The following is a 143,841-nucleotide window of genomic DNA, read 5'->3' as shown; positions in this document are numbered from 1 at the left end:
CTATTTAAAAACCCTTGTGTATACTATGTCTGGATTTGCACAGTACAGGATCCAGCGGTAGTCAGCCATCATGCTCTCATTCCAGAAACCTTGGTAGTGACGCTCTATTAACACTTTCACGCATAGCGGTCACTACAGTGGACAGCTGTTCAAAGGCTGTTTTCTTGTATTTGTGTCAGTGTTGATGGTATACTTGCACATAAACCACTACATTGGACACTGATGTGTCACTCCATACCCTGCCACCGACTGGTCATTTAATGTTACTATAGATGTATGACTTGTTTCCTTGTAATTATTGTTATTTAACCCTTTTATGCATGAATTATGACAAGCTCAATCAGGATTTTTTTCTTAAATATTTTTATTCATCTTTTTATGCCTAAAGATGAATAAAAATACTGAAAAAATCCTGGTTGAGGTTGTCATAATTCATGCATAAAACAGTTAACTGAATGTCCTGATGAAAACACTCCCTGTTCATCACTCACCATGCCAAGATTTTCTGGAAATAATTTGAGGTGTGAATGCAGGAAGTGTATTTTTAATGACATTCGACAGCCCAGTTTCTGGTAGGAATTAAGCAGATGCTGAACTCCTTCCTTTTATGCAGGAGACTAAGTAATGCCCAGAAAGCTTTCAAGCCACTTGAAAGCCTCCCAAGCTTTGAACTCGCCTGTTGAGAGAGTTTGTTTGAAGCCTGCATCCTGCAAAACGGACTTGATCTGCAGACCAATAAATATCCCTTCCTTCATTTTTGCAGCTGTTTGGAAACCTTTCAGCAAGGTACTGAAAACCTCATGAGTTTGCTTCACCCATGGCCTTGACAAGATTTTTCATCAAGCCTACCTCGAGGCAGAAACCTGACAGTGCTTTTTCCTGGCTCATAGGCATCTTATGGCTGCCAGTCACGCTTGATATAATGTTCCACAGTAGATCGGCTGTACCACAGGCACAGTAAACAGCAGTATTTGGTGAATTCTCCTTGCATTCCCATCAATATACCAATCACCTTCAGATCACCACAGATGTTCCACTATGGAGTTTTATACGTGACTAATTCAAACAGTGTCTTCATGTTGTCGTAGGACGTCATATTACTCCTTTAGATAAACAGAATGGGCAATTGGCATACTTGGTTTGGCATTTCCATTATGGAGTAGGACTGCCTTCAAGCTTCTTTGTGAAGAATCAATGAAGAGACGCCATTCAGCTGAAACATGCTCTTGTGACAAACTGCTGAAGGTTGATGTTGATGTTCTGTTGATGTCATGACAATAGCACAGTGAGCCATCAGGCGTGAAGAACGCTGTCAAGTTATGACCCTCAAAGCAATTAAGTTCCGCTTTGTCTTTCGACAGCTTTAGATCACAAACGAGATTGTTCAGCTCTACTTGTGTAAAAGTCTCTGGTTCTGAATCTTCATCGGTCACATAATCAGGATCTGATGACTCTGGATTGTAACCAGATCCACCTTGACCATGTTCCTTACCACCTTCTACAGAAGCTAATCCATCATGTGGTCATCATGAGGAACAGAACTTATTGTAGAATCCAGGCTGGGATATATACAATTTTTGTGCTTATTTTTTCAGAGAGTCCTATTGTCTTCACATTGCAAAAATAGCAATCATTGAGATGATCTCACGGTTTCTGCCACACCATCAGGATTGCAAATAGTATTGCTGCTTTTCGCAGATTTAGCAAGTCCATTGGAACAACTGTTGCAGGTGAAATGTTGACCCAAGATTTATCCTGGTCACCCAGTGGACAGCCACAGTACAATTTGTATATCTTCTTAAGGTCTGTGGTAATTAGGCGATGTTGTGCTTTAGTTGTGAATGAACCACCCAAGTAACAGAAACTGTCTGGATGATTAATACAATTTCTAGGCATGGTAACAACTGAGATCAATTGCAATTAAAGTAATCCGTAACATAAAACACAGGGAACTGTCGTTAAATCTGGTAATACGCTTAGGCTAATTATACCAACTATCACACAATATATAACTAGCTTCATCACAAAAACTATACATGCTAAGGAAACTCTAAACGCAGATTTGAAATCAGCATGAAAAACACCACAAAACCCACATAAGCTTATCTCTCATGATTTTGACTTTTTCTATATGGTGAGTGCAGAGGTGGGAACTGTACTTCCATTGAATTTGTGACAGTATTTTTCATATTGCAAAATGTGCTGAAAAACTGAGGTAGCCTAACTGTGTTATTTAAAGGTTTCATGAAAATATACTGCAGGTTAGTGCAGGATAAACAGCTTAGTTTGCTGTACTGTAATGGATTTACACTAAGGAACAGTGTATTGCAATGGTGCACAGTGGGTGTGGTGCTTATAGTCAGAGCTAGTTTACATCAAATGTAGCAGAGATGAATCAGAAGTTAAGCTAATGATGCTGAGATTCATTCACTGAATGCCACCTTCACACCAAATTTATACCATCTAGTATAGCAGCAGTCCTTACAAGCATATAAGCAGTATCCTGTCAGTGTAGAATATGGAAATCAGCCAGGGCAACTCACAAAACATCTGCTTGTATCTGTTGGCCTCAGTTGTGTAAATCCACAAGAGCAGTAAAACTTAGAGCAGCAGTAGCCCAGATCAGTTAACCAGAGTCTGTGAAAAATCTACTGGAGTTCTCAATAGAAAGTTCTTTCAGTTGTGATTCTTTTCCCTATTGACAACGATTTTAGGGTTCCTCCATGTGCTGAATCCCACTTTAATCCCTTCCATACTCATTTTGCTGGTTAGAGCCAAGAAAAAGTTTGGTTTTCTTCCTTCTTTTTCAGTTTCCAACTTCTACTAAAGTAACTCAAGTATAAGCTGTGCTAATACAGTGCAAGGTTCAGTTAACTTTGTACAAAAACTCCTGGTTGAATCTTCTTCCAACAAGCAACTTTTTACTTTCTTAATTTGAGTATATTTCAGAGCCTGTACTTTTTTGCTTTTATTTGAGTAAAGAAGTTGAATTAGTAAATGGTAAATAAATAAATAATAAATATAAAGCTTTAGCTTTACGTAATTTCAAGACTATGATCAGTATTACTTTAGTAGTTAATGCTGTTTTTAGAGCAAAATCTATTCTTCACTAGTTTTTTCACAAGTTAATTTATTTCACTATCTAAAAATGGAAGGCAATTTTCAACTATTTTTCAACTAACACTTGATTTTGAGAAAAGTTGGTCAACAAACAGTTATTCAATTTTGGAAATGTTTGCTGGATGGATTCTACTCAAATTTAGATCTTGAGAAGTAATATTTAAAACACAGATTAAAAGTAAAGCTTACTTCTACCAGGGAAATCAAATTCCCCCACTGCTTTCTTAAAGTGTGCACTGTATATTTCAAAGTGATTAATTGTTCTAATCACCAAAGTCACATATGTACTAAACAGTGTCCTACGTACCCTACATATTATCATTTGCTCTAGCAACAAATTCAATTACTACATTATACATAGTGTCCTCTTGTGTTACCTGGACCCCAACCAAGTAGTAACCAAGTAATAACTGAATAATATCAAATACCCAAAGTGAAAATATAAAGTCATTCTCTTACCTTTGACTGGAGATGTTGGTGAGTGTGGTAGGATCATGCACAGATAAGGTATATTTGCTTGTGGAAAAGTTTGTCTCTGTCTCCTTTTCAGCTGTATGCTTCATTGTTCTTCCATTATGTTGCTATAAACAGAAAGCAGAAACCACACTGACAACTGTTATGAATTTACAGATTCAAATTTTGATTCCTTTTATTTGATAACAGTAACAGCATACACCAATAAGCTGCAAATCTTGAAGAGGCAAGTTAGAATTTGGGCGTCCAGTGGTAGATTTTGCCACATTGGAGTCAATACCAGTACTGGTATTCTTCCTCTTATTCCTTAGACTTTGCCTTAAACGGTCCCGTAGTTTCTTTCTCTGCTTCCTGTTTGTAAAGAAACAAAGTAGATTGTGAAAGAGCCCAGATCGCAACTTGGATACATAACTGATGGCAGCCCCACATAAACAAAAAGATAGTAAAAGTAATTCATAGTTGATTTTAGCAAAAGTAATTTATGTTTATAAGAACATTGTACAACAGTACAATGAATATGGTTGTATTGTCCACTAGCAACACAAATTCCTCAAAATTCTCTCAGCCCAGTTGGTTTTACCATATCTCTGATCATTGATCTGTGGATGATGTCCAGCTTTATAGGTAACTTTAGAAATGTTATAATGCTTTCACTGTGTGAAGAAGTGCCATGGATGAATGTAACAGACTTTTGTAGCTAAATCACAATTAAAGACACGTCATCTCATGCTCCTTCCAGATATTAAACAAACATACATTTTCAATTATAAAAATTGTAAAACTAATAGTCTATACTAATGTTTGAGCCAAGGAGGTCTATTGCACAATTAAAATTGTACAATTGAGCAACTACTAATTAAAATACTTCAGAGTATCTCATCTTAACATCTTTTTTTATTCTTTGGTCTGAATACTTTCTTTTATTGATGCGCCTTCTTTTTTATACATTTTGCATTCATTTATTCAACCACAACTGCAAAAGAGAAACTGCACCCTGAATTTGGAGGTACAATATGAAACTATAATAAAATCAGGGAGAGTACCTACATATTATACAATGAAAAACAAAAAATGGCATTAATGACATTACTTGGTTTTGCAGTAGGCAACCACACACATGATTCCAACGACTAGGAGCGCAATGCAGATTCCGGTTATTGTTAAAATACGTTTCTGATACAGCTCCTCAGCTTCTGAAAAAAAGGACAACCATTCTTTAAAACATTAGATCTAAACACACACAGTCAACCACAAACACAAACAAAGACTCTGGCAACCCTAAACCCAAACAATTTTTTAAAACGACTCTGTAATACAGTTTTTAGATTTCTAGCAACCACAGTCCACATGCAAAGATTTGAAGAGAGATAAATCTGTGTCTTTAATATAACTGAAATGTAATTAATTAGAGGGAAAATGGCAGTGGCTGGTGTATTAAGCTCTTTGAATCCCATAAGCTTATAATTCATATAATTTTTTTATTTTTGTCCAAAATCAATCTAATTTAAATCAGTCATAGAGGTGAGAAATAACAAAGTACAAATACTTCATTCCACATCACCGCATACCTTCAAATATCAAAGTGGTTTGAACCTAAACAGTTAATACACAAAAGACTATGCTAATGGTTTATCCCCAGGGATTAACAAAAACATGTAATTTATGCATAATTTATTGTATGTTTGTTTTGGGGGGGTTTGCCACATCAAAATGAGTGTCGATGTCCATAAGATGTGGTTGTGATACTTCAGAATCTAGCTAGACCTACAGAAGAGGAGCAAGCGTAAAAGGAGTAATGTAGCAGGTAAATTAAAATGCAATGTTTCAGTTAACAAGTATTAGCAAACACACAAACTGTTTGTGTGCAGCCTGCACACTGTGTCCGCTTATGTTTCCCAGGTAGAGGAAAGAATGAGAGCAAACTTCACACAGCAGTGGAGAATGATAAGAAAGATAGGCCAAGAGAGGTAGAAGAGAGGTCACAATTAAAGGTAACATTTTATAAACTTGGCGTTGGAAATCAGCCAAAACAATTCATGAAACATCTGCTTACATCTTCTTGAATTCAAATGTGTAAATCCACAAAGATCACAAAATCTCAGAGCCACAGCAACAGGACAGGTCAGCTGATCATAGCCAGTGTACAAAAAAAATCTATTGAGGCTCACAATAGAAATTATTATTAGTTGTGATTCTTTTACCCACGCTGAGCTATGCGAAGCCACTACAGGATCTCCACCTGTCGAATCTAACTTTAACCCCTGAGAGTACCTGCTTTCCTGATTAACTGTGGAGGCAAAATCTCCTTCTATTAACTAAAAAAATTAAGCAAGTTCTCTTTGTTCTCCTCTTTTTTCTGTGCTCATACTCTACATAACTGATTCAAGCAGATTACATTCATTTAGTATATTTAAGAGACCACACTTTTTCATTTTCACTTAAGTAAAAGAAATGAATTCATTACTTCAACTTTAAGCAGAATAGGTTTTAACACAAGTATCTATACTTCTGTTTCTACTTTTCCCACCTCTGATCTTACAAAACTATTAGTCAGTAAATGAATAAGCAGAGAAATAATCCAACCATGCTTCAAGTGCCTATGCAACTCAGGGTTGCAGATGTGTTTTATATAAACATTAGATCATTCAGAATCTATACAAAGGCACTGGAATTGTTTGGTTTCTGTTTATAATCTTTTTTTTACCTTGCAACATGAAGAACCTTGAAAGGAGTATTGATTTGTCTTTATACTTGTATATATATGGACTGAGTAGTTCATGTTATTACAGGAAACAGGCATGCGGACATCTGCACAGACCCCTTCGCTCACCATCTAATGATAACATTTATGTCTCTTGAACCTTTGACCCGTTTGAAAAATTGCATTTGAAAAGACTTGGAATGATCTCTGTTTATACTCGCTTGTCTTAAGTAGCTACCTAGATACTTAAGTCCTGCAACTACAACTTTACATCTCCACCATAAATGCATCACATCACAGTGTAAGCAGGCATTATTTTCTTATTACTAAGCAAGTATTTCCATGCTGTCACTGGAATCACCAGGATGTAGGACACAAAAAAAGAACAAATTCAACATTCAACTTGCCAATCAGATTTAAATACTCAGAAACTAAAGGTGCCAGAACACTGTTACAGATTGTACTGGCTCACTTTGGCTACGTTCACACTGCAGGCGAAAGCACATCAAATCCGATTTTTTTTGACCCTATGCGACCCATATCCGATCATGGTATGACAGTGTGAACGGCACAAATCCGATATTTTCAAATCCGATCTGGGTCACTTTCGTATGTGGTACTGAATCCGATACATATCCAATGTTTTAGAAAGCGACTGCTGTTTGAACGGTCATGTCGCATTAAATCCGTCTTTTACATCACTGACACATGACAGACGCCAATTATCAGCGCCGGAGAAGACATCGTGAACGCTTCCTGGCCATCCAGTGTAGATGTCAGTGAAACTGTTGGGAAGACAACGTGAACATTTTATTTGTACTGTATAATCTGCAGATTCTGACAGAAATCTGCAACTATCCTTTGAAGCACCGCTCCTCTCTAAAACTGCAATAAGGATCATTATTAGGTTATTTACATTATTATGTAAATAACAGAATAATTTAAAGCAAAAATTGGGAAACGTAAAGTCTGAAGTCTTTATATTAAGGGCCATCAGTCAAACAATATTGTTTGCTCTGGGTCTAAACAGAGCGCGTTGTGTGTGACGTCTTCTTTTGCGCATGCGGGCCGCTTTGAGCGTTCACACTAGAGCGCGTTTGCTGTCGCATTTTATTTGTAGTGTGAACAAGCAGACAAAAAAAAAATCGGATTTGATAAAAAAAATCGGAATTGAGCAATAAGACCTGCAGTGTGAACATAGCCTTTAACCCATGATTACACACATTTTAATCAGAGCCAGGGTCCCCAGACTGACTGACTTTTTATGCTTCTCAAATTCTAAAATTGTAGCACAGGTTCTCCCTCGTCACAAAGAGTACACCATCCATCCATCCATCCATCCATCCATCCATCTTCTTCCACTTATCCGGGGCCAGGTCGCGGGGGCAGCAGCCCAAGGAGAGAAGCCCAGACCTCCCTCTCCCCAGCCACCTCCTCCAGCTTGTCCGGGGGAACGCCAAGGCATTCCCAGGCCAGCCAACAGAGTCCTGGGTCTGCCCGGGAGCCTCCTCCCGGTGGGACATGCCCGGAACAGCTCACCCAGGAGGCGCCCAGGAGGCATTCTTGTCAGATGCCCGAACCACCTCAACTGGCTCAATGTGAAGGAGCAGCCGCTCTACTTTGAGCCCATCTCGGATGGCCAAACTTCTCTCCCTATCTCTAAGGGAGAGGCCAGCCACCCTTCAGAGGAAGCCTATTTCCACAGGTTGTATCCGCGATCTCATTCTTTCTGTCACTACCCACAGCTCGTGACCATTGGTGAGGGTAGGGACGTAGATCGACTGGTAAATTGAAAGCTTCGCTTTTACACTGAGCTTTCTCTTTACCACAAAAGACTGGTACAGCGTCTGCATCACTGCGGCCACAGCACCAATCCATCTGTCGATCTCCCACTCACTTCTCCCATCTCTCGTGAACAAGACCCCAAGATACTTAAACTCTTCCACTTGGGGCAAGAACTCGTTCCTGACTCCACTCCACCCTTTTTCAGCTGAGGACCATGGCCTCAGATTTGTAGGTGCTGATTCTCATTCCCACTGCTTCACACTTGGCTGCGAACCATTCCAAAGCGCGCTGGAGGCCATCACCTGATGAAGCCAACAGAACCACATCATCCACAAAAAGCAGAGATGAGAATCTGAGACCACCCAAGTGAAAGCCTTCCACCACTTGGCTACAACCAGAAATTCTGTCCATAAAAATTACAAACAGAATCGGTGACAAAGGGCAGTCTTGGCAGAGCCCATCACCCACCAGGACCGGTCCGACTTATTGCCGCTATGTGGACCAAGCTCTTGCAACAAATGTATAAGGATTGAATGGCCTGTAGCAATGGGCCAGACACCCCATGCTCCCGGAGCGCCCCGAGTCCACAAAAAACATCTAGACTGGTTCGGCAAACTCCCACGCACCCTCAAGTATCCTTGAGAGGATAAAGTGCTAATCCAGTGTTGCACGACCAGGACGAAAACCGCATTGTTCCTCCTGTGTCCCAGGTTCCAGCACCCTGGCATAGACCTTGCCAGGGAGGGTGAGGAGTGGGTTTCCCCTATAGTTGGAACACACCCTCCGGTCCCCTTTCTTAAAGATGGGAATCACCATCCCGGTCTGCCAATCCAGGGGTACTGCCCCTGATCTCCACTCAACAGTGTAGAGGCGTGTCAACCAAGATAGCCCTACAACATCCAGAGCCTTCAGGAACTCAGGACGGACCTCATCCACCCCAGGGGCTATGCCACCAAGTTGTTTAACTGCCTCAGTGACCTCACCCCCGGAGATTGGCGGGTCATCCCTTTTGTCCCCAGACTCTGCTTCCTCCACGGAAGACGTGCCAGTGGGATTAAGGAGGTCCTCGAAGTATTCCTTCCACCGCCCGACAAGTCAGCAGTGCTCCACCCGCACTATACACTGTGCAGGTAGCACACCGCTTTCCCCTCCTGAGTCACCTGACGGTTTGCCAGAATCTCTTCGAGGCAGTCCAAAAGTCTTTTGCTTCAGCCACTCCCTGCGCCCCATTCTGCTTGGCCTGTCGGTGCCTATCAGCTGCCTCCGAAGTCCCACAGGCTAACCAAGCCCGATAGGACTCCTTCTTCTTCAGCTTGGTGGCTCCCTTCACCTCTGGTGTCCACCATTTGGTTCGGGGGTTACCACCATGACAGGCACAAACCACCTTGCAGCGGTAGCTCAGTGCAGCGGCTTCGGCAGTGGAAATGCTGAACATGATCCATTCTGACTCAGTGTCCCCAGTCTCCCTTGGAATGCTGTTGAAGCTCTGCTGGAGGTGTGTGTTGAAGATCTCGTGGACTGGGGCCTCTGCTAGGCATTCCCAGTACACCCTCACTATACGTTTAGGCGCACCAGGTCTGTGCAGCATCCTCCCCGGCCACCTGATCCAACTCACCACCAAGTGGTGATCAGTTGACAGAGTACACCTAATAACAATGCTAAAATGAAGAAAAATGCACTCATTGAAAAAGCTATTAAATCCTGTATATTTTACCACATGTTTTAACTTTAGCTAATGGGGGACCTCATACCTGGTTATAGCCTTGATCACATATAAGAATATCTATATCAGCTAAAGAGAAATGAGCCTACACCAATAAATGTCAGAAACAGACAATATCAGAACACCCAATCAAAGTTAATCAAATGAGAAGTGGTTAAAGATCATCAGCCCAAAGATTATCAAAAAAGGATGAAATTCAGAACAGCCTATCACCTTTTGTCATTTGACTGAAGTTCCACACATACCCAGATTTGAATTTGAGATGATTGCTTACTGAGACATGGGCCCTATCATTTCCAAGGCAGTTACACCAAAAGATAAGCACTAAGTTCAAACTTTACCTTGCGTTTAAGACAAACCTTTTTTGATGTACTGATAAAACCAAAGTTAGTAAGTTAGATTTTTTTTTATAATTCACAAAATACTCTTGCTGTTGCATAGAACTTCCAGCAGGAACAAAATCAGATGGCATGCTGTATCTCTGGTAAATGGTAAATGGATTCTTTCTTATGTAGTGCTTTTCTTATCTATCTGAGCACTCAAAGCACTTTGGTTTGTAGACATCTTTGCACTTTAATGTCAGAGCAAGCTAAGAATAAATGCCCTGGTCTGTTACTTAGAAAAACTTCAGCTAACTATATTAGTTCAGAATTTAAAAGGCATAATAAAAATGTACATCATTTATGTAATAAATGTTAGTATCAATGGTTATTACAATGTTATTACAGTGGCCTCAATCAGCATGTATTGGGGTGTGGTCTGTGGCTTGGCTGCAGGAGTGGGGTGGTGAAGTGGGTTCAGAGGACTGTGCCAGGGGAGGCTGGCAACTATCATCTAGTCATGCCTCCCCTATTTCAGTAGAACACCAGGACCTGGAAGGAAGAGCTGAAGCTGGGACTGGACAGCCACTGAGTGCAGAGCAGAGTAGAAAAGGTTATCTCTGTGTATGAGACAGCTGGCAGTGTGTGGCCAAAAATGCCCTTCTAAATAAAATACTAAAAATACTAATACTACTAAATACAATACTGTTACCCATTAACAGTGTATGTTCTGCTGGACAAAATAACACTGGCGTGTGTTACTCACTCAACTGAGGAACACCTAATAATAACCACGTTTATTAATGGTCCATATATGAAGTGCACTATATTACCAGAAGTATTAATGCACCGATTCAAATCATTGAATTCAGATGTTCCAATCACTTCTATGACCACAGATATATAAAATCAAGCACCTAGACATGCAGGCTGCTTCTACAAACATTTGTCAAATAATGGGTTGTTTTCAGGAGCTCAGTGAATTCCAGCATGACACAGTGATAGGATACAACCTGTGCAACAGCAAGTCCAGGTGTGAAATTTACTCCCTACTAAATATTCCACAGTCAGAGGAGGTGCAAAATGATAGAGGTTGTCAACTTTCTGCAGGGTTAATCACTATAGACCTCCATATTTCATGTGGCCTTCAGAATAGCTTGAGAACAATGACGTACAGAGCTTCATGGAATAGGTTTCCATGGCTGGGAAGTTATATGCAAGCCTTACATTACCAAGTGAAATGCAAACCATCAGATGCAGTGATGAAGGCTTAGGTGTCTGGTTTTGGCAGTTGGTACTCATTTAAGTGTCTGTATAGGTTCTCAGTCATCCAGGTCATGGTAGTCTAAGGAGCTTAAAAAGGTACTTGTCTAACTGCCCTGTGCTAAGTGTGAAGTTTGGTGGAGGGAGGATTGTGGTGTGGGGTTGTTTTTCAGGAGTTGGGTTTGGCCCCTTAGTTCCAGTGGAAGGAACCCAGAATGTATATCAATATTTCTGTTCAAACATGACTGTGCACCAGCGCACATAGAAAGGTCCAGAAAGGTCCATCATGGTAGAGTGGGTTTGGTGTGTAAAAACTTGACTGGTTTGCAGTGTCTTAACCTTAACCCGACAAAACACCTTTTGGATTAATCAGAGCCGAGACATCAGTGTCTGACTTCACAAATGCACTTCTGGAAAAATTGTCAAAACTCCCCATGAACACACTCCTTGTGTTTTTTCTGGCTTTTCTTCTATGCTATTTTGGTAAAATATTGTTTAATTCATTGCAGTTGTTTAAAGGGTATAAGGAAAAATTCCTGGTTTGTGGGTATATCCTATTTTCACTGTCACTATTTCTAATGCAAATGTATGATAAATGATGTGTGAATTCATGCTGATACTGTATAAATGTTTACTGTCTTATTCTCAATTTGGATGAAGATTTGCAATAGAAGTTAGCACACTAAAGCATCTGCTTGTTCCATTATCAGACTTACATGATGAAAAGTGAACAAACATGTCACAAACCAGAAACTGAAAATTGACCTTAATATAAAAGTTGTGCCTTTTTGATCATTGTGGCATAAAAGAAAATGTAACATAAAAGTAAGAAACAAGTTTGCAGCAGTTCTGTGGACAAAAACACCAAACAAAAAGCTGCAGTTACAGTGACTAAGACAGTAAATGTTAAATAGTAAATGGAATGATTCTTATATAGCTTTTTCTATTCTCCCAGAGCACTCAAAACGCTTTATAAGGCTATCACTCTTTACAGCAAACCTGAATTGGAAAACTATCACAGAATGCACTACCCATAATGTGCAACCATTCAGTGGATTGACTATGGTGAATATGTTTGAGTACACCTAATTTGTGCACAGAGATTTGTTTATCAGAATGTAAATTTCTGCTGAAGCTTTTGACATTTTGGTGTCAATGTCATGGATCCAACCCTCCATGTGTTGACAGTCTAGGCTGGTATTCGTACTGTAACAGAGCAGGGATTTTTTTTTTTCTTAGTATGCTTTGAGCCATTTGAGTATTGTTGCTAACCATGTGCATCGCCTTTTAGACTCAATTTAATATCTTCTAATATTCAAGTATGATAATCCACCATTTCAGAAAGACACGGTGTCCCTAATACGTTTTTTGTGAATATGTAAAAGGCTGTATTTAAGAAAAGTGGTTGTATGGATTGAAACACTCAATTTATGAATGTATATAAATATACATAATAAATAAATATAAATAAATATAAATACAGCTTTAAAGAAAACACTTAAATGGAGAAACACTGCATTAATGAAAAATATAAGAACTAAAGAGGTCAAGTTGTTAGTCAAGTTGCAAGCCAAGAAGATGAGAGGAAATGGACATACTGTAAAAGCTGGCCATTACATAGTTTTGGCAGCGATCACCAGTAAATTCAACTGGACACCTGAGTAGGAAACACGAGAAATAGAGAAGAAGAGAAAGAGGGTGTTAGTTTATGTCATATGCAAAACCCACAGTCATCACTGGTGTTATGGCTAGCTAAACCAGCATGTCTAGCTATTGAGTCTTTATTTAAAATTCTCCTTTCAGACTATGTTGGTATATTGCATAAGTCATAAATGACAGATGATCAATTCTAATTTAGTGATTACAGTTAACCTAATTTAACTACTCTCTTTGCAACAGACTGAAATTTGCATGTATGTCATAAGACAATTAGGATAACCCCAGTTGCATAAATTTCAGATAAAATAGAATTAAAGACCCCAGTAATGGCTCCATTACTCTTGGCCATTCAGTACTGCAAAAGGTGATCCCTCTGCTCTCTTGTATGTGACATTTTTTTTTTTTTTCCAACACTGCGTTTAGACTTGAAAATTTACAGTGACCTGCTAACCTGCTCAAGATAAATATGCAGTGAAATATGCAGTGCTGTTGATTGATTATTATTATCATCATCATCATTATTATTATTATTATTATTATTATTATTATTATTATTATTATTATTTTGGAAATTTTTCACGCTTTCACATTTCAAAAACGGTTTTAATATGTTTAATACACAAAGACGTCCCAAATACAAGTTACAAAATGCAGATTAGAAACAATCATTTTATTTTTTGTAAGAAATACTTATCAACCTACCTGGCCCTATGTAACACAGTTAATTAATGTTAAATCTTGAATTAACTATGATTAACTGTATTAAGAACTGCAAGCCTCACTTGCATCAGTTAAGACTGACATTCATGATTCAACAATACGAAAGAGACTAGATAAAAATTGGCATCCTGAGAAAACCACAGTTGATCAAAACGAATATAAAAGCTTGTCTCACATTTCCCAAAAAATACCTCAATGAACCCCAAGACTTTGGGGAAAATATTCTGTGGATAAATGGGACAAAAGTTTAACTCTCAGGAAGGTTTGCATTCCATTACAACTGGAATAAATTAAACACAATGTTTCATAAAAAGAACATCATACCAACAGTCAAACATGGTGGTGATAGTATGATGGGCAAGGCCTGCTTCAAGGCCCTAATTTATGGAATCATGGATCAAAATAAAACACAAACAAAAAATAAAAATAAAAAACAAAGTCAAGGCTTTGTAGTGGCCTAGTCAAAGGTTAAATCCATCTGAGATGGTTTGGTATGACTTTAAACAGGCCTACATGCTTCAAAACCTTCCAGTGTGGCTGAATTTTGCAAGGAAAAGTGGGCCAAAATTCCAGTGATCTGAAAGACTCATTGTCAGTTATTGCAAATGCTTGATTGTAGTTCTTGCTTCCAAGCGTGGCACAAACAGTTTATAGGTTTTAAGAATAGTTATCTTTTCACATAAGCCCATGTAGGTTTAAATAGCTTTTCCTCTTAAATGAAATCATTTAATAACTGCACTTTGCATTTACTCAGGTAATCTTTGTCTGATATTAAATTTTTTTTTGATGATCTGACACGTATCAACAAATATCAAAAAAACAAATATCAAAAAAAGAAAGAAACGAAATCAGTAGGACTGTAGCACTATAGATTAGGGGCAACTTTCATCTGCTCTTATGCATTTTCAGACAATTTTAAAGCTTTTCAATAAGCTGTAATATAGTGGTATAATCCTAAACTATTGCATCTAATATTGTTATTATTGTTCATATCATTTTTACATCTAAACCCAATTACCAGTTTGGATTTTCCTTTTATATTGTATAAATATATTTATATTTTCCTTTTTATAGTTCTTTAATGTGCTGACACCATTTAACACTTTCTGAGTTGCAAATAAAAGAATAGGGCTTGAATTAGACTTGTACATCATGGGTATGTCTTAATTTACGCATTCATTTAACTAAATTCACAATTTTGACTATAGTCAGATCTCCCTGTATCGTAATAATAGAGATTATTAAGTTTAATAACTGGCCACTCATTTTCAGCTTTCCTTTCTGGCTTTGAATAAATAGTTTATTTATACGTTTTATATAATGCTGACTACTAAAAGCAATTAAAATACACGCACATAATTTAGCTGTTTTAATAATATAGGCCTATATACTGTCTATTGATTTTCCTATCACACACACTCATACACTGATGCTTTGATTTCCACAGCTACACAAGTATATTTAGATGTATTATGTGTTTAATGTCTTTATTTTAATATTAAAACTTGTAAAAGCTTGTATCTAAACTGATAGATGATATTAGCATAAAAAAAAGATTTAGAGAATGGAGAATCTGAACTTGCTTTGCACTACAGCACCCAAATTTTACAAGAACATAATCAATGTTTTGTTTTCTGATGATGTGGCAATGTGGCTGAATGCAAAGAACAAGAAACACCACTTCATACTGAAGTTGAGATCACTGGTCTAAACAGGATGGATGAGGTGTGGTGAGATGTGAATTACATGCAAATTCACTGCAGAAGAGAGTATGCTTAAGCCTTTAGACCATGTTCCACATAGAGTCTACTTGAACTTGGAGAAATAAGTTAAGCATGCTCACCAAGTTTATATCTGTGCATAGAAGGCAACATGGATTTCTCCACTATTTCGTGGAGAAAATATGCTAAGAGTGAAACACCAGCAATGACATGTGGGACTAAATACAGTTGTATTCACATACGTTTTGGGTCTGAGACATTCTTAAGAACTGCTTGTTCACATCGGTGCCCAGTGAATCCAGCCAAGCACCTAGTTAATGGATAGAAAGGAAAAGACAAAAACAGCACCTACTGTTATCCACAGGACACAAACACTTAATGACACAGTCACAAAACATACCATGTTCCAAGATACAACTTTATCATATATAAATAAATAAATAAATAAATAAATAAATCTAGTTATAATGTTCCAGTTACAACATAATAAACATAGTGGGAGTTCCTGACCTGGATGGGAGGCATCCCAAGAAAGCCCTACAACACCCATGGTCTTTAGGAACTTAGGGCGATCCTCATCCACCCCAGTGACCCAGCCACCAAGGACTTGTTCAGCTACCTTAGTGACCTTTTTCAAGTAATGGGCAAATCATTCCCCTCATCCCAGACTATCACGGAAGGATAGGCTCCTGCACGGTATGTACCACCAGCAGATAGAGGAAGTGGCTGACATCCAGAAGTCCTACCAATGGCTAGACGAATCTGGACTGAAAGACAGCACCGAAGCAGCACAGGAACAAGCTCTGAACACAAGATCCATAGAGGCTCTGTCACAAGGCAAGACCCCAGGTGCAGGCTGTGTAAAGATGCCCCTGAGACAATCCAGCACAGGGTAGCAGCAGGGTAGAAGATGCTAGCAAGCAGAGCATACATGGAATTCCATAACCAAGTGGCCAGCATAGTATATAGAAACATCTGTGCCAAGTATGGCCTGGAAGTCCTGAGGTCAAAATGGGAGACACCCTCTAGGGTGCTCAAGAATGACCGAGCTAAGATCCTGTGGGACTTCCAGATACAGACGGACAAAATGGTGATGGCTAACCAACCGGACATAGTGGTGGTAAACGAGCAGAAGAAGATGGCTGTAGTGATAGACGTAGCAATATCAAATGAGAACAACATCAGGAAAAAGAAACACGAGAAACTGGAGAAGTAACAGGAGTGAGTGACTCCAGCAGATCCCAGGAACAACATCCGGGATCTCTGTCCAGAAGAGCACAGTCCTAGGAACAGAAAAGATACTGTGCAGAACCCCAGGCCTCTGGTAGAGGACCTGAGCTTGAAGGATAAAGACTGCCCCGGCTAACCACTGCCGATTGGTTAGACATCACCAGTTTGTTTGTCTGTATCTGGAAGCCCCACAGCATCTTATCTCAGCTTGATCATTCTCAAATGGCGTGTCACATTTTGACCTCAAGACTTCCAGGCCATAACTTAGCACAGATACATGGCATACTATGCCAGCCACTTGGTTATGGTGTTCTATGCATGTCTCGCTGGCTAGCATCTTGAACCCTGTTGTTATGTGCCTGATTGTTTCAGAGCTTGTTTCTGTTCTGCCATGATTAGTGCATCTGTGCTGTTTTTCAGTCCAGCTTTGCCCAGCCACTGGTAGGATTTCTGGATGTTAGCCAGTTCTACCATCTGCTGGTGGTACATTCCCTGCAGGGCCCTGTCTATCCATGATGGTTCTTCTCCTTGTCTACATTGTCTGCAATGTTCCCTTCAGTTCTGACTACTTTTCCTCTCTTTGTTACCATCTGGCTAAACTTCTCCAGTCCGAACGACATTCTGATGTTGTTGCTATAGCTCCTGGTGGTATTGATCGATGAATCAATGCCTCATTCACTCCTGGCATACAGCTTGATATGATCCATGTAGAGGAGGTGGCTGACAATTGTTCTATTACGTAGTCGGTACCCATAGCAAGTTTTGTCAATGATGTCACTGAGGGGGTTCGGGGCTATGCAGAACAGCAGTGAGGACAGGGCATCTCCTTAGTAGATCCCGCACTTGATGGTGACTTGTGTGATTGGCTTGAAATTGTCCTCTAATGCTGTTCACCACATCCCCATTAAATTCCTGATGAATGCTCTTAGGGTCCTGATGATCCTGTATAGTTCTAGGCATTCCAGGATCCATGCATAGGCATTGAGTCATAGGCTTTCTTGTAGTCAACCAGCGGTACACAGGTTGGTCAGTCTACTCGAATAGTCTTGAGCGACTGCTCTGTTACCAGTAGCTGGTGTTTCACCCCACTGGTATTCCTGCCGATTCCTGTCCCACACTCACTCGTCCATCGCTTTCTTGCCCATTCTCGTCCCTCACTCTCTTGCCCTCTCTTGTCCCTTGATTTCTCGTCCCTCACTCTCTCGCCTTCTCGTTCCATTACTCCCTCGCTCTCTATCCTCGCACTTTTCCCTAGGTTTTGTCAGTCTGCATCCTAATGAGTGTGTTTATCCCATACTTCCTGTTTTACTTTGATATACTCCTGTCTGGTGTACGTCATGTTTAGTTTTGAAAAATAGGCTCCCTTTTTTCTATTCCGTCTTTATTCTTGTTGCATCATTTTGGATCAACTGAAAGCTTTTAAGGGAATTTTTAGAACAAACTGATAAAAGATTCCTGGCATCCAAGGTAATGCCATTCAGAATAAGCTTCTGGTTAGATGCCACGTATATGTAGGGCAGAGTACAATAACCTCAGTTTTTATCTGATTTAGAACCAGGTTATTAAAGGTCATCTAGGTATTTATGTCTTTAACACTTTCCTGCTGTTTAACGAATTGGTTTGTATCATCTGGCTTCATGGATAGATAAAGCTGGTCATCACCTGCCTAAGTGATGCAGTCCTAGCACAGAAACCTATGGAACTCTATTTACATGAACAAATTGGACTCTATTAGATAGATATAATTCACACCATTGCAAGTTAGTACCTAAAATACATATGGTATTCTCAAATCTCTAAAAATAAAACAAAGTATTAATAAACTATTATGGTCAACAGTACTGAATGCGGGGTTAGGGATAGGGGGGTTAGGGTTAAGATAAAAGGAAGGGTTGGAGAAGGTTAGCCTGTAATTAGCTAAGACAGCCGTGTCAAGTGATGGCTTTTTAAGAAGTGGTTTAACCCACAGTATCCAGAGTCATGTGCAGTAAAGATGCAGTAAAGATGTAACACTACGCCGCTACCTAAACCATACTCCTCTGTGGGATCAGAGTTTAGGTAGTTGCTACATGGGACTGACAAACAATGAAAGACTTACATCCTTAATCTTAGTTACGGCCCTTTCAGAAAGACATTTACTGTAATGAAATGTATTCCTCACTGCTATGTAATCCAGCACTTTAAATTCATTAATTTAAATGTTATTAAGAAACTGTCTAACAAAAGAGGGTTTTCAGGAAATACTGTAAAAGTTTTTAGTTTCTATTTTCGAGGTTTGATAAATTTGGCCAGATTTCTAGACATGAGATCTGCTCCATCCAAAGTAGGATAGATGCCGTCTCTCCTAACAAGACCAGGAAGTTTCCCAATTATCTATGAAGCCCACATAATTTTTGGAGACAACTCAGATAGCCAGCAGTTTAAGGAGAACATGCAGCTAAACATGTCACCCCTGATCTGTAGACAGTTAAACTTCTAGACTTTTGTTTTCCCTGTCCCAAGACATGCTGCTACCATCAAATTGAAAATGAGTAAATAGTTTTCTTAAAATCATACTTTTCTCAGTTTTAACATTTCCCTTCACCCCATCTACTCCCAACAACTGGCTCACCGTTGCTGAGCCTAATTCTGCTAGAGGTTTCTTCTTGTTAAAGGGAGTTTTTACTTCCCATTTATACAAATCCATTGGGGGTTGTCTGATTGTTGTTATTGTAGAGTATTTACAATAAAAAGGGCCTTAGGCCAACTGTGTTGTATTTTGGTGGTTTATAAATAAAACTGAATTTCATTAAATTGAATTGATTTTTTCTGTGTTCTACTGTGAATAAATAATTTTACTGACATCCCAGCTTTTTCAGAATTGGGGTTGTATGATAAAGTACCATTATATTTCTTATGTTTTCATTCATGTCTACTTTTCAGACAATATAGGTTGGATTTAGTTAGTTAAGCAGGATAAAGTACAAAAACTATTTTGTTCTGGCTTTACAGATGCCAGCAGTAGCAGTATTCAGTGAGCTTAACCTACAGTTCATGGCATACCTGCAGAGAAACTTTGTACTGCCCGGGATGATTTCAAGGGTAAAGCACTCTCCTCCATTAACACAGTAGTTCCTCTGACTGTCACTGCAGCGGGTTACGTGACTTGAGGTCTTTGCTGTAGTGGAAGTGCTGATGGTAGCTGGGAAGAGACACCTATAATTAGCATATCATGAAAACAACACATGCATCCTCAGCCTTAAACGTGAATTATACTTCTGCGCCAGATCTATGTCATAACCAGAATACCATTTTAACCCTACCCTACAGGTAACCTGATGTGCACCTTCCGAGAAATAGCTACACATCATGTCAACGCATACCATAGTCTGGAAGGTTGTGGTGTAGGGATAAAAGAGTTTCCAGTTACAACCTCAGTTAGAACATAGATTCCCCACAAAAGTCTTAATCAAGCTTAATGGTGTGTTCGCACTAGGCACATGGTTAGCTTTTATCAAGCCCTAGCACAAATATTCCTTCTCCCCACTTTCCTACTACCCAATGAACAGCTAGAGTATACATGCAAGTGGGCTAATGATAAACACGTGTAAACTCTCATCATCATATTTTGTTAAACATGTGCATATAAAAAATGCTTGCGGGAATTTAAACTGTAATAAATTACTTCTTGGCCAATAATCTGTCGAATATTGGTCAAACATTTCTCTCATGAAATGTTTGACCAATATTTCAAATAATTTTCAGGCAGAAAGAGCATTCCTATCACAAGATGGAAGCGGCAAAGCAGCTGCTTTTTGGCAGTTACCTGCTTTTTGGCAAAGCAGGTAACCCATAGCATGGAGAGGAAATGGTATTTTACAAACTTAGAAGATTGTTGCTCTAAAAAAAACCTCTGTAAAACTAGAATATCTTACTATTCATCACGGAAGAATATTATGTTTCTCTTTAGCACTGTACCCAGTCTGACAAAAAGTCAGCACTCTGTTGAGCTATGCATTCCTTTAACTTGAACTAGTAATCACATCATCATTTTCATAAGATTTTAATCATTAGAGATAAAATTACTCATAACCATATTAGATTTAACATTATGTACATCTACCTCAGTACTAAGTTAACTTCAGTAATTAATTCCTCCAAATCACAAACATGTCTTTTAAACCCATTTCTATAAAACTGCTCAAAAAAGTACAACTTTGACAAACATTAAATAATGCCTCAATCTTAAATGTGATCAACCTATTTCTACTAATGGGCTACATACCACAGGCCTTCAAGCTGGCAGTAATTAAACCATTTTGCAAACGCTAGTATAACTGGCAAAAATCTCCCAGACTGTTCTTCCTACTTAGTCAGCTTGCCTCTGTTGGCCTCTGCATTTGTTCTGGATAGCTGACGCAAATCCTGCTCCTCAGTCTCTGTAGTTTATTGACAAAATGACAACAACAACAAAAATAGTACAAAAGGTAAAGGTGTCTAAATATGTTATTCGATCCATTGTTTCACTGCAATGAACTTGTCCTTTACTAAATCAATTGCATGACACTTATCTCAATCAAACAGTAGAAGTTTCCCCAGTTTATTGCAAGTAATTAACTAAAAGCACACCCATCGCCATATTTTAACACTGATTGACACTTGTTTAAGCTGACATCAAATATTTTATACCTTCTATGGGGAAACCTCTTCACAGGGTACCATGTAAAAGGACCTAGGTCTTGCTATGTTTCCCAAGACTAAATCTATCAGCAGTATAATAAGTAGCTTATTTGACCTAAAATTAAAACTTCTCTTACTGTTTAAATATTATACAGTAGTGGATAAAAATAAAATATACATCTTAGAGAAATTGTTTGATTTTATGATTTGTGCATTACAGTACAGGAACATTCAGATTTCAGTTAATATTAGGAATATTTGCAAATATGTAATCAAGCTAACCAGTTCTTTGTTCCCACCATGTGTGAACATTAATGTGGATGAGGGATACTTGAAGTTAACAGTTTGGGTTAAAAATACTACCTTTACAGTACATATTACATGGTTACACCCTGCCTTGGTTATGCCACTAGCACACATTTTACATGCAGTTATTCACATAATTATTAGTGGTGGCTTACCGTTAAAATATCAAAAGTTCCCAAAATATCTGGTTTCCATTTAAGGATAGGCATGCTATAACAGTTGTATAACAGTTATAACAGTTATGTAGACAATTTGTCAAAACAGATTTTTAATAAATATAAGTTCCTAGAATTTTGAATAAATTAATGCTCAATACTCAGTATTCTGTCCTGAAGCATGACTTTTATCCACAGTCATTGTGAAAGGACGGATTGCATTTCATTGCAACATGCTTTAAGTTGTTCTAATGAAATGAATTGTAGCAATGGTGTGTAAAAGCTATTGGTGGATTAAAATAAGCAATCATTTGCTGGGAGCCATTGCACCTATCATGTGTGAAGATAATTGTCAAAAATGTTGTTTGACAATATAAGTCATCCTAAAAGGTCATGGCCATGGTATATAATTCCACAACATCAGTATCTTAGAAATGTAACTCATCAACTTTTAGTAAAGGTTATAAACTCCCCTACTATAGGTTTTTATCCTCTTTGATATTATCTTGATTCTACTAGGCCTCGGCTGCTGGGAGCATGATGTGTTTCTTCTTCACTCACCTCTTTTTGCTTTTTATGTAGTTATACAATACATTGCATTTAATCATTAGTTAACATTAAACTCTGGCTCTTTTCCAATGTGTCTTTTGCCTATCCTTCTCTGCGCTCTTCTTTTTCTATCACAGCAGATGGCTGCCTCTCCCTCCATTTTTCCTACATTTTTCCAAGCACTTTCTCATTGGGGTTTTCTCTTGATTATTGATTATTATCTTGATTATCATCAATCTGAGACAGGATGTTTCTATCTTTAGAGGTATTGCACAAATGTAAGAAAGTAGTCCTACATATTTGTTTAATATGGACATTGAAAACCATATCCTGGTCAAAACTGACTCCAGACTCCAGAAGATTCTTCACAGTCTTAGAGGAGGCCAAGGTAAAACCATACAGATTAAGCATCTGGTTAGATACATATACTTAAGATTTTTAGAACTGCAACATATTGCTGTAGTGTGTTGCACTGTTGCCACACAGCAATTAAATACTGGGTTCAAACTCAATGTCTTCCTGTGTGGAGTCTACATGTTTTCCCTATGCCTCTCCGGGTACTCTGGCTTCCTCTCACAATCCAAAGATATGCGGGTTAGGTTAGGTTAGGTTAGGTTAGGTTAGGTTAGGTTAGGTTAGAATAGAATAGAATAGAATAGAATAAATCTTTATTATCCCACGGATGAGAAATTTCAGTGTTACAGAGCTCTTACAGCAAGGGAGTGAGTGATTCTAAATTAGCCATAGGTGTATTAGTGTTTGTTTGTCTCTATTTTACTCTGCAATAGACTGGCAACATGTCCTAGATGCCCAGGTCATCCTGTGACATCTAAGAAAGGGTCTGGACTCTTCATGATCCTCACCTGGATAACTGGGTAAGAAATGGATGGATGAACTGTTATCAATTTTAAAATACTGGAGAAGAGGTATTTTTAAAATAAAAAAGGGCAGCGTGAGACAGTTACAATGCATCTCATAATGTCAAACTTCAAAGTGAAACCTTTAGAAAGTACAGACAGTCTTTGGAATAAAGCTGCACTTTCTTCCTAAATTTACAGCAGCGCTGCAACTTTGAGATGAGTGATAGGGGCGGAGCAGCAGTGCTATCACTGAGAGACACCAGCTTTGCCAGAAATCAGATAACATTCTACAGGCCAAAACAAGACATTTATACATTTCAGCATCAGAATCTCACTTGGGATACTCAGAAAGAAAATTAACAGAGGTAATTGTCTCAAACATTAACCTTCTATCACTGCTGGTATTCAAGCATTCTTAAGTAAAGCACTGTCTACAAACCAACCACTGACCTACCACCACTACCTCACCACAATACAACACAGATTGATGTGACTACAAACAAAACAACCTAGTTGAATGGCACTGGCAGAAAGAGAGTATAAATGGATTGATGTTTTTTTCCCTGCGCCACAGGGATGGTGGGGACATCAGTTAGCTTCAAGAAGGCTCTGACCTTGAAATGTAGCACAGGCAGAAAACAGGAAGTCTCCCTGTGCCACAGCCTGGGGTTTCAGTTTATGTCATGCATCATTTATTGATTTGCATTTTTCAGTATAACTTGAAATGTGCATCCACACACACTTCAGAGATCTTTTACATTTCTCACATATGTTTTCTGCAACAAGAAAAACATAAAAAAAAAAAAACACTGATAAACTTTAATTACTTAAGTCATTTCATTATAATATAAAGCACCACTTATACTCTAAAGTGGGTAAAAGAGGATGACTAACAGAAATCGCACAATTAGTGTATGGGTAAAGTAGATTTAAACTAAAGGTTCATGCTGTACACACTTTGTGTAGAAATAGTTCAGGGGCTTACTCATGGCACCGTGTGCAAGTCACAACATATCTGTTTTCAGGTACAGAACATCCTTGTACAGAAAAAAGAACACTACAAAACGAATGATACAAGAGAAAAAAGTTATTTGAATGTTATCTTATCAACCTGTTTTACCTTTTGCAATGATGAAAATCATAATTTGGTGTTAGCATGTAATGCCTAGCCATTACAACCTATATCTAATTTAGGCTCATAAAAATATGTAAGTAACTTAAAGCAAAACCCACTTACAGATTTTTATATAAAAAGGTATTTGGTACTTACAGATAGTTTGATGATGGCTGTGTGATTTCTGTGTTGACTTTGGTTGAGGAGTCTGCTTTGGGGTGGTATAGTGTTCAGCATTATATTTCAGTGTGACAGCAGGCTCAATCACTCGTGAAGACTGAGACACATGCGGCTGTTGTGTAGATTTATCTTTTACTGAAACTTCAGGATGCTCTGGGGTAAGGGTGAAGGTGGTGGTTAGGGAGTTATTTGAAGGAGTTGTATGAGGAAACGAGACTGTTATTCCCAGCGTGGGTTCAACTGGTATAATAATTGGGTCTTGTCCAATAGGCTTGGGATCTAAATGTGATGGTGGTTCATACTCAAATATCTTATCCACAAAGACCCATTTGAGGCCAGCTGTGCAGAGGGCTAAGCTAAGCAGACAGGCCAGTATGGGCAGGATGCAGATTTTCTCAGAGTGCAGGCAATTGTTAATCTGTTCCATCTCTATGCACACACAGCAGGCCTCTGGCAAGGTCACAATTCCGAAAGCCCCCACATGCTCCCCATCGTCACCAGCACCACCTCCTTCTGCAGTTCCCTCTATAGCCTCCTCCCCACTCTCACCAGCTGCCTCTGTCTCCTCTGGTTTCTCTTCTGGGACTTGCCTAGTATCAACAGTAGAGCCAGTGGGGGAGACTGATCCAAAAGGGGGAGCTGGCCCTGCAGAGACTTCCTCCATTCCCTCGGTCATCCTTTCACACTGCTTGAAGAAGTGTTTCTTACCACCTTAGCTATTAACTCAGATCATCACACAATGACACTTTTCCACCAATGTCTTTTAGTATCTTTTCCATTGTGTAGACACAGAGTGAGAGCTGGGTTTCAGAGAAAGGTGATGCCCTTCAAATAGTGGAACCTTGCTAACAATCCAGGGGGTACGTAGACAGTCTATGCATTAGAAAAAGGAATTCCTTATTCATGCTTTTTTTTCACAAGGAAAACAACTGTCAAATTTCCTGCAGCAGAAAAGAAAATAGAGAAAAGATTTTTTTAAATGTGCGGTCTACTAGTGAGCAGCAGTGAAACAGTTGTACTCACTCACCTGAATACTTGGGAAGAAAAGGTAGTATCGACGTGATGGGACAGCTGTAGCTGAGGCAAATGTAGTGCAGAGGACAGGCCAGCCAAGCACTGCAGTGGCAGGAGGGACATGCTGTCTAGTCTTGGGAGCTCCAAACAGCTGAAAAGCTGAATCATCAGGGAGCGGCAGGTGTCCTTCCTCTCAGTGCAGCCACTGAAACAGATGAGTAAGGGGAAAGAGGAAAAAAGGAAATTATACAGAGTGGGAGGGGGGCTGCAGCAGCACAGAAGGGCAGAACTGGATACTCCCCTTTTCTTCTCTCACCCCTCCTCTCTCAATCCTTTATTTTCAAGTGGTGAGCTGTGCAGACTCTGGCCTCCTCCCTCACTGCCTCTCTTCCTGTCTGGTAGTGTGCAATGCAGGCTGCTCCCAATCCCTGTACAAAGCATCAACCTAAGCAAGTTCCTACTTGATCCAATTAGAGCATATGTCAGCAAATCAGAGACAGGCAAACTGCTGTAGCCACACCCTCTAGCACCACTCCCCATTCATTATGCTGGTACCAAAGGGTGTGTTGGCTTTTTCCTTTTTTATGCAGAGAAAGCAGCCACATGATCCACCTAAGGGGATAAAGCTGTTGTATCCTACTCATCTCAAGCATCAGGTCTGCACAAATAAAAACATGATAAATATGTGATAAATATGTGATAGATAGATAGATAGATAGATAGATAGATAGATAGATAGATAGATAGATAGATAGATAGATAGATAGATAGATAGATAGATAGATAGATAGATAGATACTCTGTTCTTAGGCATTTCTAGCCTTAAATATGGTGTTATGTATTTCTTAGCCTAGATTTCAACACATATCTTGGTATATAGTATTATGTTTCACTGGATAAAATGGGGATATTGATTCCAAAACTGGCACTTCTTTTTTATAATGATCAACTGTGACAGAAAGCCCCAGGACTACCAATAAAACTATTAACTTCCCTCCCCCACTCATACCACCAGGGGCTAGAAGGACAATCTACAGTCCATAGTCTTCTGGATGTGTCTGGGCTTAAACAAGATGGAAACAGCTAGAAAGGTCAGGTCACAGCAACACTGAACATTGACACTACTGTGACCCTTTCCACTTACTCAGACAGAATTAATACCATTAATGGTATTTGTGGGAGATGACTTCCTGTGATTTTGTTTCCAATATTGACTAATATTCTGCTTTTGTGTGTGTGTATGTATGTATGTATGTATGTATGTATGTGTATATATATATATATACACACACATATGTGTGTGTGTGTGTGTGTGTATATATATGCATATGTATAAATGAAAAAGTCTACATTAAAAATATGTATTAAATTACTAAATTTATGTTAAACAGACTTTGACTTTAAAAATTAACTGAGTTTTCAGAGAGGCCAATCACAGTTTGTTCAATCAACTCTGATTATTTTCACTATTAGTTAGGCACATGCATGAGTGCTGAAAAAGAAAAAGTGCCATCATCGATGGAAATCCAAGAGTAGAATCTCCATTTTAAAACAGTGGACTGAGGAACATGAATGTGTGTCAATCAGTGTGGACGTTTATCTTAAAAATATCTACTAAATTACCAAAAATTTAGTCATATTTATTTAACTATAGAAATAATTATATTTTACAGATTTTGCAGAAAGATGAAAAGCAGCACAAATGTTTGTTTTTTTTATCTGATACTGTCAATCTCAAATTGCTAAATAGTGGAAGATGTTTTTGTCTGTGTATGTTTGTTTCCCTTTCTGTAAAAGTCCCCACCCCCCACTTTATTCAGTGTTTGCATTCGGTGTTTCCATTCAAAAGCCCTACAGGTCTAAGCATGCCAGAGTTTTCTTAAACACCAAACTCATTTATTATTGATGCTTCAGAATGAAAAGAGTACGATGAAACTGGGTAAAGATAAGAATATATATAGTGATAGCAGTTACATTAATATATTTAGTTTTGATGTTTTGTCTTTAATATTTTCAGTAAAACAGCTACAACTTTCACTGACAGCATATAATATAGTTTTGCCCTTTTCATCTGTTAATTTTGGAGTTACCACAAAATTTACTCTATCATTACAACAATTAAGTGTATTCATCCAAGAGTTCACATATAGGATGATTTTTGTCTGTCACTGGTTGGTGCTGAGATCTGAATCTGGGGGAAGCTCATGTAATCACAAAGAGAAAATCATCATCACAAACTATCAAATATCCCTCAAAACTTAAATAAAGCTGATCCTTCCCTGTCCTGAGTTCTCTACATTTTTTTTTCTATCCACAGGTGCGCTGAGAGGTAACATGTAAACTTGTTGTTAAAAAAAAGACAGCTTTATATAGTAAGCTATTATCGAGTATGAACTTTGAATTTAGTTGTGCTTTTTAAAAATGAAGAGCTGCAAAGATGAGATGATTGGGTAGTTTTCCAGTCCTGGTTCCATTGAGGTGCTGCATCATGGTAACCTGCAGGAAAACAGAGAAAAACGCATGCTGGTACTATCACTAGTTTTGTTTTTGGCAGCTGCATAAGCACTGCACACTGAATTTTGTAAACCATAACTCATGAGTAATCCATACTGCTTTGTAATCCGGCCCTTTTAAACAAATTCTCAGGATAAAATAAATACATTTTTTTTTAAAAACAAAAAAACAATAATATAAAATAGACACACATTTACTTTTAAACAGCCATGATTATGAAAATTAAATGCTGACTGATATCAGGAATTCTACTCTCCACAGTTGTTAAACAGATATACACAGGTCTCTCTGTAATGGAGGATGTCACTTTAAGAGAGAGAGACGTGACCTCCTGAACTATGAATGATGAAGATGATAAGGTGCTAACTCTATGCATCTGCAATCTCAACAGGGTTGTCCGATAAGAACAGATGGCTTATCCACAAAATCCACTGCCACTTAGGTATCTGTCGTTCACTCATTTATTGAACAAGAATCCAAGTTACACATCCATAATGTGAGTGAGGGGATTTAAAGTGCAGTAAAATGCTGTATGCCGTGTGGTGAAGTGATGGTGTGGTTTAGGCCCATCACTAACAGCATAAGAAAGAACGAAATTCACACGGTGAGTAAATCTCTACTGACTCTCCCCACCTGCAGCTCCGACTGAACTCTTTGCGTCGAAGCGTGTACGTAATGATGAGTCATTCCTGGATTCAAGGAGACCATGCTACTGATGTCAGTGTAAAGCATTTCAACCAAAAATTCCAACACTTTTAACAAAAAGGAATGTTCGATCGTGTCAAAGGCCTTGAAGAAGTCCAGAAACAACACATAACTGTCTGTTGTGATAAATTCTCTGTAGTCTAGCAGGTCAAGAATCAGTCTAGTGTGGTTATGTATGTTTCTACCCTTCACAAAGGCCGACTGGCACTCATCCACTATTTTGGAAAGCCCCAGATCCAATCTATTAGTAAATATAAGCTAGCAACTAGTAGTCATTGCATAATAAAGTAATTGGTCTCCAATTATCCAGCAATAGTTTGTCCTTATTGGGCTTTGGAATTAATATGATAACACCCCTTTTCATGGTAGAGGACAGATGACCAGATGAAATACATTCCAAAGGCATTATTAAAGCAGTATCCTGATATCATTCCAAAAATGAATATAGAATTCCACTGTTAATCCATCCAGTCCAGGTGACTTTCCTTTTGACATACGCCCAATTGCTTTATCTAGCTCTTCAATTCTAAGTTTATCTTCCATGTGTTGCCTAAAAGACTCGTCAATTATTGTACTACATGGCCTAATTATTTCAAAAAATGTTTGACAATCATCGATTGAAAAGTTAGAACATTTCTATAAGAAATTATATGAATCTATTTCCTCATTTATTTGTTCTTGGCTATCAATGCTAAGATTATTAACAAGTAGCTAATTGATTTTCTTTTTTGTTTGTCTTTGTTTTACTAGTCCAAAGAAATAAGAAGTATTTTTTTAACCTTCCTCAAGCCAATGAGATCCTGAGCGTATAAATGCTCCTTTTGCTTTCTCCAAATATAAACTACCCAATTGATTTTGAAGATTATTTAGTTTGACTTGTTCTTCTACAGATGAGTCTGCTTTTTGACATAATCTAATCATATCATTAATAATAACATGCTGTATCTTTTTTTTTTTTTTTACTTTTGAGATGGCTTTACTTATTTTTATGGCTACTTCTTTTATTTTAAATTTAAACCATTCCCATTTACTCAAGGGTGACATTTCTAATAGATTAATTTCGTTTAACAAGTTTTTTGTTTCATTGCAAAATTCCTCATTGTCTAGAAGGCTACTGTTAAACTTCCATAAATAGTTAGGGATATGCTTAACCCCACCTGGTTGAAAAGAAATTGAAATAGCACAGTGGTCAGTCAGGGGTGATGCTGATATTTCACATTTAAGGACCTCATTTATCAGGTTAGTAGAGATTAACCAAAAGTCTAACCTTGAACATTGACCATTATTAGCCGAATTGTACCATGTGAATTGTTTGGCACTGGGATTTCTCATTCTTCAAAAATCAATCAGATTTCCTTTAGCTATAACCTCCTCATAATAGTGGCTATTTCTTCTTGGAGGAAGGTGATCCATATAGATGTCAGGGACCAAATTAAAGTCTCCTCCAACTATGACTTTATCAGTATTATAGTAGGGCTGGGCCATATCATACTGTTCACAGTAATACCAGTATAATGTTGGCCAACGATAAGAAAATGAAAATATCGTGATAGAATATGGGTAAAACGCGCATGCGCAGTGCCTTTGTTTTCATATGCACATGGCGGAAAAGCATGCTGGCGATGGAGAATGAGAAGGGCGAAAGCAGATCGTTGAATGAAACGGATGAATCGGAATTGGTTTGCAAAAATGCTGCGACTTCAGTGGTGTGGAACTGGTTTAGCTTTCGTCCGTCAGATACACAACAAAGCACTATTTTTGGTAGAGCATGCTAGCGGCCCGTCGTTATTACCGTGTTTTTTGGAAAATACGGCACACTTAAAATCAATCCTTTGATTTTTCTGAAAATCGACAGTGCCCCTTGTAATCCCGTGTGCCTTATGTATGAATTCTGGTTGTGTTTACTGACCTCGAAACGATTTTATGTGGTACACGGCACTCGAAAATCTGTCAAATGTTTTAGTATGACTTTGCTAAGCTACGAACCCGCACCGCTTGATGGATTGTCGGAGCATTACGGCTATCGTTTACCCAGGCGGTGGACTGTATCCACTGTGTCTCGCAGTCTGTCCACTGATCGAGGCACAGCTCTTGTTCTCCCGATGACGATTTCTCTTGTGTTTTCTCCATCCTTCTCTGGTAGTCCAGTCAGTCTCAGGTTCCATCTCCTTTTGTATTGAGCGCACTGTTTTCTTTTTGGAGCTTTTCAATTGTTTCCTTAAGCAGAGTAATTTCTTGTTTGTTTTCTCTTGTGGCTGTAGTATTAGCCTCGATGCGCTTGTCAAATGTTTTTAGAAGTTCAACTGAATCCTAATTGAATTTGTAGGTTGCTGCATATAAATGTACTAACTAGGGACAAAATAGTCTTATTATTAACAGAGCCTGCAAAAAGGGTGCTTCTGACCATCTTAGATCCTCCTCTGTCAGTGCACCCCAGGGTGGCTGTGGCTACAACATAGCTTGCCATCACCAGTGTGTGAATGTGTGTGTGAATGGGTGGATGACTGGATGTGTAAAGCGCTTTGGGGTCCTTAGGGACTAGTAAAGCGCTATACAAATACAGGCCATTTACCATTTACCAGTATGTTAATGACTAACCTCATATTGTGGATGGATTATCTCAGTAGTTCTAACTGAAGTTTGGTCTGTTTACAGGATCTCGCCATGCAATTGCATTTGTTACCAGTGTTGGGCAAGTTACTTTGAAAAAGTAATTATTTATAGTTACTAGTTACTTCTTCAAAAAAGTAACTGAGTTAGTAACTGAGTTACAAGATTCTAAAAGTAATTAATTACTTGAAAAGTAATTATTGCGTTACTTTAAAAGAAAAAACGTTTAACCCTGTGGGGTCCAGGGTATAATTGGCCATTTTTAACTACTTTTGATTTTCCCTCCACACCTTTAAAAACGATTTACTTTGCCTTGTTTTGTATCATCCTTTTCAGCACAACCTCACGTGTCTGAATTTACAGTCATGTTTTCATTTTGTCATACTGTATTAACACAATTGATCTAAAATCAGACAAAAAACATAAAATCAGAGTAGAAAAAGTTATATTTTTTACCATAACAACCACAAACATGTTTAATGAATCATATTTCATAACTTTAAATGCAAATATAAATTGTCAATTTTACAATCCTATGCACAAGTTTTGCAAACAACAAAGTTATTTGCATCCATTTACCTTTTACCTTGATTTTTTTAAATAACCATTTCAAACTACTTACAGAACAATCAGCTGTTCTGCATTCAATAAGATGCCACACAAATTATTTGTGCCACTCCAAAAAAATAATTTCTGTCCATTATAAAGAACATCACAGCCTGATACCTGCAGGTCTGACAGCAGCAGGTGTATCACTCCTTTTTTTACCTGGAGACAGCAGTCACCTCATTGTTCTGACACACAACACAAAACTATCCACAACACTACACACTAACTATAAAAGACAACACATTAACTACACACCCCAAACACAGTAAACGTCACAAATCTCTCATATCTCAAAACTCGCTCTCCCTCTTTTTCTGCTGTCTTTCTCTCTCTCTCTCTCTCTCTCTCTCTCGCCGTCACTCCTAAAACTTCCCCTGTTTTTTGGGGGGGTTTTTTGGTCATAAGCAGAGAGTGCTCACTAGCGCTGTCCTTAGACAGTAAACGTGATGAAACTATTGAGGAAAAAACGCCGCGTATATATCGTTTATCATGACTCTGGTTTTACGTGGCCTATCAACACAATTTATAAAACTGGTATATATCACCTTGTCTTTAAGTGGTCATGTGATTGGCTTACCATGACTACTTTATTCTTCCTCAGTCAAACAGCAGCACTCATGCGATTGTTTTGCATGAGTGCTGGACACCTGGAGGGAAGCTCCAGGTGTTGTGCTAGACAGTGATCGTGATTACCGTCCGCGGGAGTGCGCACAGCTGCTTAAAGCTGTAGCGTCCAGATTACTTACGTAGTCAGCTACTTCCGTGCAACTGATATAAGATGCGGTAAGCTGAACACAGCTTCAACCGTCTGTTTGTTGAAAAATAGTAACGGACCGCATTTTCTTGTTAGTAACTGTAACGGCGTTGTAACGATAGGAATAGTAATTAGTTAGATTACTCGTTACTGAAAATAGTAACGCCGTTATTCCCATCACTGTTTGTTACTAACCATCGCGAACCCTCACGTTAACTTTTATTGAATGGAAAAAAAAGAAAAAAAGAAAAACTTGCATTCATCCTCCAGCTTCAGTGTGCTAATGTGTTTATATTGTAACAATGGTTAAATGTTATTTTACAGTGACAGGTTGGTTATCTCTGCACGCTGTTGTTATTTCTTTAAGATACATGTTTGGTTGTGCTGCAGGAAAAAGGGAGTTAATGTGTGCAGGAAGGGGAGGGGGGTCTTTGTTGTTGTGTGACTGTACGGGGCTGAAGTGAGGTATTGTACGAGGGCACTCTCCTGAGTTAACGGCCCGTTTGCCTGTGTTACGGAATAAACGGACAAACTGAGATGGTTCTTGGTTCTTGAGAACGTTACACTGGTGTCAGAAGTGAAAAGAAAACGACTAAAACTCCCGACACCCTGTTGCTGGCGACGCTGACCGTCATGAGACCCCAGGATGTTGCCAGACAAGATTAAGAAGGAGACGGAGGAGAGGGAGGTTCGTCCGCCCTCGCCTGCCCATAGAGTGAGGGAAACGGCGCTGCGGCTGTCTGCTGAGGCTGGATTTTCTCCAGGTTTGACTAGGCTCGGGAACTTTTCACACCGTGGCCGCGATTCCGGTGGGAGGGAGTTGACCTCGCTTGGCGCGTCGTCACGTGATGTAAACAAACATGGCGGCGCCCAGCAAGCTGCGGCGAACATAAAAACGCCTAAGTTCAACGGCAAGACGCCATGGGAAGTGTTTATTGGATAGTTTGAGCTGTTAGCTGTTGCAACTGGCTGGTCTGAGGAACATAAAGCTCTCCAATTGGCTTTGTGCCTGTGTGAGGATGCAGCTGCATGTCTGCTGCTGCTGACCGAGGAGTAAAGGGGAGATTATAATGCTCTGGTTGGGGCACTTCAGAGACGTTTCGGGCAGTATAACCAGCCGGTGCTGCTGAGGTCGGAGTTCCACAACAGACGCAGATTGCCAGGAGAGCCCCTTCGCATTTTGGCCCATGAAGTCGAGTGTCTTTGCTGGAGGGCGTATGACAGCATGCCACCATCAGTGCAGGTGGAGTTAACTCGGGACCAGTTCCTGCAGGCCCTGAGCCCTAAAGAGCTCCGTATGCAAAATCAGCTTGCTCGACCGGCCACACTCAGTGCAGCCCTGGAGCTAGCGTTGGAGAAGGAGATGCTTGCAGGATCCTCTGGGGGCGCTGATGACACATATGTGGTGAGGGCTATGTCAGCACCTGTGGAGCAGATGGAGATGCCAGTGGGCCTGTGCAGTTTGGTTCAGACGGCTGCTCTGCAGTCACCTTCCCCTCGGGCTGGCCCATGCCGCCGACCACAGAGCTGCTGGGGATGTGGACAAGTTGGACACCTCATCAGGCAGTGCCCCAAGCTTGCAGCGGTTCAGGGAAACGCCCACGGGCCCGTGTAGGTGGGAGTACACGGGCCAGGGAGAACGACATCCCCACACCACCGCCATTTCCACCCGGTGCGGTCATCGCTGTGGGCTGGACCCAGGTTGGCGACTTTTGCCATGTTCCAGTGATGATTGCGGGGGTGTCCTGTATGGCCCTTCTGGACACGGGGTCCAATGCAACGCTGGTCCGACCCGATGTCGTCCCAACCGGAGCTGCTGTGCAACCAACTAATGTGCGACTCAAGACTGTGACCGGTGACCTGGCCCCAATTAGAGGGCGGGGAGTGTTCCAGTTTAAGGTGGGAGACCTCGGTGTGCCTTATGCTGCCTGGGTGGCTGACGTGCAGGACGCCTGCATCCTTGGGCTGGATTTTTTGCGAGCCGTTGGTGGGGTACTGGACTTGGGCAAATAATACCTAATACTCCCTGATGGGAAGAAGGTGCAGCTTATTCCTCCCCCGGTCTGCCCGGCATCTGCCGCAGCGTCCACCTCCACCTCGGAGACCCCCGCATACCCACCAGCAGAGCAGCAAGCGGGGGAGGAGGAGAGGCTCTCAGCAGTGAGGAGCATCTGGTCAAAGAACTGTGAGGGGCTGACTCCACAGCAGCAAGAGAGTCTATGGCAGGTACTAAAAGAGTTTAGAGACATTTTTGCCCTGAAAGAAAGTGATGTTGGCTTGACACACTTGGTAGAGCACGTCATTGAGACCGGGGATGCCCAGCCTATTAAAGTGCGCCCCGCCGCCTACCCCTGGCTCATCAGGAGGCTGCTGACAGAGAGTTGTGTGAAATGATGAAGGCGGGCATCATAGAGCCGTCTGATAGCCCGTGGGCCTCCGCTGTGGTGATGGTGCCTAAGAAAAACAGCCCAAGGATGCGTTTCTGTGTGGACTACAGACCACTCAACAAAGTGACAAAAAAGGACTCTTACCCCCTTCCCAGGATTGACGAGTCTCTCGATTTAGTAGCCGGATCCTCCTGGTTCTCCACCCTGGACCTGCGGAGTGGCTACTGGCAGGTGCCACTGTCCCCTGAGTCCAGACCGAAGACAGCCTTGTGCACCAACAGGGGACTATGGCAGTTCAAAGTCCTGAGCTTTGGTCTTTGCAACGCTCCTGCTACCTTCGAGAGGCTTATGGACAGTGTGCTGGCTGGTGTCCCACGGCAACGGTGCCTGGTCTACCTGGATGACCTTCTAGTACACGGGAGCTCCTTTGATGCTGCTCTGGATGCCCTGAGACAAGTGTTGGGGAGGGTGGCAGCTGCAGGACTGAAGCTGCACCCTGACAAGTGCCACTTCATGAGGAGGGAGGTGGAGTTTCTGGGCCACAAGCTGGGTCATGAGGGCATCAGCACTTTGGAGGAAAAAATTCACACCATTACTGAGTGGCCCACACCAGCGGACCAGAAACCGCTCAAAAGCTTCCTAGGACTGGCGTCTTATTACAGGAGGTTTGTGAAGGGCTTTTCCTCTATAGCTGCACCACTCTTCCGCCTGCTGCAGAAGGACCGTGACTTCATCTGGACCCATGACTGTCAGCAGGCATTCAACACCCTCCGCAGATCGCTGACAGAGTCCCCTGTCCTTGCCCCCCCTGACCCCACCCTGCCTTTTGTCCTGGACACTGACGCAAGTAATGTGGGGCTGGGAGCTGTGTTGTCGCAGGTCGGGCCGGACGGTGAGAAGGTGGTGGTGTACTTCAGCCGGGTCCTGAACAGGAGTGAGCGGCGCTACTGTGTCACTCGACGAGAGCTGCTGGCCGTGGTGGCAGGGGTAAGACACTTTAAGTACTACCTGTGTGGCACATCATTCGTTATCAGAACTGATCATGCCGCCCTCCAGTGGCTGATGTCTTTCAGGGAGCCAGAGGGACAGGTGGCTCGCTGGCTGGAGGAGCTCCAGGCCTTCAATTTCACTGTGGAGCACAGAGCAGGGACGCACCATTCTAACGCAGACGCCCTCTCTCGCCGCCCATGTGCTGCAGCTGGCTGCCGTTACTGTGAGAAGCGAGAGGAGACAGAGCGGGAACTCACAACAATTGACGGAGCAACACAGCTCGCCTGCAGGGCTCTTCTGGTGGTGGATGCAGCGGAGTGGAGGGCACGGCAGGAACAAGACACTGACCTGATGCCAGTCCTGCAGTGGCTGGAGAGGGAGGAGCAACCCCTTTGGGATGAGGTCACTGGGTTTTCCATCTGTACCAGAGGGCTGTGGGCCAAGTTTTAATGCTCTCAGGCTGAAGGAGGGGGTGTTGGAGCGTGCCTGGAAGCATCCCGCCACAGGGGAGGAGAGGTGGCAGGTTGTGGTGCCAAGGTCGCTGAGGTCAGCTGTGCTGGAAGCCGGCCATGGGAGTGCTGGAAGCCTGCCATGGGAGCACTGGCTCCGGCCACTTTGGGGTCTCCAAGACCCTACGCCGCCTGCGCCAGGGCTACTACTGGGGTCAGCAGCGGAGGGATGTGGAAGACTTTTGCCGCAGCTGTGATGCATGTTCCTCGCACAAAGGGCCACAGGACCAGTCCCGGGCTCAGCTTCAGCAGCAACCAGCAGGAGCTCCAATGGAATGAGTAGCTGTGGACGTCATGGGCCCATTTCCACTTACAGACAGAGGAAACCGCTATGTCCTTGTGGCCATGGACTATTTTACCAAGTGGCCGGAAGCATATGCCATCCCAGATCAGCAGGCTGAGACTGTCACTGATGTGTTAGTGGAGGGGATGTTCAGCCGCTTTGGAACAGCAGAGACCCTCCACAGTGACCAGGGGCGTAACTTTGAGTCCAAGGTATTTGCTGCCATGTGAGAACGCCTTGGGATTAAGAAGACCCACACCACCCCACTTCACCCCCAAAGCGATGGACTGGTGCAAAGGTTTAACAGGGCGCTGGCCCAGCAGTTAGCCATCCTTACCTCAGATCACCAACAGGACTGGGACCACCATCTTCCCCTTACCCTCATGGCCTACAGGTCGGCAGTGCAAGATTCCACCCAATGTACGCCTGCCCTGCTCATGTTAGGGAGAGAGCTGAGAACTCCTGCCGAGCTGGCTTTTGGGAAGCCCCCAGACGCGCCACCAGGCCGGGACTACGCAAGGAAGCTGCAGGACCAGCTGGATTCTGCACATTCCTATGCCCGGGAGCAGCTGGCGAAGGCAGGCCTGTGCCAAAAGAGGAATTATGACATCATCACCCCCCCCCCCCCCCGCAACTCTGAATTACATAACCGAAAGACAATGAATGAAAACTGTTTGTACTTGGTACAAAGACAAAGGGATTCATTTCAATTAAGCTTTATTTAGTGTACACTGATAGAAAAAAAGTCTTCAGCTGTATTCATTTAAAGATTATTAAATAATACAAAGTGTGGAGAAAAAAAATAATGGTTTTAATAATTGGTTTGTGGGCTACAGAAAAAAATAAACCCCATAATAATAATAAAATAAACCAAACACCTAAAAAGTTTGACTGATTTGTACAGGTGACTTTCGCAGCACCTTATCTTCCCTTACACCCAACATTTCTGTTCATTTTTGCTGTGTGGAAAGGGAAATCACTCTGAACCAATCTGAAAACCCCACATTGATATTTATAATTTTGTTCACTATTATGACAGGACTTAATAACAGCTCAGTATTAACATGATAATACTGGTGTAATGTCTAAACGCTGCAATACTCAAATAACACAAGAAATACCAAGGTATAGACCAAGTAATAGCTTGTATCAACAATTGTTATTGCTGAAACATATTAGACTAAAATGTGAAAGAAGGGGCCAAAAACTATGGGTATGGGTAACATGCAAACATGCCTATGAGGCAAAACTAGTTATTAATAGTCTAATATTACCCTGCTATAACAATTGTTAATACTGAGTTATTGCTTGCTTTTTACCACAGTGCATTTTGATCGGCATGTGACCTCAGTGAATGCAATGTTACACATAATAATGCCCACAGTACTAAAATTTGCCTTAAACCAAAATTATTTTTCACACTGATACTGATGATTAAAAAAAATGTGAAAATTAAAGTTAATACAGACTCTTTCCATGCACATCATCCCTTTAGCTATCCAATCATTAGTAAAATATAGTATACATTTAAAACAAATCAAGGCCGCAGTTAATTATCCTATGGCTGGGCCAGATGTTATTTATAATTAAAAAATACATAAGTCAATAGTTGATAGTTACTATCAGCAAGATATAACTGTGACTGCTGTAATCCAGCCCTATCAAGTTACAGTTAAGGAACTATAGAGAGCTAATGTTATTCAATTGGACTAGTATTTGTGTCCACATCACTTTGGCCTAAACAGAATGAATATTTATAAATCTTCACCTGTTAAATTTTCCATTTTGTTCACTAGATCCAGTTTAATTCTGGCTGGTTCTGTTTTAGTTTTGAATAAAGTGCACTCTTGGCTTTTTCCTAGGAAACTGTTGCCAAAACTATATATACGGTAACTGTAAACCCAATGCTCACACCCATTTGACACATCTGTGTTTCAACACAGTGTACAATATGGTATACGACTAGCAGGGCATCTCTTGAAATTGTCTGTTGAAACTACAGTTTGTGAACAGATCTCAGAGGAAGATGTGATCACAGAGAAAAAGGCTGGATAACATGAAGAAAATAAAAATGAATGTATACCAAACAAAAACACTGAATTCCTGTTATTAACCTGTATTACTGCCCTAATATTCAACAGTAACTTCTTGTGATAGCCAATTTAACTACCACAAACAAACATTTATCTGAGTAGCTGATTTGATTCATGTTTCTTCAAATAATGTCAGATTGTCAACTGAATTCTTCTTCATATTTATTAATCTTAAATCTGAAAGATTAACTAGCTACTTCTACATGAAAAACTGAGCCACCAGGTTGGCCACACCCAGCAAGATTAGTAAACTGTGGGAAATCGCTGACGTCCACCTCAGCATCCCCTGCCGTCTCAGGGTGATCATGTGGACTAATGCGGGAAATACAAACACTAAAGCCAATCCACAAATTGCTCCAGAAAATCTGCAAAGAGGAACACAAAGTTAAAACCACTACTCAGCAATCACTACACCATTACAAGGTGCCAACTAGTATGCTAAACAACAATGGCCACAACAACAAAAAAGGAAACAGACTTGAATGTTTCCTTTTGTGGCTAGGAAGGAAGGAAGAACTTTTCTTCCTTGCATAGGTAAGGATGAACTTCCATGCTAACACAGGTTTACCTTTTGGCCACTGATTTAAACCCTGAAATACAAATAAATAAGACATTCAGTTCTAATTCAAACCTGGAACTATCAGAATAGTTTTATTTATGTTTTTTATTTATTTTATTATTCATTTTTATATTGTAATGACCTTATTTATTTCATAGCCTTTTATTATCTTTAAATTAACTTCAGGGTAAAATGACTGATTCCTATATAGTGCTGTTCTACTTCTCACCCAAAGCACTTCGAGGGTACGACAACAATTGGAACTGCTTATTCTGTGACTATTTTTCCAAAAATACAAATATAGATCTGTTTAGTGAATTTTACTTTATTAAGTTAGTCATCTATTTATCGCCATTATTATAACAATCTATTTCATTTATTTTTCATTCAAGTATGACCAATGTAGTCTTTAATTTCAAACACCTCAATAATGTAAGAATGTCATCAAAACATTTACAGAATTTCATAGCCACACAGTCAGTCTACTTTATGAAATGTTATTCAAGCTAAATTATTAAACTAAGACTAATTAGACTGTTTTGCATTCACTTATGTGAAGAGAAACAATTTCATACTTACCGTATGATGGATCCTATATTGGGATAAAATGTGGCCATCAGGACACCAGCTCCAACAATTAAGATGTTCAGTATCAGAACATGAAGGAAACTAAACAAAAAACAATATAACAAACTATAAATTGCTTACAGGCAAGTCATCGATCGCTGTTTACCCAGGACATCATAAGGTTGTTAAGAGATGGCATGCTTTTGTTTTTTTATTAATTTATTTATTTATTCGGTTACAATGTCATTTCTTTTCTTAGTCTTATTTAATGAATAACAATTGGAGTAGAAACTGCAACTCTCTTATTACAGCTATGTACAGGAGCACAAAGTGCATCCCACAGCAGAAAACTGCCTGATTATTCACGCCGCAGACACAAACAACTGGACAAAATTTAGCAGTTAAATTGAGAAATGATCACATTTTTTTGTTTAAAATAAAAGCAACGTGGGGGCAATATGATCAGTTATCAGCATTGTTTTGTTTCCTGTTAAATGGAAAAATCATTACTCTTACCTGGGATAATGATTTCCAAATAGTTGACCCATCATCTGAACCCGCACCAGATAACCCAACAGGGGGTATACAGTAATCATCTGGAAAAGCAAGAAGGTCCTAGCCACAAACACCATAATATCACTGCTGGGGAAGTTATCCAGGAAGTTCTGTGAGAGAAAAGCAGTGCAGTGTTTATAAGCTAACTTATGTTTGCCAGAAATCAGCAAATACGGGGTTTTAATGTTCATGTCCATCAAGAAACAAGCCAACAAAAAATTCTTATGGTTCAAACAAAAGCAAATCATATTTAAATCTAAACAGAAACAAAATGACTAATATGTCAGAATAAACACCATTTAGCCACAAGATTAAAACTGCTGCCATGTTATGTATAGCATACTGACCAACACGTTCCATTGGAATGTTCTGCAGTGATACCTTGGGTCCTGGCTTAGTATGGATTCTACTTTTCATCTAAATATGGTTTCAGACCACACACCTAATGGAAGCGGGAACCCAATATACCACAGAAACTGCTCGGGAATTTCCCAGTAAATACACACAAAAATATAAAGTAAATAATGCCAGAAACCACGGAAGACCATTTGAAGCTACATGTACATGACTGAAAAAATCAAAACTGTTTCAGCTGTCAGTGTACAGTGTGAGGAAACAAACAAACAGAAGGAATCCTCTTTAAATCATCTATTTACATAAAAATCATTGTGAATGCTTAGTTAGATTTTAACATTAATCTAATTGAAATTTATGAAAAAATTGGTAATACTGAAAAACAATTCCACTTACAAAGAGTAGATTAAAAGTGTGTAACCCTGTAAGTTAATTATGTCAACAAAAGCTTATTAGAGTCAGAAGTTACAACAACCAATTCATATGGTCCCTCTCTTCTAACATATTGACTGTGTTTATTTTAAATACATATTGGAGCAATTTAAAGAGTCCTCCCATCGATGGACTGTAACTACAACTGGAAACTTTGTTCTGCTCTGTTGCCTCTGTAAGCTCAGCGTAGCAACGCAAACCACTTCTCAACCATGAACTACTACAGCTGTCATACAGTAGTTCAAGGTCTACTGTGTGACAGCTATAGTCAAACATGGTGACATTGCCTTAGGAAAAACGTGGTGTAAAGGATGAGTATAGATTGTTAACAGTGACTACATTTTCAAAATTGTCCAGTAGTAACCATGTTAACCACTGAGCCTAGTTTATTAGTGTAGAAATGATCTACCTTTACCAGCTATATCTCAAAAGACTTAACACAGCAGATTAACACCTTTCAACACTAAAGCAAAGTTATGATAAACTGACCTCCAACAAAGACAATCCATCTTTTACCCTGCTCAGGGATAACCCAATGTAGATGGTGTGCAATGAAAATAACAGGCCCCTTTACCCAGATACATCATAGATGGTAAAAATCTGCTACCACTGACTCTTTTCAGGGAAGAATAGTCTTACTAAATGTAGTGCATTGTACTGAACCACAGCTACCTGAATACACTTTCTGAGATTGCTGCTGCCAAAAGACATTTAATCGGTTACTAAATCGAAGGGTTTACTTGCATCTTTAAGTGGTAGTGGGTATAGGGAAAATATGAGCATTTTGGTGAAAAAAAAAAAAAAAAAAAAAATGCATACATAAACTTATTTAAAAATAACAATAAAGTGAAAATCTTACTGGCTGAATGCAGTCTTTAAAGAGAGGAGGAGAGGGGAAAGCAGCAAAGATCAACACTCCAACATACAGGTAGGTTAGCCCCACTAAAAGATAAGCCACAGACAGGTCGCGCACCTGAAAACATACCAAATTTACCTTAGATCCATCAGAATTAAAACTTCTGAGACTGAATTATGTCATCTAAATTTACTCAGCAAAAACCAGATTTGAAGAGTACTAATATTTGGAGGAACATGAATAAATACCACTCACATTGTTCTCTTGGTCCTTGTTGTTCTTCATTAATGTGATGATGCAGTTGTGAATGAAGAAGGCGAGAGTGAGAACACCAGTGAGCTGAGGGAAGAGCAATCTGAACTCTGAAAGATCATAATTAAAAAATAGATACATTTGCTAATGTAAAGAAACTGAGAACACACATGCACGCATGCATCAGGCATAACATGACCATCTGCCTAATATTGTGTTGATCTGCCTTATGCTTTCAAAACAGCCCTCACCCATCAAGGCATGGACTTCACAAGACCCCTGAAAGTGTGCTGTGTTATTTAGCACCAAGATGTTAGCAACAGATTCTTCAACTGCTGCAAATTACATGCCAAGTCAACACCTCAAACTTCTTGTTGTGCTCCTCAAACATTCCTGAAACATTTTTGCTTTGTGCCAACACACATTGTCCTGCTGAAAGCACCACAGCAGGGAATATAGTTTTATGAAAGGGTACGCATGGTCTACAATGCTTAGGTAGGTGGTATGTATTAAAGTAACATCCACATGGATGGCAGGACCCAAGGTTTTCCAGCAGAACATTAGCCAAACCATCACACTGCCTCTGCTGGTTTACCTCCTGCCCATAGTTCATCCTGGCGGCAGGTGTTCCTGAGGTAAGCAACGCACATGTACCCGGGCATCCACGTAAAAGAAAACATGATTCCTCAGATCGGGGCACCTCCTACCAGTGCTCCATGTCCTAGTTCTGAATCTCACATGCCCATTCTTGGCACTTTTGGCAGTGGACAGGTGTCAGCATGTGCACTCTGACTGATCTGAGGATATGCAGAAAACTGCAATGTACTGCGTATTCTAACACCTTTTTTACCAGAACTAGCATTATGTTATCGAGCAATTAGAGCAACAGTAGCTCAACTGTTGGATTAAACAACACGGGCCAGCCTTCCCTCCCCACATGCACTAGTGAACCTTAGCTGCCCCTGATCCTGTCACCGGTTCACCACTGGGCCACTTCTGATAAATACTGATCACTGCAGACCAACAACACCTCCACAAAAGATGCAGTTTTGGAGATGCTCTGACCAAGTCATGCAGCCATCACAATTTGGCCCTAATCAATCCTTGTTGATTAGGGCCAAAAATCCTTACACTTTCCCTTTTTTCCCTGCTTCTTACATATCAGCTTTGAAGAAAAAATGTTCACTTGCTCTGTCAGTGGTCATAATATGCCTTATTACATGGATCCATAGGTGTACAGCCAATGGACCTCCATTTTGCACCTTAATAATATAACATTTTGATTTTCAGCTGGTGTCATGACTTTTTGCACATCCCTTTCTTCATGTGCTGTGTTATTTCCCATTATTACACAATTTATGGACATCTTTGGTGTCATTTCTTTCGGTTGTTACCAATATCTACACATACATCTACATTCCTGTTAAAAGACACACAAAGAAGCATTAACACCAGTTTTACCTGGAACATAGAATTCCGTTTTGTCAAACCAGTGGAATTCCAGGTGAAAGCCAAGGCGGACAGCTTTGACAGTGACCAATACAATCAGGTAGACCACTGATATGGTGCCTGTACAAGATGGATGAATGACATCAATACATTAATGGATGAATGGCTGATGCAACACAGAAAGAAGATTAATCAAGCCCCACAGTTAACAATTAATTGACTTATCTCTACTCCACATCAGAGTATGTTTATTTAAGTAAGTACAAATGTTAAATAAAGGAAAACCATGATCAGTATTGCGCTTCACCACTCATTCATCTTTAAGCAAATGTGAAATTCTTAATGAGAAGACACCAGTCTTAACTCCATGTCTACAAAGAAAAGGATCTAGCCAAGTTTTTGAGCTTTCAGTCAAAATGATGTGACAAAAAGAATACGCTTCTATGCTGGCCCCTTTTTAATCAAATGCCAACAGTGTGTTGTGAAGAAAGTCCGGTACACACTATATACGAAGCTCAAGATTTCTGACTAATCTAAAACAATGCGACTGCTCTTGGTAAATAGACCAGTTCTTGTGTAGCGCTTTTCTACTCTACCTGAGCACTTAAAGTGCTTTATACTACAATATGCCTCCCCCATTCATTCAAGTTTTTTTCTAACCTTCGGTACTTTCTATCTAACATTCACACACATCCTCAGATTTCGATGGCTGCATTGAAGAACAAGCTGGGATTATCTTGCTCAAGGATATTTTGGCATGCAGACTGGAGCAGCCAGAGATTGAAAGATAAATGAGTGGACAATGCTGAAAAAAAACTGAAAGCGTTTTTTTTCCCATCTGGATAATCCTGATACATTCCCACCCAGGGTGGGGTGGCTGTGGCTCCAGTCAACCTCTTGATGTCTTACCCAGGAAAGTGAATCTTGCAAAGAAGGAAGCTGAGCGTAAGCAGAGCAGTGGAAGGAGCAGAATGATGAGATAGAAGGGGACAGTGTTGGTTTTACTCCAGTAGCGTTCAAAAGGGTTCACATCAGACATATTTCCATTGTCACTGAGGTAAAGGGTGCTGATGGTGTTGTTCCCTCCAGGGTTAGTATTTGGGTAAGGGCAGATGACTGGTGAACAAATGAACAAAATATCATCAAACACTGTTAATTAACTGGGTAATACAAAATTATAAAATGCACCAGATCAAAGGCATAAAGTACATTTTTGTTTTCAGTCACAAGCTTTTCCAGTCTCCTTTTGCTTTTTGCCTAACCGCTGCCTGTTTGGTGGTCTTTGTGAGGAGGTTCACTAATATTATTTCATTCACAAACATTTTGCCCCTAGATTTAACCATCAGAAATTCCCGAACTTTTATTCTAAATCTAATTCTAACTTTAATAAAAATCTGAAAAAAGACTGGAAATACGGGCCAAAAAGCTTTAACTTTTACAATATTTAGTACGCAGGTGGTCTCTGTCCTTTTTTCAAAGCAGTAACTTTGTGATTCCCTGGATGTGATTTATTTACTTGGAATTTATAACCTTTTTTGAAAGGTATATGATAAAGCTGAAACTTTGCATACAGCAAGTGACTTACCTTTTTCTGAGCCATTGGTTTCCAACTCTGAATCTGACACATTGATATTGTGAACATGGTCTATGGACAAAGAAGAGGAAGCCATCGGTTAAGAGAAACAAGCCTTCTTGCAAATTTTGAGATAAAGCCTAGAATGAATTTACATCTTTCTTCACAATGTCTTTGTGTTATGCAAATGTCTTCTGTGCAAATTTCAGAGATCTTCTCGGTGTGTCTTGCCTTGAGTTGTAATTTCTGTGTATTTAAACACAGAAACTTGAAAAATAATGTAACAATATCTTTTAGGTCATCCAATGGCTTAACCTCAGCTAAACGAGTTATTACAAACATCAGGCACACTATGTGTAATATTACCACAGTTAATTAACCTCCTAGGACCTGGCGTCCACATATGTGGACATCACATTTTGGGTTATTTAGACCAAAATACTGAATTTTGCTTTACAAGGGCCTGATACTCACTTACGGGGACATTATACTGCTACTGTTCTATCAAAATTTTAAATGAATATCCTCATATGTGGCTCTTATTTTTCTTAAAAACAAAAATAAGGTAAAAAAAAAAAAAAAAAAATCTGGTAATTCTTTGTTTTTACATTCATCAGGCCCCAATGTGATCAAATATCAAAGAGAAATTAAAATTGCATGCTGTGGAAGAGTTCGGGTCTTAGGAGGATAAAGCTTACAGAGCTGTGAGTTTCGTTTTTGCTTAAAATGTTTCTGAAGTCACTGTGCTGCACATATAGTAACATAAACAAGTAAGCATTAACATGTGGAGCAATAGTATAGAATGACATAATTCCACTCTTTTGCAGATAAAACCATTGTTTCTTACTGTAAATAAACTGTCCAGTGTTGAAGAGGAAGTTGGACATGAGTACCCAGTAGACTACCATAGCTCCAACAAGTGACACCATAGAGAACATCAAGCTGGACCACTGACCAACTTTTCCGAAATAGTACTGACAAACATCAGGGAATTCCCAGTCTGATGTGTCCACACAGGCTAGGAGAGCACAAAGAATAATTACAGAGGTAAATAATTGGTTACAAAATATGAAGTTAAAAATATATCACAAAAACTTCTCCATAGTACACAGTGGTGACAAACATGAACTTTATGAGCTAACATTCTTTTGCAAAGTCTTTTAGTAAATGCAGCAGCATAAAATATTTTTTTGATTCAGGAATAATGTTCGATAAGTTCAGTGTTAAGCTTCACCATTTTATTTAGGCTGAATTAATTTGCTCTGTACCTTCAGTCTTAACAATAACTTCTTGTAACTGTGGCAAAAATATAGCGGTTCAACCGTGATCTAAAAGCAAGTGTTTAGATGTATTAACAACTATGAGGGGCCGTACAAGCCAAAATTCATTCTTTCACTCTCACACACATACATTCTTCTTTCACATACATATATTTTCACTCTCATATACATATATTCTTCTGTCAGACACACGTATTGTCACTCTCACATATATATATTTTTCTTTCACATACATATATTTTCACTCTCACATACATATATTCTTCTGTCAGACACACGTATTGTCACTCTCACATACATATATTTTTCTTTCACATACATATACTTTCACTCTCATATAGTTTTATTTTAATTTTTATATTTAGATATTTTTATTCTCATGTTTACACATATTTAACACACACATTGCAATATTGTGCGTTATTTTTGTGCCACTATTCTGAGAGCACGTAAAAAAAAAAGTTGAGCCCGTCCCATCTCGATCAAGTGACGAGGACAACGATGTGACCGTTTCAGGAGATGATAAAATATTTCTTAACACCCCGATAGCTTGCTGAAGAACTCGAGTTTCTTCTCCCCCCTCCATGCTGTCAGACACTTGAAAGTGACCCGCGCGTGCTTCTCAGCCAATCACAGCGGTACAGACACCCAGCCTTCCCTTTCCACTATACTCTTTCATTCACATACATTATTCTCTTGCATACATATATTTTCTTCTGACATGTATACATTCTCTTCTTACATACATATATTATTTGTGAGATTAAACGCATACTGAATGCATGTAAATGAGAGCAAAATGTAGGAATGCATAAATGAAAATGCATGTATGTTAGAGTGAAAATTTGTAAATATGTACATTAAAATACATGTATAAGAGAGCACAATATTGCAATGTGTGTGTTAAATATGTGTAAACATGAGAATAAAAATATCTAAATATAAAAATTAAAATAAAACTATATGAGAGTGAAAGTATATGTATGTGAAAGAAAAATATATGTATGTGAGAGTGACAATACGTGTGTCTGACAGAAGAATATATGTATGTGAGAGTGAAAATATATGTATGTGAAAGAAGAATGTATGTGTGTGAGAGTGAAAGAATGAATTTTGGCTTGTACGGCCCCTCATAAACAACACTGCACATTCGCATGGAACAAGTAGTTAGCTCATATTTATACAAATACTTTTTTTTTTAAAAATCTCTTATTTCATCCAGTTATCCATTTCACTCAGCAGGAAATATCCTAGATATATGTACAAAGCAACCAAAGAGCTTTTCAAGTTAAATTGATGGAATTTCTTTGACTCGCTGACACAGTCAGCACATTCCATGTCCACCTGCTAAGAGCAGACTTCAGTAAAGGTTTGAAACATTATAAGTAGGTAAGATGAAAGCTGTTGCTGCTGTCTTCAGGTCATTGAGTGTAAAAGCTTTTAAACTACAGTAGTAAGGAATACTCCATAGATCAGGCTCTGACTGATATTAAACAGAGCAAATACAGCAATGACATTCCTGTACAGTGATCACCCAAAAATGTAACACTTTGCAGAAGACAGACTTGTCTTCATAAATGACAAATTCTGATAAATCCTGATAAATACATTAGTCTTCATCATGCATTTTGGGGAATAAATTGCTCTATAGATCATGTTCTGAATGATACTGGAACACAACACTCTGTAAAATCTTTATAATGCAGACACTAAAAAAAAAAAAAAAAAAGAATGTTGGGCAGATAATAAGAGGGAAAAAACAACTAATTTTAGTATAAACAGATAAACTATTTTTTAAATTTAAGGGTAGAATTTATCTTTCTGGCCTGCAAATTATAAATAGCATAATTAATCAGCTATGCTAAAGTGAATGGCAACATATTAAAGAAATTCTAACAACAAAAAACATAACTGCTCTCTCACAAAGAACCCTATACACTGTATATGTTGAGAATTTGCCATTGGCCTTATTTTGCATATTAATATGGAATGGAAAATATTTTTCTAGCATTTGAGATCTGAAACAAACCATTGTGAACTGGGTACTATTGTCCACTTTTTGAAACTGAAAAGTATCTCAAAAAATACTAAAGATATTAGTATTGGTCTATTAATCCCAAACCTAGTTTGTAAAAATGACTTACGTATTGACTTTGGTGATTTGAGGACAATATAACAACAATACAGCATCAGCAGGCCTATGAAGATGACAATGAAGACTCCAAGAGTGAAACCAGCCTGAAATAAAGTCAAAATTGTATATTTATTTTAAACTTTTGCCCTCTACACTAACTTTTATTTGCACAAAGTTCGCAAACAAAGTTTGTTTTTTTATGTGATTTTAGGTGTGGTTTTGAATGAGCTGAGAACATTGAGTATGTGAACTGAAACACATCACCTGCTTTATACCCCAAGGCATGCTGAGTATAGATGTACCCATCATTGTGTTCCATATAGCAAATCTGGGACAAGAAAAAAAACAAACAAACAAATAAATCAAAGCAGTTAATTGCATCCAGTTAAGTACAAAGAAAGCATGTAGCTTCCACATGCTTTGTGCAGTGTATTTCACATTTTACTAATGCTGATAGGGCTTACATGGTGATGATACTGGGGTTTTTAGAGGTATGGTCACTGCCTGGGACCTTGAAAGCTGTTCCCAGTGGACTGTAGATGTAGATCTCATCTGGCTGGGGAATCACATGATCTGGAGGACTCTAGGGAGGAAAAACGGAGAGACTAAAGATGAAGATTTCAGAAAGGTGCATGTCATGACGTCTTAGAATTACAAAGATAACTTTAATAGCATTCTCCTTATTAAGGTAGGTTAGCTTCATTTTCAGATCTTCAGTTTGTAATTCACTGTTACTACAAAACTTTGAAAAGAAGAAGATTAGGAGATAGCTGATAACCCCTTTCAATCTGAAGTCATAACCACGTAGCAATAATTTTTTTTCTGTGAGAATTCACGAAATGAAAAGCAACTATGTGCTAACATATCCAATGGATGGAAACATAATAGCAATAGAAAGGCTAATTAAAATTATTTTAAGTAAAAATAAAAACAGATGATAAGAGAAACAACAATACAGATGCTTTGATACAGGTGCACTGCATGGGACAACCAGGGCTTAAAGTGGATCTTGGCAGGTGGGAGAATCCCAAGATCTGATGTAGCAGTGCAGCAGGAAAAAGACTCACCTCAAAATGAACAAGTAGATTTGTACTCTGAGCTCTGGTAGCTTTTACAGATCTTGTTTTCTTTTTGAACAGGCTATGTGATCAATTGACCTGTACTGCCTCTATGGCTCTGGGGCAGCTTTTTGTGGATTTACCCCATTCGATTTTCCAATACATTCTGACATGTTAGATACACTATTGATCTATCATGGCTTCCTTCCAAAAACTTGGAACTTTAAAAGCAATAGTTAAGGTTATTAGCTTAAACTTATGACTTCTTTCAAGTAATATAAATTATTACAGTCCATAATACCAATTTATACAGGCCTGAGATCGATCACTGATCAAAGACCACTGATCAAAGTCGACTGATCAATGGTCCCATTCACCATTTACAATGCTGTGATTGCAGCCATTCCCCAACTCTCTGTGAGTGAATGTTACTAATGGCCATTGATCAGTGGTCTTTGATCAGTGGTTGTTGATCAGTGGTCATGACAATGTGCATATTAATTATCAAGGAACTGACCTCACAGTCTATTGTTCATTCAGTGGGCTGGTTTCAGTTATTGTGCAAAGGTACTTCTTATAAGGTTGGGGAAACTCGCAGTCAGCTGAGACCGAAGAAGTCACTTGGATAAGTGACAAAACGTTTCTCCCACTGAATATGCTACGTCCAGATGAAAAGAATGAACCTTTTGGGGTTTAAATTATCTAGTGCCTTCAAAAAATATTTTAATAACTGGTGACCCGTCCAGGGTATACCCTGTCTCTTATGGCAGCTGAGATAAGCTTCAGTGCCTTGCGGCCCTAATTTGTATAAGCAAAGATTGATAAATGGATGGATGGATGGATAGATATTTCAACTACAAAATACTGTTACTTGCTAGAAAAAAAAAATCAGACAGCTAAGTACAATGAAAACATATTTATTGAGCTCTTTTAGAAGCGTAACACAGTATATGGCACTACCTGTCTCTTCCAAAGAAAAGCAACTCTGCTTACACTCAGGCCCCTTTTGTACAGCTACATGCTAAAGGTAATCTATAATTTTATGCTGATGGGAGTAATCTCTTCCACTGTGACAGTGCTCAAAATTCATAGGGCTGTATGGAGCAACTAATAGCTAGTATTAAAATTACATTAATCATATATTACCAATTCTAAGTTAAACACCTAGATTTTGAATTTGATAAATGTTGTGGACAAATGTGTTAACACCCTTTTTCCATTGCTGGAAAACCACTAGCATATATGTGAATTTTGTTTAACTTCCTAAAGTTTTTATTTCAATTTCTGTTAGCGTCATGAGACAGTGAATACAAGGATTCTTACATGAGTCTATGTGCCAGTCAGTTTTTTGTGACTACACAGACTCATCCATGAAAACTTTAAATTAGGAATCCCTACTACATCACGCTGTCTCCAGCTCTCCATGCCTGCGTCTATAACAAAGAATAATCATGGCTTTCTAAAAGCTTTTATGCCAAAATTCATTGCCGTTTTTTAGGTTTATAGCTATGCAATCAATAAATGCTTTTAAAATTGTATTAATAATCTTGAATTTGTCACCAATCTGTTGGTCAAAACATGTAACAAGCTTATGTTGCTACTGAAGTTTTTTTATCTAAAAAGTGGTTTGCACTTGGCAAATTTTTTGCCCAGAAGCTATGGTTGTGATGCATTCATGGTTGTGACAACAAATTCGACCTACCAATTGTCGATCAGAAGACCCCATGAGTCTGCTGTAGTAGTGTAATCTGCTGTTGAGTACAGCAGCCTCAGCAGATACTGTCTCTTGTGGGCCATCATTTATAATGTTCTTGCGTTCCACATGGAAAGGCCTGAAAGACGTCAATAAAAATCATGTAATTTTCAAGTCATGTAAAAGCACAATTTCTTTGATGTCATTGCATACATTAAGGATTTGCACAATTTACATTTTTATATTATTTAAAGTATAATATGTTACAATCAGATAGGGCTTTATATACAGTTTCTCCCAAAAGTGAATACATACCCGACATTTTTGTAAATATTTTGTCATATTTTTTCATGGGACAACATTGAAGATATAGCACTTTGATAAAATGTAAAGTAGTCAGTGTACAGCTTGAAACAGTGTAAATTTGCTGTCCCCTCTAAATAACTCAAGACACAGTCATTATTGCCTAAACCTCTGGCAACAAAAGTGAGTACACCCCTAAGTACTCTCACGCTCTCTCATATTGGTCACTAGAAGTCTAACATGGCACATCATGGCAAAGAATTCTATGAGAAAAAGAATTGTTACTCTATATAAAGATGCCCAAGGCTATAAGAATATTGCCAACACCCTGAAACTGAGCTGCAGCACAGTGGTCAAGACCATACAGTAGTTTGACAGGACAGGTTCCACTCAGAACAACCTCGCTATGGTCGACCAAAGAAGTTGAGTGCACGTGGGATGTCATTGTTTTGGGGCTGCATGAGTGTTGCTGGCACTGGAGAGCTACAGTAAATTGAAGTACCTATGAATGCCAACATGTACTGTGACATAATGAAGCAGAGCATGATCCCCTCCCTTCAGAAACTGGGCCATAGGACAGTGTTCCAATATGATAACAACCCCAAACAGCTCCAAAAAGACCAGTGCCTTGCTATATAAACTCAGGGTAAAGGTACTTGACTGGCCAAGCATCCACCAGCTCTATGATGTCATCATGGAGGAGTGCAAGAGGAATCTAGTGGGACCCTGTGAAGCTCTAGTGAACTCCATGCCCAGAGTTAAGGCAGTGTTGGAAAATAATGGTTGCCACACAAAATATTGACACTTTGGAGACAGTTTGGATATTTTCACTTAGGGGTGTACTCACTTTTGTTGCTGTATGCTGAGTTATTTTTAGGTGACAGCAAATTTACACTGTTATACAAGCTGTACACTGACTACTTTACATTGTATCAAAGTGTCTTATTGTCAATGTTGTCCCATGAAAAGACATAATAAAATTTCTACAAAAAATGTGAGGGGTGTACTCACTTTTGTGACACACTGTAGCTTGACTAAGAAAATTCATGCATTAAAGCAAATATATTTGAGATTTGAGTGGTTCTAATCATTGTGTGAACTGGATTAAAACTCACTAACACAGGGAATGGTGCTAGGAAAATGAAGCACTCACACATCTCACAACTAACATCTTAGTATTTGCTTGCTAAGTGAATTCCAAGAAGTCAAGGTAATAAAGCACCTTGTTTATTATCTAGCAATGAAATGAACAGCATGAACCTATGGCATGTGACAGGCAAGAGAGAAACTGATTCATACTTTGTACTGATTAGCACAGCATTTACCTTTTAGTTCTGAAGTCTAGCGAATTTGTGGAGTCTCTTTGCAAGTAGTCCTCTCCAGTCTGCTCTGAACTCAGCAAAGGCCTGGAGTCATCCTCCATGATTCTACTGACTTGCAGCTCAAGCTTCTCAACAGGTGTCACCTAACTGGAAGCAAACATGTTACAAAATCTAAACACATACAACCACAGCAAACATAAGACATTGTTTAGTACAATTGTTTGTTTAATTGTGTGCAGATCAGCATTTTTCAAGGTAATTTTTGAATGCGTGGGTCTACATTCCAGATGTGCTTACTTCACCATTTTGTAAAAATTAACCTGTAGAGACATGTGCACAATTATTCACATGTACTCAGTTAAGATGTGGCTCAACTATATGATATGAAGTTATATTTATGTCAAAAGTCACAAAGGAAAAAAACATAATCACAAGCATTATTACAAGTTCTTCAGTATTAAAGTAATCCAGTGCAAAAAATAACTATTGATAGTTCATTTAGCAAATGTCATTTTCAAAACTGTCAACAAAAACAGTTTTAAGCAAGGCTCATGTTGCTGCCAGGATGTAACTTGGCTTAACACAGTAACAAAGTTTTTGGCATCACTGCTTTGAATGTAACCAGTCCCATTAGGACCCCTCTTCCTTTGGGCCGTCAAAATTCTGTTAATTTTAAAGCTTTGAAAGCAGAGTACCCGCAAGAGCGTGAATCTGCTGCAGCACAGCATTGCCAATGCTATGAACTGCAGAAACGCCTGTAGAGTGAAGATTGCTGTAAAGGTCATTAGGAGTCCACTGCCCTCTCTGCAGAGGATCGACTATCGCAAAATCCACACGACAGCTGCCTCCATCCTCAAGGACTCTACCCACCCTCAACAAAGTCTGTTCACACTTCTACCCTGAGGCTGCAGGTATAGAAGTGTGAAATCTAGGACCTGTAGACTAAAGAACTCAATGCCATTAGACTCCAAAACACATGACAGGAGTTTATAACCTCAGATTACCTCAATCTACATTCCTGTACACTCAATCGAATTCGCACAGCTGTCTTGAACACCAACTGCTGTCTGCTGTACATACAACTGATGTAGTATAAATATGTACATAGCTTTTGAAGCTCATTTTTTTGAATCTGTTGTGTGTTGTGTGTCTCAGTACTGTGCATATGACAAAATTTTGAAACCTGAAACTCACCTCCTTCCTCATTTCTCTTTTGAATAAAGAGACAAATGAGGAAGAAGCATCAAAGCCATTCAAGGTTTCAACATACAACAGCTATATAAAACTTCTCAGCCACTCCACAATTCTTCATATTTTGCTCCCAATGATCCAGACTTTCTTTGAGCAATAGCTCCCCAGCCTTTCTGAAAGTCTTTCAAAGTTTCTCTTCTGGTGTTGGCTGCTATTTCACTCACTTTTAATTAAATTCGTGCACCTAGCCTTTCTCAGAGGAATGTCTTTTTTATTGTTTGTTAAGCCACTTAACACTGTCCTATGAATCATCCCATTAAAAAAGCACCTAACTCAAGGGATGAGCCAGTGGAAGGATCGTTGTTAAGAAGCCATTCCTAAGGAAGAGAAACTAGGAGTAAAGGCTGAGGTATGCCAACATACACAAAACCTGCATGAAAAATAAGTGACAACAGGTCTTATGGGTTGACAAATCCAAATTTCAGGTTTCTGGTTTATATCATCATAAATATGCATGGAGGAGGTCAGGAGAGCAGTACAACAAAGAATGCACAGCCAACTGTAAAACATAAGTGGAAGCTCTAGAGCTGCAGCTTTATTTTTCAAATATCACAATGATCCCAAACCATAGAGTATAAGAGATGGACATCAACTATTGGTTTCTCAAGTTCAATGTTTGATGTTTCAAGATGAGCTTTCTTGGAGGAAGAAGTATTAATCCACACTCTCATTAGCTAATAACCTAATAACCTGTAACCAGCGAGAATGGCTGAGATTTAATTTCACAGGTAATCCTCGATTCTGAAATATAGTATGATCACGATTTACAAAACAGACTTCCACCCATTCTGCGTCTTTGGCCTGTGGGAGGAAGCCAGGTTACAAAAATAGAACTCACACCAACATGAAAAGGTTTCTACCAGATGGTGGATTCAAACTCAGGACCTTTTTGCTGAATGACAACAATGCTAACCACTATGCTACCCTTACAAACACAATTATTTTTTACTTTACACAAAACGAGTGAGTGAGCTCATAAACTCAGCAGAAAGAGAATTCACATAAACTTCTAGAGGACAGAAAGTCTCCTTGGAACCACAAATATTGCCATCTGATGGTATTCCCAGAGCACGGACCTCACAGAAGCGGTGCAGGATCGTCTTAACAGAATGGAATAAAAGGCAGCCGACATCCAAAGAGGAGCTTTGGAATGTGTTTTCACACCAAATATCAATTTTCAAGCTTTTTAGAATTGTACAATTTCTGTTTTGCATTATATGCAAGAAATCGCCACACTTATTTCACATTTTCTTAGGAAGAGCTTTTTGTTCTGCCTTTAGCGACTTAACCTTATAGGCATAGTTCCGCCATGCACGTGACAACACAAATATTTCTCTGGACAAAGTAACAAGTCGATACTGAGACTGTCTGAGGTTTTGGCACAAATAATCCATAGTGAATTCTTTCTGTAACCACATTTCAACACAGATACGTACTAAGTGTAAAGAAGTTTTAAAGATTCTTAGACTCAAAGTCACGTACAACAAAGCTCAGACACTTTAAACACCTTAACGAGAGCAAAGGCTGGTAGTTGAATGGCAACGTTTCATATCTAAACTCCTTTTTTTTAAAAAAAAAAAAAAAAAAAAAAAAAAAAGGATGTCATGCTAGGCTTGCATGGCTTCTTTGTAGAACTCACAGTCTGCAGTGAAGTGTCCTCTCCTCGGGTCTTCAGCTCATCTCAGTTCTGCTGTCTCTGCCATTGTTTCACCTCGAAAGTTGAAGTGAAATCAAATATCAACACAGTTGTTATTCATTTTTAAGTCTAACACCACCGGTGACATCAGCTAAATATTATTCCGATAAGAAATAATAATTGAATAATATTTGTACACGACTAATGAGCTGAGCAACGGCGTAGAGGAAGAAGAACTTAATTTACAAATAGTCAGCAGTCTTCGTACTAGGCTTGGTGACGATGTTGCTTTTCTTCCTGTTCCTCTTCTTCTTCGTATGTATTTAGGCCGGACAATACTCTTCGAACGCTATGCCGCCCTCCACCTTCCTCTTCCCCTTCTACCTGCTGCCGTTAGGGGTCGCCACTGTATATTTTCTACAGTGGTGTACCACATTTCTGGACTTCTAATGCGACATAAACCATTTAATGTTTGCCTTTAAGTTTTTCAAACAGCTTGCCAAGCCTGGTTATGCCCAGCAAGAACAAAGGGCTAAAGTCGGCATTCAGGCACCATCAGTTGAGTGAAGGTGTAATTAGTAATTAAATCTGATTCTCAGTTTAATAGATAATATCAAGCAACTCAAACTGTCTGTATTGCTTCCAGTTGTTGTCTATGAGAATAGGGCCATTTAAGGTTTGAGCATGACAGCTCTTTAGAAGTTAATGGCCAGTGACTGCAAATAATTGTTGTCGCAACAGTTGCGCAACAGTCAACTTGATTTTGGTCAGATTTGTCTGAGGCCAGGACAATGTCTCATTTTGACACTGCCCCAGGAAACTACATGGTGAATCGAGATGGAAAGGATGTGCATCAGGTTAGAATGATTAAGAATATAATAAGAAAACAGAGAAGGAGGGATGGTGGAAAGCTGTCAAGGCTCGCTGTGTGGCAGGTGGAGTAGAACCCAAATGCAAGACTCGGAAACAGGGGAGGTAAACTAAAGGGCGGCCTTATTGGTGTGTGTGTGTGTGTGTGTGTGTGTGTGTGTGTGTGTGTGTGTGTGTGTGTGTGTGTGTCTTTACTTTTCTAATGCATATTACAGAATATAACACCTGCATATTTGTAAAATGACAAATGGCCACCCCATTTGATTTCCATGCCACCCTAAGAAAACCTATGTAGATCAGCTCCTGGTTAACTTTGACGTTGGCAACTCTAAGGTTCATAGTGATTGGTGCGTGCATCAAGCATAAAGAGCGAAACCCTGTATAGGTGGGTGTGTAGCTGAAAGAAAAATCACCTATTCAAAAGTTACCTATTCAGCTGATGTGTCGTACAGCGGTGAGAATTGTTATTATCGGGAAGTGCAACTTTCAACGTATTTCCATTCATGCTGAGAGGAGCTCGCCATCACCCACTGTACAATGAAAAGAGAAAATGAGAAAAGGGACATTTTCTCCAGTCTGGGTTAATTTAACCCTGCATTTTCCCCTCACATACACAAGTACGCCCAATGCCACAAGCACTTATATTTCCTAGCAACAAAATTTTCACTTTGATTTTCTCTTTTTTTTTTTTTTACTTATACTTCCTTGCAAACATGTTTTTGTAAATTCTGCATTTTACATCATTTGACATATTGTATTATGTGTATTTGGTATCAAAAAATCGGAATAAATGAGCCATTAAGCAACATGTCAACACAGTGTCGACACAATAAGGGCAATGTGCTACACACTCCATGAGCATCATGTACCTATCACTGTTTCCTGTTCCAGAACAGCTGATCAGAGTAAGTTCAATTAATTCAATGTGGAATCTGCTTCCTGGTTACAGCCCCAGAGGGAAACAAGAAAACCAAAAATGACAAATCTTAAAGGAGGAAAACTGAGAGGGAAGACACAATCATGTGGCAGGACAAACAAAGGACAAGGGGCAGAGTTGACAGAGGATGGCAAGGGAACAGGCAACAGGTGGGAGGACAGGTAAAACAAATCACCCAGGAAGTATAATTGAATGTTAAAAAAAAGTGCCAAGGATTAAGGTTGAAATGAGAGCAGCTGGGAAGGTGGTTAGTCCAGATGACATACCTGTGGAGGTATGGAGCTGTCCAGGAGGGAGGGCAGCAGACAGTACAGGGTGGGCCATTTATATGGATACACCGTAATAACATGGGAATGGTTGGTGATATTAAAGTCCTGTTTGTGGCACATTAGTATGTGTGAGGGGGCAAACTCCTCAAGATGGGTGGTGACCATGGTGGCCATTTAGAAGTCGGCCATCTTGGATACAACTTTTGTTTTTTCAATAGGAAGAGGGCCATGTGACACATCAAACTTATTGGTAATGTCACAAGAAAAACAATGGTGTGCTTGGTTTCAACGTAACTTTATTCTTTCATGAGTTATTTACAAGTTTCTGACCACTTATAAAATGTGTTCAATGTGCTGCCCATTGTGCTAGATTGTCAATGCAACCCTCTTCTCCCACTCTTCACACACTGATAGCAACACCGCAGGAGAAATGCCAGCACAGGCATCCAGTTTCCGTAGTTTCAGGTGCTGCACATCTCGTATCTTCACACCATAGACAATTGCCTTCAGATGACCCCAAAGATAAAAGTCTAAGGGGGTCAGATCGGGAGACCTTGGGGGCCATTCAACTGGCCCACGACGACCAATCCACTTTCCAGGAAACTGTTCATCTAGGAATGCTCGGACCTGGCACTCATAATGTGGTGGTGCACCATCTTGCTGGAAAAACTCTGGGAATGTGCCAGCTTCAGTGCATAAAGAGGGAAACACATCATCATGTAGCAATTTCAAATATCCAGTGGCCTTGAGGTTTCCATTGATGAAGAATGGACCCACTATCGTTGTACCCTATATGCCACACCAAACCATCACTTTTGTTGTTCCAACAGTCTTGGAGGGATCCATACAATGTGGGTTAGTGTCAGACCAATAGCAGTGGTTTTGTTTGTTAACTTCACCATTCACATAAAAGTTTGCCTCATCACTGAACAAAATCTTCTGCATGAACTGAGGGTCCTGTTCCAATTTTTATTTTGCCCATTCTGCAAATTCTGTGCGCCAATCTGGGTCATCCTCGTTGAGATGCTGCAGTAGCTGGAGTTTGTAAGGGTGCCATTTGTGAGTAGCTAATATCCGCTGAAGGGATGTTCGACTAATGCCACTCTCCAGTGACATGCAGCGAGTGCTATGCTGTGGGCTCTTGCTGAATGAAGCTAGGACAGCCACTGATGTTTCTTCATTAGTGACAGTTTTCTTGCGTCCACATTTTGACAAATCCAACACTGAACCAGTTTCACGTAACTTAGCAAGCAGTTTGCTAACTGTAGCATGGGAGATGGGTGGTCTCGTAGGGTGTCTTGCATTGAAATCTGCTGCAATGACCCGGTTACTGCGTTCACCAGATATCAACACAATTCCGATCCGCTCCTCACGTGTTAACCTCTTCGACATGCCAATGGCTGTGAACAAAGAGAAACTTGTAAATAACTCATGAAAGAATAAAGTTACGTTGAAACCAAGCACACCATTGTTTTTCTTGTGACATTACCAATAAGTTTGATGTGTCACATGGCCCTCTTCCTATTGAAAAAACAAAAGTTGTATCCAAGATGGCCGACTTCTAAATGCCCACCATGGTCACCACCCATCTTGAGGAGTTTGCCCCCTCACATATACTAATGTGCCACAAACAGGACTTAAATATCACCAACCATTCCCATGTTATTACGGTGTATCCATATAAATGGCCCACCCTGTAGAATCTAGAGCTGGTTTGGCCAACTCCAGGCCTCAAGAGCCGGTGTCCTGCAGGGTTTAGATCTCACCCTGGGTCTACACACCTGAATCACATGATTAGTTCATTACCAGGCATCTGGAGAACTTCAAGACATGTTGAGGAGGTAATTTAGCCATTCAAATCAGCTGTGATGGATCCAGGACACATCTAAACCCTGCAGGACACCGGCCCTCGAGCCCTGGGTTTGGACACTACTGATCTAGAGAAAGTATATCATGCCAAGATAGGAATTATGATGCTGTATGAGGAAGTCATGAGTGGCAGGTGGTTCAGGACATACATAGGACAGCCATAAAAGGACAGGCAAGGCGGTGGTGACGTGTGCAGTAGGAATAACAGGTGAGCTCAAGGTGGGGGTGGGATTACAGGGAACTTCTCTGAGCCCCTTCTGGAGGGTTTGATGGATGGGTTGACAGATGAGGTCATACAGGATTCTCCATGTACTGTGATGTTTGCAGTTTATATTGTGATCTCTAATGTGAACACAATGAAGACAGCCTCGAGGAGGAAGAAGCATACTCTAGAGAGAAGAGGAATGAAAGGCAGTAGAAGCAAAATAAAAAATGTGTGTGTGAATGAGAAGGAAGCTACAAGGAGCAGAAGTAGTAAAGAGGGATGAGTTTAAATATTGTGTGTCAACCATCCAAAGCAACAGACAAAAGAAGTCGGGAAGAGCGTGTTGTAGTGGCGTGGACAGAGACAAATGCCAAAGTCTAATTTGTGACAGAAGGTTAAGAGCAGCAAAAATGAAAGGGAATGTTTACAAGATGATAGTGAGACCTGATATGATGTATAGTTTGAAGACAGGGGCACTAACAACAAGAAAGGAGCCCAAGCTGGAGGTGGCAGAGCTGAAAATGCTCTGATTTTTCACTTGTAGTGACCAGTACATTTACCATATTGCATAGAAACTGAACATTTAACCGTATTTTGTCTGACTACTCATTTTATTTTAGAATAAATCCTTATATAACAATAGACACTAGACTGATCCAAGTCTGTAACCATGCTTTAGGAAGGGATTCCTTCATCCAATGCAGAGCAACTAGCTAAACTTTAATCCCACATAGGTCCATTATCTTGTTAACAGTGTTACATCCTCACTGCATATGACTTTGGACACTATGGCTTCTCTGAAAAAGAAGGAAACAAATGAAAGATGCTTGACACACTTGTACAACTCACAAATGCACACGTTAAAAGCAGATAACAGCAAGCTGGAGAAGAAATGTCGTTGCACTAATTTGGAAAATCTTTATTTGGGCTGGAAAAATACTCATGTGAGAAAATATGTTTTCCAGTTAGGATGGGCGAGGCTTTAGTTGATTAATAACCTGGAGTGGAAGATTACTGTCACACCCCCTCCTCGGTCTGTGATTCTGACAATTACTATAACTCAGGGGTGTTGATTTATTTAAACTAACATAATCCTCGTTCTTCAACCAGGTTCCTGTAAGGCAGAGTAAATCAATTTGTTGAGAAATTATTAATTTATGTATTAATGGGGACTTAGAAGAGACCTAATGTTTAATAATCCACATTTCGCTGTTTTACTCTTTAGTGCAATTGCGGATACTATATTATTCTTTCTTTGTTTTTAATGTTTAAATCATTTTTGCTGATTTTAGTGTTGTTGTTTTTTTTGTTGTTGTCTGGAAGAAGACACAGTATCTAACGGGGTGGGGTTTTGGGGGGATAACAGGAGGAGAGAAGCTACTACTTGGCTACCACCTCCTGCAAATGTCTTGCCTCGGCTCACAAGTAAGGAATCTCCTCTTCCAAACTTTCATACTACAAATACAACTGCCATTCCTGGACCATCAAAATTTATGCTGCTCTCTCTATTGGTAAGCTGGTTTGTGAAAGTCAAATGGTTCAATAAAGTTTTTGCATCAACGAGAGTTGTTTCAAGTCTGCATCTGAGCCCAGAGTTGTATTTTGGTCTTTTCAGCCTTCTGACACAAAGACTCAAAAACACCATGATACTTTATGGATTCTTATCTGTCAATGTGGTGCTGAGTCTTGCTTTTAAGCTGAAATTACTCCCATTTCCAGTCATCTATATTCTTAAACACTGAAACATTTAAACCTTGTTTGACAGTGGTAAATAAACTTCTGTGTGCAAGATATTTGATACTAAATTTTTTCTCATGAAAACAAACTATCTTCTCAAAAAGCACAAAGATTGTATTTTTGGTCTCCTACTGGGATCTATCCTTCTTTTTTGCAGATTTGCAAGATTTCGTGTGACACTGAAGCAACTGATGTGAAGCGATATTATCAAGAGCATGTGTGCTCCAAGGAAAACACACTATTGATTGTGTGTTCTAAGGAGAATCTGCCAGCTGATGTTTCTACTGTATGTTCATGTTGGATTGTTGCCCGGGCCAACAGTGTGTAATGTGAAATGCAAAGCATTACAGTATGTAACAGTTTGAAATAACACATGGCCTTTACTAAGTTGGGAAGATATGATCAAATATAAATTTACTGTAAACTTTTTATAACAGTGTGGTGTGGTGCTGGATTGATTCTTAAAATAGAAACTGAAACCATTAATAATCCTGTAAAATCTTTTAATGAAAAAATCCCAACAACAACAATAATCAGTACAACTTTTTAATTTTCCAAATTCCTTGCCAGCAACAATCAACACAAAGGTTTCCAAACTCAAACAACTTTGACCTGTCAAAGACTATATTGATGTTTGCTGTCCAAAAACTGCTACATGAAAAAATATTCAATTAATAAACATTGGAAGAAATAAGACTACAAAATTATGTTAGATTGTCTGTCTGTAGATCTTTTAGACTTTGTCACAAGGGCAGTGTAACTGTAAATAGACATGACTGTTTTTTGTCTAAAAAAAAAAAAAACAAAAACAAAAAGGAAAAACATAGACCATCTAACAATGGAGTACCTATAAGTTCAAGATACTCTTGGATAACAACACCTTCATCAGACTGATTCTGGTTCTGGTTTATCCAAGGGCTGGAGGGTGGTTTTATTATTTACAGTTAAACTGCACCATTTATGATAACCTAAGATATGTGTTCCTGATGCAGGTAATGCACATACTTCACATTTCAGAAATACTATGCATTAAAAAGTTGAAATTTTCCTACACGCCAGGCTTTCTGGTGATTAAGTTTGGAGGAAAAAAATAGGGAAGAACATGGGCAACATTGAAACTTTCTCTGTCCAAGTTAAAATGCCACACCCTAATTATCTAACACTCTATGGGTTTGGAGGAGTGGAAGTAATACTGTGTGCTCATGTTTGCAGAGAACATTGAAAAGCTGTCACATTTCTGTATGTAAACATGAGTTTGAGTTGTGTTTTGTAGGGCTGTTGCATTTTAAAGTAGAAAGTTGGATTTTTCCATATTTCTGACATCTTTGGGAAGCAGCACTATTTGAGAACAGCAATAGGACATCAATTTTCTTTTATCTACTTTTTGTAGTTCACCTTTGCATGCATTCAGCTGGGGGTCCATAGAAGCACCTTTATATAATATAACGTAGCACCATATTTCTTATAATTTTCCTACTATACTGGGACCCAACCATGGACATGCATACACTCTAAAAACATGATTACCATTTCTAAATGTAGCATAATTTCAAACATTACAAGGCAAGTAATGAATATTAATACAGTACTTTACATGTAGATGATTTTTTTTTTTTTTATAGTACACATCAAAGAAAGTGCTAAAGTACAAAACTTCCTTGTTTTTTTTAAGTGTTAGTTAACATGAATATAGGACACACCAATGTATTACATTACATGAATATAAATTTACACACTTGCACATTTTCGGTATCCACTCAATTTTTAAAAGATTAGCAAACATTTATATCCCTACATTTCCCACTTCAAAACTCTGATGATGAAAACTACAGACAACAGCAGCAGGTCTTCTTCAGTACGTGTACATTCACATCACTCTGCCTGCACAATCACAACCATATAAACACATACAGTTTGAGTTCTATCTCTGTTTCTTAAAAAAAAAAATACTATGGTAAATTATGATGGATATGAATATATTATCCAAATTTATAGCAGTGATCCCAGTAGTTCTCAGATGACTATACTGAATCATTGCCTACTGCTAAAACAAAGTACAGGAATAAAAATCAGAAGATACAGTGTAACTGTGAAGATGCTTTAAGGCGCCAGGGTTGGAAACATTAGCTCCAGTTAACAGTCCAGATTTATTTTTAATCAAGCTATTAATTAAAATCCAACAACCTGTAGCCCTCAGCCTATAGCCTTATCTTTTCTTTTACTGTCCATGGATGTTGAGATAGTCTTATCTGCTATAAAGAACCATACCAGTAGTCGGCATGTGGGTTAAAAAAATATACATTAAAAAATAAAGCAGTGCTTCCCACCACAATCAGGTGGATTTTTATACAATAAATGAGATGACTTAAGGCATGCAAAATTTTACCCTCATACTATGAAAACTGTCGAAGTTACAGGCTCTCAAAGTGCATAAATTATCCAGATTTTTTTTTAGCCCTCATAACTTCATAAATACAAGAGATGGCAACAGGAAATTTACAATTTTAGCAGAAGGGCCTGGAACACATGTACAGTTTGAACCAGAAAAAAAGAGAACTGCATCAAATTTAAGTTTCATAGGAATTGGATATTTTCCACCAAGGTTTAGTAAAGTTAGTAAAAGAAACATGCTATCTAATGTCAAAAGAAAATAGATACGAGCAATGAAGCAACAAACTGAAAAGAGAGTAAACCAGTGGGTGTAGAAAATGATTTTAACACAGAAGGAATCAAGGAAAGAAGAAACTTGGTATAAAAATGTAGGTAAAGGAGACTTTTCAGATACTATATCATTTTTGACCACCACCTATCCCAAATGGTTATATGACCCTTGAAAAAGTGCATTTTTGGAAAATATTAACATTTAGTAGACATTAAACTGAAGGGTTTTTTGTCCTCTTGAAACTATATTGTACCCAATGACATTGATCAAATTGCTTAAATTTCATTTTAAAAACAAAATCATGCTGAACAAAAGTACCACTTAGTTCAGCATGATTTGTTAATTGTGACACTTGCAGTGAATGAAACATTGATTAAAGTTTTTACCAGAACCTAAATGAAAATTTCATGTCGCAAACTCCTGTAATTATGAAGTTATGAGGGCTCGAACATTATGGAGAAAAAAATACTGCTAATTGGTAAAAGTTTGGACCCACCCAATGTACTTTGAACTATAACTTAAACAGTCATTTGTTTTGTTTTTTGACTGATTTTCTATGGAAAGCCCCTGAATGACACTAAAGAGAACATATAGTAAATGATAAACAGATTTATACTTATGTAGTGCTTTTTTACTCTGAGTACTCAAAGTGGTCAAATATGGCTCCATAAGATGCTTCTTGTGCTTTCATACTTCTGTGATTGTGATTCTGACAAATTCTGACATATATGATAGTGTTCAGAGCAAGCTTGACAACGCATAATTTAAACAAGAAAATTCCACCCTTTACCTGGGAAGCAAACAAATAAAATTCATGCAAATTTAAGGTAATGAATTTCATGTATTACCATGGTCTTCGTCAGCAAACTGGCAAATTGATCTCAGGAAGTTTTTGAAAGTTTGTGTGGGCCTTCTGTGTTTTGTTTTTTTGTGTGTCTCAAAAGTTGGATGCACTGTTACAAATTAAAAAGCTAAGTTTAGTTAAACTTAATAACCATTTTGTTTTCCAATTTTTCACTATCTGTCCACCACTTTCTGTCAGGAATCTATCCACCTTTTGAAATTATGTATTATTATTATTATTATCATTATTATATGTTTTAGGAACAGAACTTTGCTCTCTGGAGCTAACTGTAGGAAAAATGGAAAAGACAATGGAAAACTATACAGCAGAACTAAAAACCTCTTTTCTTCTTCATTTCCTTGCTGCTTGACATCCAGATAAAAATCTCTTTGTAGATCTATCTAATCTTTAACACCAATTCATACCTTTGCTATTTTAGCAGATGTGGGTTAAAATATGCTAAAGTGAACAAACACACAATGACATTTGAATACTCAGAGAATTAAGCGTTGTCTGATTAATGTTAAACACAGAATTTGCTTTATATGTTAGTGATTATAACACAGTGCCATTGGGTGGGAGGATGGTAGCATAGTTTATGTAGAACTATGCACAGATCAATATGGACTACAGCACAGTTTAACATAGGTTTAGAATTCAAAAAGGCTTTTCTCTTTTCAAGTGACTAGGTGTAGTCGCAAGAGAATACAGCTAAAATATTTTTGTTATGTGTCAATTATTCTTCAAAAAATGCCATATTTGACATTTTTTCACCAGCAGTTCCATGTTCAAGTACGAATATCTTCACATTGTTCATGTCAACATAATAGAATAATCCTGACATGAACATTTAATTTCACATTATTCTGTTAGATTCTAGTCTCGGTACGAAGGATAATGAAAATTTTATATAGCATTTGCATGAATATACACATATAGATGTTAAACTATTGAGAGCCTCAATAAGAAGCTGTCAAAAACCAATACAGACAATGACAGGAGTTTTGAAGCACACATCATCAGATTCTACAAGCAGAGAACTATGATTGTCACTTTACACCAAAGGCATAGCTAGAGATGGTTCCTCTATGTCAACTGATTACAAAGCAGCAGAACAAAAGTGCAGCTTTTATTTAAAGTGCTGTTGATTTTGGAATTTTCAAAACAAATCTCCATCATGATTTTAAACAATGTCACATTCCACCTCTAACATAATACTTTGTCTTTATGTCAATATCTTGGCCTCAGCCAGTCATTGACATAACCAATATCTAGGGTAGATGAGACAATTTTCCTAATTCTGTGACAATCAATGTTGAATCACATTTCACTAATGAGTTAATTAAATTATTACATATCATGTAATTTTTAAAATAAACTGTGCTTTGTACCCAGGTTTATATATACTTTGCCATTTATATGAAAATAAAACAACTCTTCACTAGATCAGACAACAGACACACCAAACCAATCCTGTGCTTTTCAAGCACAAAGGCATTCCAAGAATTGGCTACTAAAACTACAAAAAAAAAAATCATAACTCTTTTTTAAATTCTTTTTCCTTTTTCCCCTTCTTCGTTTCACTAAATCTCAAATCCATGAAACAGATATGACACCTGCACTGAGACAAAGAGCCCAAAACAGACATGAGGTATCAAATATTAACTTTTGACTTGTTTCTGTTCAGATATACACTTGACAATTAGCTCTGACACCTCTTCATATAAGCATCAGCATCCCGTGGGAAATATGACTTCCTACATGAGAATTTAAAAAGCTGCCCACCTCAGTCAAAATAAACTTCAAACAGTCAACGTATTTTAGCTTATTAGGACCAGTACTTTAAAAAAATACTGTCTAATCTCAAAGGGTGTACCTTAACTCCAGAGGTACTTTCCTTGTAAATTTCCATATTAGAAAGGAATATCATGTTGTAGCAGATGAATCTATTTAATTGATTGAGTTTATGCTTTAAAATCTACTGAAGATAAAACTACCTTTACCATGTCCACATTTAGAGTTCAGGTACTTCAATTTTTAGGTTTTTTCTTTTTAAAGACATTAAGGTTGATCTATATTTTTGCCTTGTCCTGATATGATGCTCAAGTCTAAGTCTGGCTTGGGATCTTTGTCAATGTGACCAGCTCTGCTTTCATGCTGGGCACAGAATGCACACCTAGGCAAATATACAGCAAAATGTCATCCAAGCTCATGAATAGCAGCACTTGCATGGATTTTAAGGACTTCAAGTCAAAAATGAACTTACTCTTACATTTACACTTTCAAAAAATTTCATCGCTTGTTCATCAATAGACAGCAAGGAAAGGTAAAATACACGGTTCTGCAGGCACAAGCATATTGATATAAAGATTTTCTATAGACCCATTTGAGCTTGATGTTGAGCCCTTTCGATCCCAACACCCCCAATTCACCAATAAGCACTGGGCTATTTGCTGAAATCAAGGTAACAAGCCCAGTTTATACCTCGACTTTAGGGCTGCCACAAACGATTATTTTGATAGTCGACTAGTCACCGATTATTTTTGCGATTATTCGACTAATCAGATCATGCATCCATTGGACGTAAAACGTACAGCTTATTTCACCAGCATGCATCTGCTCTTATATAACTATCATTAGCTTACAGCTTTAAGTGTTTAAGGTATGTGCTAACCAAAAATAAAGACAAGATGATAGTTTATTAAATTTTTATGACATTTGCAGATTGTTTCGGTGGAGTTTAATAAACTCAGCCGTCTGCTCCTTGCTATCTAAAATATAACAGGACACCGGAGTATATTCTCGAGCATCTCACACTTCTGATAATCAGTTGTCTGCTTGACCTTTATTCAGCTGTGTAAAAACTAAAACTTTAATCTCAGCCAAACCGATTTACTCAGGAACAAATAAAATACTAAAAAAAGCCAAACAATATCATTTTTAAGTTATCTAAGTGACTTATATATCATGTTTAACCTGAGTAGCGAAAGACGGCGGTGGGTTTGAAAACGATTTGCCGGGAGTCCGGTGTTCTCACCGGCTCTAGTGAGCCTTCAACCCCGGCTAGCTATTGAGCTGGTGGGTAACAGACGTCTCCGAAAACGTCGGAGCACTTTTGAAAATATGTGATGTCTTGATAAACTGAGCAGATATTTGAGGTTTACACAGCTACATTCTCGCCTGAAAATATGTTAAACGTTTATTTTGTGACCCAGAAAGAATAATAAGAGTGATATTAAAACTAACTAGCTGCCGCCATTGTTGAAAACTGAGCAGGGCCGCGCTATGAATTCTGGGACACAGCTTCTTCTTCTTCGGGGTTTAACGGCAGCTGGCATCCTTGTACATGCAGAGCTGCCATCTTCTGTTTCAGTCCGTTATTACACTCTTGAATCCTACTACTTATTCCTGCGTCTTTGGGATCTTACAAAGCTTCAAACGACGTGTCGACTATTAAATTAGTCATCGACGATTTTAATAGTCGACGTAATCGTGACTAGTCAACTAATCGTGGCAGCCCTACTCGACTTTGATCTGTTTACGTCATACTAAAAAGAAAAAAAAAAAAAAAAAAAAAAAAAAAAAAAAAAAACGGACCTGAGCTGTAATACTGAAAACTGGGTATCAACGTCCTCAAAAGAAAATGTGTGAAACCATTTTCATAGCACCACATAAGGTAACAGAATAAGCAGGAAGGTACTTAAAGTATGAACTTTGATGTTTAATTATTCCTCTTCATACCACAAATAAATGATGAAAAGAAGCATTCTCTTTGGCAAAATGTTTAGAACTTGTAGAACTTGGCTGTAACGAGTGAAAGCCAAAAGATTTGAAAAAAAAAACAAAACAAAAAAAACAGAGGCTTGTTTATCTAGGTCAAAGTGCATAGACCTCTTCACTCTATTATTTTAGAACTTTTCTACCATCAGTGTACCATCAGCTATATGTTTCAAATTCATGTGAATAAGAGGAAAAGCAGCCAGACTCCCAGCAGTCATGCAACATGGTGCATCTTTTTTCAGGTCTACATTAGGCTCTGTCAAATGTATTGAATACATTGAATGACAGAGGATGCAGCTTTGCAGCCACTAAAGAAAGCATATTACCATGTTGTGTGTTCAGCAGAACACATGTAAAATACCTTTCCTTCTGTCAATATATTATGTAAATGTAAGTATTAGGATATTAGTATCATATAAAATAAATAATGTAACTCCAGTAACACAGTTACTCTCTAGAAATGTGACATAAGATCTGTGTGTCTTTCCAGATAGCAGTCAGTTTTTTATTCTTCTGTTGAGCTGTATTTTAGGGTTGCTGAATGGACCGCTATATATATATATAGTTGTTTTCTAGTTTTATTAACCATTTTTAAGGTAATTATATTTAGTCATCAAGTGATCTATTCTGTCAGCAAATTCTACAAGCATGTTCTTTTTTAAGTGTTGCAACGCAGATTTCCCGCAGAAGTCTAAATCACGCTTAAGTGCTTGTGTTGGATAGAATTGGATTGCAGTACCTATAAAGTTTTTTAACTCATTTTACCTCCCCCACTTTTGTGAATGCAACACACACTACAACTGCAGGGTAGAGTCTTATCAAAAACCAGGACATCATGTAGTGCTTTGTGTCCTTGTAATTTAGAGCAGGCTTCTACAGCACAACATGTCTCCCCCCATCGTTATGCTGCCGAGGTAAGCAGCAAATTAGCACAGTGCTACATTTTACACATTTCAGGGTGATCTAGTCTGGTCATTTGCAAAGATTTGATTGGCCTAAAGTACTGCACTGCAGGAAAAGCTGTCACTAAATTCATTTTTGCCAGCATTATCATGGACATTTAAAGCAATGTGTCTCATATCAGGCAACATAAACTGGAACTGTTAACATGAATGAAAAACTTCCAGCTGGACCAGTGAAAAGGCAGCACACACCAACAGTATGTGATTAATGTCACAATATGTGTCTTATTTTTCTCCCCTCCACCCAAGTCTAAACTGGCAGCATTAATCTGTTACAACACTCATTTCCCATATCCAATTCTGATTCCTGTAATTTAATTTCTTTTCCACTTGTCCAGTTGGGTTGCAAGTGTTCTATAATGCTGCTTGTGTGTATTGCACTTACAGTAAGTTCCAATATATGAGGTATTTTCTTTATTAATAAAGGGTAATATTTTTTCTTTCTGTATCATTTCTTAAATTGTACCTATCACAAAAACATACTATACTGAACAAATTAACTCAGTTTATTTAAACTGACAAAATTTCTGCACATTAGTGTGCCATAAAACTGTTAACCATATTGCTTTGGGGGTAAAATATTAACAGATATTATTAGCGTCAACTTTCTATGTAACTTAGAATTAAAGTTTAAGTTATTGAACAGTGCACTCTTGAATTTGAATGGCAAGAATGAGTATGGTATGGGGAGCATAGGGATGCAGCTGGCTCAGGACCCTGGGATGGCCCTGACTAACTGGCTAAAACACATTAATCAGCAATGAGAAAAGGATGACTGACTTCTTGGCATGTTAAAAATTTTGAGTTTATCAGCCCTTGGCAAATAAACTAAAAAGTTAATGAAGTACATGGCATCTGAGTAGTATGGTAGGGGCACATACAGTACATCATATTATTGTCACATCTGAACAAAACTGAATCCCTAAATTAGGCTACATGCTAAAAGCACCATGAAGGTCAGTCCTCCTGTCCCTCACTGTCTTGCTGGCCATCTGTCCTCTTATCTTTGTGACAAGAAAAGATTCGTCGCATCTCCTCCTCGTACCTGATGAAATTCTCTCCGAATCTAGCCCAGGCTTTTAGGGGAACTGTGATGGTGTTTCTATACGGCTGTCGCACTTCGCTAATTTTTAAAAAGATACCATACCGGTTTGAACCCACATCAAAGTAAAACCTTTTGTTGTCCACTCGAAATGACGCAGCCTCTGGAAGCTCGGGGTTATCACTGCGATTCCTGGAGCCTGCTCGGCTGCGGTCTTCGCTCTCTTCGTCCCCGTAGTCTTCAATCAGCTGTGACAGAGCGTCTCTGAACTCAATCAGTCCCTGTGCGGGTAACACTATGGTCTGCTCGATGCCCTGGCCGTAGTAGCCCATTGTACCGTGTCCTTTGCTGACAGTCTGCCGTATGCGAAGGAACCTGCCTCTCTGGTTCTCCTTCAGGTCCAGAAAGTACTTTCTGTTGTCTCGCTCAATAAATTCGCTCTTTAGAACACGGTGTGCATGGTCATCGGACACAATAGAACCGGTGGGGGACAGGTTCGCGTGATGCTCCTGCGCTCTCTTACGGGAGTCGTTCCCGCGGCCCTGGCCATTGTTACTGTGGTCCTCGACCTGCGGAGGCGCCAGCCCCCCCCGCAGTCCAATGCGGGCGTAATAATCTATAAAGTCTCCCAGACAGTAGCGTAGAGCTGGAGCCATCGACATAGACAGTGTTAGCTTGCTCTTTCTGATGTTATCATGACGGCCCCTTCCTATCCACACCTCGGCTATTTTAAGGAAACGGCCGCGCACACTCTGCTTGACATCTAGATAAAAGCGTTTCTTCTGGATGTCGACGCGTTTGGAAGCTAATTCTTGGATGTCATTTCCTTGCTGCTGTGACCAGGTCTGAACATATTGCTGAGGAAATGCATGTCTTGGTAAAGAGTCTGATGCAATCTTACCCCTGCCTCTTTCCATTCCTTTGCAACATCCATCAGCCATCATGATTTATATTCCACCACTAGACAGCACAGGACAAAGCGTTTTGTCCATTACAAAGGGAAATTAACAGGCGAATAAAGCAGGCTTACTCATACAAATATCAGAAGCAACACACAATTTAGCGAGATGCCTCGTATGACCTGAAAATGGCAGCTAGTTTGGAATCATCAGCTGGTCGACTTTCTGTGTCCCGAGAAAAGGTCAAGTTCTCCTATTTAGCTATTTCCAGTGCAAACCTACATTCCACTTTCTGTCAAGTATTTGCCTTATACCTCCCCTTTTACTAAGGGAGCTAGGGAAACAGCCAACCTGAAATGGGAGGAGGCGTCCAATACTACATGAACCCGATGAACCTATCCACCCCCCTCCCCGTCCTGAGAATACCTCAGTTAAAGAGACACGACTTTTATTCTAACTGAAGGGTGCAATTTTCACTCACATTTTTTAGACAGAATTTAGGAGAATTTGGGTAAAACCTGTACAATGATTATTATGACACAAAAAACCCTTAATATCTCAAATTATGGTATTTGTAACTCAGAACAGAGGATTGAAATAAAATACCAAAAATTAAATCGTCGTCTTTGTGAAACAGTCAAACTGCTGCCTGTGGACTACTATTGCTTTACATATTTTGAAGTTGATTTATTCATCTGGACGTCACAGTGCATCTGCATCATGACTAAGACTAACAATGATCAACAATGGACAGTGAGGTCAGTTCCGTGATCGTTAATATACAAATTGGCATTACCATTCATCATAACAATGGTAGCTTTGGTCCTCAGTCTTTGGTTGGCAGCTCAAAACACCACATTCGGGACACTTCATGTTTCGTGGAAAAGGATGAGAGACGTCATCATGATCGCAGATGAAACAACAGTCTCTTATCATCTTAAATGTCTCTTCACTTGTCTTTTACATACTGGAGCAGTAGAGATTTTAAGAGATTACAGGATTGCCACAGCCACAGCAAAAGAGCCACTCTCAGCACTCTTAACCAGGTCTGTTTGCTCTTGAAACTTTCTTCATTACACAGGGGCAGTACTACAAAGTAAAACAAGGGTGTCCAATGGCTTTCCCATTTTCAACCACTGTGGCCAATTTGTATATGGAGGAAGTGGAAAAGCCATTGGTTCAGGTGTGACACCTGGGTGAAAATCAAATTTCAGGACATAGCACAATTAATGGATCACGACAACCCAGCAGACAAACACATCAAGTTAACTGGGGAGTATGTGAAAAATAAAATGCTAGGTTTCTTAGACCATGAAATTTCCATCACTAATGGGAGATATTTGAAAGTCAATGTGTAACTTAAAACAATGCCAACACGAACACCAAGCCTACAGACACAGCAACCACGGAGCAGAAGAACATCATATCAACAATGCCCTGAGTAAAAGTTATGCCATCTGGCCATTTGTCACAGCTGGGAAGGTACCTAAAGAATTCTCCAGGCCATCCAGGACAGCTCTAATCTCTCTGTCCTCTCTCCATCCTCCTTGCTCCTTCTTTGTTCTGACAGTCACATACAAATGCCTTTTATTCAACTAGAAAATAAACATGAAAATATAATTTTGTAATAATTATTATAAGAGCAGGTGTGGGATCCACATTTGATAACAGTATAACACAATGCTTAGTGAAATCATCATTATGAAATCATCATTAATGAATGTGCACAAAACAGGAGTTACATCAGCTTTATAATTTTTTGTTGACTTTGACTACATGTCCACTCTTACCTGGGTTTTTTTTGGTCTTTTTTGTATTATCTCTGCTTCTTTGCTGTCTTCACCCTGCTTTCTCTCCTCTCTTGATATTTGTGCTCGCGTCATGTCATCTCATGTCATGTCATGTCATGTGGGGTCAGGTCAGGTCTCAGGTTTTTTATGTTTCGATTTAGGATCATGTTTTTCTCTGCCTCAAGTCTTGGTTTTTTCATGCTCCTGCTCAGATTCATGTTTATGTTCTCATGTTGTAGTTTTCATAGTTAGTCTTAGCTTAGCTTAGTTCACCTTGCCTTTGTTTTGTGATTTTTTCTCCTATCAGCCAAAGAAATGGCTCGCTTTTTGTTATACCTTAGTTTTCTCTCTCCCGTGTCTGCTTTTGGGTCCAGTCCACAAACACACCGGCCATCTTGGCCGTGAGATCCAGATACTTTTCTTTTCAAGCTCCTTAGATTACTATGACCTGGATGACTCTGAACCTACACAGACATATTCATAAGTCGTGGCAATGTCCCTGCATTTTCAGAACACTTTGGGAGTTTTCTATTATTTAGAAAAAGCCCAATTTAGTGTTGTGAAGTGTATTTTAAATCAAAAATGCCTTTTTATGAGTGCAAGTTAACAGCATGACAATGAGAAGAATTGACAGTTAAACCTCTTTTCAATCTACTTTGTCTCCAGTAGATGAATTGGTAGACAATGTCAGGAAATTAAACTAGAGAGAGAGAGCAAAAAGAAACAGCTTAACCTTGATTTACATTTTTGAGGGAAATCTGCGTCCTAATTTACGGCACAACCAGAAATTCTTCTTAATCCTACACTGCAAACTTCAAGGTCATTCAAGTCACTGTGGGCGTCACGTCAGTATGTAAAAGGTTATGGCTTAGGGTTAAAAGAAGTTCCCAGTTCCACATAAGTTATGATGTAGGTTCATACATAGGTCACACATAAGAGTGGACATGGAATAAAAGTCAACAAATTGTCTATAAAGCCAATGTAGGTTATGTTTTTCCCACGTTCGCTGATGATGATTATGTCAAATAACTAAGCAATGTGTTATACTGTATTGAATGTGAAGCCTCAATCAGTTCTTATAATGACTTAGATAGATGGTAAATGGAATGGGTCTTATATAGCAGTTTTCTACTCTGAGCACTCAAAGTATTTCATACAACTTACCAGAGAATGCCTGTACCCTGCTGGAGCCGCTTCTAGTGTTTTTTAGTCCCCAAAGAGGAAGCAGGAACCTCAGAGACCCCACTCATCTTGTTCATTTTCATCTCTACAGCAGCACAGCATTCTTGCCCTGCCTGCCTTCGATTTACCTGTCTTACCTGTGGCCTCACTGCTGAGCAATCATTCGCCTGGTTCTTGCGAATAACTGTATCTCTGCTGGAGCTTGTTTCCCAGCTTGTGGGCACCATGTTCTCAGAAACATTCTCCACAGTGAGTAATACAGGGTGGGCCATTTATATGGATACACCGTAATAACATGGGAATGGTTGGTGATATTAAAGTCTTGTTTGTGGCACATTAGTATATGTGAGGGGGAAAACTCCTCAAGATGGGTGGTGATCATGGTGGCCATTTAGAAGTCGGCCATCTTGGATACAACTTTTGTTTTTTCAATAGGAAGAGGGCCATGTGACACATCAAACTTATTGGTAATGTCACAAGAAAAACAATGGTGTGCTTGGTTTCAACGTAACTTTATTCTTTCATGAGTTATTTACAAGTTTCTGACCACTTATAAAATGTGTTCAATGTGCTGCCCATTGTGTTGGATTGTCAATGCAACCCTCTTCTCCCACTCTTCACACACTGATAGCAACACCGCAGGAGAAATGCCAGCACAGGCATCCAGTTTCCGTAGTTTCAGGTGCTGCACATCTCGTATCTTCACACCACAGACAATTGCCTTCAGATGACCCCAAAGATAAAAGTCTAAGGGGGTCAGATCGGGAGACCTTGGGGGCCATTCAACTGGCCCACAACGACCAATCCACTTTCCAGGAAACTGTTCATCTAGGAATGCTCGGACCTGGCACCCATAATGTGGTGGTGCACCATCTTGCTGGAAAAACTCTGGGAACGTGCCAGCTTCAGTGCATAAAGAGGGAAACACATCATCATGTAGCAATTTCAAATATCCAGTGGCCTTGAGGTTTCCATTGATGAAGAATGGACCCACTATCGTTGTACCCCATATGCCACACCAAACCATCACTTTTGTTGTTCCAACAGTCTTGGAGGGATCCATCCAATGTGGGTTAGTGTCAGACCAATAGCGGTGGTTTTGTTTGTTAACTTCACCATTCACATAAAAGTTTGCCTCATCACTGAACAAAATCTTCTGCATGAACTGAGGGTCCTGTTCCAATTTTTATTTTGCCCATTCTGCAAATTCTGTGCGCCGATCTGGGTCATCCTCGTTGAGATGCTGCAGTAACTGGAGTTTGTAAGGGTGCCATTTGTGAGTAGCTAATATCCGCCGAAGGGATGTTCGACTAATGCCACTCTCCAGTGACATGCAGCGAGTGCTACGCTGTGGGCTCTTGCTGAATGAAGCTAGGACAGCCACTGATGTTTCTTCATTGGTGACAGTTTTCTTGCGTCCACATTTTGGCAAATCCAACACTGAACCAGTTTCACGAAACTTAGCAAGCAGTTTGCTAACTGTAGCATGGGAGATGGGTGGTCTCGTAGGGTGTCTTGCATTGAAATCTGCTGCAATGACCCGGTTACTGCGTTCACCAGATATCAACAGAATTCCGATCCGCTCCTCACGTTTTAACCTCTTCGACATGTCAATGGCTGTGAACAAAGAGAAACTTGTAAATAACTCATGAAAGAATAAAGTTACGTTGAAACCAAGCACACCATTGTTTTTCTTGTGACATTACCAATAAGTTTGATGTGTCACATGGCCCTCTTCCTATTGAAAAAACAAAAGTTGTATCCAAGATGGCCGACTTCTAAATGGCCACCATGGTCACCACCCATCTTGAGGAGTTTTCCCCCTCACATATACTAATGTGCCACAAACAGGACTTTAATATCACCAACCATTCCCATGTTATTACGGTGTATCCATACAAATGGCCCACCCTGTACAGTTATTTTCCCTAAAGTTTCCCAGCCTGAACCACATACACCCGGAGCTAAGTTTTCTGACTCCCAGTATTCATGTAATAAAACTGGAGTAAATAAGAGTGGTGAGGCCATTTCTTAAACTGATAATTGTGAGTTAATCCCTTGTATTGTTGAGCCTGTAGAGTCAGTGACACTATCTGTATCTGTGACAGTACTGAGCCTGCCGACCATATAATCATAGATTTAGTTTCTGAGCCAGGCCTTTATCTTTTGTTCATGAGCCTGTACTTAATTAAGCCAAGTTTTCTGTTGTTGATTAAATGAACTCTGGGGTCAAGTATCCTGTTAAAACAGCTAATGCCAATACTCAATTCTTTGCTGCTGACGTTTAAAAACTAGACTTCAGGTCTGTGAATGAACCATCAAAATCTGAGCTGGCATATTCTAAGACGCGATTTGCTGTCATAAAAATCTATCAGTCTAAGACTGAATTTAATGTTCTCCAGCTGAAACTCTCTGAGTCTGTCAACCATGTTACCAGCCAAGTGGCTAGCATGTTCATGAGTGAGTCTCCCAGGAACTGCTGACTATACACCCAAGCCTGCCTTTTCTGAGTCTTTTTGTATTTCTGTGTTGGACCCTTTTGAATCTGTTGCCATGAGGAGCCTTTCCTAGAGCTTATCTGTTCTTCTGAGCCCACAAGACTGTTTGTAATGTTTCTCAAAGAGACTGTTGCCCCCTTTCAGGCACCTCTAAAGACTGCTATTTAACCTGGGGCCACCCCTGAGTCATGTCTGCTCCCAGGGTGAGGGCAGCTAGGCCCTAGTCTGTCCTTCCACCCGTACCGGTATCATCTCCCTATGTATAAAAGTAGTACACTGAGAACCAGCATTCAAAAGATAAAAACAACAGCAGTGTCCTCCAAGTGGTTAGTTACCACTCGGTCCAATATTCGTCAAAGTCCTGAATTTAGCGACTGTTCTGGAATTCAACTCGTCTCGGTTGCAAACAGTGAGTCCTCAGCTGAGCAACACTCCTGCCGCAATTGTAGCAGCTCCCCCACAAATTATCTTATGGCCTCTGACAGTGGACTCATCTCTGTGCTTGTCCTGCTAGACCTCAGTGCAGCTTTCAATACTGTTGACCAGAATATTCTATTAGAACAATTAGAACATGCTGTAGGTATTACAGGGACAGGCGCTGCAGTGGTTTGTGTCATATCAATCTAACCTCCAATTTGTTCATGTAAATGGAGAGTACTCTTCACATACTAAGGTTAATTATGGAGTTCCACAGGGTTCAGGGTTCAGACCAATTCTGTTTGCATTATACATGTTTCACTTAGGCAGTATCATCTGAAGATAGCATACATTTTCACTGCTTTGCAGCTGACACACAACTTTATCTATCTGTGAAGCCAGATAACACACACCAATTAGTTAAACGACAGGAATGTCTTAAAGACATAAAGAAATGGATGACCTCAAATTTTCTGCTTCTAAATTCAGATAAAACTGAGGTTATTGTACTTGGCCCAGAAAATCTTAGAAATATGGTCAGTGTTTAGAAGGTTACTTTTAAATGTATTCCACTACAGATTACAGAATACATGGCCCAAAATGTAGTTTGTAACATATTCCATTAAGTTACTCAATGTGAGTAACATATTCTGAATACTTTGCATGAAAAATCAAGACATTAAATATTTACACAGGAATAATCCTTAGAATTTTTTATTTTTTGTTAGGTCTTAGACGTTTTATGTGATGAGCATGTTGGTCCTTAGGGACTGGACTAATAATTCAAATAACCAAAAATGAGCTATTGTGAATCCTATAGATGTTTATTTGTAACAATTAATGTATGTTTAATGTAGAGATGCTGTTTTTAATTGTTGTTCTGTTGTTTGTAAGCCCTTTTTTGTCTTTCATGTAGTACATGTTTTATGTATGAAAGTTTTTTTGTTATAAAGTTCCTAAGACCCCTGGAAGGGTAGCTACTGCTACTACAGAGCCAATAGGGATCTTAATAAACTAAACTAAACAGCATGGTGCTGCCACCACCGTCCTTCACAGTAGAGATAGTATCAGCCAGGTGCTAAACAGTGCCTGGATTCTTGGTGACACTTGGCATTCACACCAAAGAGTTCAAACTTTAAAGTGTCTTTTGGCAAATCCAGGCAGGTTGTCATGAACCTTTTAAATACATATATCATATATTACCATATACACCTGATTATTGGAGTGCTGCAGAAATAGTTAATGAAATAATCTCCTCGCTCCACAGAGCAATGCTGAAATTCTGTCAGAGTGCCCATTAGGTTCTCTGACTAAGGCCCTTCTATGATGATCACTCATATTGGCCCACATTAGGAAGCGTCCTGGTGTCCACAAACCTGTCTCACTGGGACTTCAACATTTATAAAATGTAAAGATAAAGTTAGATTACTGGCTCCACTATGTGCTTTCATTGTCCTACTTCCGGTGCAGCAGGAGGGAAGTAGTCAGCAAGAAACTCTGGAACAGAGAATCCAGTTTCCTTCATCTCAGAATGTACCCCATAAGCAAGCAATTAAGCATCTCCCAGGTCACTTACATATTACTCAAAGCAGTTCATTAGAATGTCTAGCAAAAATCAAAAACCGAAGCCTACTGACTTTCCCTCATATGCTTTATTGTTAAGCTTTAGCATGGTGTCATTTGAAAAAGAAATACAATCAGCAGTGATCGATCAGAGCTGAAGCAATGCTGTTTATGACCACACTGTATTCCAAATTGTTTTAACATTGTGATACAACAAATTAAGATATAATGCTTGCTTTGACACAGCCTGGAGTGAGAAAACACATCTTCCAACAGCATCTGGAATTAACATTAGGAAAACTGAAAAACAACAGTTTCAACATTTTAAGAGCTTCATGTTGCCTTTAATAAATGCAATAAAAACATAAGACTTTACATTCAGCCAAAAACTGTCAATTAAAAATTAAAATTCAAGTGAGATTAAGGAAGTTAGGCTGCACTGAGCAGTCACTGGCATGCCATTAGCAGTTTACGTTAGTATAAAATTGTATTTCATCATTATGTTGAAGGTGTTGTTTTATTTACAAAGACCTGGCTATGTAATTTTTCCTTGTGAGAGTAAAGCAAGCAAATGACAACCACAAGCTCTAATTCACATTACTCTTTACAGTGTAATATAATGGGACTATTTACATTTGATTAAGTGCAAAAGATATACTGGGATTTGTTCAATGCTTTAAATAAACACCCAGGACTAACAAAGGCACAAGACCACATATGTAGGTGATGCATGTATCAGACGAGATATCTGAGTCCTTACTGTGGCCTGTAGCCACCCAGCTGAGGCATGTAGCTGGAGACCGTTGCTGGTATCCAGTCATCAGATTGGCAATCTGTAGGTGCTGTGTGTTCAGTGTCTTCTTCCAGGGGACAGAAGTCCAGCACCTCTTGCTGCTCCATCTCCAACGGGTTGAAGTCATTACTGTCGGTGGCATTTTCATTCCCTGCATTGTGATTAAAGCAGGGCTGTCTCAGGAAACACTGTCTGCTGCCCTCCTGCACCATGGTGTCATGGTTCTCTTCACAGTCCAGCAGTGGCTGTGTGGACTCAGACCGTGAAAAAATGGACTGCTGGGGCAGAGAGCTTGGGTTCTGGCCCTTGTAACCACTGGAGGCGACTACAGAGGAGTACTGAATAGTGCTGGCCGTGGTGTCAGCCATATCACCACCCTCATCACTGTCAGACACACTCTGTCGAGGTGAGGACATGCAGGAGGAGCCACCGATTCCACTGCTGTGCTCCTCAGACAGATACTTGTCCTTTTTCAGAGGCAGACTTGCCTTGTCCTCCTCGAATACACACTTTGCATCACAAACATCCACATTAAGCACACTGATGCCAGATAGACAGTTCTCTCTTGGTGCCTCTGCCTGTAGAGAAGGAAAGCACAAGAGAAATGTATCTGACTAAATACAAAACGGGACTGAAAACTCACAGTATTAAGGTATCTACAGATAAAGACATATTAGACAGTCTGTCTGCACGTTAGTCAGTTTTAAAGCCTAATTTTGCTGTGCCAGTGTAGCTCAGTGCTTCAGCAGGCAGCCACATGCCACTTGGCCAGAGTACAGCCCAGGTTCGAGTTCGAACTGTGGCCCTTTGCTGCAAGTCTTCCCCCTCCCTCACCTCTATCTGCACTGGTCCACTATCCAATAGAGGCAAAAAATCTTTCAATTAAAAAAAAAAAAAGCTTGTTAGTTTGACACCTCTTTGTTCTTCCTCTCCTATGAAAGGGATTTGTAAATTAGGATACAATATTAATAGGGTAATTCTTTTAGTCACTGGACTTCTGTGCAAGCTGTACATGCAATGCTTTCAGCTGATGTTTTATGCATGACGCGAAACATGGAAGACGGTTCTTCACTCAGTACTCTGACCTTGTTGTATGGGGCAAGTGTCATTAGCTAACAGAAATGTATGTGCAGTGATGACAAACAGGGCTGAGAATGAGCAATCTGCTTTATCCAAGCAAACATTTGTGCTATGTTCTGGTGGTTTAATATAATTTTTTTTATTACCATTATACTGGTCATGCTGACACACTAATGTGAAGCTCTTACTTTCAAAGGATAATCTGGAGACCAGTTCCCAATGGTGCTATCTCCGGGATTTGGAATCTGAGGCCAAAAGTTGTCCTTGATCCTGTAGAAAAGAAAAAAAACAAAACATACTTATATAGAAAAATAATACAATAACTCCAAAAATATTGAAATCACAGTTGAAGTGAAGTTATTATGATGAATATTGTGCATGAAGTAATGAATGTTTACAATTTTTAAGACTGGTATGCTCAAAATAAACTAGTATAATGTGCCTCATCAAATGACTAAAGTGCTGTACACCCAAAGGCACATTAAAATGCCTGCAGTCTGAGAAAGGGTAAGATGCAACAAAGAGTAAATGGAAACCCTAGATGTACGTGTTCAGTTTACAGCCATTCACTGAGAGGCGGTAAACATCCCAAGAGGTATTTAAGGGTAACTTACACATCTTTTTTGCAGAAACAGAGCAGCATGGTCATGAGAACAACAAACAGAAACCCAAGGCTCACTCCTACCACAATGCCTTCAATTTCTCCTGGTGCTATGAGGTGAAAAAGAATATATAGATAAGACAAAGGGCTAACAGCAATTCAAAAACCAATGGTAAAAATCTAAACTTCAATTAGCCTATCATCCAAGACGCTCCAGTAGCCTTCTTTTCAAGCTCTCAAGACTACAACACCTCAATTCACTGAGAACCTACACATACACTTTGGAAAAGGTAAAACTGACTTTGTGACATTTCTCAACTAGTTGGAAGAGTAGATCATGTAGGGAAACTTATACTGACCATATTTCAGAGTAGTGAATGAGTGGTTAGATCCATTGACTGAGCCTCTGATAGTTGAAGCCTTTATCCAAATGTCATACTTTGTGTTGCGTGATAATGATGTCAGAGTGTATGAGGTCGTGTTAGGTGGCACAATTATGCCTGCAAGAAAGAACAACAGAAATCAAAGGTTAGCCTGGCAATTGAGTGCTTTCATTAAAAAAACGCTAACCTAACAGTTCAGCACAACATGGAACCAGTAGATACCATGAGTTTCAGTCCCGCTTCGATAGTATATTGTGTAGTTTGTGATGAAGCCGCGCCGTTTTATCAGAGGAATCTCATCCCACTCCAGCTTGGCTGTGTAACATCCTGGGTCACCACTCAGGTTGACAGTAGGGGCTTGTGATGGAACTGTAAAAAAAATAATAATAATAACAACAAACTGATTTTAAGAACATCTCTGTGGAAATAACTGATAGACAATATATAACTTGTCAAATGATTAATATAAAAATTTTGCATAGGATCATCAAACATTTGAGGGTCTTACATTACTCAGACAAGGATTTACATTAATGTTAGCATCTTACATCACAGTCTAACCATCAGATCCAGTGGTAAATTACAAAAAGAGCAGTGTTGTTGAACGCTGCTACATGAGACTTAAAAAAAAAAAAAAAATTAAATTTTGGGCTGTCAACGTTAATCTCGTTAAAATGACGTTATGACGGTTATGGTGTTAACGTCATCTTAACGAGATTAATGCTGACAGCACTATTCAAATTATAATATCCACAACAATTCAATATACAATGTTTTACTATTGATTAATTGACAAGTATGATCTCTTACCTCCTTGCTCAGCATAGGCTTGTTCATGGACTGGCTTCCCAACCACTTTGCCATATATAGGGTACACTGATATTCTGTAGTGAACAAATCTCTTAAGGTCCCCTAGATTTCACATCAAGGTTAAAAAAAGGGGGGGGAAGCACTGTTTAATTAATAGCAATCCTACACAACATGCAGTTAGAGTAAAGCAACGTAAGCTATTAGTAATAGCAGCCATAGTAAAAGTTAACTTAAAGATCCGCTGCAGTGTATGCCTGCAATCATGGCAAAATATATTAATTCCTTGTTACAGGAGAATACTTTCTTGCTTTAACAAGGTTGTATTAAAGTCACTATGACATATTTATCATTCGTGTTTCTTACCAATAAGAAACTTGACTCTTTATAACTCCACATCATTATCATTAAACAATGAAATCACAGACTACCTTTTTAACCCCACTTTTTTATCACTTTTTAAACAGATCTAGCTAAAGTTCCATCTGCACAGTACAGTCAGTCTCCTCTTTATGACAGCTCAAACTAAACAAAAGCTTCTTATAGCCATGACACAAGAGAGATTTTATGATGGGTGACATATGCCTTTAAGATGGACAACATGAATGAACATTCACCAAACATGGTTATTCCATATTTCTTTAAGAGGGTTGTACAACAACTTTTTGTTTCCTAAACCCTCAGAAAAAAAGAAAAAATACCTTTAATTGTACTGCAGTTTGCTTTTCCATTTTCCCTCTGCCAGTTTCTCTCACCATCACCGACCCATTCCACCACATACTCGGACACTGTTCTGTTGGGGGATTTCCATGAAATCAACAGCTGACCGTCAAGGAACTGTACCTCCATTTTTTCCACTGCAGGAGGTTCTGTAACAGACACACACGCATGAAACACACAAATATAACCCTAACCCAATTTGTTATACATTGGGTCTTGATTTGAACCAAACTTAGTGGATAAACTACATTTAGTAAATTATAAAACCCATTTAACCTCGAGTTAAAACCTGCTAAGAACTTTGAGTTAAAGTTCTGAAATTATCTACTATGTGTATACTAGGCATATAGTCATACATTACTCACACCACTATACTGATCCTGTTAACTGCCGTTTTATAGCTGGGACATCCCAAACAGCTGTTAACAGAGTTAAAAATTATGATCATGAACCACATGGCATCCTGGTTCATGGTTCCTGCTGAGTCTCTTTGGATACCATCGTACGTCTCTGTTACTGTTACTTATTTTAGACACAGTTGTGTCTAAATGTCACGCCTGTAAATTCAAAGTCAACATGAACACTTACCCCGTGCTTTGCGGTAAATGATCAACTTTGCCTGAGGAGATGCCCCCACAGAATTTATGGCTGTGACATACACGGTCACAGACTCCTCATCATCCAAGCGAATAGTTTTTAGTGGAGTGAACTGTTTTTTACTTGAGCTGCCATCTGTCAGACTTCTGTTCACTGGAATAATCTCCCAAGTTCCATTCCTGATTCTATACTTTTGTTTCTCAATCGTTATGTTAAATCTTCTTATCCTCCCATTGGAAACCTCGGGATCCTGGATGAGCAAAGTTGCAGACAGTTCTCATTATTACACAAAAACAACCAACATGACTGCTAAGAGAAATGCTAAAAAACCCCAAAATGCCAGTGTGTCTATGAAACAAAAATTATTTATGTTATTTATCACACTGAAGAGTGTGTTCGATAGAGCCCGACAGATATATCTGTGGGGCCGATATATTGGCTGATATTAGCTACTTGCCAATATGTTGGTATTGGCATTTATAACAAATATCAAATTATGCCTTAAAAACTAAACAAGAGATGAGAGAAAAACCCTTTATCCATATTAACATTGTTGACGTTACAATATGTAACTTGCCTGTTAGTAGCATATGTTTGAAAAGCAAACATATGCAATTACAACAACTAGCTGATTGGTCCAGAGTGCAAATCCACAACTTGGTGTAACAATAAAATAAGATTATTTTTAAACTGGATTTTTATATTATCTTAATAAGGACTTGTAAGTGGCTATACATAATAAATATACTTTTCTGAAAGAAAAGAAGAAATATTTTAAATGACCTCTCGTATTCCAATTTTTAAATCTGTTATTCAAACCATGGACTATATCCAGGACTATATCACAATCTGTCCAACTCATTCATTCTATTCTGGTAAAATTTTATTGATCTAGCCATTGATCAAACTGCTTGCTACAATGAATAAATGTTAACTATAATTAACTATAATGAAGACTATGAAAACAGTCCATGACAGTCTGTTCTAACATGTTGGCTGTGGTGAGTTAGGGTTGGCAGCAATAGTTCCTTTTGTTTTTTTTAACTGGTTCAGTTCAGTTGAAAACGTAGCTAAATGTTTTGGTCTATCTGTAGAATGTCTATCAGTTATGTTAAACCTTTCATTTCAAACAAATTCTAATGCTTTGTGCTTAGGACAACAGGAGTATTGTTAGATAAAACCGTTTTTAAATGTTAAATTGAATGTGATGGAAATTTACCTTACAAATGAACTCAATTTGTCGTTTATTTATGCCTTCCGCCGACGTGATTATCCATACATCTGGTTTACTTGTTGGTACTAGGTAAAAGAAAAATAACAGGATATTAAATCTTTTAGTTTATCAAAAGGACACGTAAACACATGGGTGGACAATGTATGCAGTTTCATGGGTTCAGCAAATCTTCTCACTGCCAGAGGTTTTTATTTTCAATTTTTATGCATTTGGATATAAAAAGGTCTTGAGGACTTCAGAGTCTGAATAGTTTATTCATCATGTATAACATATTATTAAGTGAACAATTCATTAATCATAAGTGTGCTAATTGTCTGTGGCAAAATATTCCATTTGGTGAAATGCTTTTACTGAAACTAGTCCGAACTGGAATTCATAATACTCACAATCCTCTGGTGTTCTCTCGGTAACGTTCCTACTCCAGTCACTCCAGTAACCACAGTTCTTGTTATTATATTTGCACCGTACTTGAGTGACATAAACTGTGTCTGGAGTCAGGTTCTGGAGTCTAAAGGACTGTATATACCTCGAAGTGTCTTCCAGGGGTACCTAAAAACATAAACCATATGTCACTTAAAAATAAAATAAGAGAAAATATGTACCTGTCTGAGAAGAATCACAACTAAAATATTAAGACCCTAAGATTTCAGCAAATACAGGACCCTCTTGCTTTGAGGCAACAGTACTATGCACAGACCCACAGTGTGTTCCATTTGAGCACCTTGAGCATGTGCTACAAAGATAAAATGGTGTACACACTGTACAGGGACACTGGCAGCTGTAGAAGGTTGTATAGAACACAAAAACCATATTACTGTGCTAAAGTAAACCTTCATTCTCAATCACTCTCAAGAGCTTTGTGGAGAACAGATTCAACATGTCATGAAACTAAATCAGATTTTCTTAAAATTGTCAGTAATATAATTTCTGCAGATGTGTTCATTAATAAATAACACAACACTGGAAACTTAACTTGATTTACAGGTTTACACAATAGTTTGAATCTTTTAGAAATATGGTGATATTGTCTTTTACAATGGCAATTTTTGATGGAAGGGTATACAAACATACTTACATAAATCCACATTTGAGATCCCAATGGGCAGTATCTAATTTCATATATCGTTTCCAGATAACGTTTATCAATCGAAGAAGTCCAGTTCATCACAAGGGAGGTGGGAAAAACTGCCTCTGAAATGACTGTGACGGATGGAGGCTTTGTTTTTACTGCGACACACACACACACACACACACACACACACACGTCACAAAAAGAATTCAAGACAATCAACAACTGTTGTTGTACCGTCACTTAATCTGAATATAAGTTTTAGACTACTGGCTCAGAACATGCAAATATGTTAAATATAATAATCAAATGTACCATTTACTTACCAAAGCAATTAGCAAGCTTTATCAGATGTTCAGACTCTTCTTTTCCAAGTTCATTTTGTGCCACCACCCAAATCTCCAGTTCCATATGATGAGGAAAGAAATTCATATCCACTGTGGTACTGTTTACTGGCCCTAATATTGATGCAGTATAGACTTTATCACTCCTAAAAAAAGATGTAGAAGACAATTTACTTGACAGTAAAACCTACACAAAGCTAGACAACTGGTATTCATTAGTAGTTTAAAAAGTCACATTACATTTAGCTGGCATAATGGTGCAAAGATTTGCACAATCAGGGTATGCATGGTCTCTTTGCCCCTGCATGGGTTCTCTCCAGGTACTCTAGCTTCCTCCCACAGTCCAAACACATGCATGTTAGATTAAGTGGTCAGGATAAATTACCCCCTATGTGTGAATGTGACCATGTTTCGTGTGTTCATATTTGAATGTGGCCATGTGGCTATACAACTTGACACTGACAGGCATTACATGGGGCGATCGTGGCTCAAGAGTTGGCAGTTCGTCTTGTAATCGGAAGGTTGCCAGTTCGAGCCCGGGCTCCGACAGTCTCGGTCCTTGGGTAAGACACTTCACCCGTTACCTACTGGTGGTGGTCAGAAACATGTACGCCAGTGGCACCAGTGTCCGGCAGCCTCGCCTCTGTCAGTGCGCCCCAGGTCAGCTGTGGCTACAATGTAGCTTGCCATCACCAGTGTGTGAATGGGTGGATGACTGAATATAGTGTAAAGCGCTTTGGGGTCCTTAGGGACTAAGTAAAGCGCTATACAAATACAGGCCATTTACATGTTTAAATTGTCCATACCAGCAATATAAAAATGTAATACAATGGCTTTAACATACAGCTTGACTTAGTTTCACCATAATGAATGAAAAACAGAATCATAAACAAAAGAAGTAATGATTCATGAAGCATGTACTCACCCTGTTTGTCTAACAAACAGTGTATAATTTGTAGGGACAGCTTCCGTTTGATTTCCTACTGCTTCCCACTGACATCTGATGTTTGATGAGATCTTTTCGCTCTCGTGAACTGCTATACAAGACAGATTCTTTGGCTTCTCTGGGCGATCTGATATTGAAACAAAACACAAACTAAACTCACAAAGTTTATCTCTGCATCCCACAAAATTACAATTTTCAGTGCATTTTTTCTGTATCATTATCAGGTGGTTTATATATATATTAAATTTAAATTCAGCTTACAAATGAGGACAAAATTATTACCCCATTATGAAATTCAAAGTTTTTATCAAAGTTTTGCCATGTGCTTTTTAACAGAGAAAGGGATTTTCAACATAGTATTTCTTAACATGCTAGATTTCTTTAGAAAACAGCATTAATTATTTCTATTAGCCCACAATAAGAGAATTATTTGACCCCCCAAAAATAAATAAATACTGGCAATGGCCAGTGGTACCCTTCAGCCTCCTAACAGATACATCTATGGTATCAACGTTTCTCCCATTTTAAACACTACATCCAGATGAACATTTTTGGCATTTCCTTGCCTGTATGATTCAACATACATCAAGACAACACTACAGGCTGTTTTCTCCAAAAAATTATACACAATTGACTATTAGCATCAGGGTTGTCTTAACTAATTTTGTTTCTGTGTGCAAAGTAAAATAATATAGATATCCAAAATAAAACCAAGATATTTGGAAAAGCTGTGTTTCACAGCACTTGGAAAATACTTTAAAAAATGAAATTTTCATAGGGGGGCTAATAATTCTGTCATCATATATTATTGTTTGGAAACACGGAAAGGAAAACAAACTACTGCTATCACAACCGATCAAAAAAAGAGTTATAGCTGCATTTGGGTAAAAACAGCAATAGATTTTAAAGTTATGACAATAAGAACTTACAGCCTTTCCTCAGCAGAATCCCATGAATAAATTTGCCCTCATTTAGGGCAACATACTGTGACACTGTCTTGCATTTGCACAATAACCATTCAGACTTTTCACTTCTGATGGTGACAGTGACATTAAGTGCTGAAGTGTTGATTTTGATGTAATGTTCTTTGGGTATAATTTCAGAGCACTTCCAGTAGAGATCATCTGCTGTGACTTCGGTTGTGTTGATGATCATGCACGTAGCTGTGAAGTTAGACCCAATCTGAACCACTGGAGACTGTGGGGCTATCACCAAATGATAGTCATCTGCTGAAGGTCAAAACAAAAAACAAAAAAAACAAAAAAGTAAACCCACATACAGAGTAAAACTCAGAAAAATCTAGCTGATGAGTGCTGTGCTTGTGTCAGCAACAAGATTATTGATACATTTCTGTGAGTCTGAGCCATCAAATTACCCACAGTTCCTGTCACAGTCTAAGCAATACAACCACAATAGGAACATCTGCTGCTAAGTGTGATGAGACGTGACCACATTCCTCTTTTTAATGCAACATTATACTCCGCCTGTCACGGCAACATGGACACACATGGTGTCCATGGTTATACCAAGTCAGAAAAACAAATCATCTTTTACACTAGTTTCAGTACAGCACAATGTCTTTACGGTCATTTCAGTCATTACATAATAACATTGCAGTTACAATTTCCTAACTTTTGGGATATATGAGGTTGAGGTGGAGGTCATAGCTAAAACATTGTGCTCATCATGCTGGCTTGTAACTAGTTTCCCTAAAACAGAGAAAGCTGGAGGGATTCTGACGGCCCCCAAACATCTGTACATATGAAGTACAAAATTATTTAACCTTTACCATTCATGTTTATTTTTTGCGCATCTTTCACGCTTACGTTTGAGATCATCAAACAAACTGTATTGTAAACAAAGAAAACCCAGGTAAATACAAAATTGATTTTGTAAATTATTAGAATTATTAAGGAAATAAAGATATCCAAACCAGCATGGCCCTATGTGAAAAGGTAACTGCCTACAAACCTAATAACTAGCTGTGCCACCCTTGGGAGCAAGAACTTCAATAAAATGTTTGCAATATCTCAGTTCTTGATAAATTATGAATTAACTGTGATTAATCATATGTTTCAGAAAGCTGAGTTTAATTTCGGTGGTCACACCCAGATCTGATTATTCCCAAACCCGCTTAATCAATAAAAACCAACAAAAACTTGTTTGACAGACTCAAACAAGTTCTATTTTTGTTGGTTATATTTGGCATTGGTCTTGTTACACATATTCCTTATTTTAAGAGATTCTCTCCTTATATTTGTATTTTTTTTAAAAAGATCTCCCTGGAGCCTACTCCGGGGAGATCTTTTAGCCTCCCCGGAGTAGGCTAAAAGATCTCAAAACAAAGCAAAAATGTCAGAAATCAGAAAGGGGGCATATACATTCTCAGAGAATTGTAATTCTTAAGGTAGGGAAGCTAGTCTTCCCTAATCATCTGGGAAGCATTAGCTGCCAAATCTGCTGCCAATTTACAAACACAATAGAAAGAGCTTTAACCATCACTTCATTTCAAAGGTAGAGGTGGAGTAAGAAACCAGCAATTTTCTTCTGTAAAGGATAACATACAGAAACTGAGCAGAAAAAAAAATGATATGACAGACAAAACTGACACCAACAAACACAACAGACACAAGGCTGGAAAAAAAACAACAGACAAAAAAGAAACATCTCTTTTGAGGTATCATCACAGACGGGCATGTGTCTGTAGTAGGTAGCAAACTATCATTAATTTCTCCATGCAAAATAAATAAAGAAATAAAGAAATAAACTGACTGATCAAGATTTTTTTTACTAATTAATTTTAGGTCCTGTTTTTGTTCTCTCAGACTGCTCTTCTGTCTCTCTCTCCTTTCCATATGCTGCTCCCCATCTTACCTCAGCTTGTCTGTCTCTATATCAACTGCATGTGCTTTCCCTCACTTGTCCTTACTAACCATATGTATTAAAAAAATTTAGTAAAACTGTATATATGTGTTGTATTTTCAACTTTAACTTTTTAATTAGAATTCTCTGTCCAGAGGCCTGCTTTTTTTTCTTTAAATCACCTCAATTCTTCAATTTTGAAAAGTACAGTTTATCTCAACCGTCACAAAAAAGTCAATTGAGAGTGACATGTTCATATGCTACTACCCTCTGCTGCAGAGGTAAAGTTAAAACAAAACACTTCATTTACATTTTGAACTGGTACACAATGTCAATGACAAAAAACTGTTTGCACTCTCACTTTAGTTGGATAGAACCAGTTTTGTCTGGATGACTAATTAGATAATTCATTCAAATAAAGCCAGTGTTTCATGTACCACAACTGCTCAGAACTGATTCTGAGTCTATTTTTGTATGATTTGGCTTGCCTCAGCCTTTCTGTCCTGTTTCCCTTCCTTAAAAGTGGCTTCTTGACTGAGACCATTACTGATGAGGTTTCAGCAAATAGTAGATTGATCACCTGATCAGGTCTTTGCTGGATTTTTTTTCTTCTATTTTTAAGGAAATAATTTTTAAACACTCTTCACTCGCCACAAAACACACACACTAAGACACAAGGAATCAGATGAGAAAGCTCTATTTTGTGCATCATCTTTGCAGCACTAAAGAAAGGCTTTTATTATGCAACAACTGCATCACCTCTAAAATAGTCCTTTGGTCCACATCTCACATGAAGCTGCATCACCGTTTTCCCTTTGACAGATAATAATTCTCAAATATGTAATCAGCAATGTTTACCAGTACTTGTATTTATTACTGAGATAATATCAATTCAGCCAATATCTTTTACTCACAATAGTTTGAATTACCTTACCTTGAACGTGGTAAAGTATGCTTAAAAAGCCTTCTGAAAGTTTGTTATTATACCAACACTGGGGCAGCAGGAAACATGACATTAAAAATGTTGTCAAAAACAATCTACATTCTGAGTGTCCGTTTTGATTCATTCTTGCGTGTATACTAAAAGATAACACTCCCCAGTGACTAAAGATGAATTGTACTGTTGATGATACTGACCAGCAGCGAGAACAGAAGCCACCCAAGCTAAAACGCACAGATGGAGCACAGCTGCAGAGACCATGATGACGACGACTATATAGAAAGACAAAAATAAATAAATAAATAAATAAATAACATTAGTTAGGAAAGAATTGTATCTGTTCTGTTTCAAACACACAACGTCGCAGCTTGTTTTAGCATCATCGTATCGTACAGCGTTGAGTTAATTAAACTGAATAATCATTTACTGAGCTTTTCATACGTTTAGTAATAACTGTAATACCACAGTAATAACAGTAATAACTGTGATAGTAATAACTGTGGCAAAGACACTTAAATTTAGGATTTCATTACGATGCTACGAAACAGCAGCTAGCGTCGATGCTAAAAATTTTGTAGGAACCCATGTCCACGGCAGTCACGTCGCATTAGCCATATATTTAGCAACGAACTCACATTGTCATTCCTGCTAATGGTAGTGTTTCCACAAAAACAATCAAAAGAAAGCGGTCATAACTTACGTAAAAGTCACCCGTTACTGTCCTTGTACAATGCTGGTTAGCCGCGTAGTATATCTATGTACACCCAATTGTCTAGACAACTTAAACAATTTTTAGATACCATTTCTCGCTCGCCGTGCGTCTGGTTCTTGGTATAAGACCACCCACTTCCCGTCAAAGGCAAGCCTGTGTCGCAATAGGTTACGTAGCAGCGCTACTCATTAGCCGATCTCACAACGTCGTGATGGCCCTAAACCATTTCTGCTGAGCGTCTGCCATATCGACGAAACGTTTCGATATCTGAGGAAGTGCACCCGTGACTAAATACTGTTTGCTGATTTTACAGACAAACTGTCAATTAAACACCTTTGACGAATCGCAGACTTTTGCTGTGTGTGCTTTGTGGGCCTTACGCTCTTATTTTCCCGTATGTCTCCGCCTTTCCCCTTCAGAACAAGAATACACAACATCAGGAATCCCTTGGCACTGACTTTAGCTACATGACAAAGCAGCATAATATTCCTGATCCGTTAGAAATTGGAATTAGTCACTCTTTGTTAGACCTTTGTCAAACAGGCTTTGCATATTGTGCAAGGCATTGATGAGAAGTGTGGGAATAGGAAATTAACATGTCTACGGGACAGTTTCTAAAAGAAAGGACACTAATGTAAATAAAAGCAGAAGCTTATAATCATATGTTAAGAGCCTCCTTCTGCTTGCTGCAGAATCATTTACATTTACTTTTCATATTATATGTGCAAATGATGCAGTTTTATATGTAGTAAGATGTTTTCATAGATTTTATCAATACTTTTAATAAATGAATATTTAGATGATAACTATAGACGAAGCTTTCAGGATATAGAAAAGAAGACAAGTCTCTGCTTGCCTTTCTACAAAATCGCTGCAGGCCACTGAAGCTGGTTTTATGATCCCGCAAACTTGGCCATCCCCGTACACTATTCCGGTCTGACAGAAGCGGAATTTATGGTTAAGCAGGTAACCCATTTGCTGTCCACTTCACTCCAGGGAGCTCGACCATAAAAGCAGCTTGATCGTGTGCTGTCTGGGCATTGGCTGGGTCTTTTGTACAGTTACTCGAAGAGACTGAGAGGGAAAAGATTAGAAATGAGTATATCAGCTCACAGCTCAAGATGAAGGCAAACATAGAGAATCAAGGCTGAGATGATTTGGACATGTACAGAGGATGTTGAAGGTTGAGCTGCAAGGCGGGAGTAGAAAAAGAAGTCAGAAGAAGAGGAGGTTAGGGTGTCACGGTTCTGGGTAATTTTGACCCAGCATTTTCTGTTTTTTTTATATTCTTCTGTGTTATGGTTTGTATTCTGATTCTCTTGTTATGCTTTGTCGAGTATTATTATAATTCTATGTTTCAGTTTATTCTGGTTTAGGGTTTTGTCCTTAGGTTTTGTGTTTTGTGCCCTCGTGTTTAGTGTGGGTTTAGTTCAGTGTTAAGTCTGCGTCTTTGTGAATTGTTTCCTGTTTTACTTTGAAGGTCCCTGTCTTATGTAAGTGTGTTCAGTTTTGCTTCCCCTGTCTCGTCTTGTCAATTACTCCCAGCTGTGTTCTCCTGCTGTGTCGCATTCCCCTCGTTATCCCTCAGAGTATTTTAGCCCCGTGTTTCTCTTTGTCAGTGTCGTGTCGTCTGTGTTTCTTCCCTTAGGTCATGTCAGGTTTCAAGACTGTGTGCAGGTCATGGTCATGTTCCTTGTTCTAGTATACGTTTCTTAGTTCTTTCATGTCCCTGTACTAAGTCTTGTTTATAGTCGTTTCAGTCGTCATTGTCGTAGTTTTCGCTGTTCTTAGTTTCTCCAGTTTAGGTTTTATTTTAAGTAGCCCTTGTCCCTGCTGTTTTGTTATGCCTTTGTATCAGCCACAATAAAGGCTCGCCTTTTGTTTAAAGTTCAGTTCTGCCTCCTCGCCTGTGTCTGTTCCTGGGTCCTCCGCTCTCTCTCCACTCGGTCTGCCCCGCAGACCATGACATAGGGTGGAGGACATGGAGAGGGCTGTGATAGAAGAGGATGTTAGCGGTAGATAGAGGCTGATGTGGCGACCCTTATAGGGAGCAGCTGAAAGAAGAATTAGAAAAAATGCACTCTGGGATTAAGACACAAGTCACCACCTGATACACAACGATACATCCTTTAGAATGGGCAGAGCAAGAACTCTTGTTCTTCATTTGATTCGTACTTTGAAATATAACAACTTTATCAACATTTCAGAACTCCACAAGAACAAAAATACGCACAAATACACATATGGGGAACAGTTTGTCTTGAAGCAACAACTGCAATCTCTTAATTTCAACTTTATATTCAAAATGATCCATTGTAATTTTTTCTTAATGTCTCCCATTGCTTTTTTTTCTCGTGGTCTGATTTTTGTTTGTTTTCTTTGTTGTCTGTCCAATGGCATATCAAGATGAAAAAATGTAGTACATTAACCTTAGTCACCATTGCCCCCCTTTTCTGTTGCCCACACCCACTCAAACTGCAAGACCACCTCTTACCAGAAAATGTCACTGTTTCCTTGTAACAATGCTTGTTCCCAGTAAATCTCACACTGTTTAAAGCCTGTTTACGTCTCCTTAAATGACCCCACATTTGTAAGGAAACTGCATCTGTGGCTGGAGCAGTAGAGTTGAGTATGTATGTTGTGTCCGTGAAAATCTTTCCATACATAAGCGCTTTTACATTCAGCTCTTCACCACAACAGACCGGTACAGCATCCGCATCACCGCGGCCGCAGCACCAATCCGTCTGTCGACCTGTATAAATAAAAGTGAATTGAATTTATAAGTTAAAAGTATCTATGCAAGTATTGGCATTGGCAATAATGACCCTGGCCCTGGTTTAGGGCGAATACCAACATTTGCGGCATCGTAGTATCGCACCACTAACGTTAATCCTTCTTCACGCTGAGGATTACCCACAATCCTTTGCCATTTCTAGTCAGTACGGGATGACTTTTGACACAAGATGGTGATATTGTCCCATTTAGCTGTATTTATTTATTTATTATTTTTGATTTTGTTGCCAGAACTTTCTTTTTGCATCAGTACAAACAAAAAGGCTACTTGAACCTTCTTTTTTTTTTTACTTGAACCTTTTTAACTATGTTACAAGCCCAACGTAAACACCTGCGCCATGACAGGAGGAGAAAACAGAGATATGTTTAGGGTGTATGGAGACTGATGTCCGTTTGTTATTGTCTCTCCATGCCTTCAGCAAGAAGCAACGCCAGCCTGCAGTACATAAAAAAATATCTTAGACAGTACTACTCGGGTACTGAAGGTGCCATAACGCCATTTTATTTTTTGAATTCCAGTCCAGTTCTTGACCACTGATGGTTAAAAGATAGTCTACAACAGATGTCTAGGCCTTTGGCTTAACATAAAAAATAAAATTAAAAAAAGCTAGGAGAAAAAGACTAAAACCAGACCAAAATTTTCATCCTGATGCCTCACTTAAACTGCCACTTTAAGCCACTTTAAGTCTCCAGGAGCAGGTTCCATCTTTGCAGGTAACGTGTAATACACTGCAAAGAAACATTAGCAATGTAATTCAGAAGTTAATTTTAGTGGTTTATGAGATTATTCTTGTTAAAAAATAACAAAACTCATATATCTTTACTATTCTTTGAACACATTTTTCATGGAAATGAATAATTATTTAGAACAAATAACAATAAACAACGAGAACAGATAAGAGAAAAGAGAAAATGTCAGACTGATGTGGGTATTTTTTACAGCGGAGAAGGCGGGACTTGTTCTGAGAAGTGAAAGTAAAACCGAAAACTTCTGAGAAGCACCCACACAAACTGACGCACCGTGACAAGGTTTTTCTTGGGTTTTTAGTCTTTTACTTTAGAATCTGCACCTAATATGCTGCACAGTCTGAATTCCTATGCGCTTCAGCCGGGAGGTTTCTCTTTTGAGAACAGCCGCAGGTACACAAACTGGATTTAACAGCGTTTACAAAAATAGCTTTACGACATTAATGGCGGAACAAAAAAAATGATTAGCGATTAGCGATTTCACACTAATATGAGCCTCTCTGTGTTCCCTTTTCTCTGCCGTGTCATTACCAGGAATGCCGTGCTGGAATCCAATTTGTCTCAGGCTGGTTACAAAGCTCCTAATGCCAGGAAGACAGGCACCACCATTGCTGGAATTGTATACAAGGTTCGGATTAATCATCAGTGGTTGGACAACACTAGTAATACACCAGGAAGCTGAGTTAGTATTTAAAGTGTGTTAACTTTTATATTTCCTTTTTGTGGTGTTAGGATGGAGTCATCTTGGGAGCGGATACCAGAGCTACAGATGACATGGTTGTGGCTGACAAAAACTGCATGAAAATTCACTACATTGCTCCAAAAATCTAGTAAGTTTACTCATTAATTTCACAGGACAAGTCGAACTGACTCCTAACTCACTTTGAAGATAGCTCTCACCAGAAAACAAGACCCCCGATGGCGGCAAGGCTCCTAGCATGGCAGCTTCATTTCATTCAGTTTCTTGATTTCTTTCCTGATGTCAAGATTTAAACCAGTATGGCCCATCAGCCAACCATCTGCCTGAGTCAGCTTACAAACTAAATGGTCACATTCCAAAGTCTACCTCTTCTGGCCCCTATCTGCCCGTCTAGTGCCGATTCTGCCATCACGCTCTCTTCAGAGAAAAACATTCCAATAGCTAGAATGCAAATACTACTTCTAACATTTAGACTTTTGCTTCAAAGCCTGCTGATGCCTTTTCAGTTCCTGAGTTGGCCTTTGCCTCCTCAAAGGACAGATTCAGCAACTATATGGCTTATTTTCTTGCTTCAGATCTCTCTCCTTCTCTCTTAAAAACACAAAAAACAAAGACCCAAAAAAAGACTAAAAACAGAGAAGAAGAATAAGACTTGAAGCAATACATGGTAGTTCAGTGCCATGTATCTCCAAAACAAAAGAGATTTAAAAAATGCATAAAAATGTACAAAAGTACAAAAATGTGGCTTTTTTTCTTTTTGCGTCAAAGGCTAAGCAGAGACACTTATGCCATGTTCATCAAACAGGTTATTTTACTTGTTTGAATGTTACTTAGTATATTACTTGTCTAACTATGTTTTGTATGTTTTGTAGCTGCTGTGGAGCTGGTGTTGCTGCAGATGCAGAGATAACTACACAAATCATGTCATCCAATGTGGAACTTCACATGCTCAACACTGGGCGACCCCCACTTGTTGCTATGGTTACCAGACAGCTCAAACAAATGCTGTTCAGGTGAGAGCAATAGAGTATAAGTAAGTAAGTAATAGTTGGATGCTAAAGAAGCGATATTCAAATTGTGGGGCATAGAGCTGCTATGGTTGGGTAAAGCTAACTTATTATGGGAAAATAAACAAGGGTTACAGACTTTTATTTCACTAAAATTTAAATTGGATAATTTTCTATCATTAGCTTCTGACCTAGGGCATGAAATGCTTGCTGGGGCAATAAGCATTTGTATACCCTCATTGTCTCTGTACTCTATTGTTTTTGTTTTGCTGCTTATTCACATGTGCACATTTTGGAGGATGTGCTCCGTATTCCTCTAACAAAAAAAGCAGGATGTTGTGGTAATGCCATCTGTTTGATTTGTCAGGTACCAGGGTCACGTGGGGTCATCTCTGATTGTTGGAGGAGTTGATGTGACTGGAGCTCACCTATACAGTGTTTACCCTCATGGCTCTTATGACAAACTGCCTTTTCTCACCATGGGTATGTATATGTTCAGGGTACTGTTTACTATATGTGCAGAATGCTGTGGCAGGTGTCTAAGAGTTTTCTAGAAGAAAAATCAAATAATTTTAAAAGTTGGAACTCGGTTTAAAACATAAATAAAAACAGAATCCAGCAGTTTTCAAATCTCATAAATTAATATTTTATTGACCATACAACATATTATAAACATACCAAATGCCTAAACTGAGATGTTTTACTACTTTATGATAAATACAGTACTGTGCAAAAGTCTTGAGGCACCTGTTATTGCTTTATATTTTGCTATGAAAGTAGCAAATAGAAGCAGTAATTTTGAAATGTGCAAACACATATGCAAGTACAGTATATAAGGGAAATGCAGAGTTTGAACAATTCCACCCATCTATCTATCTATCCAGGGGGGCTGGAATTTATCCCAGCCGCCATAGTGCAAGAGGCTGGGTACACCGTGGACAGGTTGCTAGTCTTTTGCAGTGCTAACAGACAGAGACAGACAACCATTCACACTCACATACACACATACAGGCAATTTAAAATTACCAATTAACCTAACCCCACTAACTGCATGTGTTTGCACTGTGGGAGATATTACCCAGAGCGAACTCCCATAGATTCAAACTGCATGCAAACTCCAGACAGAAAGGCCCAGATGCTGGAGTTGACGTGGACCTTCTTGTTGTACGGCAACAATGCTGCCCTGCACAAGTCTAACAAGTTTAAAGTTAATATGTGGGATGCCCACCTTTATTTTTCAACACAATCTGACATCTCTTAGGCAAGCTTTCTTGTAATGTCTTTAAGTAGCTTTCATGTTCTCCAAGCTTCTGGAAGCATATTCCAAAACTCATGTTTTAAAGACTACCTTACTATCCCAACAGAACACTTATACTGTAGGCTTACTGTAGTTCCTCACTGTACACAATTTTGTTGTACATGTACAATAACAATAAAGGGCTATTCTATTCTATTCTATTCTATTCTATTCTATTCTATAGTTTTCAAAAATAGAATGGGTAACAGAGCCTTCGGCTTCCAGGCCCAACTCCTGTGAAAGATTCAAGAGATTCAAGTGGTTACGCAGAGCAGTGAAATTCTTACTTTGCAGGTTCCCTTCACACAACTAAATAAAAACTAACATAAAATAACATAAAATAAAAATAAAGACTAAACTTAACTCTGAGCATAGAAAATAGCATTGAAAATAATAAATAAAGTAAAACAAGTACAAGTTTGTAGCACTTGTAGCTTATGTAGCTTATGTGTAGGTGTAGTCAGAATTTAAAGTGCAAGTAGTTGCAACACTGTCACAGTGGTAATATATACAGAGTATGCGGTATTAAAATGTTGATATTGTCTGACGTTGTGTTATGTTGTATATAACTGTACAAAACTGCAAATTACAGGTTAAAGATAATTACAGTTGTATTATGTTGTATATAACTGTACAAAATTGCAAATTACAGGTCATAAGTCAGTGATTCAGTAGCCTGATAGCCTTTGGATTGAAACTGTTTTTTAGTCTGGTTGTCCTTGCTTTCACACTCCTGTAGCATCTGCCAGATGGCAGGAGTGAGAACAGTGTGTGCTGTGGGTTGGTGCGGTGCTTGATGATGTTGTGTGCCCTTTTCCTGACCCGAGTGTTGTAAATGTCCTGTAGTGGTGGGAAGGGTACTCCACAGATGAATTGTGCCGTTTAATGACACGCTGGAGAGCCTTCCTGTCCTGAGTAGTGCTGTTCCCATACCACACTATGATAGAGTTTGTCAGGATACTCTCCACTGTGCATCTGTAAAAGTTGCTGAGAAATTTCGGGGTTAATCCAAATTTTCTCAGCTTCCTTAGGAATAAGAGTCATTGTTGAGCCTTCTTGATGGTCTGCCATGTATTATGGGTCCAGGTGAGATCCCCACTGATGTGGGTCCAGAGTAATTAGAAGGTCTTCACCCTCTCCACCTGAGTCCCGTTGATGTATAGTGGGGTGTGCTGGTCTCTCCTCATCCTTGGGTCAATAATCAATCAACAGAGTTGGGGAGTAACTGAATACATGTACCGGCATTACGTATTTAAAATACAAAATATGAGTAACTGTATTCCGTTTCAGTTACCATTTAAAAAGGTAGTATTCAGAATACAGTTACTTTGTTGAAATAAAGGGATTACACGGCGGTCTTTTCCTGTTTCATATGTTAGGCTATGCCCTCTCTATTTTTGGTAATTCCACGCCGGTGGAAACCCAAAGAAAACACGCATTAAGAGGCTCTAATGGCTGGGTCTCAAAATTGCGGCCCATGTCACCTCTACTTGCATAATGACGTGAAGAAATATTTGTAAAATTATTGTTCAAAAAATTATTTAATATGAAGGCAATAGGCAGAATGTTACAGGCATAGCCCTGAAGAATGTAGCCTCATGGGCAGTGTAGCCCAGTTGTAAGTAAGCCATTAAGACTCGACTGTACACTGTGTTCGTGTTTTTCTCTGAAACAATAAGTTCTGTTGGAGCAGCCTTTCAACGACTCTCTCTGTCTCTCGCTAGCAAAGTAGACCCAGTCAACAAAGTAAAGCTAGTTTTCGGTTACGAGCCTGACACGGAACCCGACGTATTAACCAGAGGTCCCTTTACTACAGTTCGGAGCCGCGGACCTGTTTTATATATGGTCAGAATAGTTTTCTATACGAGATCACTGCAAAAAGTGCACCCTTACCTAATGTACACCCTACTGTTACTCATTTTATATTAAGATTTAAAAATCTAGTTGGTATTGGTATGACGAGTATCCTTCAGTAATAGTAATAAATCACACAGCAATAGTACATTCATGTAGTTGTTAAAAAAGTTAGATAATATACTAAGTAATCCAAAGTATTCAGAATCCGTTACTCTCATTGAGTAATGTAACAGAATACGTTACAAAATACATTTTGGAGCATGTATTCTGTAATCTGGAGTGGAATACATTTTAAAAGTAACCTTCCCAAAACTATCAATCAATAATCATCATACCCTTCTCAGCATTTAAGGAGAGACTATTTTCCAGGCACCAGGATACCAGCTGAGCCAACTCTTCCCTGTAAGCAGTCTCCTCTTCACCAGTGAGCCTGATGAAGGTTGTCCCGTCAGCGAACTAAATGATGGAGGTGTTGCTGGGAGGGGACGCAGTCGTAGGTGACGAGGGTGTACAGGAGTGAACTGAGAACACAGCCTTGGGGAGTCCATGGGTTGTGCCTGATGTCTGCCTGTGAGGAAGTCCAGGACCCAGCAACAGAGGGGGGGTGTCAGTCGAAGAGTAGAGAGCTTTCCCACCAGTCTGTTTGGGATGACAGTGTTCAGTGCTAAACTAAGGTCTATAAACAGCATTCAGACATAGGTGTCCTTATTTTTGAGGTGTGAGAGGGCTGTGTGGATGTCTGCATTAACAGTGTCTTCAGTAGAACGATTCTTCCGATATGCAAATTGTAGAGGGTCTAATGTGTCCGGGATGGCTTCTTTGATATGGGACATGACTATCGTCTCAAAGCAAAACTGAAGTGAGTGCGATGGGGCAATAGTCATTCAAGCAGGTTATGTTGTTTCTCTTGGGGAAGAGCACTATGGTGGTGGACTTGAAGCATGTGGGCACAGCTGACTGGGTGAGGGACAAATTGAAAATGTCTGTAAAAACCTCAGCCAGCTCTGAAGAGCAGACCCTCAAAGCACGGCCAGGGATGTTGTCAGGGCTGGCTGCTTTTCAGGGGTTAGTTCTCCTCAGAACCTTGCATACCTCAGTCGAAGTCGCAGTGTGTGAAGAGCTCTGTGCCGCCTCTGCTGGTAGAATGCCTCTGGTTGGTGTTGAAGGTGTCGAAGCAAGCGTAGAACTCATTCGGCTCGTCTGGTAACGTGTTGCAGCTGACTGTGACCCTGCTTCTCCTCTGCTGGAAATCAGTGATGTGTTGCAGGCCCTGCCACATGAATCTGGAATCTGAGTTGTTGTAATATCCTTCCAGCTTCAGTCTGTACTGGCTCTTGGCTTCTCTGATGGTAACCAGGGAAGCCAGTATGCATCAGTGGTAACCACTGATGCATATTCCTCTAAATTCACAGAACTGTGCTCTCTCAGGGCAGCAGTCTTAAACACACCCCAGTTTGTAGCATCAAAGCAGTCCTGAAGCACCGAATCATTCTCTTCATTCCAGATTTAATAATTTTACTTGCTGGGAGGGCTCATTTGAGGAGCTGCCAGTATGAATGGAGCAGCTCCCATTTTGGATTCGTGAGACAGTAACCCTCTCTACTTTTAAGATTAGGTTCAAAACTCTCATTTTCGACAAAACCTAATGTTAGAGCTCGATCAGGTGACCCTAAATCCTCCTTTAGTAATTCTGCAATAGGCTTAAGCATTTCTTCTTCACTCATCTCCTTTCACTCTCTTGTGTATTTATACACCACCACTGTATTTAATCATTAGCAATTAATAAACTCTGGCTTCTCCTGTAGTTTGCCTTTTGTGTTCTTCCTCTCTCTGTTCTCTTCTCTTCCCCCTTACCTCAAATGACCTCAGCACATAACTGCACCTCCTTGAGCCTGGTTCTGCTGGGCTTTTGTTCCTGTTAAAAATGATTTTTTTTTAACAAGAAGAAAACTCCTCACCAATTCCTTTCTTTCTAATACTGTAGGGTCTTTACCTGACAATATACACAGCCTTGGGGTGACTTGCTTTGAATTGATGCTATGTAAACTGCAGGCTGCTAGTAACAAAGTTCTTAATGATATAATTTAAAATAGGTTCTTTGGTATGTTTTCTGTCTTTTATATGTATAGACATTGTCAAGAGATTTACTCTAAAGACACTTCTTCAGCTAAGAGTCTAAGGGTAGAAACACACACAGACGCTGTGGTTTTCACTTGTATACAAGGGCGGTCACAGAACGCTCACACCAGAGTGGGGGCCCTGTGATGCGCGCTCTGTTCTTGCACTTGTCTTTATTTATATACAAAAATAATACAACAGTGAATACGTCTATTCATAGGCAGAGGAAAGTTAGTGCGTAGGGAGTGAAGATAAGAGTGGTTCAGGTGTATGCATGTGTGTTGTGGGATACAGAAAGACGCGGCCTCTCTTCTCGTTAGGGAGCGTCAGATAAGAGTGTCCAGCTCTCCTCTTCCTGCTTGTTCAGCTATTATCGCTGTGAGAAAGAATTTATAAAACAGTCTTGTAGTGGACAACAGTCTAAGTCATCAAAAGGTCAACATACAGTATTCTATCATATGCAAACTTATATCATTAAAAGCTTATACTGACTACTAAGTACAATTTTCCATTGACATTCCCTCCTGTTGTCAGTATAACTTTCAAGTGAGATATCAGTATGTAACATCTTGTTGTACAGTTTCTATCACACCATCATTAATCACACAAAGTCTTCATGTTCCAACAGGTCGGGGTCATCATCATCATCATTTGTCACGGCTATGTATGCAGCAACAGTGGAAACAATTATGCGGTTAATCATGAGTTTTAGACATGGCAGGATACATGTTACAAAAACACAAAATAAAAGTAAAAATACTAAAAGGGATAACTAGAATAAATAAGAATAAGAATACAAAGGAATTGCAAGTATTTCAAGTATTTCAAGTATTTCAAGTATTGAAGTCTATTGCACCGTTGGTTTTTAACAAAAAGTATTACACAGTGAAAAGGGAGTAGTAGTCTTTTTAGCAGTCACTTGTATTATTTACATAGGCCTGATTTTGGGCCTGCTGGATCTGTCTCAAGGCGTTCAGGGCGTCAGTCATGTTTGATGAGTGTACATTGTCTGATGTGTGTGTGTGTCATTTCTCACTCAATCAACAAGTGCACGTCTGTTCAGGTGTGTGTTTCTCTTCATTCTGAGTCAGTGTGTGTAGATGTGTATGTTAGTGTATGTTGGCGTGTTTATCACTTTCCTGTTCTGGTGTTTTGGGTAAACCACGGCCTGAAGCGTGTCCTGGGGTCCTGCCCTCCTCCTTTTCAGTCCGGTTGCGACCATTGCTGCTGCTGCTCAAAGTTCAGTCTGTCCTGGTTTTGGCCCCAATTGGGGCAGTCCTTTCTTCTTCTGTGTTTTGTCCATTCTGAGGTGCCTTTTGACCTCAGTTGCTCCTCCTGTCTCTGGCACGCCCTTTCTTCTGCTGCCCGATCATCCGTGTTGGTCCGTCACTGTCCTGTACAGTGTTAATGCATAGTTATCAAGGTCAGCATTCTTTTGCTCGGCCTTACTTTTCATTCGGGCTTAATGGGCGTCTCGTCACAGCTCTGTCAGCTGAAGCTGTCTGGAAATCTCCCCCGTGTAGTGAAACGGGCCTTGGATTTAACGCTCTCCGTTTCTGCTGCATGAGATCGCTTTCCTGTAGCACTGTTGACATTTTTAGATTGTTGTTATAGGTCCAGCTGCTGCAGCATTTGGTCAGGGTCAGGGTCAGAGATGGTAGAGGGGAGAGCAGGAGTCCAGGTCAGCTTCGGCTTTCAGGACCGGCAAAGCAGCCTGTAATTAAACATAAAGAGAAAAAACAAAAACAAAACAAAAACAGACGAACAGGAAAATGATGTTGTATTGGCTGTGTTATTCAGAGAGGGGAGAAACACCGGGCCAGGCCCTGTGTCAGCCTTCTCTCCCCCTTTTTGTTTTTCCTCACAATATAATTAACTCATAACCCACCAAGTTGACAGGACAACACAGGTAGATATTAAAATTCGTAAGATCACGTTTAAAAGCACAAAAAAGGAATTTTCCTTCCTTCAGTAATCACTTGTATGATTCAATCAGCAGAAAACATCTCACCATTTGACTCTTAACCACTAAATTTGTTGTTTCATCACTGGTTGGTCATACCAGTCTCGTTCTTTTTGAAGTTGTTGTCCTGCAACCCAGAGAGTTTATTTGTTAGTAGTGGATAAACTTCAGCATTTGATAACAAAACTATTAAGTTTTCCCTGTTTTAACACTAATGAGGGATATAGGCACATGTGTTGGCTGTAGTGTAAGCTGTTCTTCATTGCATGTATGTGTGTTAGTAGCTTGCATGCAGGGCCTCTGGGACTGTCTCACCCAAAAGAACATTTTCTCAACAGTTGCCTTTCTCTCACGTGTGTTAAGAAAGGCAAATGTGCTTGAAGCAGTTGTGAGATTATTATGCTGTTATATATTACATTATACCTATAATCAAAATGAGTGAATCATGATACTGCTGTAGGCCACATCACACTTCTGAGTTAAAAGAATGTGAAAATCATTAGATTTATTAGATAGGTTTGTATTATCCTATGCTGCTGATTTACTGTGAGTGAGTTACACTGTTTCATGACATTTCATACTGCCGAGTTATGAAAAGAATATTGTATTCAGAGAGTAGGGGCCTCTCTCTCTTTTTTTTTCCTCTTTGTGATAGTAAAAAGAACAGAGCACATGCCGTGGGAGCGTCACCCCCACCTTTGGTGGAAGCAGAAAAACAGGGAGCCAAGGTCATAACTCAGGCTCACTAAGAGTTAGAAAGAATATGAATGCTTAGTTTGTGGCTGTGGCGCATTTTGTATAGCTTCTTTTCTTTGTTTAGTAGCTTTCTGCCTTCACCTGAGAGTGTGCCCTAAGCATGTGACTTCAGGTCTCCATAATTGGAGTTTATTTAAAGATAAATAAGATGATTTCATATATTGCTCGCAGATCATGCATTAGACGGTATGTTGCAGTATTAGCCTGCTTCAACACTTAAGCAAAACATCACTCTTTGTTTTATTATTATTATTATTATTATTATTATTATTATAAATTCTCCTTTCTCAAAAACAGAAAATGAAATTGTAGTTGTTCTTGGTTGAGAAACACAAAACCTCCCTTTTCTCCCTTTTTTTTTTCAAAACAAGAAACTAAGTTTTAACTTTTCTGGCTTGTCACCTAAAACAAAACAGACAACCCAGCTCTCAGCTGGCTCTGAACTTATCATCATCAAGGACACATGGTGAGAGCCACTTCAGAAGTTACAGTACTCATCACTCAAGCAACATTTCAAAAAACAAAAGAAACAAAAAACAAAACTCAGCACACTGCACAGAGAACAACAACAAGACATAACTGAAGATGTTGTTCTTGTTTGTTCTCCTTGAATTTTAGAATAAAGTTATTACATCTGCATTAGTAAATCATATGCCTAATCATTATGTGTCACTGTGATCCACAAGTATGATCACAAATTTAGTCATTTTTCAACCCAACAAAACAAAAAACAAAACAAAACAAAAACAAGTTACTGATGGCTTGAACGCTTTACACACGAGTCAGGATGCAAAAAGGCTGCTGCCAAAGACAAATCAGAAGCGTGAGGGAAAAAAAAAACAAAAAAACTGAGCCCACAGACGGCTTCATGTTTGAGCTTTGATAGCGGTTTCCCTCCCTCTGATGTGTTCTTATGCAGCTCCTGCTCTAAAAAATGTGTAACCTGCTCATCAGCTTAGCAGTGACCATATATTTAATTCAGCTTCTCAATTGTGTAGCTTTAGCTGTTGTATACAGGGTTTAGCTTGTTAGTTGTTAGTATAGGTGTGCTCTATATTTCAGCAATGTCTCATCTAGGATGACAGGTTTTCAAGCAGGTCAAGTGCCTCTATGCACTTAATTAGTTTACATATTTTCTTTATTTTCTTCATCTCATATGTCATTATACTGAATTTGAGCAAACCTTAAGCTTGATGCAGACTACTTTTAACAATTATCCACCTCACATCATAGCTGACTGAGGTGCCTCTTCATATTAATATTATGTTAATGTTATTATCTTTTTATATAACAGCAATAGTATATTACAATATTTTATTTATATTTTATTTTGCATCCATCGAGGGATGGGGGTGATCTGCAGTTTCACCCCGTCCCAAGCTGGAGACATTTTCCTTTTCACACATTTTCCTTGGCTGAACAATGACAAAACCTTAATATACCTTATGCATCTCTCTATTTCATTTAATATGTGTTTGTGTGAGTTATGTATTTTCTTTCGTTCTATTCATTCTGGGCATGGTCTTCATCCTATGTTTCATTGTTAATACCAGTTTACAGGTTGTTATCCTTGCTTTTATCAATTTGAGACATTACAGTTGTTTTATTTAACTTTATTCCTCTTGCATTTATATGTATTCAGTTGGGTCTGTTTCCAGCCCTTTTTAAACTTATACTTGGATCTCTAATTTTTTACTTGACGAGGGATTATTATATTCTTCCTAGTCTGAACTGCTTCTTTGTTTCTTACAGTCACGTACAAAATGTCCCTCTTTTCCACACCTCCAGCATGTAGTACTAAAGTCACTGTTTGGTGTGTGTCTCTGTGTGTTACAGTCACGTACAAAATGTCCCTCTTTTCCACACCTCCAGCATGTAGTACTAAAGTCACTGTTTGGTGTGTGTCTAAACCTGTCTCTACCCCCTGCTCCTGCCCTACGCATTCCTCTCCCTCTCTTTTGGCCTCTGAAACCTCCCCTGTAGCCTCCACTGAAAGCTGTGAGAACAGTGTCAGCGTCGAGGGCAAAAACTGAGACCTTCTCTTTCTTTTTCACCACTGTCTGTGCATGGTTAGCATATTGAAACGCCTCATCTGCTGTGCCCGTATCTTGCGTTACCCAATTCTTTTCTACATGAGACCTAATGGGTGGTAGTAATCCTTCAATGAAAGTGCATTTAAATAGATTTTTATTTTCCTCTTTCTTTTTCTTATTTTCAGTTCTCCTTTCAGCTTCAGTTTCCCATGCTTGGAAAAGTTTATATTCTTCTTCACGTTTTAATTTCTTCTTTGGGTCTTTTGTTAATGTAATTTCTTGTTTCAGGACAGCTTTCAACTGGGTAACAGCTGAGGGATTGCATTTCCCTTCCCAGCTGTGGTTTTTAGCTTTTTGTGGATTTCTCCACCTATTTGCACTTATTCTACCTGCTCCGGTTTGTTGTTTTTCTAAACATTCCTCATCAGGTGTTAATTTTGCTTGTTTATTCCCCATTGTCAAAGATTTTGCTGGGCTGTCACTGGCACGCTTGACTTCAGAGTGGTTGCTGATACGCCCTTCTACTTCACTTCTAAAAAATGAAGCGGTATCAGTTTTACGAGATAAAACTCAACCGTTCTCATTTGTCACCAGTACGTGAGCCTCAGCAAAGAAAACAAATAAAATAGAAGTAGTTCAGCAGCGTATTGTGCTGTAAAATCAACTTACTTCCAGACACATACACACACATAGACATTTGCGCGCTTTTACTAATTCGGTTCCTTATGGCGATTCCTAACCTATTTTATTTGTCGGTTCATTAAGGCGATTCCTAACCTATTTTATTTGTCGGTTCATTAAGGCGATTCCTAACCTATTTTATTTGTCGGTTCATTAAGGCGATTCCTAACCTATTTTATTTGTCGGTTCATTAAGGCGATTCCTAACCTATTTTATTTGTCGGTTCATTATGGCGATTCCTAACCAAAGTAGTGTTTCTCACCTCTCAGACGTCTCACTGGTGATTCGGATCGTCAGACTGAATCCCGCCGCCGTGGACCAGACTAAAAACACCGGCCTGGACCCGAATTCACACGTTCCAGGGCTTTCGGCCTCGTCTAAGAGGGCTGTGCACAGACTTCGGTGCTGGCTCCACGGCGTCAGGAAACAGTATGCCAGATCCTGGAACAGAGTCACAGATAACAGTTCTGATGTTTCTGCCCCGGCTACGAAGGACCAAAATAAATGTCAAGAGATTTACTCTAAAGACACTTCTTCAGCTAAGAGTCTAAGGGTAGAAACACACACAGACGCTGTGGTTTTCACTTGTATACAAGGGCGGTCACAGAACGCTCACACCAGAGTGGGGGCCCTGTGATGCGCGCTCTGTTCTTGCACTTGTCTTTATTTATATACAAAATAATACAACAGTGAATACGTCTATTCATAGGCAGAGGAAAGTTAGTGCGTAGGGAGTGAAGATAAGAGTGGTTCAGGTGTATGCATGTGTGTTGTGGGATACAGAAAGACGCGGCCTCTCTTCTCGTTAGGGAGCGTCAGATAAGAGTGTCCAGCTCTCCTCTTCCTGCTTGTTCAGCTATTATCGCTGTGAGAAAGAATTTATAAAACAGTCTTGTAGTGGACAACAGTCTAAGTCATCAAAAGGTCAACATACAGTATTCTATCATATGCAAACTTATATCATTAAAAGCTTATACTGACTACTAAGTACAATTTTCCATTGACAGACATAAAACGGATTCATCCCTTTAGGTTCCTCTTTAATGTTTGAATAAGTCAGGTCAGTGTTTGTTCCTCATAAAACTGTGAAGACCTTGAACATCTCATCACAGTATAAACTACATGTTTATACACTACATATGCCCAGGAAGACTTCCAGAAATGACTGTCTTCCAGAGGTAGGAAGTAACAAAGGTATTTGTACTTTATTATCTATTTTTTTACTTTTGCACCCTACATTTTTACACAAATATTTGTTATTCCTCTCTCCCTGCTTGCGTCATACAGATTCAAGCTGAGTACATTCATTAGAATTACAATTTAGATGAAGAAGTATAATCCTGTTAACAGCAAGAAAATGACATTTATTTGTGTTGATTTCAGTATAGATTTGTTGAATCCAACTGCGAACAGCACCATCACTGATTTCATTCATACTGTGATGGACTAGCAGCAAAGGAAACTTAGGCACAGGTTAAAGTCCAAAAACAGGATTTTTTTTATTTAACCCAAAAACATAATTGGTTAAATCATTCAAAAAGAATCAAAATCTTGGGCCCATAAAAGAGGTCAAAATTACAGAACTCTACTCAAAGTTAACAAACAATACTGATAACTCAAACAAACTGACCTAACTTAACGAGACAAAGGGGAAACTTAAATAGTGGCTGACCAGCCCACAAAAAACACAAGGGGTAAAACACACAAAAAACCGAACTGAAACTAACATAATGAACTCCAATTTCCCCCCATGGTCCCGAGTTATGGAATGAGCAAATTTGCAGTTTTCCATCAAGGCTTGCTCCGCCCCTTTTCCACCTCTTGGCTCCTCAATCAAGGGACTGGAGCAGCTGCAACTAAGGTAACTCAGACAACAAAGATTAATCATACTTAACAGTGTAAACTAAAATGTGCGCACTTATTTGAAAATGCAGTGTTATGTGGATATGTTAATTAATTCTAAACCAAAATCAGTTATTCATTGTCCTGTAAATTAATTCCTATATTTAAAGACAAATGTGAATGTAGTGTTGAATGTATAAGCCTTTACACTAATATGGTGGCCATTACCACTGTGTGGCTGTAAGTGCAGCCATCACACATACAATGTCTAGCATTATGTCTTTATCCCTCCATCTCCCGTCCAATGAGAATAACCTCACATAGTTCTACACTTATCGATAATATTTTCACTAATGCTGTTGACAGGAATGTTGTAAGTGGATTAATAATAAATGACATATGTTACCATCTACCAGTTTTTGCAACATTACAGAACCATGCCAGGATTAACAGATGTGAACCTAATAAGAAATTAATTGGACATAAAACACAAGAAGCAATTTGCTGCCTCAACAGCCAAGACTGGAGTAATATCTATGTTCAAGATGTTGATGTGGCATTTGAAAACTTCTTTTCTATAATATTAACTCTGTCCCCTGGTGAGTATAACGAAGAAAACCAAAAACTGAATACTGAATGCATGTATGAAAAAGAATCTGTTGTATTTTTTTTTTAAAAGAAAAGAACAATAGAAGCTGAACAAACTTATAAGAGGTATAAGAATAAATTGATAAAAATTATAAGAAGCAGCAAAAGAAATGACTACAGTAAAGTTTTAGATGAAAATAAGAATAACATGAAAAACATGTGGACAATACTAAATAACATTGTAAATAAAGGAACTAAGGGATTAGAATATCAAAATAACTTCCAAATACAAAATACAATGATCAGTGACATAAAAGAAATTGCAAATGGTTTTAATGACTTTTTTCTTAATTTTGATCCTGTCTTGGCTTAAGTAAAAACTGGACACGCTCCTAAAACTAAAACTATTAATGTAGCAAACTCAGACTTGTAGCAGACTTATCAAAGTGTCTGAAATGTAAAATTCCAACCTCCCCTTTAGTGTGCTTGTTGGGCAAATTGGATGATGTCACTACAGAAACTAATACAGTCCACATGTTTTTTTACTGCCCTATGCATTACCAAGAAAACGGTCCTCAAGAACTGGAAAAATAAAAATAATCTTAATTCTAGCCAATATAGAAACCATCTAATAGATCACATTAGTCTCAAGACAGCCTCTGCCACCACATTAGATCAATCCCTCTGGGCTCCTTTGATCGGCTCGATCACCTAGCGGGGGTGGGGGGTCGTGGTTTGGTCCCGCCTTCGCCATTGTGGTTGATGTGGAGGTAGGGACAGGCTTAGGGCGTCTGGAGAATCCCTAGGGACGTTATCCTGGAGGGCTTAACCCAGGGCTTGTGGTCATAACCTGGTTAGTGGCTCTGGTTGCTCTTAGAGGGTGTTCTCCTTGTGGCTGTGTGCAGCAGGGCTGGGGGAGGGTCTGTGCTGGCGGACATAGGTTACTGGCCTGGTAGCCTGGCTGCCCCTGAGTGGATCCGGGGCAGGCGTGGGGGCTTGGGGTTCAGGGGTGCTTCGCCTCCGTGCTAGGGCTCTGGCTGGGCCTTGGGGGCTTAGGTCCTTGTTGGTGTGTTGCCGAGGTTGTGGGCGGGTGGGTGCACGGGGGCTCAGCTCTGGTGCAGGGGGCCTCTGGCGCATCGGCCTAACTAGGGGGCTCTTCAACTGACAGGGAGTTTGTTCCATCCTTGCAGGAGTCCACTCTGCAGGTGGGGGAGAGTCATAGGAGAGGTGGAGAATAAACTTAACTTGGGTGTCTACTGTCTTGGGCAGTCTGGGAGATGATTGAATGTTAGGGTGGGTACAGTTTCCTCTGCGGTGGGGTCGGGTGGGCTGCCCCGGGTCCTGTGGGGCTGAGCGGTCCTGCTGCCGTAGGCCCCGATCTGGATGGGCCTGGGTTCCCTTGCCTTGGTGGGTGCCGAAGGACAGGGGTGCCTACTGGGGTCAGCGGGGGAGCTGGCCCCAGGGAGGGGCATCTTGCTCCTCCCATCTTTTCCTCCCCATCCCCGGCTGCCTCCCTCTTCCCGCTCCAACACACCCACCCACACAAGTAGGGCCTTGGGGTGCGGGTGTGTCACCACTCGATCACAACCTTTTAATTAACAAACTATGTACATGTTGGGGTCAGAGGGGTGGCATTATCATGGGTTAACAGTTACCCTAAAAACCAGAAACAGTTTTTATTTTATCCAAATAAATGCCATAAAATCAAAACTGAAACCTGTTGTGTGTGGAGTTCCCCAAGGATCGGTTTTGGGGCCACTGCTTTTCATATTGTACATTAATGAGATATGTGCAATTTCAAAGTCTTTGAAAATAATATTATTTGCAGACGATACAAAATTACTGTGTCGTGGAGGTAACTTCGAACAACTTCTGAATGAACTAGAAAATGAATTAAATAATCTGAAGACCTGGTTTGACTATAATAAATTAATATTGAACCTGAATAGAACAAAATTCATAATATTTGGGAATCACACATATTCTACCAATAGTAAACTGACAATAAATAACATGGCAATTCTCTGGCAGTTCTCTACAAGGTTAAGGATCGTATAAATCAAATGCATTATATACTCTTTATTGTTCTATGATACTCCCGTACATGACATATTGTGTGGACGTGTGGGGAAACACGCATAAAGCACACATCCATCCAATTCTGCAAAAAAGATAATAAATAAAACCACTTCAAGAGAACCATCAAATCCACTTTTTATTAAACTGAATATTCTCAGATTTAAGGATTTGGGTGACCTCAGAACCGTACAATGTACAAAGCAGCAAGTAAATCTTTGCCACAAAACATTCAGAACTTTTTCCAGATAAGACCAAATACTCATGACCTGGGAGGATTCCTTATGTTCAGCAAGCCAGTAGTTAGGACTAATGTAAAATGTCACAGCATTACAGTCACAACAGTACGGAAGAGGATTAGGGCCACTGGCAAAAAAAAAAAGTGGGCACTTCTTTTTTTTCTTTTTTCCTGAATTCTGAGAAAAAAGTCAGAATTCTGACTCTCAGAATTCTGGAAAAGAAGAAAAAAAAGATGTGCCCACTTTTTTTTTTCCCCAGTGGCCCTAATCCTCTTCCGTACAACAGTTAGTGTGTGGAACACCTGTACAAATAAAGTTAAGAAAAAGACATCAATACAAAAGTTCACGCGATTGTTTAATAAATGATAAATTGCATGAATATAGGAAATCTTCCTCTCATTGTGTTCTGTTGAAGCCTTGTCCCCATTTTCATAGACTGAGGCAAGAGTGTTTTGGTTTACAAGCTGAATTTTTTTTGTGTGTATGTTTATGTGTTGTATATGAGTCTAGACTTGTATACAGTCAAACATGTGTGGATCATATAATGTCAAATTGTGAATATTGATTTGTAAATAATGGAATTTGAAATAAGGTGGAAGGAACAGAAAAAGTGTAAACTTCACCCTACTCCTTTATGAGCATAAACATTGTGTAGCCATAGAGATATTCATGAAAACTTGATGTTTTTAAGTTTTTCTTATCTCTTGTTATTTTACATATATTTACATGTTTGAAAAACATTATTCTATCTGTCTCATTCATAAAGACTGCATCTCTGATGGGATTGGTAGTTTGCACATCTGGAAAGCACCATCAGTACTGAATAGGATATATAGAACATAGAGCACCATATGCTCCCATCCAGATGATGTTTTTTCAAGGTCTTGCATATTTCAGCAAGACAATGCTAAACTGCATTCTGAATCTATCATTTTGTGATGTGTTGCTCCATTCAAAATGATAATATATTTCTTAAAATGATACATGTTCTTAGTTTATACAAATCATTTTTTCAGTTCATTGCATCCTGTTTTTAATACTTCATACAGCATTCCAACTTTCAGTCATAAATTATAATTATAAACATACAGTTGAATGAAAATAATTTTGCCTAGCAACAGACAGTGACAGTAATGGTAATAATAACAATATTTGGCTCTGATTTTAGGATCTGGAGCAGCAGCTGCTGTCTCTGTATTTGAGGACAGGTTCAAACCAAATATGGAGGTAAGGCATTGTCATGTTCCCTCTTATGACATACGTAATGAAATAAAGAGTCAGATCTTTAAGAATAAACAAATTGAAGTAATAATGTCCACAGAATCGGAAATACATATAAATTGAATGAAATTTAATAACATGTCTTCAGTTGGAAGAGGCGAAGCAGCTAGTACGAGATGCCATCGCTGCAGGGATTTTCTGTGACCTGGGTTCAGGCAGTAACGTTGACTTGTGTGTCATCACTGAAGCTGGAGTGGAATATTTGCGTGGCTATGACAAGCCCACAACGAAGGGAAAAAGGTGAGCCATTATTCTATTACACTGTTAATTTGTGTTTTTTCATTTGTTAATCTGCTGGTCACATAATCAGAGCCCTCACATTGGCATTTTCATAAAGGACAAAAAAACTAATATGATCACTAAATTCAGCATAATATAGGCATCAACAATAGCAGCAAGAGTAACAAAGCAGTTAAGCCAATGCGATTTAACACCAAAGTTCAAAGTTAATCACAATTTAATCACAATTTTTGAACTTCTGCTTGTCCACCTGCTTTTCATAGAAAAGCAAAACTGTAGATGCTATGCAGGAAACTTTTCCTGAATCACTGGAAGAAGTTGGGCATTGAGGCCGTTATTAGTTTGGTCAGATTTCTTGACATTTGACAGACACTACAAACATATCATAACTGCTTAACATCAAACATGTACAACTCCTCAAGTTTATCCCAAAAGAAGTGTCACTCAAACCAGAATTATTCCTACTTTGCTTGTACTCAGAGCACAGTAAACGGCTTCTTTTCAGCTTAACTTTTTATTTAACTTTTGTCCTAAATAAAATAGAATGTGTGAATAAATCTGAAACTGACCTGACAGGTTTTTTTTCTTTAGGAAATATCTAATCCAAATCCAATTAGATAAATCTAATGCGTTACATTTTTTTCTCTCTCTCTGTCTTTTCTTTTCAGAGAAGGGCAGTACAGGTATAAGACTGGGACCACTGCTGTCCTGACCAAAACTGTGACACCCCTGTCCCTGGATGTGGTCAATGAATCTGTTCAGATTATGGACACTGAATGAAATTCAATAACATTTTTCAGCTGGAATAAAATGTATTCAGTAGAATAGGATGAATTAAAAAAAACCTTGTTAAATGATTGGTGTTTGCAAATTTATTTAGTGACCACTGCTGAAAAATACTAGAAGATGGTAACTATTTCTTTTTCTTACTAAAAAAAATCTATATATAGCAGAACACGATCCGTTTTCTAAAGAATTATTAAGGAATTTATTAAAAATCACTTTTGGTGACCTACTGGTCTGTGAAAACAAAATAAAATCTTCTTTTCATGCATTGCTAATTGCTGTGACAGCATTATGCTTTATAGTATATATTCGATTATTTATTGAATAATTTGAAGAGTATTATATCACACACTTCTCTGTCTTTTAGCAAGTCTTTACATTTCTTATCAATAGCTCCCAAAAGGTTATCTCTAAAGAGCTCCAGACAATGCACATAGGTAACAGTGAACTCCTATTAGACAAGATTAATCCTAGATCCCAAAGTTTATTTATGCACTCTAAATAATAAGAGAAAAATCAGGGGGAATAAGACAAGAGCTAGTTAAGACATGTGTACCACAAGAATGAAGATCACACTTACTGATTTACACATATCCATCTAAGGATCCAGAGAGTGGGTGAGCAACATTTAATGATTCCTGAAAAAGCACATGGAAGATCAGATCACAGCAAGGTTATTCACAGCAAACATGCAGGAATTATCATTTTAGTGGTCGACAATAGCTTTAACTATTTTAAGAGAAACAAAATCCAAGTCCCAAACGGAAATAATTTGAGAGCTTTATCACACAGATATCACTAAGCAGATTGTGAGATGGCTTTTTTATGCATCACCACATGCAGTTTAAAGGGGAACAAGTATGTAGATCACTTGGCAACAAATGCTGCTTTATGAGAAAAGAATACAAATTGCCCAACAACATGCACTTTCAGATTACACTTCTATAATGAATAATTTAGGTAAAGAAACTGAGCAGAATACTTGGAAAATTGATTCCAGTACAAAAATTAAAGGAAAAAAAAATCTAAATCCAGAAACTGTGTACATACTTTCTGAATCTGAGAGCATAGTTTATAAAGCCAGACTATAGGTTTTCTTTCATTTTTGAGTATCAAAGAGTTAAGACAGGGCTTGTCCTGTATGGAAAACATCTGGTAGGCAAGTATAAGAGGGACAGCTCAAAACCAGTACAACGACTCAGTAAACACAATCTTTACCACTTCAAGAATTTTATTATGCACACCAGAAGAGTTTAGAGACTGCTTAAAGACTTGTGAGCGGCTGGACAACAATTTCAAAACCTCGCTCATCTTGGATTAACTAGCCTAAAATGACAATGAACAAAAATTACTGAATAGCTTTTTAGTGGTAACATTTCAGTTCGTTTCAAACGGAACTTGGATACAAACAGTAGAGGTCAGCAGGCGTGTGTCGCGTTTTGTGGAGGCATACGTGAAACGGAAATAGACGAAGAAGAATCTGCCCCCCCCCCCCCAAGCTGGATCAAAGCTGATTGGCTGAGCCAGCGGGGGGCGTTGTTTGAATTTCAGTCAGGAGTGTGTGGCGTTTGTAGCTTTTCGGGCAGTTATATCGGCTTCCAGTATTTCAAGTTGAAAACTAGTGTTGAACCTAACAGGTACGTGTACTATTATGTTACTTTTCTAATGAAACATTTTCAAGGGTGAATGTGTTGTTGTTCACGTGTTATAGCTCCTAGAACATATCATTTTAGATAAACAATCTGCAAAGCAAGGACCTTCTGTTCCATTTGGCCGTATGAGTCGTGCATAAAACCGTTATTTTGTGGGAGGAAATAATAATAATTATAATAATAATAAAAACTAAACTAAACACGTTATTATTTTTAAGCTTCATGTGTGACCTTTGCAGACGTCTCTGTGGAAACCGTGTAATGTTGCTCTAAATATTGTGCAAGGCATTCATACTTTTTCCCCGTGCAATTTCCCCGCATTTTTCTACCATCCCTTCCACTTACATCTTGTGGATAATTTGATGTCAGTTAGTCACCCATTTGAAATTGTTAATCCTCACTACCTTTTTATTGCCATTTCCGAACGAGTTTTTGCTACAGGACCCAATGGTTCGATCGAATAGATCAAATATTTTATATCAAGGTGGTGTTATCTCTAGCTTTCACTATATATTAATAATATTTGTTTGCTCATATTATAGCAACACTATCCATTAGCTATATAGCGTAGCTTGTATTTTAGCGACTGCAACTTGTCAATTTCCTTGTATACAGTAGTTTTAAAACGCTGTGATTCTTCACAGGAATATGACATAACATCCCAACATAGTTATATTAGGCTGTCTTTATAATGCCGCTGTCATAATTTTAGTTTTTCCAAAATGTAATTTGAAACTGTCACTTAAAATGAAGGTACCAGAGAAGACCTCAGAATTGCATGTTGTAGACTGTATAAGAAACAAAAGATTAGAAAAGGGACACAGTACAGAGCATGACAACAATGCCACTTAAAAACAAAGTGAGTTTAAAAAGTGCCTACAGTGCATCTGGAAAGTCTGAATAGTTTTAATACAACTTTGTCCTCATTTTGTGGTGTTACAGCTTTTTCTCCAAAATGGATTATATCCATTTTTCAAAATTTGGTTTGTGGTGCATGCTAGGGATATTCTTTGTGACTAATTTGTTAGGGTATTTTCACAGATGGGTTATTTAGTCCATTTAAATGGAACTCTGTTTTGTTTTCCCAATTGTTGCAGTTCATTTGTGCAAGTGTGAACACAGTAATCCCACAGAGACCCTTTGGAGAAGGTGGTCTCTGTACGTTTCCAAATGAACTCCTGGTTCGTTTATGGTGTGAATGTGATCTGACCCTGATTCAAGCCAACTGCCAGGTGTACAGTACATGTTTGAGCTATAAGATGTCCTTTAGTTATGTATGCTTTGGATTCTCAATGTAGGAAGGAACCATTGATGTGCGAAGGTCTGTATGGGCTAGCAACTAGCCGAGAAGTGAACATTACCAAGGCTTTTAACTTTGAGTACAAGATCCATAGAGGCAGGGGTCTATCACACCAGGCAAGAACCCATGTTTAGGCTGTGTAAAGATGCCCCTGAGACAATTCAGCACATAACAGCAGGTTGCAAGATGCTAGCAGGCACCCATAGTATACAGGAACATCTTAACCTCAAGTCCCGAGGTTAAAATGACCACCATAGGGTGGTCGAGAATGACCAAGGTAAGATCGTGTGGGATTTCCAGATACAGACGGACAAACTAGTGATGGCTAACCAACTGTACATAGCAGAGGAAGACAGCCATTATGATAGATGTAGCTATACTGAATGACAGCAACATTAGGAAGAAGGAACTTAAGAAGCTGGGGAGGTACCAAGGACTGAGAGTAGAACTCAAGAAGATGTGGAGGATGAGGGTGACAGTGGTAATCTGAGCAGTGAATTCCAGGCTAGGCTAGGCTAGGCTAGGCGAATGGCTCCAGCAGATCCTAGGAACAATATCTGAGATCTCTGTCCAGAACATCACAGTTCTAAGAACAGCAAAGATACTGCACAGAACCCCTCATGCTCCCAAGGCCGGAGCTTGAAGGATATATGTATATATATTTGCTGAACACCAAAGACAGATCTGAAGAAGTTAGCCTGGACTTTCTTTCCATATATCTTTCATGTAGAGTGTAGAAAGGAGTAAAAAATAAAGAAAAAACATTAAATGACTCTTGACTGTTGGTGTATACTTGAGAAAGTAATTTTTGAAGATGGAGCTGAAGTAGTTAGTGTCTGGGGGGAAAAAAGGCTTGACACACTTGGATGAGATTTGCACATGTCCTGCTTTCCCTTCTCATTCAAGCAGTTCTAAAATGTTGCATTCCACTGGCATGAGTGCCTTTGCAAACAAGAGCTGCTTCTCATGTGTCAAGGTAGCTTGATTTTTCTAATGATCTGTGATTTGAAGTAAGCCACACTTGCCCTTTTACTTTGATTTTGTCTCAAATGCATTCAATCTGCCGAGCATTTTCTTCTGTAATCTGATGATCTTTTCTAGGCCTTTTAAGCTGTTGTTTTATCAGAAGAGAGGGTGAGAATAAAAAGTTGTCATACAATGGTGGAGCTTTCATTGTGTCTTCAGCCATTCTATGTTTAAATGCAGGAGACAAGATAGTTGTCAGAAGGTTGTCTAAAACTGTATTCTTGCTGTAAGTTTGCTGTCAGAATTCGCACTTATTGGCAACGTAGGAACTTTTCTCTTCCTTTTCTTTGAGCCTTTTTATTTTTTCTTAATGGTGTAAGCTAAAGTAGCAAAATAGTGTTCTGACCACGCATCTTACTATCTTGGCCAAGTTTCTAGATTACAGTGTAGTCTATACCTTCCTGCTCTATACCTTTATTTACCTGGATAAATAAAGTTTAAATAAAATGAAAACAAAATAACTGCTTACCTTATCCTAATAAAATAATAAGTACAGTTACTGACTCAAAAGGAAACTTGAAAGTCTGTTCTTTGTTTTTTTTTTGTGCCTCTAGTAATGTCCCCAATCTGTCATAGTTAAATTGTGACCTTGGTGTTATTCCCTTTGTAATTTTCGCCTGTACATTTGTAGCAATGCGTCATAATTCATCTGCCAGCCGTAGGAAGGGTAAAACCCCTCAACGGCGCCCCCAAGTGCCAGCCCAAAGGACCTCCAGTGTAACATCCCCAAGACGCAGTGGAGTTCCAGGTTAGAGTAACTTTAGTAATTTTTGTGTGTGTATATTTTGTGTGTGTGTGAGAGAGAGAGAGAGAGAGACCGCTCCCCCCCCCCCCCCATGGGGACCACTATCACGTAGCATCCATAAGTGACTAGAACTTTCACAGTATATTTCATATCATATCTGAATCACTATTACATCACTAACTGCTGCACTGATCATGCTGCTTCACTACTGTGTATATTACTTTGTACATTACCGTTTACACTACTCTGGTCACTCTGTTGAATTACTCTGTTCACATTACTCTGGTCACTTGTTTACTCTACTGCACTGCTCTGACAATATATTGCTGTGCTAATATGGCACAAGACACTTTAACATTTTATTCGCACAATGTACATTTTCAGATTTTTTTATGTAAAATTTCCAGATTATTTTTTATTTAATTTACCTATTATATAATGTCGTTTTTTTTGCACGGTCAAAGGAGCAGTTCAGAACACATTTCACTGTGTGTTATACTCGTATGAGTGTAACACTATTGCACTAGCAAAAGCGCTTGCTCATAGGGGGTCATCTAATTGTTGGAGCTTTTTCTGTTTTCTCTGTATTATTGTAGAGTCTTTAACTTACTTAAAGCACCTTGAGGCAACTGTTGTTGTGATTTGGCACTGTATAAATAAAATTAAAGTGAATTGAACTTGCCTTACTCGCTGCAGGTATTTGGTAGTTGCAGCTTTCTTAGTAGCCAAGCCCTATTGCAGACAGACTTACTTTTCAGCACTTGAAATCAAAGGCTTATTTGACTATCAAAGGTTTTACTTAATTGTCTTGCTAACAAACTGTATTTGTGCATTTAGGACAGCCTCCTGTTTCCCCCAAGAAGAGGAAATTTCGACCAGGAACCAGAGCTTTGATGGAGATCCGCAAGTACCAGAAAAGCACAGATCTCCTCCTTAGAAAGGCGCCCTTTGCCCGTTTGGTGAGTCTGACAGCAGCAGACCAGACACAGATAAAGCCACTTTTTATCCACTGGGAGTCTTTTTTTTTTTTAACTGTATTCTCAGTTACAGCATTTTTTTTTTCACTGTTTACATTGTTACAGGATTGAATCTGTTTTTGCGTTTTGTTTTTTTAGTTGAATCAATAGAAGTGTGCTTTTTTTCATATGCCTTTTAATTGTCGGAAGTACAAGAAAGAGAAACTACAGTAATTACAAATATGCTCATATACTCTGTCTCTTAACTTGGGTCTTAATGTTAATAACCATTATAGATATCTACTTGTCCAGTACAAAATCTATGTCTCCATCCTCACAATAGCATGTAAATGATCTTTACTGTGTTCACAGAATTGAGGCTGAAACTGGCAGCAAAACAAACCAAGATAAAAAGAGCCGATTCTGTTGTACAATTCAATGTCTATAATCTCTTTGAAGGACACAAGAGGGAATTTTAGTCTTGTCCTCTTTGGGACTGATCTAGGACTAGGATTCGGGCATTTGGTGCCATCAGAGTCGACTCTCTCAATGACCTGCAGGCACAAAAAAATAGTTATTAAATAAAAAATAAATTAACTGCATCATACATACAGTCAAATGAAGAACTGTACATATGATGCAGGACTGCATAGAGTCCTGCGAAAAAACTGTGGAAGAAGTAATGGTGAACTTACTTTCCCTGTTAATTCCTATGCACAAAGTAACAGCCAGGTGTTACTAATCAAATGCACTTGATTTACTGATCAGTAGGAAGTGTGAGCACCTCTATGAAACCAGAGGTTTTGGTATGCCCGGTAAGAATACTTTATTTGGGAGGCGCTTGCATCAGCTGGCTTCTTTCGTCGTGGAGGATCAGCGGTTCTACTCTGAACTCCTCCCAAATGACTGAACTGTTCAGCCTGAAAACCCAGCCACATTTTGAAAAAAGATCATATTTGCCGTTTGTGTCTGCAATCTAATTTTTCACCTTTAAAGAGCTCGCAATAATAGTGTCAACACAAAGATCAGGCAGGGAACTTCTTTCACACCCAAGTTTTTGCTTCAGCTACTGCCAGAGCTGCAGTCTGCTTGGGATGTCAGGACCTGTCAGCTGTCTCTGGAGTCCCACAGGCAAACCAAGTCCGAACAGTGCTCCTTCTTCAGCTTGACAGCTGTAATCACCTCTGGTGTCCACCATCAAATTCAGGGGTTACTGCTACGGCAGACATGTGCCAACATTTCTGAGTTCATGTGCAGTTTTTTAAACAAATCTGTTACATACTCATATAGTCGGTGTTGAAAACGCATCACTGTCTAGAGGGGTTTTTTGTGTGTGTTGTGGTTTTTCTTCTATGTGACTGAAGCCTCTGTTTCTTAAAAAGATGTTGGTTCTTCCTTTTGATTTAGGTTCATGAGGTGTGCCAAAGCTTTTCTAAAGAAAGGCTCCGATGGCAGGTTTATGCTCTTCTGGCCCTCCAAGAGGTAAGACGCTATCTTCATTAGCCTTTTGATGAATTGTGGACACTTGTAATGTTCACTTGTCTGTTTGATAAATTTACCTAGAATTACAAGTGTGATGGTGTGCAGTGGTTTTTTTTTTTTTTTTGGTTTTTTTTTTTGCCTTAAATGAGGCCTTTTAGATCGCCATACTGCCATTAGGTGGGGATCAGTTGATAGCTTACGTACCCTCTTCACACAGGTGACTGTGACAGAAAAGTATTCACAGTGCTTCACTTGTTCCAGTTTTATCATGTTTGAGCCTGATTCCAAAATGGATTGAATTCATTTTTTACCTCAAAATATTATACACAACACCTCATAATGAAAAAGTGAACCAGTTTTACTTGGAATTCTTGCAAATTTATTAAAAATAAAAACCAAAACATGTACATTAGTATTCACAGACTTTGCTCAATACTTTTGGCAAAAAGTCACATGTTATACTTTTGTTTGGTATAAGGTGTTTGTCCTGATATGCTGTGGTTGGTTGTCCAGTCTTTTTCCAATTCTAATGTCACAAACTTGACGTGCTAACTGTAACTGAGGCTTTTAGAGTCTGAAATGTAGCTCTTGGGGTCTTTTGTAGTTTCTCGAAGCATTACATAGTCCAACCTTGGGTTAAATTTCCTGGTAAGATTAGTGACTGCCTTGAATGTTTCCCATTTCTGAATAATATTTTTCACTGTACAATGATGGACTTGTTTTAGAAATGGCCTTACAACTCTTTTTATAAACCCACTTCTGAAGTGTAATTAATACATAATCCTATTAAGCCGTAGTAAAGCTTGCGAATCAAACTTTTCTACATTCTTGTCCTCCCAGGCTGCAGAGGCTTTTCTCGTCTTGATATTTTCAGATGCCAACCTGTGTGCCATCCACGCCAAGAGAGTCACTGTATTCCCTCGTGACATTCAGCTAGCCCGGAGGATCCGTGGGGTGGATAATCTGTAATTCCTAATCCTATAACAGAAATACATTTGTTTCATTTTGATTTAGTTTAAATTACAACTGTTATATTAAAGGTTTTCTAATTGTATGCTACAATGTGGAGAGTTGAGGTTTGGTTCCTTTTCACACGTTGACTTAAAACAAATGGCAACCAATGAAACCAGAACCTTGTTCAGTCCCGTCCCCCCCCCCACCTTTTTTTTTTTTTTTTTTTGGTAAACATTGGTGAGGGGTTTTACTTTGCAGAATATATTTAATGTGTTCGTGTGATCACTGTTCTTTTTGTAATATTTGATATGCTGTTAATGTGTATATATTGTTGTACGTTGTATTAAACTTATATTCTTTTTTTCTACTGCATGTGCCTCATCTATTTGATTTGGACAAAACTTATTATTTTATTTTAACCTACAATGGAAACAAAAACCCACAAGAGGTTTTCTCAGTTGTACTTTCGCCTCTCAAAGCAATCTGGCTTGTCTTCTTTGATCTTGGATATCAGCAAGGATCACTTATTGAATATTTTCTCTTTTCATTTTCTGTTACCCCTGGAGTTATTGGACAGTCATTGGTCTAAAAGAAAGACAGATGTTATAAAGTAATTATATAATTATTATTGAGGACTGTGCTAAACAGCTGTCTGTGATCCTGAATTATACACTATGATGCCAAAAGTATTCTCTCACCCATCCAAATCCATAAATGTAGGTGTTCTAGTCACCTCCATGGCTGTAGTTATCAAGCACCTAGGCCAGCAGAATGCTTCTACAAGAATTTGGGAAAGAAAGGAGGAGTTAGGTGACTTCCAGTGTGATAGGTGCCACCTGTCCAACAAGTCCAAATTGTGAAATTTCGTTGCTACCCAATGTTTCACAGTCAAACGTTAGAGGTGGTATAACAAAGTTAAACCGATTGTGTCCGAGTTGCTGTCATTCCCAAAGTGGTAGGCCACAACATCACAGAGTGGGGTCAGTGGATGCTGACCCCAGTGTATTTTCAGCCTGTCTGAAGCAGGACAAGATCCTAGTGCTATGGTAAACAACCTCAGAGCTTAACAATTATCTACACAGTTGGCCTCCCATCATATGTGAAGAAGGTGCAGGGAAGACTAGTCTTGGTCTCTCTAAGACCATGAGTGAGAAAACAAATTTAATCCAATCAGATATTGGTATTTTAATATGGGATTTGATCCTGCAACATGAAATGAAGTATCAACTTTTCAGGGTTGCTCCTCACGTCATTACCCCTCAGTCAGTGAGTGAGACGGTAGACAGCGGTGAGGATGACAGTGCAAGTGCATCGCAAAAACTCATATGACTGACAACCGTAAATGAAGCAGCATCTGGCTGCAGTTTAAAGAAGAAGCATATAGCAATTAAGAGGAGAAACCGAATCAGCCCATCCAAGCTGAGTCATTCCATTTTTCTGAATGTCAACCTGCATTAGGGACATACTATTTGGCTACTGAGTTTGGTTCTGTTTCTGTTCTTTGGATTTGTTTGCAGTGTTTTGTTTTTGTGTTGAATTAAAATGAAAAGTTTGATTAAAATATTAAACAAAAGTAAGAATGCCTGCTTTTGTAACAGAACAAATACATAAAATTTGGCAATTATAAGGCTTCTCATACAAACACTAAATGCAAAAGGGTTTATCAAAACACAAAGCATTCATATTTGCCAATTAAAGCTAAAATATGAGGCTACAGATGATGATAAATTTAGAGCCATTTGGGACCCAAAAGAGCCAGCTCTTCTTTTGGAGTTGCGCCACAAGAGCCCCATGACTAACTAACCCATGCTGCAGAACTTTGGAGTAAGTCGCTGAAACTTGTAAATGACAAGAAAGCCCGTAAACGTGTTGTATTATTCAATAAGTTTCAATTTCAGTTCATTTACCATTTACCAATAAGTTCAATTTATGTTAAAAGGAGGCCTCCCTATCTGAGATGTGGATCATGATTTCCCTTTTTGTTAACACTGTTTGTACCTATGTTCTCAAATTCTACATTGCCCTTTTTTGTCGTGTTTCTTTCTTTTGTTTTTTCACGGGGTTTTTTGGGGGGGGGGGGGGGGGGGGGGTGTTTCTTTTTCTCTTGTTGTAATGCTCAACCGAATAGATGCATTAATAACGGTGCCTTATATGTTTATATTGTTGTTGACAAATAAAGTTCATCGAAAGAAAAAAAAAATGCTTCAGACTGAGCTCATCATGTGACCGAAAGGGAAGCCAAATGATGAACTTCCGGTTGTGAACTAATGTGGCGTTCATGTTATTTCAAGATATTGTAATAATAAACTTCTAATTTGTACATGGCGCTCGCGTTGGCACCACGGGAGAGTCCGAGTTTCCTGTGAGAGTCAACTTTTTGTGATGGATCCGATATATAACATTCGAAATACCACAAATCAGGAAAAGTCCACTATTCTGTGTAAATAAACTCACATTCAGCGGGCATTGTGTTGGTGTATAATATTATTGTGTAGTGTTTTCATCTACAAACAAAAAGTTGTTTTTCTTACGCCCACAGTCACACAGCTGAATTAGTACCCGTCTCTCCTCTAAACCACTATCTTTCAATGTATTTTCATCTATCCTACATGACTTGAACGCAACCTCAACATCATATTCCGGAGGAGCACGGCGAATTGGTAGTTAGTGAAAGCTGCTCTTTCCTAGTTTGTTTGAAGCTGGAGCTTTATCGCGCTAGAATTAGAACGTAAACTAAAAACGATGGACTAGTGTGCGACTCTAATGGCTTTTGTACTTGGATGGTGAGAAGGAATCAGGATGTCGGGCACCAACATGGAAACAAAAAGAGTGGAGATACCCTCCAGCGTATTGGACGATCTCTGCAGGTAACTTGGCGTTTCCTGGGGACCTCTAACACTGTTATTTACTTTAAATTGAGATTTAATTGTTATCACAAAAACCGATTCAGTGGTATCACGATGAACAGAAGTCCAGGATCAAGAGCTGTGGCGTCTATGGCGCATGGTATTATCTTTGTAGCTCTCCGTAGCTCAGTCAGTGTGTGTACTGTGAACACAGTAAAGGGTGCACTGAATATTATTTATCCGTAGGATGACCACTACATCAAACCGAAATCCACCCTTTTAGAAGGAGCCTGGGCGAAGCACTGTATCACGAGTTAATCCAGTGGCTGGTAACATCAGTTTCCACCCATCGTCGTAGGGTAATGGATTCAAACAATAAAGGCTTGAATACAATAACTTTGACTTCGTGGTAATAATGTCATTTGCTCAATTACAGTACCAATTTGCACGTGTCCCATAAGTTTTGATTTGCTACCTACATCTAAGGCACTACACCCTCGGCACTGTAAGTGGGAAAGCTTGAAATGATGAACGAGTATTGACTAATATGTTATTACGGTAACTGAAAAACATCTGACGACTAGGATTCGTATCTCACACATCTATAGGACACTAGTAAATGACATGGCACTAAACACCCTCAGTATAAAAGAAAAGTGGGAACTTGAATTAAATGTGCTGACTGAGGAGAGGGCCTGGGATATTGGCAGGATATGAAAGGGGAGAATCTTATTATTCTACATACCCTGTGGTGTTGGTACTTAGAGTAAAATGCTGTAAGAAAAAAGCACATGTTCCTATTGTTCGCCAAGAAGCTTTCAACTGTTAACTGGAGGAACAACGCTACCAGTACTGATCCAGTAGATACACAGACTGAAACAGATTTATTTAGCAGCAAAGCAAAGCTACTAAGTATATTTGGTTGATTATACAGCCGAATATGGATACAAATGTCTTAAGATGGACTCCAGTCATATCACACTTGAATGCCTAACCCCCTAAATATAACCAGATGCTCAACAAACAAAAACAGCATTAGAAGGAAATAGCCCTTCGTCAAGGAATGTTTTGGTAATACATGTTCAGCGTTGTTTACAAGACTCACAGAGAAAGCACCTCTCAGCATTAGCAAAGTTTTTCTCATTTTCCCATGCAAACTGTTTGTCTGCAGTTAATTTGTTAGAATCTGGTTAATGCCCATCCTTTCAGCTTTAAAATGGAAAAAACGCAGCATGAAGTAACAAGAAACAGTACCAACACAGAGTCGACCATAAATGCATGCAGAGCAACACAAAGTATAATGACAGTACTGTGAAAGGAGAAGCTCTACATACAGTTTCTGGTCCTAATCCCATTTCTTTATTGTTTGTGCTTCCCCAGCCGGTTCATCCTGCACATCCCCAGTGAGGAAAGGGACAATGCTATCCGAGTTTGCTTCCAGATCGAGCTAGCCCACTGGTTCTACCTGGACTTCTGCATGCAAAACACTCCAGGAGCTCCTCACTGCGGGATAAGAGACTTTGCCAAAGCTGATATCCTTACATGTTACAGAGATTTTAAATAACTTGTGATTTTTTTTTTTAAATCTGTTTTTTATAATGTGTATTACTTTTGAAGGCATTTTTTGTAATGACAATAGGCAGTGTAGTTGTCCATGCACCTCTTCGGATGATCATGTGAGGTGTAGTTGCTGTTTATGTTATTTCATTTTAGCAGAGATAATTTTTCTTGACTGCTGCAAACTGTTCCATCACTGTCCATTTCTGTTGCCTCACGGAGAGGATGTGCAGAAAGTTCTTGAGCAGTGGAAGGAGTACAAAATGGGTGTACCCACTTATGGTGCAATCATTCTAGATGAATCCCTTGAAAATGTGAGTTGTTGTATACTCATGCACTGCAATGGCTGTGAATTCTTTTCCTCTGTTTTAGCCACCGTGTTAATTAGTGACAGTATTGTATTTGTATGTTGAGATCTGGTAGCACTTAGAGAAAATAACTCCTCAATATGGCAAAAAATCTCAGCAAGTGGTGTGGTAATTAGTGTGGAAGTGGAATATTGTTATTCTGTGGACCCTATCGTTTTGGTACTTGATTCTTAAGGAAATCTGCATAGTAGATTCTAGGATGGGGCCTAGTTTATTTGAAAACGTTTTCTAAACTTCCAGAATAACAAATGGTATTGACTGCAACAGATTCTTATAATTTAAATGGTAAATAATGTCCTGGGTTTGTAGTGGGCAGAAAAATGTATTGAATATTTGGTAGGTGCTTTTTGTTTGAGGAATTAAAATCCTCTTTTTGGGCTAGCATGCATCACACAATGACTCTGGATGTGTAGAAATGTGGTTTGGCTTCTACATCAAAATTGCTACAGGCCTGCTGTACTCGTGGGGGCTATGTTTTTCATACAAAACCTTGAAGCCATGCTATTTTCCTATAATTGGGATGCTATAACAATATGTACAGTAATGCAATGCACATGCAACGCGGCTATGATGTCTGAGATGTTGCGCTGAGGTAGGCTCATGGCTAGTAGTTGGATAGGACCGGTCCATTCTGGGAATCCTTGAGGGTCAGGACTTTCCGGCCTTCAGTTAGCCATTCTGTTTGTCTCTCATCCATTAGCAGCTGGTTCATTTATGCTGTCAGGCACTCATGAAGCACAGTTAGCTTCTGTAGGCTGTAGGTATGGATCATGTCAGCGCCTGGCGCTATCCAACTCTTCATGCTTGACTCTTTCTTGGATGTCTCCCACTGTGATATGGATGATGGACCCTGTTCAGGGATATGTATCAATTCATTTCAAAGCCTCTATTGTCACTGCATTTGAAAACACAGTGACATTTGAATAACATCACCCAGTTGGTGACCAAACACACACAGATATGTGTCTCACATGTAAGCAGTGTGAACAAATAAATAAACAAAAAGTAGGAAAAAGATTAATTTAAATGTGCATTGTAATAAATACTAAAAATGAATATTTAAAAAATCTCCATATTATTCTTATTCACATTGAGAACAGATTTGACACAGTAAAGTAATTACACACTGATTGTTTGTAATTATTGCACTTGAACTGTTTTTGTGTAGTTGTTTTTGTTCAGGGTTATTATTGCCTATGGGAATAAACTGTTGAGCCTACTGGTTCTTGTCTTCAGAGACCTGAAGCGCTTGCCTGAGGGCAACATTTGGAACAGGTCATGACCTGGATGTGAAGAGCCAGTGACGATTTCTATGCCCCTGCTGATGTAGTGTTTAACCGCAATTTGCCGGAAGGATGAGAGGTGGCAGCCAGTGACTTTTTTTTGTGCTGTGTTTATGATGTGCTGTAGTCTTTTTTTTTTTTTTTGTCTGTGGATGAGGAGCTTGCATACCACACTGTGATGCAGTATGATAGCAGGCTCTCACCAGGAGCTCCGGCTGCAACCTGTTTCTCTTCAGGACTCCAGGGAAGTGCCAGCACTGCTGAGTTTTCTTCACTGTGGCGGTGGTGTGAGCAGTCCAGGAGATGTTCTCTGCTATGTGGGTTCCTAGGAGTCAGAAATCCTGGACCCTTTCTACAGTCTCCGTTGATGTATAAAGGGAGATGGTCTGCTCTGTACTCCCTGAAATCAGTGATGACTTCCTTCTTTTTCTTTGTGTTGAAGGTCAGGCTGTTCACAGAGCACCAGGTGGACAGCCTCTGGATGAGTCCAACTATGTTGGAGTCATCTGTGAAATCTATGATGAAATTAGTGGTGTGGATTGGTGTGAATCATGAGTGTATAGTGAGTATAGAACCGGGCTCAGGGCAGACAGTTTGTTTATGAGTAGTTTATTAAAGTTGCTGAAGAGCATTCACACGTGGTTTCTCCATTCGATTTTGCCTGTGAGTGAACTGGTGTGGGTCTCAGGATAAGGCTTTGGCTGGCTTCTGGCTTTGATGTGTTTTAATACCAGCCTCTCAAAACACTTCATAGCAACAGTGCAACCTGTTTGTAGTCAGTCAGGCTGTCAGGGGTGGATTTCTTAGACAGAGGGAGGATGATTGCAGACTTCAGGCAGGGTGGGATATTGGCTTGTGCTAAGAATGTGTTGAAGATCTTTGTGCAGACTTCTGTAAGTTGGTCAGAACATGCCTTGAGTAGCCTACCCGGCACACCATCAGGGCCGGCAGCCTTCCTCTGGTTCACTGCGCTAAGCACCTGTCTCACCTTGTGCTGTTATACAGCGAGGGGTTTCATGCTGTTGTCAGATGGAATCAGTGTGTTCCTCACACCTGGCAAAGAACTGATTTAGGTCTTCTGCCAGGGAGACACTGATGTTTTGGGGAGAGGGGCTGCCTCTTTTGTAAATTATCAAGTGTATGAGGCCTGTGAACACTTGTGCATGTGTTTGGTGAATGAAAAGAATTCTATGTGCTTCAACTAACTGGTCTTTTGTTTTATTTCAATTTCAGGTACTGCTTGTTCAGGGCTACCTTGCAAAATCTGGTTGGGGCTTTCCAAAGGGGAAGGTTAATGAGGATGAAGCGCCAAATGACTGTGCAGTTCGTGAAGTAAGTCAGGCAGTTCTTATATCAATTTAAAGCAATAAAAGTCACATATCTTAAAATGCCTTTAGTTCTTATTTGATAATGATGGTTGCTTTCCAGGTGTTGGAGGAGACGGGTTTTGACATCAAGAACCGTATCTGCAAAGATGTTTACATAGAGCAGAAAATCACTGACCAACTAGTGCGGCTCTACATCATACCAGGAGTGTCCAAGGATACAAAGTTCAACCCCAAAACTAGAAAAGAGATAAGGGTAAAAAAAACATTTTTTCTACCTTTAGGTCCAGATTTATTAATATCTTGAGCTGGTGCAATGCCTCTTTTGTCAGTTTCAGGATGAAAATGAATTAAAATGAATTAAAAAGGAGGGAACAGAGAAGCCCAGAGCTCTCTCCTTATCCACCTCCTCCAGCTCTTAGCTGACACCTTTTTAGGCCAGCTAAGAGGTGTAATCTCTCCAATATGTCCTGGGTCTTTTCCTAGTAGGACACACTCAGAACACCTTACCAGGGATGTTCATATAAGGTGGTTTAGGGATCATAGTTATATCTTCAAACCACCTCAGCTAGTTCTTTTTGATGAGGATGAATAGTGGCTCTATTCTGACTCCTTTCTGGATGACTGAATTCCTCACTTTATCAATAAAGGTGGGGAGAGGAATCGAGCACCCGTTCTTCTAGAAAACTAGGTCCCAGTTGTCCAGTTCCTTGAAATTGTTAGTCTGCCTGCATATCGATTCCGCTTATCGTTTCTTGCACTCGCACTACAATCAGCAGATTTCAGTTTGTGTGTCAGAGGAGGAAAATAAAGAGACATATGGATATTTATTTTTATTACACAAAAGGACAAGATAAATGGTAAAGTGGAAAAATGCATCCAGGACAGAAACAACTGCATTATACTGCTAACACAATTTTGTTTTTTTGCAAGCATCTGCCAAGACAGCATGCTAAAGCTAAAGCACCTCAATGTCCAAGGCATGGTTCTCAGCCAGAAAAATGGTAGTGTGCCATCTCCAGGTAAGTGACGAGTCACTGCCCCAAGTGGAGGAGTTTAAGTATCTTGGAGTCTTGTTCACGAGCGAGGGAAGAGGGGAGCAGGGAAATGGCAGAGGAATTGGGCCTGCATGTGCAGTTATAAATACACTGAAATGGTTTGTTGTGATGAAAATAGAGCTGAGCCTGAAATTGTCCATTTACCAGTCGATATATCTACAACCCTCATCTATGGTCACAACCTGTGGATAGTGAACAAAAGAGGCTGTATTGTTTTTGTCCACTGCTCCTGCAAACACCCTTATCATGTCTGTGACACTATATGCACTAGTCTTAACAGATTGCAATGATCATGACTGTGTTGATTGAAAAATTGAAAAACCCTTACTCTCAATGGCTTAGACTTTTTGCATTTGTGGCATTTCGCTAATTCACAATACTGTCAATTCCCTCAAGCTGTAGTCAGTCATCTGTTAATGTATGTGAAGATTATTCGCTGTTGCAGTGAAGCAGAAGTTTTCTGGTCCTTGATCTGTACTGTCTGTAGCTGACACAAATGTTTAAACTTTTACTTTGTTTTTGCTTTTTGTTTTGTTTTTTTGCTTTTCTTGTAGAACATTGAATGGTTTCCTATTGAGAAGCTTCCCTGTCACAGGAATGACATGACCCCAAAGTCTAAACTTGGACTTGCCCCAAACAGGTTTTTCATGGCCATTCCATTTATAAGGTGTGTTTCTAGAAAACAACATCTAATCATTTCTATTGTCCAATTATCCACTGATAGCTTTCAGTTATAGCAAGACACATACGTTTGGTTTCTTTCTGGTAATAAGATGAGCAAATAAATATCACTCTTGTGTCTGTTTGAAATTCAGGTGAAATGTGTTGAGCCTAGCTTATCGTAAAGACTTGAAAAAAGGTTGCACTGACACTGGGCCAATTTTAGTACTTATACCATATAATACCTCTACTTCTACCAGCACTTCCTGGAAGTTGCGTGCTAATGTGCTCTCTTTAGTCTCACAATGGGCTTGTGTGGAGAAGAAATGTCAATTTCTTTGTCACACTAAGATGATCATCATTACTCTTTGTAATATAGTTATTATTGTAACAAAGTAATTTCCCAAATATACGACGGACGAATAAAGTATTTTTCATCTCAGCTCATCTCCTTTTACACATCCATAGGTTTGGGTACTCCCCAGGGTCAGAATGTCAGTGTGAAGATGTGGTTTCATGTGCTGAGTTTAAATATTCAGTGAAATTGGCATGAAATCCATAATAGTAAATGAACAAGTTCATGGAGGGAGAAATGGATCAAAAGTACCAGCTGCTCTGAAATCAATATGGATCAGATGATCTAAAAAAACACATCCATGAAGTCTGTCAAACCTCTGAACTGTCTAAATAAAATTTTACGTCTTGTTTGTTTGTCATGTTTTTGATTGTATGTCTAATGGCAGATCTTCTGCTTTACTTGTGTAGACCACTGCGAGACTGGATTAGCCGGAGGAAAGGCGAGTCAACAGACAGTGATGACGACTTTGCAAACATCAGCAACATTCGGTAAAAAAAACAATTCTGCAACAGAAATCCCACACAGTAGTCAGTTCAATTCAGTTGTATTTATATAAGGCCTAATCACAAAAACTTTTACCTTAAGGCGCATTATTTTGGGTAAAGACCCTGCAATATTAAGTAGGTTTTATAAGTTTTAAATCTATGAGTCCGGTAGGGTCTGCTTGGGTCCCTGTTACGTTAATTTTGTCATCCGATAGTGACGGCAAGGGTCAATGCCAACTTCCGTGTGCCTACTTGTTTTTTTGATTGCACAGACTCGTCTATAGAAAATTTACATCACAATCCCAGAGCTACAAACACGCCCAGGCAGTGGACTTCAAAGAGGTATGACAGGAATGACTACTCAGCTGTCAGATCTCCACCCGTCTGTGTTCATGTCCGCACCAGGCTTTAAAGAAAAACTCCGACAATCAGCCGATCCTCTATTACCAAGCATTTGGCGAAAGTAGGAATTCCCTTTTCACAGTTAACCTCTGGCACAAGCAGGTTCAGGGAGGGGCAGCCATCTATCATGTCAGGTATCACCAACTCCGCCATTCCTGTCAGCTCTACCGAGATTTATACCTTCTGGTAGCTTGACACATTCGCCTCAGTCCTAGCAGCAGGCTTTTCTAGTTTTACCATTTACCATTCAAAGCATGTAAGACTACAAGGCACATTGACCCATTCATATAGAATATTATTCCATTTCTTAAATATTGTTTGGGTTTTTTTGTCCCTAGGTAGCTTTGTCTCTAGGTTCTTTGGTGTCCTTAAAAAATCTAGAGACATGCATCCACAAGCCCCCCTATGAAATTGAAAGTTTTCATCTAAATTTTCCCAAGTGCTTTTTTAACAGAGCAGGTTTATTCTTTGGAAAGCATCAATTGTCTCTATTCGCACATAATAAGAAACTTATTTCAGAAAAAAATGGACAGGGTCAATATTATTTGATCCCTAAAAAAAATAAATAAATAAAAAATTATTGAGCCATACCACAAAGCACTACTGTGCAATGATGTGCTTTAGCCTTGTGATGCTGAAACCTTGTGAAGTCAAGTAAAAACAACTGTTGATGCTCACAAAGAAGGGACATGGATTTTGTAACAGGCTTTGTGTAATCTTAGCCCCAAACAGACTCACAGACTATTTGGGCTCACAGTGCAGATTATACTTTATTTACAATGCAACAGTTCACAGACCACAGATCAGCCGGCTCTGACGTCCTTGACTCTCCGACTCTCTGGCGTGCAACTGAAATAGCCTTCCCTGGCACTGCTCCTGGAACCCACTGCACACCCCTCCCTGAGCCACAGAACAACCCCATAAAAGAGATGCAGAGTTATCACAGCACTTAAAGTAAAAAAGCTGGAGTGAGAAACATCATCAAGAAATTCAAGGAAAGCCACACAGTCAAAGTAGACAATCACTAGAACCCTGCATAGGAATGGATTGTGAGGTTGCATAATAACGATAATGTTGACACTGTTAGTTTTTGCGATTGTTTTTGGAAATATTTGGGAATTTTTCTGTCTCTCTGAGATGAGCAGACTAAGCAATTTACCATCATGTGCACATAGAGCACTGAGAGTACTCCATGTGGGCTCTCAATGCTTTTAAAAGCATTGTTTTGTTTATGTATAAACATAAGCAAATCAAAGCATGAAATGAAATTCAATGAAATTCCCACACTTTCATAGATTGCAGCAATTTCACATATCCAGTTTCTTTTTTTTCTTCCTTCTGTATCATAGGTCAAAATCTCGTCATCTCACAGGTAGCGATGCCTTTCAAGGGGAGAGCTGGACAAAACACAAGCAGCAGAAAACTTTGGGCCAGTTTGAATTGAACCAGGTTAGAAAAAGACTACAGTCAGTCACCATGTGATAACAGCAGGCAGATAATTAAAAATGAGGGAAAGAATCTATCAGTAAGTGTAATGATTCATTCAGCCTATGTCCTGATAGAAAATGTATGTCTCAGCAAGTCCAAATGAGAAAGATAAACACGTATGAACAGGCATTTGTTATGTTCTAGTTGCATGTAGAGTACTCAATGTGATTCAAGTCCAGATTTTGACAAGGCTTTATTAAATACTTCTGATATCACTGTCTATCTTACACTTTATTGTTGTTTTAACTATATTAGTAATTACTATATAGGTATAAGATGGGAAGTAGAATCTGTCATTTGTTATTATAACCACAGTCATCTCATAAAATCTGTTCTTTACTCTGTAGAAACCAAATGTGAAAGGCAATGGGAAGAAATTTCAGGACTTGCCTTATTTGAAGAAAGGCTTTTGTGACAATGGAGCCACCAACCAGCAGGTGAAAACCATATTAGTAAGTGCAAAAACATTTTTGGTCCAGATAGCGGTTTTTAGTAAAAAGCCTCAAGATCATCAGTCAAAAACAGCACATACACTTTCTGCTGGTGCAACTTAGCTAATATTAAGGGTTTCAGATTCTATTTTGATTGAATATATAATATTAATAAGCATTAAGCATTTAAATTTGGCATCTTGTAAATAGTTAATGAATTACCAGCATCACACTCTTTAACTGATTCTACAGAAGGAAGATAAAAGACTTCAACCACGAAGACTACAAGACAGTTTTGAAAGAGGTATGATTTTTCAGCACTCTGACATTCTACTTGGTCGAAAGCTTTTACATAGATCGAGGGTTTATTTCTACTTATTTGACCAAAGGAGCACTTAAAAAGACAAGATGGTCCTTTCACTGCAACTTATCTAAGAGCCTTCTGGACAGTCAGCAATGGCAAATGCTCCCTGCACCCTTCATATCACATGTTATTAACACTGTTAATAAAATGCATGTAATATATCATTATCTAATGGAGTAATGGTCACAATAGGAGTGTATGCAATAAATCTAACTGCTTATAAGTAAATTTCATCTGAATCTATTGAAATAATGGTGATAATTCAGATTAGATCAAATGGATCCAGTGCTACAATATCCTACCCTAAGTATGTATATATTATCTGTCAACAAAAAGATCAGTTGATTGTTTGATTAATCAGTACTAAAATGTATAGTAATATAAATCTTATATAAATGACTTTCATGATTTATAGCAAATTTAATTCATTCAAATTTTAATTCATAGATGATGATCACTGATCACGGGTTTTTCTTTTCACAGACGCAGCTCCAAGCAGCTCCTGCGGTCATCAAGAGAGTAGAGACTATGAGCCAATGCTGTCCTCTAAGGCTTTCTTACATTTCAGATTTGACAGAGACGCCATCATGAAGAGTTTTGATTACTGATATCGTTGATGCTGATCTGTGCATCCTCTGTAACGTCAAACCTTGATCTCAAGAGACTTTCTAAATTAAGGATATGAGTAAACAAGGGATATTAAGGATGTAACTAAACCATCTCCTTCTCATCTTGACTTGCTTTTTATGCGCATGTGTGTTGCCTCACTGGCAACACAGAGTAAGTCTTGCTGAAAGAGGTAAAACATAGTAGAGGACTACACAGGTAAATCAGTAACTTTTTACAGGCAAATGATGTTTTGAAAACATTTACTTTGAACTTTTAAGTACATTTATGATGACAGTAAAAAGTGGGAAATTAATCCTTACTGCATTTGGCCAGCAAATCATTTTTGAATTTGTCATGTTATATATTGCTTTTAAGCTATAACATATTTAGATAATAGTTTCCTCCAGTCATTCAGTTAAGTAGCAAACATTTTCTGCACGGTGTCTTTTAAAGTGAAACTGGCTTAATTATATTACAGTGTTCCTCTTTTTTTCCTCTCAAGAAACTTTAGATTTTATGCAGAAATGTAGAACTTTGTATGCCATCTTTGAATAATGACTTGGGAAAGAAATAAATTTGTCTTTAAATTGAATGTCATTAAATTCATGTTACTCTGTCACTGTATCACACTATGACTGCCAATATTAAAATCACTATATGAAGCTGATGATTGCAGATCCAAGAAGGGAAAAGGTCTGCCATTATGAGAATGACCATGAAGCAGGATATCGCTTTTATTTTGATTAGAGTTAGTTGAATTGAAGACGATTCAAATGAAAAAGGTAGAGGACTGCACAAATATCTACCCGTTTAAATACGAAAATACAAGTGAATTTCACATTCATTTTAATTAGCATCATGGTAGTGCAGCACTCATACACAATAGTTTTAATTCTAATTTTGGTGTCATGTTTGCATTTTCACCATCAAATATGTACAAATGTACAAAGATGATTTTATCATATATCATTAAAGCTCAGTCTGACTGATTTGCGATCTGCTTTAGACCTGTGTTTCTCAGTCTGTTTCGAACAGTCTTAATTATAGCCTTTTACCACATCTACCATGTTTTACCATGTTTCCTGTGATATTTCTAAACTGTAAAGGTTCTCAGTCATAGCAACACTATCTGACTGCTATGGTATTTTGTTGGCATGAAAAGTGGAAAAGTTTGGGTTATTTACTTTGGTGGAGAATGACAGCATTGAGCCACTACATCAGAAAACAAAAGCAAGGGCAGTTTTATAGATATAGTTTCACTGAGAGTAACTGTTTTCAAACCACATGTCAAGCAGTTCTTATTTTCCTTGGAGGGTTTATGCACTTGACAGATGATTTCATTCCATTTTAGAGTATTTTCTAGTAAAGTGAATCCCTGGGACTTACTTGTACCATTGACTGTAATTAATTTTGGGGTGTTTTGACTTTAAATGGGAATGTTAATAAAAACTTTTTTTCACTCTCAGAATTTAACTTACTAAAAATAAAATCATACATCAAGAAATACTCTTCAATGTGGTCCAAAAGTCCACTGCCCTCTCTCCTAGATATCTCCATACCTCCTGTATGGAGATGCACGGGAGATGCTGTATGTCATCTGGGCCAACTGCCTTTTATCATTCTCTTCATAGCTGCTCCTTAAAAATTTCTCTGCATTTTCCGATTCATCATCTGTCCTCCATCTGTCCTCGCTCTCTCATCTTCTCAACACTCTCTTCACTTAGTACACTTAGCACATTTCCATCTCTGTTCTTAACTACCCTAACCTGCTACGTGTCCTTTCTAGCTCAGTCTCTCTGCTCAACCAATCAATACAAGTCATTTTTCCGTTCCTCAGTGTCCACCCTTACATGCAACTCAGTGAAAGCCTTGTACTTTACATCTGTCACCCCTCCTTTTGCCATGCACATAGCATCCCAGTAGTCCTTTCTACTGTATTAGGTGTTTTCCCTCAGTAGTACAGCTGTACTTCCCATCAATCTGAGAAATCTTACCTACCACCGCCTGTATCTACTCCATTTAATCCTCCGGGTTTGGTATGTGTGTGATCCTCAAGTTTGGGTCCTCGACGCAGAGGCCTGGGAGTTTGAACAGTCTGTACAGTATCTTAGCAGTTCTTAAAACTACACTCTTCTGCACAGAGACCTCTAATGTTGTGCCTGCAATCTGCTGGAGCCACTTATCCAGATTTGGAGTTTTAACTCCTAATGCTGCTGTTACCACTCTTGTCAGAGTGAGTGACTCACTTCCTACTTTTTCCAGGCTTGTTCTAGACTGTGTGGCTTTGAATTTGAATATTTCTGACAGCTCAAACCCTTGCTGTGTGTGAATTGGAATATAACTTTTAACTTGATTTGACATGCTTTGAACATTACAAAGTTGTGAAAAATGGCCTCTCCAAAAATCCCAACTTCAGTCCTATTAAAAAATTGTGCACTATGCTTTAAAGCTGGGTCTGTGCTGGAGAACCAACCAATTAAAATCAGTTCTGCCAAGAACCACCAGAGAAGCTTTTTGATGGCTACCAAAAGCATCTGGTTGAGGTGCAACTACCTAAGAGACATTTAATAAAATATTCATGGGGGTGTTATATTTGAACCTGTGTGTATACTTTTGACCCTGTGAGATGGGTCAGTTTGTAAGCCTGGGGGGCTCCCAGTCTGATGTGGTGGTTAGTAATACTGGGGAACCACAAGGAATGGTCCTATTGCCATTCTTGTTTACCTTGTACACCTCAGATTTCCATTACAACAGTGAAACATGACACTGCAGTAGTTGGTTGTATTAAGGGTGGGCAAGAGTTAGAGTACAGGAAGCTGTTAAGGAACTTTGTGGAGTTCAAATAAATCACCTCCTTCTGAATGTCAGCAAGACAAAAGAGATGGTGGTTGACTTCAGGAGGAAATAGCTTGCTGCTGGCGCGGAGGGAAGGGGACAGCATCAGTGTCAGAGATGCCAGGAGGATCAACAAACTCATCTGCAACCCTGGAAGCATCATTGGTCAGAATTTGGAGGTGTTTGAGTCAGTGATGGACAGGAGGTCACTGAACAAACTGTTCTACATCATGGACATCTCTCCCACTCAACTCCACACTTCTCCCTCAGACTGATTCGCTGCCATGAAGAACGCTTCAGGAAATCATTCCTGCCGTTCTCTATAAAGCTCTGTAGTAACGCTTCATTCTGTGACTGGTGAATACACATGTTAGACATAGGATTCCAAACATACTTTGTATTATACCTTCGTGCAGCTATGTTTCTTTGATTTATAGATTCATTAAAGCAATTTGCACTTCTTTCTTATATTTATCTATCTATAAAGCACGCAAGAGAAATAAATTGAAGGTAACATCAGAAAAATTTCTTGGCGAAAAATGCACATATATGTAACATATACATAACACCTATATTCTTGAAACAAACGGTTTACTTGAATTTTCAGTCTTCAGATCCATGCTCCAGTCCAGTAGGCGGCGGTAATGCTAATAAACTCAAAAGAAGAAGAAGCCACAAAAACACGGGTTTAAATGGATCAGATGAGCGGTGGTCTAAGGTTTACATGAAAAGGAAACTCAATTCAACTTTGGCTTCTTTCATATTCATGTGAGTCATCCTACTATGTGAATTGTTGAGAGTACAGTCGAAAGTCTTCACTAATCAAGGTACGACATAATTCCTAAATTCTTTTTCCGTCAGGTTTGGACCTACAGTCAGCTGCATTTTATGACGATATTCCTTTCCTCTTAGCTAAATTAGTTCTGTGTTTGGCCACCAGGACAATGAAACACTTAAGACACTTGTGAAGAGGGCTCTTTAAAGCAAACGTAGCTTACCGAAAGACTGCTTTGTCTAAAGTTGTAAGATGCTTCTCGCCGAGAACTGCACCTGTTTCGTAGTTATATAGCATGCTAGTAATGTAGTGGTAACCTTTATGCTAGAAGTTATTAAACGGCTTACACAAGTTGCACTCTTTGGATAACTTTTCAAAAATAAATCAAAAGGAGATTAGTATTGATGTCCCAACTTCACAGTTTCTTATGCTTTTTGGTGATGTTTTGGCAGCATGTCAACGTGTCCAAAGGTTTCAAGTCGCAGATTTAATAATATAAGTCGAAAGCAAGAGTAAAAGTCGTCTAAAATGTATTCCAACTTCTGGTCAAAACAGGTATAATCTTAGCCTACCAACACTGTGAGCCACAAGCACTACCCTATGCCGAGAACTTTAAAGAAAAAAAAAAAAAAAAAAAAGTATGTAGTTCTCTCGGTTATGATTGAAAATATTCAAACTCATTAGTTGTGGATTCTACCTTAACGGGTTTTGTAATTGGCGGGAAAGAAAATTGGTCGAAAATGACATGTTCTATCTCCAAAGAAGAGTTTCTCGAAGCATTCTATGACTGTGAGTGGCTGAAACAGACCAAACCATAACTAAAGGGAGGGCTGGCGCCACTCGGGAAACACAAGGGATCATGTATCTGGTTAAAGTTTGAAGGTTGATCTACAGATCAGGATGAATTATTTCCATAAGGTCCAATACACTCGTACTGCAGTTCCACTCACCACAAAAATCATCTGTTGGTTATATTGCCATTTGACTTGTTTCTGATACTGATACTCATCACAACAGCGCATGCATAAGCTTAAGAAATCCAGCAGCATAACTGAACCGATGAAAAATGAATCGTGTCATTATTTTGAACAAAATAATAGTATGGTATAGGATGGTGCATTATGTTGACTGACTTTGTAAAGCTGTGTCGATGACCAGTTAACATGGGTGTGTTTCATAAATCAGTAACAGGTATTATACAGCTCACAGAGGGAGCAAGATATGGCTGACCTGTGGACTCGTGGGAAAAACGTGTGCTTGCGATTTATTTCACATAAATGCATATATATGAAACTTCGGACTCTATTGATTTTTATTTCATTGATTTTAGTCATGTTTTGTATTTGTTAGTAAATTAACAGCTAGCTTAATGCACTTAACACCTTATCTTTTCTGATATCTTTCTTTTTTGGAGCACCTAATAACAATACCACCTCACACAGCTAGATGGAAATACAATAAACAAATGAATCAATAACATAGTGGTGAGTTGACATTGATTGATTTAAGTGGCTTAAAAGACTGTAGAACATTTTGAATCACACATTAAAAAAAATTAACTACCATATTTGATTTTTAAAAATTCTTTCTAGCTAGAGCATCGCTGGTGCATTCAGACATTCCTCTACCATTGAATTAGGCAAGAATGTCTGAAGTTTCTTGAAGGTAGAAGACACTGCTTACTTAGCTTCAGCTGTTGTCATGCCAGTGGTTGTGGGGACGCTGAACAGAGTCACAGTCTCAGGAAAAAAAAAAAGTCCTCTGGAACTTGTGCTGGTGTAGAACCTGATAGAAAAGCACCCACAGCAACCTCTCAGCTCAGGGCTTTCATAGATGAGAGTAAATTCAGTCTTAAGTTTAGGGTATGCCGTGATGATGGTGTTCAGAGCTTCAACAGATAAATAACGACCATTTTCATAAGGTTCAGGCTCCTGTTGCTGCCCAATCTGTACGTCAAGACTAGTAACCTTAAAATGGAGATCACAGAAACTTTTCTTGCCTAGATGATAGAACATGCATCAAGACTTAAAATGGAGAGCAGTTGTTTATGTGTGGCTTTAATAAAGGCTTTATTATTAAAGAACTGTAAATTCTATAATTTCACTGCTCATAATTAATAGTATTATGAAAGAGGGTGGTCATTCTGAACTTGCTCCATCAGAAAAAATAAAAAAGTTGTACTTTTTTATCTTAAACAGCTTAAACAGCTGAACCACACTGTGTCACATTAACCACCGCCTTACGTGTCTGGTTTGTTGGTTTTTGGGGGGTTTTTTGTTGGGGGGGGGGGGGGGTCTAATTACATTCAGGAGATATGCAAGTATTTAGATTCTCCTTTTATGTTGGTTTTTTAAGAGGTTAACAACAAATACGCTGCAGGAAATGATGCATGCATGCATGTATGTATGTTTTCACAACACTTTTTCTGTTGTTTTGTTGCAGTGCAATATGTCAAAAATTGGTGCAGCTACACAAAAACCATCCATGAGCCATAATGGTTCCAGTGCCAGCAGCTTTAAAGAAATTCATATTGATGAAGAAGTCAAGATAGCAGTGACCTTGGCTTTAGAGAGGTTTCAGTACAGTGACCAGAAAGGTATAAGCTGTTTTTATTGGTCTATATAAGAAAATAAAAAACATTCATTCTTATAGTATGTAACAGCATTTTCCCAGTGTTATATTCATTACATCTCCCAGAATGAGCAGAAAGTAATTATGGTTGTCACTCAATAATTTACTACTATTTATTATTTTTCTTTCCCTGACTAAACAGAGATGGAATTTCCTTCCTCCTTGACCAGTACAGAGAGGGCTTTCATTCATCGAATGGCCCAATCTCTGGGTTACATTTCTAACAGCAAAGGGTAAGTTCTTCCTCCAGGATTGTTGCCCATCAGTATCTCAGTCATTACACCTTGTGCTAAATGTAAGCAATTAGCACTGAAAATGAGCTGAGTAATTTAAAAATGAATGTACCCTCTTT

General features: G+C 39.0%; 8 protein-coding genes and 2 long non-coding RNA genes across 27 annotated transcripts in view; 6 read left to right on the top strand and 4 right to left on the bottom strand.

Moving 5' to 3' along the window:
* nrg1 (neuregulin 1) overlaps positions 1 to 28,049 on the bottom strand; it is a 52,399-nt gene extending 24,350 nt beyond the window's left edge. The window contains exons 1-8 of one of the 5 annotated variants that reach the window (XM_005449528.4): positions 25,870 to 28,049; positions 25,567 to 25,758; positions 24,516 to 25,480; positions 19,759 to 19,897; positions 15,729 to 15,796; positions 4,685 to 4,787; positions 3,795 to 3,945; positions 3,580 to 3,701 (exon numbers count right to left, since the gene is read on the bottom strand). In XM_005449528.4, the coding sequence (XP_005449585.1) occupies positions 3,580 to 3,701; positions 3,795 to 3,945; positions 4,685 to 4,787; positions 15,729 to 15,796; positions 19,759 to 19,897; positions 24,516 to 25,215 (1,283 nt within the window). In that variant the 5' untranslated portion in view covers positions 25,216 to 25,480; positions 25,567 to 25,758; positions 25,870 to 28,049. Of the gene's footprint in view, positions 1 to 3,579; positions 3,702 to 3,794; positions 3,946 to 4,684; positions 4,788 to 12,984; positions 13,044 to 15,728; positions 15,797 to 19,758; positions 19,898 to 24,515; positions 25,481 to 25,566 lie in introns of all 5 variants that reach the window. The other 4 variants (XM_019360728.2, XM_005449529.4, XM_005449530.4 and 1 more) reach the window with 4 other exon arrangements.
* Positions 28,050 to 37,823: 9,774 nt separating this feature from the next.
* On the bottom strand, positions 37,824 to 57,681 carry slc38a9 (solute carrier family 38 member 9). Of its 4 annotated transcripts, none has more exons than XM_019360731.2 (16): positions 57,580 to 57,681; positions 56,285 to 56,356; positions 53,398 to 53,541; positions 51,779 to 51,908; positions 49,483 to 49,601; positions 49,283 to 49,346; positions 49,029 to 49,122; positions 46,452 to 46,622; positions 45,617 to 45,676; positions 44,941 to 45,147; positions 44,044 to 44,151; positions 42,586 to 42,692; positions 42,334 to 42,447; positions 40,650 to 40,798; positions 40,146 to 40,235; positions 37,824 to 39,372 (listed from the first exon to the last, which is right to left on the bottom strand). In XM_019360731.2, exons 3-16 carry the CDS (start codon positions 53,493 to 53,495, stop codon positions 39,207 to 39,209), a joined length of 1,677 nt encoding a protein of 558 aa, XP_019216276.1. In that variant the 5' UTR covers positions 53,496 to 53,541; positions 56,285 to 56,356; positions 57,580 to 57,681; the 3' UTR covers positions 37,824 to 39,206. The 4 variants fall into 4 exon arrangements, with proteins under 4 accessions (XP_019216276.1, XP_019216274.1, XP_019216275.1 ...); XM_019360729.2 differs by lacking the exon at positions 57,580 to 57,681 and adding an exon at positions 56,528 to 56,680; XM_019360730.2 differs by lacking the exon at positions 57,580 to 57,681 and adding an exon at positions 56,550 to 56,666.
* A 2,540-nt stretch (positions 57,682 to 60,221) lies between these two features.
* On the top strand, positions 60,222 to 63,243 carry LOC102078147 (uncharacterized). Its single transcript, XR_265882.4, has 3 exons — positions 60,222 to 60,434; positions 61,798 to 61,942; positions 62,326 to 63,243. It is a non-coding gene; the product is annotated as an uncharacterized LOC102078147 (long non-coding RNA).
* Positions 63,244 to 70,030: 6,787 nt separating this feature from the next.
* Positions 70,031 to 72,762, bottom strand: purg (purine-rich element binding protein G). The gene is made up of 2 exons (XM_005449526.4): positions 72,540 to 72,762; positions 70,031 to 72,418 (listed from the first exon to the last, which is right to left on the bottom strand). Exon 2 carries the CDS (start codon positions 72,400 to 72,402, stop codon positions 71,374 to 71,376), a length of 1,029 nt encoding a protein of 342 aa, XP_005449583.1. The 5' UTR covers positions 72,403 to 72,418; positions 72,540 to 72,762; the 3' UTR covers positions 70,031 to 71,373.
* A 7,115-nt stretch (positions 72,763 to 79,877) lies between these two features.
* On the bottom strand, positions 79,878 to 93,122 carry il6st (interleukin 6 cytokine family signal transduce). 6 transcript variants are annotated; one of them, XM_005449521.4, is made up of 16 exons: positions 92,884 to 93,078; positions 92,381 to 92,455; positions 89,311 to 89,610; positions 88,361 to 88,508; positions 87,418 to 87,581; positions 87,098 to 87,249; positions 86,409 to 86,571; positions 86,008 to 86,087; positions 84,780 to 85,038; positions 84,173 to 84,340; positions 83,475 to 83,576; positions 82,887 to 83,033; positions 82,641 to 82,781; positions 82,295 to 82,391; positions 81,869 to 81,950; positions 79,878 to 81,178 (listed from the first exon to the last, which is right to left on the bottom strand). In XM_005449521.4, exons 2-16 carry the CDS (start codon positions 92,442 to 92,444, stop codon positions 80,564 to 80,566), a joined length of 2,682 nt encoding a protein of 893 aa, XP_005449578.1. In that variant the 5' UTR covers positions 92,445 to 92,455; positions 92,884 to 93,078; the 3' UTR covers positions 79,878 to 80,563. The 6 variants fall into 6 exon arrangements, with proteins under 6 accessions (XP_005449578.1, XP_005449579.1, XP_019216279.1 ...); XM_005449522.4 differs by having other exon boundaries at positions 80,564 to 81,178; positions 92,984 to 93,122; XM_019360734.2 differs by having other exon boundaries at positions 80,564 to 81,178; positions 89,311 to 89,607; positions 92,984 to 93,122.
* A 3,535-nt stretch (positions 93,123 to 96,657) lies between these two features.
* psmb10 (proteasome 20S subunit beta 10) lies at positions 96,658 to 115,970 on the top strand. Its single transcript, XM_005449520.3, has 8 exons — positions 96,658 to 96,828; positions 96,970 to 97,063; positions 97,168 to 97,265; positions 98,008 to 98,148; positions 98,510 to 98,625; positions 114,761 to 114,819; positions 114,962 to 115,113; positions 115,782 to 115,970. Exons 1-8 carry the CDS (start codon positions 96,764 to 96,766, stop codon positions 115,891 to 115,893), a joined length of 837 nt encoding a protein of 278 aa, XP_005449577.1. The 5' UTR covers positions 96,658 to 96,763; the 3' UTR covers positions 115,894 to 115,970.
* Positions 109,753 to 112,082, top strand: LOC112847376 (uncharacterized). Its single transcript, XR_003220890.1, has 2 exons — positions 109,753 to 110,708; positions 111,106 to 112,082. It is a non-coding gene; the product is annotated as an uncharacterized LOC112847376 (long non-coding RNA).
* Positions 115,971 to 117,379: 1,409 nt separating the features above from the next.
* Positions 117,380 to 124,382, top strand: cenpa (histone H3-like centromeric protein A). Its single transcript, XM_003439500.5, has 5 exons — positions 117,380 to 117,536; positions 120,509 to 120,625; positions 121,460 to 121,581; positions 122,986 to 123,060; positions 123,901 to 124,382. Exons 2-5 carry the CDS (start codon positions 120,511 to 120,513, stop codon positions 124,027 to 124,029), a joined length of 441 nt encoding a protein of 146 aa, XP_003439548.1. The 5' UTR covers positions 117,380 to 117,536; positions 120,509 to 120,510; the 3' UTR covers positions 124,030 to 124,382.
* Positions 124,383 to 126,612: 2,230 nt separating this feature from the next.
* Positions 126,613 to 138,047, top strand: dcp2 (decapping mRNA 2). Of its 4 annotated transcripts, XM_005449518.3 has the most exons (13): positions 126,615 to 126,881; positions 127,107 to 127,219; positions 127,297 to 127,365; positions 128,241 to 128,392; positions 128,604 to 128,731; positions 131,302 to 131,400; positions 131,497 to 131,649; positions 133,006 to 133,118; positions 133,877 to 133,957; positions 135,706 to 135,805; positions 136,192 to 136,296; positions 136,528 to 136,579; positions 137,123 to 138,047. In XM_005449518.3, the coding sequence occupies exons 4-13, from the start codon at positions 128,338 to 128,340 to the stop codon at positions 137,245 to 137,247; spliced, it is 1,011 nt and encodes a 336-aa protein (XP_005449575.1). In that variant the 5' UTR covers positions 126,615 to 126,881; positions 127,107 to 127,219; positions 127,297 to 127,365; positions 128,241 to 128,337; the 3' UTR covers positions 137,248 to 138,047. The 4 variants fall into 4 exon arrangements, 3 of the variants coding, with proteins under 3 accessions (XP_005449575.1, XP_005449574.1, XP_003439691.2); XM_005449517.4 differs by lacking the exons at positions 127,107 to 127,219; positions 127,297 to 127,365 and having other exon boundaries at positions 136,192 to 136,281; XM_003439643.5 differs by lacking the exons at positions 127,107 to 127,219; positions 127,297 to 127,365 and having other exon boundaries at positions 126,616 to 126,881.
* Positions 138,048 to 140,698: 2,651 nt separating this feature from the next.
* ythdc2 (YTH domain containing 2) overlaps positions 140,699 to 143,841 on the top strand; it is a 42,585-nt gene continuing 39,442 nt past the window's right edge. For 2 of the 3 annotated variants that reach the window (XM_005449514.3, XM_025909141.1), the window contains exons 1-3: positions 140,731 to 140,910; positions 143,301 to 143,454; positions 143,632 to 143,722. In XM_005449514.3, the coding sequence (XP_005449571.1) occupies positions 143,307 to 143,454; positions 143,632 to 143,722 (239 nt within the window). In that variant the 5' untranslated portion in view covers positions 140,731 to 140,910; positions 143,301 to 143,306. Of the gene's footprint in view, positions 140,911 to 143,300; positions 143,455 to 143,631; positions 143,723 to 143,841 lie in introns of all 3 variants that reach the window. The other variant, XM_025909142.1, reaches the window with a different exon arrangement.

The sequence above is a fragment of the Oreochromis niloticus genome, linkage group LG7, assembly GCF_001858045.2.
Source record: "Oreochromis niloticus isolate F11D_XX linkage group LG7, O_niloticus_UMD_NMBU, whole genome shotgun sequence".
NCBI lineage: Eukaryota > Metazoa > Chordata > Actinopteri > Cichliformes > Cichlidae > Oreochromis > Oreochromis niloticus.
Note: the sequence above shows the minus strand (reverse complement) of the source record. Positions and strands in the feature narration are given on the sequence as shown.

Bases quoted from the DNA above. Each gene is read 5' to 3' on its own strand.
- slc38a9 (XM_019360731.2), bottom strand. From the start codon at position 53,495: ATGGAGGATGACTCCAGGCCTTTGCTGAGTTCAGAGCAGACTGGAGAG. The intron at 49,123-49,282 runs GTGATGTGTTTC...ACTTTATTTCAG, and splicing joins TGCCTTGGGGTATAAAGCAG to GCTGGTTTCACTCTTGGAGT. The intron at 42,693-44,043 runs GTAAAACTGGTG...ATGATCTTTCAG, and splicing joins AACGGAATTCTATGTTCCAG to AGTTCAGATTGCTCTTCCCT.
- purg (XM_005449526.4), bottom strand. From the start codon at position 72,402: ATGATGGCTGATGGATGTTGCAAAGGAATGGAAAGAGGCAGGGGTAAG.
- il6st (XM_005449522.4), bottom strand. From the start codon at position 92,444: ATGGTCTCTGCAGCTGTGCTCCATCTGTGCGTTTTAGCTTGGGTGGCT. The intron at 82,782-82,886 runs GTATCTACTGGT...TCTTTCTTGCAG, and splicing joins AAGCGGGACTGAAACTCATG to GCATAATTGTGCCACCTAAC. The intron at 81,179-81,868 runs GTAAGAGCTTCA...CCTTCTCTACAG, and splicing joins CTCCAGATTATCCTTTGAAA to GCAGAGGCACCAAGAGAGAA.
- psmb10 (XM_005449520.3), top strand. From the start codon at position 96,764: ATGCTGCACAGTCTGAATTCCTATGCGCTTCAGCCGGGAGGTTTCTCT. The intron at 96,829-96,969 runs GTACACAAACTG...TGTCATTACCAG, and splicing joins TCTTTTGAGAACAGCCGCAG to GAATGCCGTGCTGGAATCCA. The intron at 97,266-98,007 runs GTAAGTTTACTC...TATGTTTTGTAG, and splicing joins TACATTGCTCCAAAAATCTA to CTGCTGTGGAGCTGGTGTTG.
- cenpa (XM_003439500.5), top strand. From the start codon at position 120,511: ATGCGTCATAATTCATCTGCCAGCCGTAGGAAGGGTAAAACCCCTCAA. The intron at 121,582-122,985 runs GTGAGTCTGACA...CTTTTGATTTAG, and splicing joins AGGCGCCCTTTGCCCGTTTG to GTTCATGAGGTGTGCCAAAG. The intron at 123,061-123,900 runs GTAAGACGCTAT...TTGTCCTCCCAG, and splicing joins CTCTTCTGGCCCTCCAAGAG to GCTGCAGAGGCTTTTCTCGT.
- dcp2 (XM_003439643.5), top strand. From the start codon at position 126,814: ATGTCGGGCACCAACATGGAAACAAAAAGAGTGGAGATACCCTCCAGC. The intron at 135,806-136,191 runs GTTAGAAAAAGA...TTTACTCTGTAG, and splicing joins GCCAGTTTGAATTGAACCAG to AAACCAAATGTGAAAGGCAA. The intron at 136,297-136,527 runs GTAAGTGCAAAA...CTGATTCTACAG, and splicing joins AGCAGGTGAAAACCATATTA to AAGGAAGATAAAAGACTTCA.